This window comes from Microchirus variegatus, assembly GCF_963457635.1.
Source record: "Microchirus variegatus genome assembly, chromosome: 10".
NCBI lineage: Eukaryota > Metazoa > Chordata > Actinopteri > Pleuronectiformes > Soleidae > Microchirus > Microchirus variegatus.
The window spans coordinates 19,903,851-20,010,451 of record NC_139811.1 but is presented as its reverse complement, the minus strand read 5'-3'; the positions used below and the strand labels follow the sequence as shown (position 1 = coordinate 20,010,451).

Sequence of the window (106,601 nt, the reverse complement as noted above, 5' to 3'; positions counted from 1 at the left end):
TTTCCATTTTCACCAACTATATAAACACACCTGTGCAAAAAATACTGAAATTTAGAAATACGTCACATACCAATGTACGCTTTTACTCGTTTTTATGAACAAATATGAGAGAAAAACGGTCTATTTTGTGACTTATACGCAATTATCTCTACTCCCGATATAAAATGAATCATAGCTCTGACTCAACGACACATAAGACGATTAAAAAAAATGCATTTTGTAAAGCCTGAAGATGTGACTTAAAACATAAACACACGCCCCCGTTATGTCTATATATGGAGTTGAGGGACGCCTGTGGCAAAGATCTGCTCCGCGTGAGCACTAAGGGTTAAATAAATGTGAATATGAGACTTAATGCAGACCCTCAGGAGATTGGAAGAATGGAAATAATTGAAAGATAAAGTGTTTGGTGCCTATGGTAACAGGAAAATCTCTATGCTATTTTTATGTCAGTTTTCACCTCACTTTATCTGCCATGCCCCGTTTTTTTTGTGTGTGTTTTTTTTTGCCGGTATTTTTTTCCACTGTGACAACTTCCAAACTAAAACCCTCTATTTTCTTGTCTTAAAACAAACAGCGTACCTTTCTCTGCTTTCACCTTTTGCGTGTCACAGCAGTCCTGCACACTGCAGCTCTCTATCTAGCACATTTAAATAGCTTTGATAGCATCGGCGCTAACAGTGACTAACAGCTACACGTCACAGCGGTGGAGCGCGGAGACGACAGCAGATATTCCTCCAGGGGATGTGATGCTGATTATCAGTCCCCAGGTGTTTGGACCCCAACCCCCCCGAACCATGACCCCGCTCTGCACTGCAGATGTACATGCATTGATTGGAAACCTGTCACTATTCCATCAGCAGAGATTAATTATTCTTGGTTCGCACGAGTCAGGATCATCTCCTCACCTGAGGGAGTTTAGGGAGTCTAAACTTTCTGTCTGACCTCTTGATTTGTGAGAAAAAAAAAATTTGCCCCGCACTGAATGACATTTACCCGTGCAGTGCTTGTTGCTTTAGGAAAAAAAAAAGGATGGGGGGGGGGGAAACCCCGTCAACATGGGGAGCTGAACTCTCCCGTGGCTTTTAAAGGTTATAGCCTCATCCTCGTCTGCACACGTCACGCTTCCCTCTTCCCTTATCCTTCATTAACTCTGGACGTCCGGGTGGTGAAGGAGAATTGGGCCAGTGTTCACGATCACTCGCGCTCTTTGAGAAACTCATTACGCCACAGTAAGGATGATTTAACACTTCGGTCTTATACTGTTGCACATCATTTCTCTCATTAAGGCAGGTGGTGGAAGGAGCAAGGGGTTTTCAACATAATCCCCAAAAAATTAATTTAACAACTCAGCCGTTTACTGTATTCCGTGTCAATTAGTGTTTCTATACATGGACATAAATCCTTTAATCTTTAAGATTAATTTAAATTACAAAAGAAGAAGTACATAGGTACCCTAAAGCCTTTTGGACGTGCAGCTTATTTTAGCTTCTTCTTGAAGAACTGAAAGCAGAGCTCTGTATAGGCTTTACAGTCTCACACACACCTACGCAAATGCACAGTCACTTACCACACACACACACACACACACACACACACACACACACACACACACACACACACACACACACACACACACACACACACACACACACACGTATACATGAGCACCACAATCAGCCAACGGTAGAGCTGGCTGATACACTCGGCCTGGTTTCCATGGCAACCGGGCCACTGAATCTCCCTCAGTGTTCAGACACAGTGGGATGAAGAGACGGAGGGGAGGATGTTTTAGATGCTGTGTGTGTGTGTGTGTGTGTGTGTGTGTGTGTGTGTGTGTGTGTGTGTGTGTGTGTGTGTGTGTGTGTGTGTGTGTGTGTGTGTGTGTGTGTGTGTGTGTGTGTGTGTGTGCTTATTTCAAATGTGTGTAAGGTAGGAAGGGGTGACATGTTCGCTCGGTGTTCAACAAAAACACGCTCCATCTTCAGGTGTGTGTGTGTGTTTAGACGGTCAAAGACTGTCTGCTTCTTCTGCCTCTGCTCGGTCTGCACACACACATGTTCATTTCAATCTTTATTATGTCATTTGCAGCCAGAAAACACACACCACACACACACACACACACACACGCTCATACAGATTAATAATCTACAGAACAATAAATACAGAACATTAGAGCGTTACAATATGAAACCAGATCCATAGCATGACTGTGATCCTGTGATGGATGAACCTGCTCATCCTCTACGAATGAGACGCTCTCGTCTCGTAATGGAAGAAAAAACTGTCCTCCACCTCTGTCTTTTACCAACCAGGTTCATTGAAATTGCAAATGCACATTTAAAAGATGTGACACTTCTCTTAAGTGCTTCACTAGCGCGGACCGAGAACGGCGTAGTGAGCTGAGTGTTAAATATATATATACTGTACGTACTCAATGCAGCTTCACCTGTGATCAACAACACAACAACAACAAACTGCATTTAATGCTCGGCTGCCATTAATGAGAGTCTGCAGCAGCGTTTTTTCAGTCGATGTAACATGTTAACACAAATGACAGATAACCACCGTTACCTAGGAAACTTTGACACTGTCATGATATCTCACTTCGTCTTTTATTTCATTATTTTTTAATGTTTATTTAACAGGCACGATACATGCAACATTGCCACAGAAAATGGGAAAATGCATATAAGACTAAGAATAAAATATTCTGGAGACAATAATTATACAAAGGCAGTGGATTATGCAGTGAAAGGGTACAAATAAACACAGCTACAGTTATAAATTACAGATTAAAACAAGTTAAATTTAGGATTAAACATAGACTAAAGTACTGTATGGACAATGACTAATCCCCCTGACTTAATCCCTTTTATGACCATCGTGATAATCACCTGGATTTATTTAGATTTTATGGCTGTAGAATTGTCATAAAATGCCTCTTTTTACCTGGATAACTTTCACTTTTAATATCTGGCAACTGTTTAGGAAACACGTTACTGAGAACCTGACATCACAAACGTGTGACGCGCTGGTGAATCTCGCCTGTGATTGGACAGTCGTTCCGTAGAAGTCCTGAGGGGTTACCGTAATGACGAGTATATGAGCGCAAAGCTCCGTTTTTCTACATTTTCCGGGTCGTGGAGGGTGATGTGCCAATCTCAGCTGGACAGGATGACACAAACAGTCTAGGAGTCACAGTAATGAGGAGGACGCACGCCAAATCCTGTCAGTGACGACAGTATGGTCGCAGAAGGGTTAAAGGCTTTCAAGTGCCAGAAACCAGGGTTTCTCAATCCTTCTTCCCTGCATGTTCCCTGCTCCAACATGCCTGATTCAAATGATGGGCTCGTCAGAAAGCTCTGCAGAAGACTGATAATGAGCCCATTCATTTGAATCAAGTTGGAGCAGGGAAACACCTAAAACATGCAGTAGCCCCAGAAAGTGGAGCAGATGGACGATAGATATTGATATATTTAACATCTACAAAGGGTTCTCACATTCTAAATTGATTGATTCTTTTTTTTTAGAAATAACCGCACGGCTCCAAAAGCCAGATATGAGCTCCTTTTTTCGTCACTGTATAAAGGAGCTCATATCTGGCTTTTGCTGCCATATGTGGAGGATTAGGAGGGACTCAGATGCTGGAGCGAGACCAGTTATCCTCCTGTCACTGCTGACATATGAACACCAGTTGCTGCCTTCACAACAGTGGCTCTGCTCGCTGCTCTCTTTCTTTCTTTCTTTCTTTTTTTTCCACCTTTCCCAGCTGGCTGTCTTGTCATCAGCAACTAACACAAGAGGAGGAGGAGGTGGTGGTGGTGGTGGTCGGTGCGTCGCCATGGAGAGGCCCCAATCATTGTGTCACAGGTCGCCCTCTAGTGGACAATTTAGCCCCCAACCACAGACTGTACAACCACACCTATGTGCCTGGACACCTCCATCCTAACATTATCGTACTCTGTAATTCCATTAGTCTTTGATTTAGCCGTTAATTTATTTATTTCAACAGAAGTAAGTGGATTTCTGAGCAATACTTCAAAGGCCTGCGTGCTTCAAAGAGTCGCCCGGTCCTCAGTTCGCTGCTGGTGCCCTTTCCCCTGCCCCTCGTATCCATATTAATCCCTCGTCTGATACCCTGATAAAAACAAAGAGACAGACAGGCAGAGGCGTGTTGGGAAGAATGAGATCAGGACAGAGGCCGACAGGTCTGAAGCAAAGGGAGAAAGAGAAAGAGAGAGAGAGAGAGTGGGGGGGGGGGGTTTCCCTGGGCAGTGTCCAGGCCCTCGCTCACGTCAACCAGGGCATTGAATGGCTGACGGCTGCATACCAAACCTGCCCCTGCGTCTCAGCGCGTTCGCGGCCCTGTTTCTGTCCAGCCAGGGCTAAATATATTTCCCCAGTTTGCAAATGTAGCACAAGTCCTGCAACCCGACCCCCGAGCCAGCACCCAAGCTCCCTTCCTCTACACAGGGTTCACGTTCCTCTGGGTTGTGGTGGTGGTGGTGGGGCTAGGTGAAGAGGGTGGGCGTGAGTGTGTGTGAGTGTGTGTGTGTGTGTGTGTGTGTGTGTGTGTGTGTGTGTGTGTGTGTGTGTGTGTGAAGAGGTTAAGCGAGCGCTCTCCTGGTTTCACACATAGGGCACTCTTTCCTGGCTTTCTCTCCTACCACACACACACACGCGCGTGCACACACACACACACGTACACTTATGCACTTGTCAGACTAACTAGGCGGACACTCACACTAGTTGCCGCTATCTCTCTCTCTCTCTCACACGCACACACACACACACACACACACATAACTCTGTCTGTGGACTCTGGCGCTGCCTCCTTGGTTTGCCGTGGTGTGGCGAGCGTGGCAAACGAGGTATGGAGAGAAATGAGAGGATTCCAAGGCCCGTCGTGGTAAGAAACCATCACCGATGTACGAGCTGTGCACGTTGTGCTGTCGTTGCCTTAACTGAGATCTGAGTGTGTGTGTGTGTATATGAGCTTCTTTTCTCATGTGTGTGTGTGTGTGTATAAGGATTGAGTTTTCAAAGTTCAGCAGACACTTTTGCTCTGAGGTAAGATATAAGACCGTGTCCTGATAGTGCTGAAACCTCCCGCTTGGCGACTCTCTTTGCTCTCCCCCTCTTCTGACTGAACTGTGCGATTCCATTTTGGGCTGGGCCACAGCTGCTGGAGAGACGCTGGGTTTTTAATTAGACTTCCAGTCCCACCGGTTACCCTCTGCTCTGCTATGTGCACTGCCCCCCCCGGCTCTGTGGGCTTTTCAGTGGGCTTGTGTCACTGCTGTTCCCCCCAGTCCCAAACAGGCCTCGGCTGGATAGACAAACTTCTCCTGTGACAGTGGGCTGATAACTGTAATTATCCAGTATTATGCTCTGCGTGCTGTTAAATGCACCACCTACACATACAGCAACAAGTATTTTTAATTTCTTAAAAGCTCATTAAACCATACAATTTCAAAAGGCCAGACTTTGTAATTTTTTTTGAAGTTTATCAAAAGTATAATATTTGTATACAAGCGGATTCATGTCACACAAATCTGCTTTCATTTTAAACAAAGATTAGTTTGTTTGTTGTTTGGTATTGGCATCGTTGTTTGCTTTACATTAGGGCCACGCTTATTTCTAATAATTATTTTGGTTTTTGATTGTTTAGTAAATGAAATATAAGTGAATTATCATGTCTGTATAGTGACGACGTGAAGCAGTTGTGATCAACAGAATCAAAGCTAGACAATAAGTGCTTCAAAGGGAATTAAAATAGATTGAAATAGAGAGATTATCTTTTTTTTGTTTTACTTGATGTATCTTGATGATCGACCATCGAGTTCATCTCATTTTATAGATATTAGCAATTGTGAGTGTAGAGGAGCATGTACATCATTGATTTCATCAAGTTTAAGATACCTTTTGAACCTTAAGAAATCATTTATTTTACTGGGAGTCTCTTTCATCATCAAAACAGACACTGTCCAGCTGGTTGCCATGACGCTCCTGTGACAGAGAAAAGGAATATGGCCATTTACAGCCACTGGCCATGAGCTTCAGACAGGAAATGTGTCCTTTGTGAAGCCTCAGTTTGTCCATCTGCCTGTCCTTTGAGACCCATTTCCCTTAATGTCTTTCCCCATTTGCTCCACTTGTCGTCTTTTTTTTCTTTTTTTGACGTTGCTCTCTCTCTCAATCTGGATGTGATCTGCATTAACAGTTGGCTGTTTCAAAATGAGAAATCTTTTGTATAAGTGTATGAGGAATAAATGACCTGAGGAGAAATACAATCCGAATAGTATGAAGGAAATTTGATTTTCTCTCCTTTTTCCCTCATTTATTTTAATTCAACATCACGCGAGCTGATGAGTCTTCAGATATTTTTATCTGTTTTTAATTAGCAGACCAGGGGTTGGGAAGTGTATGTGTTAGCTCTGAGATGTTATCACGTCTTAGTCACGCACTGTCAAGTCTGACAGCAGCCGCTGCAATGCTCCCCATGTTGATAGCAGATCACAAAGGTTTGCTCTGTCACGTGACAGCCGTGCTTCTCTTTTATTGTGTTTTAGAAAGATGTTTCCAAAGGGAAAAAATGGAGAAAAAACATCAAATACGTTGCACGGTATGGTCAAAACCTCACATTGCAATTATTCCCGACAGATGTCGTGATTGAATTCAGAATTATTGGAGCGATTGATCGTTCGTCTTCGCAATATATAGTCAAATAATCATGATTTGATATTTTTCTGGCATGAAAACAAACATCTTTCTCCACCAGCTCTGGAGAATTACAGCATAATGATGCGTTGTCACGATTTAATCAAAACGCAGCGTCTTTCAAATTGGATTTTGCACTTTGTCATGTTGCAGTTCTGATGATTTTTGTGATTAATCCCTGGCTGACGGTTCAGTCTCCGGATTCAGGGATAATCAGTATATTCTAACAGAACTGTATAGCATTATACGTCATGATATCTGTCTGGCAAAAGAATAGGAAGCACCCCGTGAAAAAAGGTGAAGTGCAGACTTTGGAGTCATGAAGTGATGACACTAGATGTGTTTATCTTTTTAATTAAGCAGAGTCACACAGTTGTTCTGAATATCAGCCGCGTGACGTCGAAACAGTTCTACAAACACTTTATAACTGTTGGAAATCAGAAGCAGCAGATTATGATGTGTTGCTTTTTTTTTTAAGCAGTTATATGGCAAACAAAAATAATTCCACAAAACGGACGGACTCCGTTGTTGCCTAGCGACGCAGGTCATGTCCATGTTTGAGTCGTGTACATTTATTTGTAATGTTTGGATGAATTGTGCAAACGGGGGGGGGGGGGGGGGGGGGGGAACGTATCTGTTGAGAGTTTGCTTTAGTGGAGTTAAGCACTTTGATAACCTGACGTTCAGATCAGCAAGATGGAACACATTGTTTAGTTTAGGCATCATACAGTGCAGCGCAGACTCATCTTAGACACACAAACTACAGTGAAAGTTGTCGATTATGTCGCAGGTAATATGTCAATATCATTATCAGCAGATATTTTCTCTATTTGGGAAAAAAAAAAAAGAAACTCAACGCACAACGTACCCAGTGTGAACCAGGTGTCCCAGTGCAGGTTGTAGGCACCCAACAGTCGGTTTAATTAAAGATTTTACTTAATACATTTATTTATTGATTTATTAAATTGATGGCCTCCAACTTCATACTTCTTCCTATTTCCCCTTTTTCCGTGAAACCATACACAGAGGCATCAGAAGAAACACTGTTATCTCATTCCCTCGCTGCAGGGCGACACTCTTTTCAACCCTCATTATTCAAAGCACTTGGAACCAACACACACACATTATACCATTACCCTCACCCCAGTCAATTCTCTTGCTCTCCCCCCCCCCCCACCACCGCCACCACCACCACCACCATTTATTCAATATCAATGCTAAGAAGGTGTAAATACATCACGGTGGCAGAAAATGGAGCAGAAACATAGAAGCTTCATTTCCATATGGGTTACCGAACCTCTCCTAATGCACCGTTTGTGTGTTTTCTTTGATCGTACAGGCGACTTTGAATGTCGTGGTCGTGTTGTGGCTGTTATTCTTGTTGTTGTTGTTGTTATTGTTCTCCAGCCTTCTGACTACAGTGAGGCCTCGCAGCTGTAACAAACACTGAGAGGATACTTCATTGATCACCTGTTGCAAAGCTTTTATGCAATTTCCCCCCCTGCCGCTTATTACCCTTCAGGGTATTTTTATTTACTATTGATCACTATATCCTGTGTCTGTCTCCTTCCTGGTGCGGCTCTCTCTCTCTCTCTCTCTCTCTCGCTGGCTGCTGGGTAAATAAGCAGCAGAGATGGTTACTATGACACTCGCGGTTGGGTCTGGAGTCTGGCACTGCCAATGGGAAGGCGGCTCTGCCGTCAGGTGGCCTGCAGCTATTTTGAACGGGAGCTGTATGTGAAGTGAAGCAAGCGGCTAAATTAGAGACGCAACCCACTGACACGAGAGAAGATGAAGAGGAGAGGGAAGGAAGGTGAACGTCTGGGGAGGAGAGGGAGTAAATGTGTTCACCGTCTGGGGGGTTTCAGGGGGGGGGGAGAAGAGAGCAGAGAGCTTATTGATTAATTACTATTTTGTGTCTCACCTTCATCTATTTTTATTAACTGTATTCTTCCTTTTTCGCCGGCCCCTTTCTTTTCTGCCTGTGACGTGATTTGAGTGTAAGAGTGACTCAGACACGCGATCGTTTTGTCCACACACACACACACACAGAGTCATTGCCTGTCCCTCCCACTCTCTCTTACTCTATATTTTGCCACGCTGTGGTCCTGCATTGTTTAATTTGTGTTTTTTTTTTTTTTTTTACAGACCTTGCTTCCCCGTCAAGGTCTGTTAGCCGTTATTTAGTGAGTCCTCGATGATGGGATGCACCTGTGTGCACTCTGATGACTCAGAGCTGGTATGACGGGGGCGGCCGTTACGGTCATCATTAGATACTGGATCATTTTCCTCCTGCTGGAGTGGGATGCAGGCACACTGCTGCTGCTGCTGCTGCTGCTGTGAGTGGCTGAGTTTGAGTAAATGAAACAGGAAGTAGGGACAGGTTTTTCTAGAATGCCTGAGGATGTGAGGAGTAGCAAGCCGCCCGTCACCGTGGCAACAGGGAGTGTGTCCGCGTTTCAGTGCAGAGTCACAGAAGTGCCTCAGAATGCGACAGGTGGCAGAGCACGGATCAGCGTTTTTTTTTATGTCTGTCGATTCATTTCAGACCAGTGAGTGAGAGGTGGACGGGGCGGTCCAAGGCACAGACGAGCATTAGTCACACGTACGTGCTCGTGTAAACACTGACAGCTGCAAAGATGCTTCACTCTTTCATGCATGACTTCTCAGACGCACAGTTGGTCTGTCCACATTCTGGATAAGGATTCATGTTTGAGGAATTACACACGATCGAAACACAGACTCTCTCCGTCGTCCAAGTAGTTGGACAGAAGCCACCAGGGGGGTGACTCGGTTAGATGCAAGAGAACTTGGTTTTAATGGAGGGCTATCGCTTGATTTCTAACGTCGGGAAACGTTTTCCTGAGGAGCCAATGCTTTTAATCACTAGTTTCAGGTCTTGCTTCACACATGAGTGCACACCCGTGTGATTGACTGTTCCCTGGTCCTGGGGACCCACTGCCCTGCATATTTTAGGCTACGTTTACACTAGCTGGATATTTTTAAAAACTGATATTTTCTTCCCTCCGTTTTCCAAAATAACTTCGTGCACACATCATCGTTTTCAAAAATGTTTCCATTTATATTAACCCGCATAAATAAGCTTGTCGAGAGCCATCATAACTACACCAAGCCTGTGGGCGGCAGTGTCGGAAGAAGGAGAAAGCCATACAAGCCAATCAGAATCCTCACCACCAACAACGACTGACCTCTCACCCTTGATGTATGGAAGTAACTATACAAGTGACAGAGTTCTCAAAGTTCTCCCACCAGACAGCAGTCCGCCCAGGTCGGACCCAGAACCGGCGATGCTGACGGTGACGCGGTCTGGCTCACCACGGAGTCCTAATACGTCTCTGCTCCTCTACATAATATAGGAGCTGTATTTGCAAATGCAAAAATTTAAAAATTATCATAACGTAGATTGCCTAAAACTCTGTTTTTCCAAAATCTCCACTTTTGCCGGAGTTTTTAGAAAGAATCGTTTTCAGAGGGGAAATCGCCGTTTGGGTGTAAACGAAAGGCACAAACGCAGCCTTAGATGTTTCCCTGCTCCAACACACCTGATTCAAACACTCAGCTCATCATCAAGCGCTGCAGAAGCCTGCTAGCGACCTGTTGATTTGAATCAGGTGTGTAGGAGCATGGGAAACCCTGAACTGAGATCGATGCCTGCAGGTTGCAGGTGAGATGCAGAAATTCACCTGTCAAAGGCCTATCACAGAAATGCTTCAGTAAATACAGGTGACATGTTCTTAATAGACGTACGTGCACAGTTGGGTCGTTAAGGTTTTTAGTAATGTCTGGTTATGAATTGGCGGTAAATGCATCGGCACAAGTGCGTTGTTAGTTGTTTAAAAGGGGATAAAAAAAGGCCCAGATTGAGACATTTGTAATTGTAGTCCTCTGTACATTAAGTTGGAGGTTCTTGTAAAATGTCTGTTTCTGTCGTCTTCAGATTTTGTTGGGGAACCAGGGATGCACCAAGACAACTCATGGTTTCTTTTCTAATACAAAAAAAAGAGAGGAGATACCAAACAATTTAGAAGCTAGAGTAATGTTGGATTCCAAATTTCCAACTTAACATTGGTGCAGTTAAAGTGGACCACATTTTTATCCCAAACCCCTGTTTTTTCCTGTCGAATTATGGCAACAACAGGTCGACTAGTGTCTCAAGTTGCATCCGTTTTATATAGTTTATTCGATCTTGTGCAGTTTTACATGCAGCCACAGAATCTGCTGCATTTCTTCCTCTTCACTACTTGTTAAAATTTTGAACCTTAGTCATGCTTAAGCAATTTTTTTTTTTTTTTTGAATGTGTCTTGGTAATACTTGGTCAGAAAATGTTTGGGATTTTTTTTAACGGTATATTACCTCATAACAAACAGAAACCCTTTAAAACATTAGATTATACAGTATTTAGCATTTTGTCATACTTATGGCATCATATTGCCATAAGTATGACCAGTTCTGGTCCAGAGATATTTGTTGTCTTCACTGAGAGTATTATTCTCTGACTACACATATTCAGAGAATTTGTTTCATCATCATCATCATCATCATCATCATCATCATCATCATCATCACATATGGTGTATGTCATCTTTGCGTATTCTCACCTCTATTTTAAAGCCCACACCTAGTGAGTCACTTCTTCTTCTTCTGCCTGGCACATTCAGCTGTCCGCATTCTTGTCAGCACCTCCTACAAAGCGCCAGGCAGCCTGTCAGCTTAAAGGAGGGAGAGAGAAAAAAGAGAGAGAGAGAGAGAGAGAGAGAAAAAAGCTGCAGGAGGAGAACAAGTGGGATTGTTATATAAATTGAACACTCAAACACTTCAGAAGTTCAGGCCCGCCTCCCTCGCTGCAGCGCTCTGCTGAACAGTACAGTAGGCCAACGCCGCAGGCTCACAGGAGGCTTGGGTTTTTATTGTGGATGAGGGTCACCGGGATAGAGTCAAGTTACTGTACATGAGTGGTGGATGTGTTGGAAACTGTATCCACTTCATGAGAAATTTATATCTCCACTAATGTTATAAACAGTCCTCGGGCCATTTTTTCCCTCCAGATCTTTCTTTCTCTACTTGACACACCCACACGCCGAATCTCTTGTACCTTTGCAAAAAATGTAAAAAAAAAATAAAGACGGCGTCCTCACTGATGCCGCGGTGTTCATGTCCACCTCTTGTTATGCGTCCTCTCAAATTTCACAGAGTCAGCTTTCATGCAATATGAAGGGGCCAGAGCGTCTTTTGTTATTATGTAGGCGCATGCTTCGCAGGAGGGACCTGGTGTTTTGACTGCAAACTGCAGAGGCAGAGGCACGACCTTCCTTCTTCATAGTCGAGACGACTTGAAACGAGATCGGAAAAGCAACAGGAGAAACATCTGGGGCATCTTAAGATGAGCAAACAGGTTTACAGTGTGGGAAGAAATTCAATTCACACGCACACCCTGAATTTATCACTAAGTTCAAGAGGTCCATCGCTATTTCTGTCCCCCCCCCCACATCCCCCCCCCACCCCCTTGATGTCGATTCACAAATGTGTTGTCATCCTTTCTCATGTGCTCCTAATCTCACTGTGAACTTCAGGGCTCTGCAGACTCCTACACCAGCCGGCCGTCGGACTCGGACGTGTCCCTGGAGGAGGACCCCGAAGCTCTGAGGAAGGAGGCTGACAGACAGGCACTCGCCACACTCGAGAAAGCAAAGGTCAGAAAACAACTGGTGTTGTTAGCGCCGGGTTTAAACGGATGTAATTGTTGCATAATCTTCACGTCGGCAGCCGGTGTTTTTTGTCCCCGATGAACCTCTTCATCCGTGTCAAGTGGAGCGCTCTGATGTTTTCGTCGCGTCGCTCGCTGATTACTAACAGGCTTTTTTCCTCTCCTCTCTCCATCCCTGCTTCAGACCAAACCAGTGGCGTTTGCGGTGCGGACAAATGTCGGTTATAACCCCGGCCCCAGTGATGACGTTCCTGTGCAGGGCATGGCCATATCCTTCGAAGCCAAAGACTTCCTGCATATTAAAGAGGTTTGTATTACAGTGCAACACATACGCTCAGGAAATGATACCAGATTATACACATTTATGAATCTCGGCATCATAAATATGACACAGTATAGCCAGAGAAACTAATCAGAATGATTAAATAAGTAATATAGATAATATATAGTTTATTTCCATCATGACAACACATTTCCATTTCAATCTTGTCACGTTTGAAAAGGAGTAGACAGTAGTATACATTCTTATTACACATAACTCACTTTATCCCATCACCACATATTTACATATTTACAGTATTTTATGCAATGTTCTGAGTACAATGCAGGAATACGTCTTTAAGCCTTTAGACACGACCATTTCCATCACCGTCCTGGATTAAACTGCTGTTTTTCGTCCTTATATTTATTTAAAATCAGTCATTTGTCTATTATTTTAAAGTGATGAATGTTTTTTACTCTGCTTTAATTTGTGTAGACTGTTCCATAATTTAATCCCCGAGATTGAAACACACATACTTTTTCAAATTGTCCTGGCACACTGCATTTTAAAATTCCCTCTTAAATTATATATCGCTTTTGTCTGTCTGAAAACAATGTCTTTATTATATTTGGAAGCAACTAATTTCTTATTAAAAAGAGTTAGAAGAGTTTATTTGTTTGGTCTCCATATCCTGCATTATTTATTAATCTGATGGAATATCACCCAATGTTGATCATATGTGAACATATAGCCTTACTCATGTTGTCTTTTCAATAAATAAAGTACGCCTTTTGCGTACACTATATAGTCTCAAAGTGTTTGAAATTGAATGATTTCATCTGTATAAGCAGGATGTGTCACTGGTGACTGATGGCTGCCTTTTTTTTTCTCTATGCAGAAGTACAACAACGACTGGTGGATCGGGCGTCTGGTGAAGGAAGGCTGTGAGGTGGGCTTCATCCCCAGCCCGGTCAAACTGGAAAACACCCGTCTGCTGCAGGAGCAAAGGATGAGACAGAATCGACTCAGCTCCAGGTATAGATCAGATAAAAATAACAACACGAATGATCCCACAGGTCAAACCTGAGTCACACTTCACCCACTAGACAATGTAAAACATCCTAAAACAGTCACGGTTTTCCACTGCACACATATTAAACATAGGGTTCAGATTAAATATATGAAATTCTAATTCTTTAAAAATGTTGAATATATTGACAACCATGAAGTGTCATTAATGTCTTTTTCCAGGCAATAATTTGAGCATGTTTTGTTCCTATCGTAGTAAATCTGGAGGAAGCTCCAGTCTGGACGTTGCCACGGGAACCCGCAGGCCTACCCCACCTGGCACAGGTGAGATCACAGGGTCTCCCTGTCATGTGGCGAAACGGCGTTCCGTGGGCGCGTGTTTGTGTGGGCGCTCGTTCAATCCCGTCAGAGACACGGCGCGAGATGAGACGGGCTGATATTTAGATGAAGATTTTTTAATTGGCTTGTTAGTCGTCCGTGATGATGAGTCATGCCGCGTCTCAGCGGTTCGCAGTGTGAAGTGAGAGAGAGAGGTTTTTTCGGAGGTCTGGCAGGACTGGAATAGAGCCGAGAAAAGGCTGCACTCATTAAGCTTGATAAGTATGCCTGCCTTGTGTGTGTGTGTGTGTGTGTGTGTGTGTGTGTGTGTGTGTGTGTGTGTGTGTGTGTGTGTGTGTGTGTGTGTGTGTGTGTGTGTGTGTGTGTGTGTGTGTGTGTGTGTGTGTGTGTGTGTGTGTGTGTGTGTGTGTGCACCGCCAGGACGTACGACACACAACGGCTGCTTGATATCCAGAGAAACAGCAGGAGAGAGGGAAGTGAAATAATAAACAACTCTGTCTGACTTCAGGAGGTTTTTATTAATCAAGCAGAGCCACTGAACTCTACTTAATAGTTATGGTGCTTTTCCATCACACAGTTCTAGCGCTACTCAGCTCTACTCTACTCAGTTTGGTATCACGCACACGTCGTTCTCTGTTACTATAGTGTCTCCTCAGTGTCGACGGGGTCGTCACAGCACGGCCGGACAAAACTGCCTTGACCTGGTTTTATACGAGACACAAACTAGTGACGAGCAAAGCGTTTCTTTTTCAGTGCACTGAATCCAATCCACTTTTATATATAGAGCACATTTAAAAACAACACAGTTGCCCAAAGTGCTGTACAACATCATTAAAATGACACACAACACAGGTGAAAATAATAAATGGGTATAAAAACGGAGAAAACAACAGTTCTGCACATCACCAACAGCTCACACTGCGTCAAAGCCAAAGGATAAGACGTGCGTCTTAGGACGAGCTTTAGAAACAGGAAGTGCCTGTCTAAAGCCCAATTTATATACGTAGGTTTACGCAAAACCCTCTACGTCGACGGAGAGGCTGTCGGAGAGAGCCTCTGCGTCGTCTCCAGCTGCACGGAATATGCCGACTCACAGTGAGCACCGAGCGTCCACAGACGGCCACTGTTTCAACAACAACAGTGCACAACAACCTTGCGTAGCGACCCCTATTGATCGGGTGGGAAATTGCAGTGCGTATCCGTCACCACGAGGGAGAAGTATGAAGGCTCGAGGTGTCTCCGTGGTTACGCAGTCGGATAGCGCATTGCGCAGTCGGAGAAGTATAATGTGGCCTTAATACCAAAAGGCAACTCATTCCATGCTTTGGGAGCCAAGGCTGAGAAAGATCGGTCCCCTCTGAGCTTCACCCTGGTTTTTGGCTACAGTCAGAAGCAGCTGATCCACAGATATGATGGAGCATAGCACTGAAGCAAGTGGAGCAAGGCCTTGTAGACATTTAAAAGCAAACCAAAGTATTTTGAAATTGATCGTGTAATACACCGGGAGCCAGTGAAGTGAGGCCACAATGGGTGTAATGTGCTCGCGTCTGTGAGCTCCAGTCAACAGATGAGCAGCTATTCAGTGTTCTGAATCATTAGAATCAGTTCATTAAAAAGATTAGTTCAGTACTTCCTGCATGACCGGAGCACAGACAATTAAAATATAGCAGAAGTGGTTCTGATTCGGCTCACGATCACAGTCTTTCAGCAGTGCTGTCGCTAAATACACCAGACTCCTCTGTTAAATTCAGTTAAAAGTTAAAAAAAATTCCTTTCAAAATGTTGGAGATTAACGCACAAGTCTTTTTAACTGATCTACAGTTTGCCAATGTTTGGTTCGATTGAATTTGGAATCTAAATGTTATCAAAATCACTTTAGATTAATTATTGTCTCGATCCATACACGTCTAATTTACATACTGAAGAGAATGTCTTTGTTTCTCACAAATGTTAACTGTTTCACGGATGAAAATGACAATGATGATGTAAAAATTACCATTTCCTCAGATATCCCAAATCATATCGCAATCGCAATTCCTGTCAAAATAATCACAATTAGATATGTATTCAAAATCATTCAGCCCTACTTGGAACCTTGCCAGAGCAGGTCCTGCTATAGCTAATGGAAAATCAAGAAATCAGAGTATATTCGAGTCTTGCTTGAACTGTATAATGGAAAAACACCACATCTTTTTCTCACTTTTTATATCCCAATGAGAGAGATGGACAAGAAGATCACTACCACTCTCACCATTTATGTTAAATATGAAACCACAGCCAGTAGCTTAGCTTAGCATAAAGAGTGAAAACAAAGGTAAAGCTATATCCATCTGCTTCTAGCACCTGTAAAGCTCACTAAATAAATTATAGCAACCATTTTTGTCAAACACTGAAGTGTAAAACCTATAGTTCACCTATTTTACTGGATTCCATGTGGATTATTAGCGCTCATAGGCTAATAACTGGAATACTCAACATGCTAATGACGAGCTAACTGCCTTATATTACTGAGCTGAGAGGGTGGACATAGTAGAGGCAGTCACACTTTATTCAATAAATTGATTCCCCTTTAGTGTTTGTACACTGGGACAAGAACAGTTTAATGGCATAATAGCTTAATTTAACTGTGCGCTACTGAATTGTAGGCTACTGACATTGCTAAGCTAAAACTGCGGCCTACCAATTTGGCAAAACTAGCAGTCGGGCAAGTTTATTTGTTTATAGGGTTGCCAACTATCCGTTTAAAATAAGGATGTGTTCTACATTTGAAAGATAAAATACATGTTCCATATTGAACAGATACGGAATACACTTTGTTCCTTATTTTTGCAAAACCATGACAGAAAAATTACAGATTAGTAAAATCCTCCTCCTCCTGCTGTCGGGCCCTCTCAATGTGTCTGTCATTCATTACTATACAAAAGAATATTAGCACTTTTAATCGGTCTTCCCAGTCACTGTGAGTCCTGTGTAACGTAGCAACGGAGACTTAGAGAGATGTAAAGGTAACAGGGGGCGACAGACTGCAAAAGAAATAATAAGATGACTATTATTATATCCATTTTTAAACTCCTATTTGGTGGATAGAAAATTACACACGTAGAAATACTGTTGTAAAACAGCGAAATGCATCTTTTATTCAACTGTCATAGTGTGTGCGGGTAATGTGCACATTTCAACAACAAGCATTTCAAAGTGCTTTACAAGAAAAAGAAGGAAAAGAAGAAGGAGAAATGCAGCAGCAGCAGTATAACGGATTCAAAAGGCATGATACAACATTTAAATAGAGAGGTAAAAGAACGGGAGAGAATAAAGGAAAACAAATAAATGACTTGTTGACAGGTCTGTCTTCTACATCTGAAAATACATGATTGCGTATTGACTGAAAAAAGCTCAAACTAAAGCGAGAAAACATGTACGCAACATTATTATAATGAAATTCAGGGGCCTCAAACTCAAAATGACCTGGGGGCCAGTGAACTTCTAGTCTGGTCAGGAGGGGCCAGGTCAAGTGAAAAAAGTACAACAATTCGGGGAAAATTTACAGTTTAGTGATTAAAAAATAAAATTATATCTTGATAATCCGTCATGATGTTGCAATTACATATATTCAGGCTGACATCGCACAGCATTTCAAAGTAAAAGTGTTTGTTTTGGTGGATAGTTCAAGACGAAAAAAAAAAGTATGATTCAAAAGGAATCTGTAAATAACAGAAACATGTAGACAATTGTAATCACAACACTACACAGGCTTGTATATATAATTAAATGTGGAATTTTGTAATTTCAAAATAAGTGTAGGGCCGCAGGACATTTACTGTCATGCCACATGTGGCCCCCGAGCCGCGAGTTTGAGACCCCTGATGTAAATAGTCATATCAGTAAGCAACGGATATGACTATTTACTCTGAATGAGAAAGAACATGTTGATTACAATATTGGGAGAGCTATGTCTAATCAATTTTTAGACAACTTTATTTATTAATGACTATTTTCATAATTACAGCTTCATGATTATGCTAATCTTGCCTAATCCAGCTGCACAGTAAGCACCAGGTCATTAAAGTAGTATTGATCTTTTTTTTTTTATCATTCTCTTGGCAAAATAAAAATACAATTTCCCAAATCTCCAAAAACGAGACACGTGTCAGCAAACCTCCATCACCCCCCCCCCCCTCCTTTCCTCTTGTCTCCTCTGCAGCCACTTCCCTCACATCCACACTTCAGTGAATCCACTTTTCTCCCCCTGCTGTCCACGTTGTTATTTCTCACTTCTGCTCCTTGCTCCATGACAATCTAATGTGTTCCTCGTGAATCTCTCATCAATGTTTTTTCCAGTTTCCAATCATTACTGTGTCGCTTTTTTTTTTTTTTTTTTTTCTTCTTCAATCTTCAATCTTAGTGTGTGCGCCTCCTCTTGCAGTTTTCCTCCATGCCTCTTTCTGGATGCATCTCACACTCTTCCTTCTATTTATTCTTCCCTTTTATTTTGGTTTCCCCCCTTTTTTTACTTCACCCTGTCATTCTCCAACCTCCCTCTTTTCCTCCCTTTCCGTTCTCCTCTCGTCCCTGTGTGTGTCTCTCTCTCTCTCTCTCTGCGCCGCCCGTCCTCATTCCTCATCAGCTCACATGGACTCGTCCACTCTGTCATTTGACGTTGACACCCTCGACCTGGATGCTGAGGAGCCCCCTGAGTCCCAGGGTGACCCTCGCTCCTCCAAGGGCATGTCAGGCAGTGTAACATCCCCTCAGGCCAACACCCACCGACTGCCCTTCTTTAAGAAGGTAACGTTAGGGTTTGAGGACACGTTGCCCGTCTCCATACTCACCTGAGATTCTTCTCCATCTCTCACTAATACTCACCACTGCTGCCACTGTAGCTCCTGAACCTAACACTGTTTGGCCTCACAATGGTGGTTCCTGCTGAGATGTGTATGTTTGTCAGCTGTTGAACTAACTGACAGACTCTGAAATGGCTGCTGCTGCTGCTGCTGCTGCTGCTGCGTATCAGTCTGACTCTGAAGCCACAGAAGAGGCTGTCAAAATAAACTCTGGTTGAATCAATAAACAGATCGTCTCCTAACCTCCACTCCCCCCCCTCATCCTAACCTGTCAATAACCCAATGTGCTCTTGTGTTTTGCTCTTTTTTTTTGTCTCCTTTGGCTTGTTTTTTACGTGGAATGCTTCTGTAGGCGGCCCAGCTAAACAGAAACAGAAGTCGGTGAGTGTGGTTTGTTTTCAAGACTAACCTCTTGACGCTTAAAATCTCTCCCCTCGTCTATTGTCGCCGTACGTTTAATTTCTTATCGTCGTATCCTATGTTTTCATTCACTGCAAAAGCAGACCTACTAGAAATCAGACAAAAGGAATCAAAGTTCTTCTGCTTTTAATGGAGAAAAATCTGCCAGTGGGGTAAGAAAATATTGGTTGGCTAGAAAACCTTTGTAAATGTAGACTGTGATGCTCCTTTAAATGAGGGTAAACTGGCCAAAATGTAAAAAAGTTGTCCTTATTTTGATTAAGCTGAATTTTTACCATAGAATGTCTTATATTTGCACACACACATGCTAATAAGTGATACTAAATGTGACTTCTGTATTTAACACAATACAGAGCAGTAGTGAACACAGAACACCTAAACCAGGAGCTGGAGCTGTTGTGATTTACTTGTAATTAAAGTGTAAAGTAAGCTGTAGTATCTTATTAAGACAAAGTTATATTATTTTTCTTGATTTGGCAAAAAAAAAAAAAAAAAAGAACCATTTCTCCTTTCTCGAAAGTCAGTTTTTGGCAGATCCATCTCTTCAGAGCCTGTTACTCAGAGTGTAACAGTAATCCATGTAGACATGACGCTAGCTGGAAAATCAGCAGTTTATTATGCTTTTCAACTCAATTTGAGTCAGATTAATACATATTAAGTATTTTTTTTTTTTTCAATAGCTAGTATAATAGTCAAAGCACTGAGTCATCTTCAAGAAGTGTTTAAATTGACATCATGTTTGAAGCTTTAAGATGAAACAAAGAAATGAATGTTAATAAATTATATTTTAGAAATGTGTTAAATGCAAACAAGAATATTTTTTCCAACAATATCTATTAAGAGACACTTCATTTAAGTACAGTTTTTTTCTGCATTAGATGATATTTCAAAGATATTAAATATTCTTAGTATAGTATTAGTATACAGATACTCATTTTATTTGAAGGTTTTTGCTCTTAAAATCTCACAATACAATCTATTGATCAGTGCCTGTGTTCATAAAACTCCCTAAAGGTTAAATAATAATAATAATAAAAAACATATAGATGTAAAACTATTTATTGTCAAAAGTCCGATGTTTTCATTTACTGCAACCAAAATTATTTTTTTTTTAGACAAAGAAGATTCTTTATCCATAATATCATGACGTATTATGGATCGACTGATTATTCAAGACAATAAATGTGAATACAGAGTTAACGCCAACACTATATTATTCTCACCGTGCGCCGATGATGTCACTCATCATGTTACTCATGCTACTGTACCAGTGAGTGCTGTAGTGATGTTCGCTGCTCCATCGCTGCCCCCTCACAGACAAGAGCCATTGTAGGGAACTTTTAAAATATGTATTTTTAGCTCCCGTGAATACAAATGAGGTGAAACGAGCTTCCGATTCTCGCCTTTATGTGATGTAATGTAGTGGAACGGGGCAACTGGAGTACTATCTCCTGCCTGAAGAGCTGTATGACACACACACACACACACACACACACACACACACACACACACACACACACACACACACACACACACACACACACACACACACACACACACACACACACACACAGGAGGGGGCAGATCTGAAGGGGGAGAAAAAAAATCTAAATGAGAAATACTTCCAATTTCACAGTGGCATATTATCCATTGTGACTGTTGCAGTCCTTTTACAGATGAATCACTCCTTTCATGATTCATAATATAGAGATGTGCTAAAAGTTCAGGTGCTGCAATATGTGTGGGTGTTTCTGTATTTTCCATTTTTAGTGTAAATACCACCACCCCAAGCTACAACTGACCTAAATTAAGAGCATCGGTAATTCTCAAAATAATTGTTTATGTTCCTGTAATGGTTAATACATCAGTATGTAGAAGCCGTTTGATTGAAATTATATTTTGCTAAAGTATAATTAAGAATTTAAGGAGTTTTTTTTATATTTTTATTATTTTTTCCTCTAAATAAATCACATTTTTGAGGCCTTTCCAGAATTCCTCCAAAGCTCTTTGCGACCGCATCAGACCATTTGGTGAATGTGCGTCAAAGATTTGATGTGGAAGCTGTAGATACATAAGTGCGCCACCCACTCTCCAGATTTGCCCTGAACAGCACATTTATTATACATGCACGACAATTGTGTGTAGAAGGTCAGGTTGAAGGAAAAATTCAATTCTGAGCCTGATGCAACCCAACAGGAAGGGCGCCATCTTGTTATCATTGTTATCCATGAATTTAAAAATGTACTGTTTTACAAACAAAACTAATATAATATTTCTCAACAGTAACATTTGTTTTGAATACTAAAACAACAGGAAAAAAAGACACATTTTGGCATTTAAAACCTAGATAATTAAGTTTTTGATTCACACCAAAAGAGATAAGCGTGTAGTGCTGTGTTAATGTTCCAGCAGCGACACAAGCGTCACAGGAGCTTTCTTCACACCCTGGAGTCTGCTTTAATTATGGACACTTTAATTATGTGAGAGACTGCAGAAATTGATTCTTGCTTCCCAACATTCATAGGCAGTCAATAAAACGCATGAAGTCCAGTGTCTGAAACTCACCGTCCATCAATCACGGCGCTGAAAAGAGGACAGAGGAGGGTTGAGGGCTTTTGTGTTGATTAATGTTGATTTATGTGTACATTTAAGTGTGACTGTTAAAACGGGTACGTTTAAAAAAAACAAGTTCTTAGCCTCATTTGTATTTTTCCAAGAATGTCTTCTTTAACGGCTCTTTGGCGCCAATGTTGGTTGAAATGAGCAACGGTTCAAAGTCTGATTTGGTTGTTTTGCCACGGAATATCAATAATTTGCAAATTCATAGACCAATAACCAGATATAATAACTAAACTTGGAAAATAAATAAAGCTTCTTTGGAAGTTTCATGTCCAAACGGAGTAGGAAAGGAGTGGAGTACGACCTCTTATTGTTAAAACGTAATTTTCAAGGTCTTAATCAGTAGTTTCGGCTCTTCTTCAGTAGCAGATTATGTCAATTTAGGAAAATATGTTTCAGTTTAGAGGAAAATGGATGATTAAGTACGACACTTATGAGTGGACAAGTGTGTATTGTGTCTAAAGCTGGAGACACGCTACACAACTTTCTCAGTATATAAGAGTTCACACTAACAGACTAACACATTTAATGACTGCACCAGATGATATTGAACCAACTCAGCGCATCAAATGCAACCATTTGCAACGATTTTGATAGTCCCGCTACTTCCTGTCGTCGCCGTCTCCTGGTGCTGTGTCCTGTGTCCCAACTACTCTTTTTCAATGGCTGTTGGCAGCATGTGTTTGCAGTTAATCAATACACATGAGCCAATCGCCATGCCGACTGTCCGCAACTAGTGCTTACTGGTGCAGACACTGCCCAACTGTGAATCGTGGGTAAAATTGGGCAAAAGTTCTTGTCCCCAGCTTAAGAGGAGCCTAGTTAGAAGAGATATGGACTTAGATTAGTTTTAATATTATTAAACAACACCTTTCACGATGGATTTAATTATTCCAAAATTGTAAAAATTGCATTTTATTTGTTTGAAAATGCACTTTTTGTTTGCAATGATCGGAATTTTGCTTCCCAAGGTCCGGGGGAGTGCAAAAAACAAATATATTTTCAATCAAATAAAAATACAATAATTTTTAATGATTAAATCAATGTTTTATTTGCAATTTGTGTGTTTTTATTTTGTGGCTCATTTTTGTTTGCTCAAGTGTTGATAACCTTGCCCAAAATCTAATTCCATACAACAGCCCCCCTGGAACTTGGCTTCACCCAGAGGAGGTTTCAAAAACAGTTCATATTTTCATAGATAATGTCATAGATTACAGTTGCATCCCCAAAAATGGGAGTGATGCTCCTTGTTTCTAGGATGAGGCTGAGAGCTTTTTTTTTAAGTACCCTCAAAGAACCTGTGTGAGTGTACGTTTAATTCACACCATCATGACGCCACGTAACTGTTGTGTTTTCCTGGCTCAGATGGAGCATGTCCCTCCCTATGACGTGGTTCCCTCCATGAGACCCATCATCCTAGTCGGGCCGTCACTCAAAGGCTACGAGGTGAGGAGACGATGAGCGACATCTGCTTTTATTTTAGAAAATGTCTCTTCCATTGCATGTCGTCTTACGCCTCGTGTTTCACCTCCAGGTGACAGACATGATGCAGAAAGCGCTCTTCGACTTCCTCAAGCACAAGTTTGAGGGCAGGTAAGCAGATAATAAAGTTTCACTGCGTCTGTGTTCAGGGTTTTTTTTTTTTTTTCGTTTTTTTCGCTTTAATCAACAACTTGTTTACCGCGTCTCTGTTTCAGGATATCCATCACACGGGTGACGGCGGACATTTCTTTGGCCAAGCGCTCCGTCCTCAACAACCCCAACAAACACACCATCATCGAGCGCTCCAGTACCCGCTCCAGTCTGGGTAAGAAGAACATGCACATGTTGGAATTCTTCTATATACTTGGTTATATCTGAAGTGCAATAGGGTAGAATCATTTCAAATGTGGAGATCAGGCAGTGAGTTAACATTTCTGTTCATCACGTCACATTCATTGAAACCGTCTTCCTGTCTGTGTTTCATATCTACTCTATGCTTTGTTTGAATTTCATGAAAAGACCAAAACCAACTTTCCACAACAGTTTGTGGTCAGGTTTTTTTTTATTCTTGGTTTATCTAATTTATCGATGATAATGAAATGACACAATATCAGTGTCAGGCCTTTCCTTTTATTGGTTTTATTTAAAAATTCAGATTTAACATATTAAAAAAAAGCTGAAAGGAGATGAGATTTGGAGCACTGTCATTTAAAGGTGCAGTGTGTAAAAAATGAGTGACTTTTTGTAGTGAGATCCTAAGAAACGGAGGACTATAAAATATAAAAGGCTTATTGTAAGGCTACAAAATCCAAATTATACATTTTCAAAGCGGTTACACAGAGGTCAGAGAATTCAATTCAATTGTGGCAAATAAACCGCCCTAAATGTCACACACTGGACCTTTAAAAGACCCAACATTACAGCTTGTAGCTGTAACTACACCCAGCAGTGATGTTCAGCGGTAAAATAAGAGCGGCTTGTTTTGTTGCCCATGAAGTCTTTGTCATAACCTATGATTTCTTACTTTATCATTTTTATATGTAATGAATCTGAAGGCTACTTGATGTCAGATTAATGTAGTTCCAAGTTTTTTCCTTTCTTATACCCACTCCCACTGCCTGAGTCTGATCCTTTCTCTCCTCATCCTGTCTTCCTGCCCTCTTACCCATCCTCCTCCCTTTTCTCTCCCACCACCCATCCTCTTCCTCCACTCTCTTTTGATTCAGACGTACTGGGTACGTATGCTTTCCGTCCAACAAAACAATGACGCCTTCCCTCCTTCTCCTTCTCTGTCTCCTCTCCTCTCCCTTTGCTTCTATCTTTATTCATCATCTGCTCATGCATAGTTTGTCTGCCTGTCTGCTTGTCTGTCAGTTTCTCTGTTCCTCACAGTTCTGTGTGACAGCCTGTAGTCTCGGAAAAACAAAAAGAGAAAAGAATCACAAAAAACCAAAGCCGGAACAGATCTGTGGGAGGGAGGGCAGCAGGGTGGCCGGGAGCTGCTGTGCACGTTTGCAATGAACAGGCAGGAACCTGGTTCTTTCCATGGGTTTATCTTTCTATAAAAGACAGTTCCTCTCTTTAGTCAAATCCACATTTACAGAGTCCAGAACCCTTCTTTTTCTATATATGAGTTAAGTTCATGTTTGTATTGACCCTGCAGAGGACTTCTTCTTTCACATGTCCCGCTTTAATCCTCTTTTTCTCCGCCCTCTGGAGGCGGCTGAAAACTGTGCAGACCTTCGTTTCTCCTCAGATTGTTCTTGCTCCTGTTATCACTGTGTGCGGCTGGGTTGGCAGCTTACACACACACACACACTCTCAAACACACACACACACCTCAGAGGCGATGAGGTTTGACGAGATATACGTGCAGAACATTGTGGTTTTTTCAGTTTTTCATCTTGCTCGAAAATGGGGAAGCTGTAGCTTTTTTCTAAATGTTGAAGAACAAGCTCATGGAGGCTGTTTGCGTTCTGAGGAACACTGAAAACAGAGCCGTCGACAAACTTGAGCACTTCACCTGATAATAGAGTAATAATTACTGCTGTGCTAATTAGCGCTAACACAAACTAACGTTCCACTTCATCTGTTTGATGAGGGTGATTTCTTACCTTTTTGTTTGTTTCTGTTTTATTTACATGGTGGAGATTTGTGTCCCTTATTATTAGTTCCTCCAAGTGCCGCCTGCAGGCATCTCATTCTAAAGTGCCTCCTTCATTTGCAAGTTGGACATAAAAATGACCAGAAGCAGCATGAGGATTTCCCTGAATGTCAGGAGGTGGCAACAGAATGAGGATGCTGCACTGCTCCATTTAGCTGTGTGCATAAATGGAACTTTTGACTGTGATTCAATCTAATTCATATGCTTGTGTGGAGTGTTTTTTTTTTTTAAAACTAAGACTTCCACATGCATGACTAAGTCCTAACATGTTGGTTTCCTCACACTGAGGCAGTTTGTATTTACGTGTCTTATCTGTTTTCCCCCGGTCCATCAGCGGAGGTACAGAGTGAGATCGAGCGCATCTTTGAGCTGGCCCGCACTCTGCAGCTGGTCGCTCTGGACGCAGACACCATCAACCATCCCTCTCAGCTGGCTAAGACCTCCCTCGCTCCTATCATTGTCTATATCAAAATAGCCTCACCTAAGGTACGGCAACTGAAGGCTGCAAAGATATGCATCGTTTCTGTCCTCGTAAAACATCACTCGATGTGTTTCAAGAAAATGTACTGACCTGAATGTGATTTGAATCCAATTGAAGGTACACTACCGTTCAAAAGTTTGGGGTCACCTATACATTTTTTTCTGTGTTTTCCATTAAAAGTCAAACTTTTATTCATCAAAAGAGTTGCAAAATAAATAGATATAGTCAAGACATTGGCAAGATTAGAATATATGTATATATATATATATATATATATGTGTATATATATATATATATGTGTATATGTATGTATGTATGTATATGTATGTATATATATATGTGTGTGTGTATCTATATATATTTATGTATATATATGCATATATGTATACATGTGTGTATATATATATATATGTGTATATATGTATATGTATACACATGTATATATGTATATGTATACGTGTGTATATATATGTGTTTATATGTATATGTATACATGTGTATATATATATGTATATACCTATATGTATACATATACGTATATATATATTCATTGAAAAAAAGTGCTTTTCTTTAAAAAATAAGGACATTTCTAAGTGACCCCAAACTTTTGAACGGTAGTGTGTACATATATATATATATAGTGAGACTAATGTGTTTACATGTATGTCAAAAGTCCAGTTTTAGTCGGACTTAAGAACTATTCAGAAGATTGGTTTTATATGGGTATATGGATTAATGTAAGTTTACTACAGGACGTCTGTAATACTCACTCATCTTCTACTGCTTTATCCTCCACATGAGGGTAGCGGGTGACGATCAATCTCAGCTGTCATAGGGTGGAAGGGCGCGGTACACCATCACATATAGAGACAAACAACCTTTCACATCTGTAATATCAATGGCCATTTTGCACGGGACAAGAAATCTCAGTAAAACTACCACATGTGGGAGGAGTAAGTAGATTTCTCCACATGTGCGTTTTGCAGCATAACCACAATATTTTGCGAAGAGATTTATTTACCTGGTTTTGGAAAGGTGTTCTTTATTTGCCACAGACTTATCTGACCTCCTCATCGAGTGAGAAACTATTACCTGGGATAATTTTTACAGAATCTTTTAACCAAGGGAAAAGCTGCTGTGATCTTTACTGAAATCGTACAGTAACGTAATTTCTGACGCGGCACATTCAGACGGGACTAAACTCTGATAATCCCCACCTCATCCGATTAGGGCTTAACACAATGTTTTTTTTGTCAAATGTGATGTTAGCATACTGACAAAATAGTTGGTGATTGATTTAGTAACTGATTAGTAAACAATTTATTGTTGCAGTCCTTGTGTTTTACATCCTCCTTATTTACTTTGCTGCATTGCTATATTTGTTAGTGCGTTACCACCAGCAGCTGTTGAGTAGTGCAGTAGGGTAAAACCTGCAGGATGCGAAACACACACACGCACACACACACCGTGTTGTTGTGCGAACCATGATGCAAACTAAACCCAGAGTCACAAATTCCACAAGACACCTCTTTTAGCTCTTTTATCAGCATGCATGCAGTGGTGGATGAGTGAGCATCTTCCCTGTATATTATCACCGGTAAATGTTGTATTAGTAGACACGGTGCTGTTTACTCCCTGCAGGTTCTCCAGAGACTCATTAAATCCAGAGGCAAGTCCCAGGCTAAACACCTAAATGTGCAGATGGTGGCAGCAGACAAGCTGGCTCAGTGCCCACCTGTGAGTTCTGTTTTTTGCAAATTCATTAATTTTTTTTTTGAGTGATATTCTAAAACGTGGCTCAAAACGGGGGGAGAATAACACACATTGTACCGTGGTTCTCATGCAGGAATTATTTGACATCATCCTGGACGAGAACCAGCTGGAAGACGCCTGCGAGCACCTGGCTGACTATCTGGAGGCCTACTGGAAGGCGACACACCCCCCGAGCAGCAACCCTCCCAACCCTCTGCTCAACCGTACCATGGCCACGGCGGCTCTGGCCGCTTCCCCTGAGCCCGTCTCCAACCTGCAGGTACAGGTGCTCACCTCCCTGCGCAGAAATATGGATCTGTGGCCTGACATGGACGGTGCTCTAGCCATTGAGGGCAAAATGGCGGAACATGCTCTTTGAAGCCCAGTAGAGAGAGAGAAGGTGGGGTGGGGTGGGGTGTGAGCAGGGGGGGGGGGGGACTGCGGCAACTCAACCTCAATCCAAACCCAGCAGCCTGATCTCTTTACCCTGAAGGAGCGGTGCATTCAAACCCTGTGCTTGCTGTACATATGAAAACACGACACCAAACACATGCAGTTTAATGTGAGGAGCCTGTTTTCCCACATTTGCACAGCTAGTTTGAAAACACCTGTGAGTAAAATGACATAGTCTTTATTTTTTCAGTTATTTTTTTGTTCTTTCCCTGCAACCGTGAGAGAGCAGCTCAACTCGAAGCACTCTGGACCGATATGGCACCTCCACCCGCGGCCTCCTACATTTCACTGTAATCAAGAGTTAAATGATATCTGCTGCCCCCACCCTGCCCCCGTTTGCTCCGTGGCCTTCTTTCTCCAGCACTTTCTGCTTTCTCTGGGAGGCTGAATCCAGTTTGCCGTCCTCCTCCGTGTTGCCATGGTACCACCCCTGAAAACAGCAAGTCATGTCCGCCTCTTCAAACAGAAACACTTAGTTTGGTGGAGGCTGTTGCTAACACTTTGTCCAGTTTAATCCATTTTTTGTTTTATAACAACAGCTAAATACTAATCAGAGCCAAAGTTTTCCCTGGCTTCTCCTCAGATCTATACCGTGATCGAGACATTAAGATTTTTAATATGAAGTTATTGCACCGAATGGCTGAAAATGTCTAACATTGTCGAGTCAGCCGCTGTCGTGGCAACAAAAATATTCAGATAATCTCATAAATAAATGAGTGAATGAATGAAATAATTTAGTTTGGGCATGAAATAAAAAGAGACCCCATAAGAAAATACAGTAAAACTTTTATGTCCCTGTATCCATATGTCCCTTACTTGCTGCTCTATTAAATAATTAAATTGCCTCAGGTTATTATTATTATTATTAAGTTATTAAATGTATAAACTACCCAAACTAACTTCTAAAAAGAACAGTGAGGTCACTAAAAGAAAAGAAAAAGATAATACATCCTCATCCGTATATTTCATGAATAATGTATGTGTATTTTTGTTTGAATTGATTAACACTTGTGCTTCGCTTAAACCCGCCTCCCCGACCCATTCCATAGTTTGACAGCACACACACTGAAACACACGCACAGTCTTCTGTGTGGTGTGAACACTGTGGGCGTCTTTTATCTTAATCTAAAGTTCAATATCTCCTCAGTTACATCAGCTTATTTAATAGGTTGAACATACTGTGCTCGGTGTGTGTGTGTGTGTCAGTATAAACCCCACACAGTGTGCACTGAGTTAAACTAATGATGTAATCAACTTGGCAGTTTGTGCTTTTTTTTTTCTGCCATAAGATCAGTCAGCCAGTAGGTGGCACTGCTTCTTTAGTGGTAGACACTCAGAATGTTCTTAAGATTGCAGGCTGGGAGTGTGATTTTGAAAAAGTTGCTGACACTAATCTGTATGTATAATGTGTAAGTGAGATTAACTTGGAATGTGTGCGTTAGACTGATAATGAAGGTTTTGATGCTGCTAATGAACTCTTAAGTGCGTGGTATTGTTGCCCTCTGACCTTCTCCCCGCTGCGTGTTGTGCCCTCTAACCCTGTTGACTAACCACTGACAGTTTGGTCTTGCTCTGTTGTTTGTGTCTCTGCATGGTTGTGGTGTGGCATGGTCGTTTGCCGGCTGCAGGGGCCGTACCTGGTGCACGGCGAGCAGAAGCGGGAAGGGCCTCTGACGGAGTGCGGTGGGAGCGGCACTCTTCACGACTATCAGTCAGACCTGGGTGGAAAGCCTCAGCAGCAGCAGCAGCAGCAGCAGCAAACGTATCTGCGCTCCTCTCGTGGTCAGCTGCGGGGGGGGAGCGGGCGGGGCCTGTCACGGCAAGACACCTTCGACTCTGAGACCCAGGGTAGCCGGGACTCTGCCTACACCGAGGCCGGCGACTCCTGCATGGACATTGAGACTGACCCCTACGAAGAGCCCGAGCCCTACCGAGGAGGCGGGGGCAGCCGACTCCACCTAGCGCAGCATCACGGCAGACAGGCGTCCTGGGAAGACGAAGGCGCCGAGCCGGACCAGGAGAACCTGAACCACCCTCCGATGCCGAGCCAGATGCAGCCGCACGGGCGCGCCAAGCTGAGGGAGCGCTACTGCCAGGACCCTGTGGACACGGGGGCCAACGTGAGCCGCAACAAGAATCAGGACGACTGGGGGAGGGACGTCTACATCCGCTGAACATGCATCAAACCACAGAGGCGAGTGTGTCCCTGGACAGACTGAGGACGGAGGGAGGGGAAGGGTCCAGATTCTAGGTTCAAAGTGAACTGGAGTGTGGGTTTGGGGCCATGCAAGTCAGGCTAACCAATTAATCTGTTTACATCCCTGTACTATGTAAATTAAGACATCAACTGCCAGATGCCTCATCACCTTCTTCTCGCAAATTCAGTTTCTTTATGTTTAGAAAGATACTATTATTGGTCTTCTTTTTTGTTTCTTATGTTAATACTGCATGAGTATCACAGATTTCTATACTGACAGCACAAGGACAGTAAGTAAGTGTTGTACGATTGTGAATCTATGATTGTGATCTGTATGCGTCAATCTATCCTTCAGCTGTAGAATGTGAAGGCTGGTAAAGCTGTAGTCCGTCCGTCTGTCTGTCTGTCTGTCTGTCCTCGGCAGTCTTAAACAGGGTCTAAAGTCCACCGTCCCCGTGTACAGCATGCACAGTGTCAGGGTTCTTCTTTAATCTCACTCTGTGCTTTTGGATGTCAGGGTTTTCCTCCCATCGCGAGATCCAGGAGTCTTTGAGTCTTTCACCTCCACGTTTGTATCACCCAGACCTTAAAAAGCGGGTGGGGAATTTGCCATATTTTAACAAGAAAATGTGTCGCCGTTGCTACACTCATGTCAGCTTGATAACCGTAAAGAATACACTCCAAAGATGTTTACTTCTTCTTCTTCCCCAAACTGGTTCAGTCACTGTACACGTCTGAACCAGTCCTCCTGATTTCCACTCACCCTCCTCCCCCCCCTTCATGGGTGCTGAGGGCACCTGCGGTCTTCACGTGTCCTTTGGTTTTCTAATGTGGTGTAGATTCAGAGGAGTAACTGCGATTATCGGTCATGTGACTCGTGTCCTGCCTTAGACGCTCCCACCCTAAAAAAAAACACCCTTAATTCAAGAATCCTCCGATCACAAGTGCCGGAATGTCTCACCAAGCCATGTCCACCACTGCCATGGTGGGATGTCTTAACTCTTGTCACACTAGTTCTCATAGCATATCTGTGTCTGTGCGTGTCCTGTGGCTCCTCCGCAGCATCGTCTCGTTTTTCTTCGCACCAGCTTCGTCTTCTGTTTATTTCAGGGCTAAAGGTCATAGAAAAAGTACTCTTGTGTGTGTGTGTGGTTAATCACTCCAGTCAAACAGCTAGAGCTTGTCTGATATTAAATACCACTCTCTTCTTACTCTTGATTTCAGACTGCATTAGTGTTGTTTTTCTTTTTCCTGTGGACATTTGCAATTTTTTTTTATTTAAAATTTAAAAATTCTTGTGAGGCAGTGAGAGGACTATGATGGGGGGGGGTCTGTGGGGGTGGGGAGGATCAGCTTAGGTCTTTGCTCAGTTATCTATAATGAGGAGTCCATGAATGTCTTCGACGGGCTGCCTCAGCCTGCCCGTCTTCAAGTCGAAATAAATAGATATTAAATAATGATCGGTGAATAATGTTATTGTTGCGTTATCGCAATTGTTAAAAATATGAGATAACCTGTATCATTGGTGCCTGACTGTAGCTGCATTTTGCTTTTTCTGCCTTTCATTTTTAATCTGTGGATAAATTCGTATTTTAATTAAAAAGTTTAACCAGGAAATGCCACTGTGTCACTTAATTTACACGGTGATTGGAGACAATGAGATCATTTAAGAACAGAAAAATGTGCATGTGTACACTTTGGTAGTCAACAAAGATGGTGGTGGTGGTTAACCCTACCCCTAAGGGGGCAAGCTAAGGGGTTTTCTTCCTTCTGTTTTCCTTTATTGGGACAGCTTAATCCTGACCTGAACCATAACCAGCTAATAAAACCTTAACCTAACCATATAACATGTCTTCACCTCAAAATATAATAGTTTACTTGAAGGGGATTGACTTTTTGTTCCCATAAAGAAGATAAGTCCCCATAATGTAACTGTAAACCGGTCCCCACATCATGATTAATACCTTGATCACACACACACACACACACACACACACACACACACACACACACACACACACACACACACACACACACACACACACACACACACACACACACACACACACTTCTTTACCCTTACCTGAACCATAACCCTGATTCTTAACCTAAACCCAGCTGCATTATTATTAAATCTAAACCCTCAAAAATGCCCTTCAACCACAGGCCATGACAGACCTGTACACACAGAGAAACACACACACACAAATGCTGGTTTTGCATTGTGTGGACACCCATAGACATAATGTATTCCATAATCCTTACCCTTTCCTTAAACATCCCAACTAATTGACTATATCTAACCCTAACACTAAACCCAAGTCTTAACCCGTTAAAAAGCCCATCAAAGTTGTGTGGACCAGCTAATGTCCTCAAAGTTTAGTAGTTTTGCTTGACAATTGTTTCACAAAGACATGTATACACACACACACACACACACACACACACACACACACACACACACACACACACACACACACACACACACACACACACACACACACACACACACACACACACACACACACACCACACACACACACACACACACACACAACACTGGCCTCCATTTATTTGGACACCCTTAACAAAGTCTTATCACAATGCCTAACCCAAACCTTAACCTTTAACCTTCACCGCAATTCAAATGAGTTTCAGTCTCATTAGGACCAGGTTTTGGTCTCTGTGAGGACGACTGGTCCTGAGGAGGTCAGTATTTATGCCAGAAAAGGTCCTTAAGAGAAGACAGAAACAGGTACACACACACACACACAAATAATCCAATCTATGTTCTTTTGTGGGTGTAAACCTGCAAAACCAGAACAAAGACCAGATTGTAGGTTTACCACCAAATCCAGATCAAGAGGAATTTCGCAGAATAAAGAGGCCGTCGTCACTTCATTGTTCCATATCTACATCAACGAGGAAACGTGTTGTGTAAGTCGAGTCCAGGATGTGGTTTTTTATTTCTCGCAGTCGGCGTCACCTCATCGCCTGCAGCTGTACGATAACCTGCAGTGGAGGAAATGTCACACAGATGTAGTGTTTTTGTTTTTTTGTGTGTTTTTGTTTCCTGAAGCTGAAACGTGAGCCCTGCATCGGAATGTGATTGAGCAAACATTTCACGGTAACATAAAGTGAGTCTGACCCCATTATTTAACCTTTTATATCCTGTTATATGTAAGCAATCCATTACTTTTATATACATGTAATAAACTTATATTGTTGAGCAGTTTAGTGCTGTGTGTGAAAACACCCGGAAATTGGGCTTTTGAGTGGAAAGTCCAGGGGATTCCTTATAATATCCAGTTTTACTTTCTCTTTGTTCATAACAAGTTTTCCCTGGCTCAGAAAGAGGAACAGCAACAGTTTCTCTTTCCTGTCCATATTTGGAATAGATCTGCAGCCACTTTTTTAAAGAGGTTTTACATCATTGAAAAAGGACACAGTTTTCTTTTGGCTTGAACATCTATTAGCTAATTAGATTAACAGCGTAATTATGCCACAGCAGCTAATTGGCAGGTTTCCACTTGGCATTTTAAATTTCACATTGTGTTCTAAAGAAGGAGTGACGACAGCTGTGTGTTCTAGTCCACGGGAAGAACAGACGGGATATTTAACACAACAAGTATAACATTATTATAATAAAAATGACAATATCTCCTCACAAATATGATTGTGAATTAAAAATCACAAGTTTACAAAAATCCATGTTGTGTTGCTTCTTCTGTTGGCTCTTTATTGTGTTTACAAATCGGCAAAATCTCAATTTCAGCACACGCCAAAAAAAAAAAAAGTCATGCACTTGTTTACTTTACTTTGACTGAGTGCTGAGATTCTGTTGTTTCCCACAGCACTTGAACACAGCGTTACTATGTCCTTTGTCCTCTGACTCTGAAAAAAATGAGTTCACCACGGCTCCGCCCAGTGAGAAACTGGTCTTATAGGTGAAGGAGCCTCACAGCTGTTAGTCTGTCAGTCAGCAGTGAACACACACACACACACACACACACACACACACACTGACTTCATTTATTTATTTATTCATTCATTTATTCATCACACACCTGTTGGACAAAATGGGATTTGTGCTCACCAAGATGATGGCTGTGTTCGGTGACAAAGGTAAGACACTTTTGTGTTCTCTCTGTATTATTTATTCAGGTCAAACATTATGTGTAAATATCATAAATGACACAATATATGAGTTGTGTGTTATAACTGGAATCAACATTTTCACATTTGTTTCTTCTGACTGACTCTCGGTGAAAGTGTGACGTTCAGCCTCTGACGTACAGTCAAAGAAAAAGAAAGCATTCTTTTAAAAGTATTGATGCAATGCGGTGACGTAAATAACCTGTACCTGTTTTATCTTATCTGTGTGTCTTATGTGGTTTAACCACCCATGCACCTTTAAGATAAGTTAAAAGAGTGTGAATACCACCTAAGATTTTACCTTTTTATTCTTACAGAGCACAAAGTCATCCTCGTGGGTCTGGACAACGCAGGCAAGACCACCGTCCTCTACCAATTGTAAGTTACATTGGCTGTATGTGGCACCCACTGCCAATTATACTCATCAATATCTGCTTTTGACCTCAACATATGATGAGGAAACACTAGAGAATGTCTGAATCTTAATTCTAAAAACTTTTTTACTGTGTTTTTACTGCAAGTGTTAAATGTCTCTCGTCTCACACAGTCTGACGAAGGAAGCCGTCCACACAACGCCGACCATCGGCAGCAACGTGGAGGAGATCACCGTGCGCAAGACGCACTTCTTGGTTTGGGACATCGGCGGACAGGAGAGCCTGCGAGCAAGCTGGTGCTCGTACTTCTGCAACACAGAGGTTTGCAATCCTTTACTGGACTCACCATCTACTGCACCACAGGATTTAAATTCAAGACAGTTGAAGTTTTGGGACACTGAAACAGACAAATCATTACAATTGTAACTAGGTAAATAGGTTGACAGGGGTATTTTTCATTAACCTACAATCTCATTGTCACCTCTGCCCCTTGTATAGATAAGGCCATGTGCTTAGCACTGTTATATAATCCCTTAACTATTCGACACACACATATCAGTAGCACTCTTCCTTCTTTCAGCTGATTGCAACAGGCTTTGCTGTGTGAGATGTGAGATCAGGTCATTCTGTGTTAATAATTTGTGTGTGTGTGATGTTTTTATCTTTCCTATAGATTGTTATTCTGGTCGTGGACAGCACTGACCGGGAACGTCTGACTCTGACCAAGGAGGAGCTTCATCGAATGCTCGCACATGAGGTACACCACACAAATACACACAACTTTACAAACGTCATATTGTAAAAAAGTTTAATAACTGATTTTGAAGACAACATACAGTCGAGTTAAGCAGTTATAAGGATATTTAAAGTCTTTATTATCATTCATTCTTGATAATGTGTTATAAATAACTTTATTAGGCCTAAACTCGTCACAGAGCTTTACAGCAGAATCGGCAGAATTTTTGTTTTGCTGAAACTCCCCGTTTGGTATTTGATGATCGAGATTACACTCCCACTCTCTGTGGCGGATTACGTCACAGCTTAAGAACTAACCCGTGACACAACACCATGAGGAAGTGTCAGTTCAGACCGTATGAGTCAGCGCGTTGACAGACGTGTGTTTAAATGTTTTTTTTCCGTTGGCGCTGCTCTTCTTTGTTCCCCAAAGTGACATGGATGACATTTCTTTCCTTTGCAAATACTTCAGCTCAGTAAATATATATCACCACACATAAATCAATGTTTGTATCCACTTATGATGCAGGACCTACAGCGGGCAGCTGTTCTCATTCTGGCCAACAAACAGGACATGAAAGGCTCAATGACGCCGGCTGAGATCTCTCAGTGTCTCACTCTTGACTCCATCACAACACACTCCTGGCATGTTCAAGCCTGCTGCGCCCTGACCGGAGAGGGGTGAGTCCAACACACGACTCACACACTCTCTCTTTCTGACGATAATGTCTGTGAGTCAGTCCAGTGAACACTGACTAACGCAGCCAGCAGTGAAAATACCATTACATTACAACAACCATCTCAGCTAGATAAATGTGTCATGTACGGTTTCGTATGATTAACATTGGCAAAGAATTAAAGATACAGTGTGTGAAATTTAGCAGTATATACCACTTCATCACTTCACCCTTCTGAAAAACTCAAACGTTTTTCCATTGTGTGCTATTATGAGAACATGGTTGTCCACCATGACGGCCTCTGCAGAGCTGACCAAGCTCTTGATATGAATATAAACATTCTGGGCTAATAAAAACAACAGGTTTTTAAGTTTACAGGTGATTGTACAATTAAAAACTTAAGTATAATCATTTCTATTTTAAAGTTCTCCCACAAATGTTTACACTGGACATTTATCTTTACTTGAATATATGAATTTATGATAGATTTGTGTACAGGAAAGATCACAAATCCATAGAGAAACTCCAAAAATAAAACCACTTCTCGGTAATTCTGTTCATATATTTTTTTAAACTTAATGTTTAACAAAGTATTTCACTCAATCAGTGTTAAAAAAATAAATTGATCATCTGATCTACACATCTTGTTCCTTTACGTATCCATTTACCATGTTGTTTATTCATTCAGTGTTGAATTAGGGATTACCTGGTAAAACCTTGGCCACAAACTAATTGTGTAGAAGAAGTCACTATAATCACGACTGACTGATTTTCAAATATGTCCTGTTGTTTGTATTTATTTATCCTTGGCACCTGTATGGTTTGCTTACAGTCTAGCATATGTTTGTAAGGTGGGACACAGGAGGACTAGGGCAAAGATAACGGACATTATTAATAAACAAACTGAGACACAGTGGCACCTCCTTCCTCTGGTGGTGCATGGAGGGAAAATCAGAAATACTGTTCTACTGCATATACCAGTTTATGTGATATGAGTGGAGGAATTTTGACCAGAGAGTGTAGAAAATGAAACAAATAACAACAACAACAACAAAAAAAGAAACATTTTAATGTTGGTGATGATGATGTTACTTCCAGAGCTGAATATCTTCTTGGTATAAAAAGCTTGGGAACCACTGATCAAGTGTGTGTATTCAAGGTGGGGCGCAGGATGACTTGTTTTATTTAGGGACAAAGATAATTGGGATACTAATTAATAAACAAACAAATAACTATAAGCAATGATGACGGAAGACTCTCAGTCAGAGACACAATGGCACCTCCTAACTGTAAACACTCATTCATGCACAATTTAAAATATGCTTTAAATCTGAAAAATTCCCTCACGACAGCTCTAAAAGTGCTTTTCTCTTTCCCCTCTTTCCCTCCAGTTTACCTGCCAGTCTGAACTGGATGCAGACGAGGGTCGTAGCAAACTAAAACCACTGTCCTGTGGATCATAGGCGCCCGAAACTGAGCCACCCTGGAAGGCACAGACCTGCCCTGTGTTACGTTTTATTTATGCCTTATTTAGTAGGCGTGTGTTGCCACACCTACAGTACAGTATGTCTCACCTGAAAGTAAGCCGTCAGCACCACTCAGCACGACCTCATTCCACCCTGAACTGGATGGATGAACGACAGAGAAGCCAGGTCGATTATTATAGGGTATTATAATATCAGGTATCTGGGTCTCTGTGTTTGTACACATGGAGAAACCACTAAGTGGTTTGATTATGTTTTAGTAATCTGGCAGTGACCGCACTTGACTTTCGCAGCTGCCGCGCCGAGCATCAAACCTCTGTGGAAGACACAATGAGATGAAATTATGCCTGAAAACAAAAGGATTATTTTGTAAAGTCTTAATATATACAGTTGCATGTATTATAATTTATTTAAAAACAAACTACAACCACAAAGCTATTGATCTATATACTGTATATTACAGCTATTTCCTGTACAGAAAAATGAACTAGCTGCCAATGATGTTTAAGTTATGTGTATAATGTGTACTGACTATTGTAATGTGTAAATCTTTTTAAAAAGAAATAAATAAATATTCTTCTAAAATATGCGTTGTTGGTGTTGTCTGTCTGTCAGCCGTAATGTATTAGTAAAGAAAAAAAAAACAGGGGGCATCCGGATTTGAACCGGAGACCTCTTGATCTGCAGTCAAATGCTCTACCACTGAGCTATACCCCCTTGCGTTCGCACGAGGGCTGCGCATCAGTATTTATACTTTCGTTTGTATCCCCAAATACAACGATTTATTTCCGCGTTTTATTCATAGTTTTATAGAATCCTTGTTTTTTTTTGAGAATTTTACCGACACGAAAATCCCTATATTTTGCTGCTTATGTAACGTGAAACACCGCACTTTGACCACGAGAGGGGGAATGGAACCGCTAGCACCGTAACAGTTGGCAGTTTATTAGGTACAGTTATTTTGTATTTATTTTTTTTAATCAGATTATAATCATCTTTAATTAATCATGATTATAGTGATTTTATTTAGATTGTCTTTAAAAACAAGAAGCTGTTTTTTTTGTTTTTGTTTTATTTGATTTTTTCCAGTTAAAGATCTACTTTCATTGATAATATGTTAAAAACATTAATTGTTGCCACAAAACAAGGACGAAACACAGACACAAACTGAAGCTAAACAAGAACATAAACACACAAGTGGCTTGTAAATGTAAAACAAATATTTTGTTGCATCAAAGTGAGAGTAAAAAACTGTAGGTTTGTCAGTTCAGATACATTTCCCAGCTCCAATGTTGAGACTAAAACATTTTCTGACCTTTTGGTCTTTCATATTATGTAACTTTTCCAAGAACTGGAGACAAAGGCTGCACATCTACAGTACAGTATGTCTCACCTGAAGGTAGGTCACCAGGTCACATGCACGTGGATGAACGACAGAGTGTCTTGAAAGGCGCCTTCAAATATAATGCATTATTATTATTATTATTATTATTATTATTATCATCATTATTATTATTATTATTATTATTATTATTAATAATAAAAACCAGGCTGATTATAGGGTTTGGTGAACGCACACCAAATATCAGGACTCTGGGTCTATGTGTAAAGTAAAAGTACTTGTTGTTGCTGCCTAACATTTCCCAGCTCCAGTATTTGGACTAAAACCAAGCCTTTTCTGACCTTTTGGTCTTTCATATTCATTTTATATAACTTTTCCAAGCACTGGAGACAAATGCTGCATGTTATCCAAAACTTCTCCTCTTTACATATCAATCTCTGTCCAATTTACCAAACGTGTTTTAGAAATCTGTCACTGAGGTTGAAATGATCTGGAGCAGCTTGTGTTCATGCTATGAACTGTGTAGACTATAGATGTTGTTGGTTTTTTGCGCTCTGCAGACGCTTGTCACAAATGATACTTTTCCACCTGTTGTGACTGGTGTCTGTGGTGGAGAAAAGGTCAAGTCTCATTAGGCACATAGTAAAGCCGCATACTCCAGTGACATCTGGTGACAGATGCTGGTAACAACAGCGAGTGCATGTGAACAATTTCACGTTGCAACTTCAGTCACTGTAAAAGTGACCATGAGGCTTCAACAGGCTGATTTAAGACATAAAAGTTGGCAGGTATCACGCAGTCCGTAATGTTCTGTGTTGTGACTGATGCAGCTCGGCAACAGAACTGCTTTCGTGGAAACTCAGATAGTGAATTTCACAACTAACACGGCCTTAACTCCCCCCTCCCTCCAATGTATAATCTTATCTTAACAGTGTGTTCTGCTTTCACACACAATCTTGAGGACATGCATCAGATAATAAGTGAAATGACACAGATCTTTGTGGACACTGTATACAGCAAATAAACATGACATTTTTCAGAAAATAGAGATAGATAAAAGATATCTGTATGGAGTTTGAATGATAGAGTCGATTTGACCTATATGCTGCACTGTACGCTGTGTTTACAGTGCACATCACTGGACATGTACTGATTGCCTCCCCAGCTGTAACTCTGATAAACAATGGGCTGCCATGGAACCCATGTTTTTCCAGATAAAAGAGAGACGTTGGCCTCATAAAGCTTGTTTTATTGTTCGTTTACACGCCATAAACAACACAGAATTTATTTATTTACTATATTTTACATTCGACTGTATGGAAAACTGCAACAAAGGGGATTCTTCTATTCCAGGTGAACCGCAAAAAAGATGATGAGATGATTATGCCCATTGTTTTTAGGCGCTATAAACAGACTTGATGTGGAATATGTGCTATCATAACTCACACTGATTAGAGGCCTGGCCTTGGTAGTTTGTCTGTGCTTCATGTCTTATCTCAGACATCACATTTCTCAGTGTCTTTGCAGCTGCTTTTGGGCAGAAGGAGGCGCCATACTGCCGAAATGGTTGAATTTGCACTTTCATCACACCGTGATTTTAGACAACTGTACTGGAATTTCAAAATCAGGGCAAGACAATTGTGTCATTTCAGAACGTGATCAGAAAGAGGACAAGCAAATGTTCAGGCACTGCAGATGATAAAAGTTTCCTCCTCCCCTTCTCCAAAGCCTCATCGGCTCTGCAATCACCATGGCAACAGACGAACAGCACTGAGGAGGAGAGAAATAAGGGTGTAGTTAGAAACAGCGTGGTGTGTGGAGAGGGTGAGATCTGGAGAGCAGCCGGTGAAAAGTGCATGGGATCGCAGCAGCAACAAGAAGTTAGAAGAGACGCACGAGTGAAGACATATCTGTGGCTTTTATGTTTTCATTTGACTTTCTCTTGCTGTCCAACATGTGGCTCAGTGTGGTGATGCTGTTCGTCTGTCTTCCCCGGACAGAGCTGGCTGAAGTTTGGACTCAACAACAAACAGGTGAGTTTGTGTGTTTCCTCCCTCCATCATCACTGTCTGTGACAGTTTTACTTTGTGAAGCATAATTGTTGTGGTAGTCTCTCCATTTTGCAGGATAAGTTAAACTTCTTCTGTATTGTTTTTTTTGTTGTTGTTTTAAAACAGTTTGTCGCTCTCTCTCTCTCTCGGTGCTATTTTAACTTACTGTAAACCACAGACCTTGAATAGAAATCTTTGTGGAGCAGCAAATGGGCATTCCACACTCGTTTCATTTAACACAAGAAAGTAATTGACCTAGTTTTACAATAAAATGTGTACAATAAAAATACCCTATTCCGCAAGCATGTGACTGAGTCTGAACTACACCCACAAACAGTCTGTGTCATGTTTAAAATTAGACTTTGTTTTTCGTCTTGCCTCGCAGCCAGAGTGAGTATAAAAACAGGCATTCATGCATCGACTTATTAGTTACTGTATTTCAGATTCAGAATCAAATGCAAGAAAGATGTTTTAATTTATCTTTGCTGATAAAAAAAGTTAGATTATCTGCATTATGAGTTCACATTTGTTGCATATGAAAAGCACCAGCAGTTATGTTCTTCTACAGATGGTCAGCTGAATGCGTTGACCTAACATGTCCTCCTCCTTTCCTCATCTTGCCAGCATTACATATACTGCTCATTTGTGAAATACGACTTAGGTCCTGTGAGATAGGAAATACACAAAACAACCGCTCAGCTGAATTTGAATGATGTAGCGGACACTGACCTCGGTCCTTTAGCCTCTTGTCTCTAAGAGGTTTACTTAACAAAGTGGCTGAAGCTGATCCAGAACGCTGCTTCAGCTGGAATAAGACTGAACTGACACTGAAGTTATGTCCAATTTGGCTTGTAATAACAAAACATAAAAATAATACAATTCATAATTCTATCACTTTTCTTTCTCTTTTTTTATTTTTGAAAAGCACGCTATGTGTGGGAAAATGTTTTAGCCTATACAGCCTATATACTCTGACACTTCCATCAATTGTTCTTATCAGACAATAAAGCAAAAATAACATTAGTTTCTTGCATGCAGGGATTTAGTTTCACCATAACTCAGTGCATTCCTGTTTTCTAAACTAAAGACTAGGAATATCTCTTGTATCATTTTATTGTTTTGTTATTTTTATATCCTCCCATGGGTGAGATTTGTCATTTTTTCAAGATTCTTGAGTGTTATTTATTAGGGGTTTTACAACAGTGATAACAACTCGGTTACCGGGCCAGATAAACACAGAGAGATGCTTCCTTGTGCTTATTTCCTTTCACAGGCATGAAGAACTATTTAAGCTTCAAGATAACGTCCCTTAATTCTAGATTAATCTTATTCTGTGGAAATAAATGCCAGAGTTGTGCATCTACAGTGCAACTCCAACTCCACTTCAGTCCATGTTTACTGCGGGTGATGCTGAGGCTCTAGCCTCTGTTCAGGAAGGGTGTGTCCTCTCAGACCGCTGTGAGCTGACCACTCACAGAAAAAGACAGCTAAATGTTGTGGTTTGGTAGCAAAAGTCTGGAGAAAGGTCAGAGTTTTAGCCAAAACATCTGCCCTTCCATTGCCTGTATTTGAAAAATGGTTCCTGTCTAAGGGTTAGGGTTAGGGTTGACTTAAACCTCATTATTTTCACCAGTGAAAGCTGCTCCCACTGTCTCACTGTCCAAATGTGAGGTGGATTTATCACCTCCTTAAATCAGTGTTGTTCTACTCATCGTTTTTTTTTTTGCTGTGTTGCACAAGATGAACAGTGTGAGGGTCAATTCTTCAGCATTTATCTTCAAACTGAGGCACCACCCTGCTTCTTCGAATAACAATGACAAGAATTGCTAAAACAAACCAAGGTCCATTTTAATTTTGATTAACTGCCTTTGTATTTAAGTGCGATATCAATGTGTTGCGTAAGCTCACAAAATTAATACTTTCATGCTATTAGTCAAGGTAGTTTTTCACTTAATGTGCTGTTTTGAATTTATGGCTATAAAATACTTGGCAGTGGGAGCAGAGTCTGATCCAATAACTCATATGGGATCGGAGTCATAACTGGTCTTCTGCCACTGATTTTAATACTAGTGAAAGGAGGAATGATGACATGAGCAGCTATAACTTTAACACACTTGACGCCTGCACCCATAGCAACTATTATAATCCAGGGTACATGTTTATCTGCTGCACTTCAAACCAAAACAACAGTGAGTCTCGCCTTACCTCATGGATGCCACAATAGGGCGGATCCAGGGATCACACATGTAGGTGTAACAAATGAGCAGCCACGAAGACACTGACGTACTGGTAGATTTAATCAAAGGGTGGAGGGTAACACCCAAGGACAAATACGCTCAGCTCCGAGCGACGTCAAGTACGGGGAGTCACTCCATTGTCAAGTGACGCACTGTGAGTCTCGGTTGCTGCAGAAGACATCGGTGATAGCAGTGGGTGAATACAGGCTGATGTTTAAAACAGGCCTCACCAGGCGATGACCTATGCTGCAGCGCTGGGGGTTTGGCACCGCGCAAAGTTAAGGGCGCAACAGGCCTGTGCTTCCCTCCCACACTCAGGGCAAGAAATGCAGGCATGAAATCAGCATCAACCAACATTTCACTGGTGTGTTAAGAGGATATCTGGGTCCTGGTGCCTCCAGGAATCTGTTTATTTTATGTTTACTAAATGTAGTGTCTGATTATTATTACCCATTGACCTTAATTAGTTCATTTTCTCATTAACATGGGGCTGATGAACTCATTGTGGCAGAGGTAGGTTCATGTATTCAGAAAGGAAGAATCTTTGCATGTCACTTTTTAACACCAATAATGTGTGTTATTGAGTAGGTTTTGGCTTTTATTTTCACTATTATTTGTGAGGCATTTCCCCCCCCGGGTAAGTGAATTCAAGTGCATGAGGTTTTGCGAATATCAAAATCTGGCTTTATTGCAAACATCTTATTGAACTCGCACCACCACACACCATCTTTATTAGGTTTGAAATGGCACGACACATTTCAAGACTGGTCCACATTACATTGTATTACAGTAGAATAGGTTCCAACTGGGCAAAGCAGACAACTGTGCAGGGGGGGCAAAAAAAAGTCCCAAATGTGTTCCAAATCATTTGCGTCAGCATAATTTGATAAACTGCAAATAGTTTGGTTTTGTTGTTTTTTTGTAGAAATCTGAACCCCTGGGAAGAACATTACAATCTCAGGTGGGTCTTCTATCTTGTGGTCTGACCCTGAAAGCAGGGAATGTAGCTTTTGTGGTTTATTTGTCTTAAGCCTGCCCCACACAAGAGGATATTTGGCCAGATTTGTTTTTAGAACAGATTATCTGGCCAAATTATCCTGTAGTGTGAGAGGTTAACAGAGACAACTTTAACAACATTGGACACATCAGTCTTCCCGATTTCAAATCGTTAAACACGGTTCATATTTATGAGTGAATTGTGTTGGGGGTCGTAAGCAGAACCCTACAATAAGCCAAGTTGATTTTGTCTTCTCATTCATGACTTCATCCACAGTTGTTTTGCGTTTCTCAGCACAAAACATTGCGCAGACAACAGCTATTAACTGACGACGACAACAGTCCACCTCCATGTCTCTTTATATTCTGAAGTCATGTTAAATCACGCAAGTTTCTGTGAGATCCCAGATCACTGTACTCTCCTCCCTGAAATCGTTTGATTAATTGCCAAGTGTGTGGTCCTGCATAATAAACTTTTCAGTTCCGTACCCCTTCAGATATTACCCCCTTCAGCCATGTAGCCCCTACTCCCGCACTTAAAAATTGTGTCTGTCTGTACACACAGCACTCACCACATAAAATCTCTCAAAGTCAATTATTTCTCACCAAAAAGATCTATTTAAATATTACCAGCATGTTCAATGAGCAACACCAGCACACCACCATCACCATATTTATTTTATATGGCAGTTTCTAAATGTAATCAGGCTGTTTGCAAATCATATTTACCCCAGTTTGGGAATCACTGGTCTACTCTAGATTAAAGCATTGAAAATTGGATACAAAGATGTGAATATTCTCTTTTGTGGGGCAGGATTAACATGCCTTAAAAATCAGTTAAATATCTTAAACTTGCAAATACTCACATTTTATAAGTTGGGGTAAATTGTTTATATGAGCATTTTCACACAGAAATTGATTATATTATCCATACGTGTAAAATGGCTTTAAAATAATTATAAAAAACACATTTCGGTCTAAGTAGTTTTTTTATGCCCAACGAGGGCTCAGGGCCACCATTTTGTGCTAGCATGTTTTCACATCAGCCACACCTGACAAACCAGCCAGAGCATGGATTGTTTTATTTTTAAAGCAAAAGCTTCAGTTGTCCTAATAAGACTTTGGGGGTTTATAGTAAGTGTTGGTCTGTCGTTGATATGACTAACTAAATATATCAAAAAGTTGAACAACTACGTTTTAACCAGCAGGTAAAAAATAAATAAATAAAACATCCAAACACGTGGTAGGAATGCTATCGCTAATCAATCAGGTCATTAATCATGGCCAGGTGTGTTTGTGTGCAGCATCAGTTAACACGCAAAAAGAACAACAACAAAAAAACGACAGCCTTTGTGACAATGAATGAACAAAATGTCAACGTCATTATTAGCTTATTTACACTTTCCACCTGGAATTTGTGCGTTTCCATTAACTGTGGAACACCTGGGTCATGAGCCGAGTTTGGGGTGATTAGTGCAACTTGGCAGGGCTGACAGCTAGCTAGCGTTAGCATGGACTGCAAACCAAGCTAACACAAGCCAGAAGACAAACGGACAACATTTGAGTCAAAACGGTAACAGGTGTTTGAGCGTGGGACTCCAAAACGGACCACATCAGGTCCGATGGACTCGCCCTGCTCAGTTTTAATCTGCTCAGTTCCGGAGACTCCCGACATGAAGACACCGGAGCAACAGAGACGAACTCTTCGCGGCAGCCGGGCTGACCACGGCAGGATTTCACGGTGTTTCTGTCGGGAAACTGAACGTGACGGAGTGAATCCCTCGGCTTTTTTTCCCAGGCTCGTAAACGTTACCGGCTGTACCGAAAACACCTCCTGTAATCTACTGAAAGCCAGAGAGGAGAAAACAGTAGACGTTGAGTACAGGAGGGAGTTCCGATGTAGGGTTAGAAAAGACACCCCGCGACCAGAGAGCGCTCTGTCGGGGCTTTATATAGTATGTCGTGACGTCATCGTCGTATCCCGTAATGTACGGAAAAAAAATCGACAACACATTACCGTAATAAAGAAAGAAAGATGCTTTATTTATTTATTTTTTTATTTTTATTTAATTTTTTTGGGCCTTTTTTGAAAGATGTTTTGAAGTAAGAACCTGCAACATTCGATATATGGAGTGGTTTCTACCAGCAGTACTAACAGCAAATACCAAGATATGTGAGTCATGTGCCAACACTCACATCAGATACATATTATTTTTCACTTCGTGCTATACTTGAATTATTTTACTGTTTTTGTGTTTTTATTCAACTGGGAAATCACATTGAGATTATAATCTCTTTTTCTAGTGAGGCGTAGTCTTCTCCATGTCTTTTGTCTGTGGGAGAAATCTAGATATTATCCTGATTTAAAGCTCAAATAACATTTGACACAAATTATTTTGGTGTGTGGTTGGAGTCCACAGTCTTGTGTGTTTTTAAAGTGTACTGCAGAAGATTGTCATTTTTTAAAATGGGCTGTGATGTTCTTAACTTTGGGAATGGTTGAGCTACATGATGCAATTTGGGGGGAACTCACACACACATGCAACATTGGTGTGTGCATGCATGCAGGGGCGCAGCTTGTGAACAGGCAAGGCAGGCAACTGCTTGGGGCCCCCTACACTCGGAGTCTGAGGGCTGTTTTTACTGAAATGTGCAGTGACCAGCCACATCCCCGTCCCCCTTAAACAACAATTGGTGATTTGCAATGACATCTCAGTAGGAAACCTCCCTAAAGGGGCCCCACCTCACGTTAACCTTTGTGAAGTTATCGTTCTGCAAGTTGGAAAGTGAAGAGGATTATTTACAGTGTAATGCATATCTTTTTTTACTCAGTTTATATAGTTTTTTAAAAGATATTTACAGTATTTTATTGTTCTTTACATTTATATTTTCACATACTTTTTAATTACAAGGTTTTTATTTCATTCATTTTGTTTGTTGGAACAGAATTTTTGCCTAGGGCCCCTACAGACTCTAGAATCGCCTCTGCATGCATGCAGTGAAGTAGCCTTGATACTCCTGTACACTGTCAGGAAACCACAAGCAAAACATTTATTGTTTGAACATTAGACATCAGTGTCCCACATATCTGTGGCATTAATCATCATAAATTCAATAATAACATTCTACCCTACTAAAAGATTAAGTGATCTGAGATAGAACTACACTTGTGCACCTCCTCTGGGCTCTGTTGGGGAAATCTAGCTCTTGGCGGGAGGCTAAGACCATCCACAGGGCAGTTCAGAGCGAGGATACTCCAACTGGCTGTTTCTCTAAGTTGCTCTGCATTCAGATTCCTTCAGGGAAAAAGTCTGTTACTCTAGCAGCAGCCTGTGCTGCAAAGAGAAAAAGAGTTATTAAATGTAATATAAAAATGTGCCTAATTGCCTAAGTTCATCTGTTGCACATGAAATTGTGTGAGACGAGGATGATACTTTTTTTTCCTGTGAATATTAGGTGTTGATACCAAACTATGTTTTCCTCTGTGTGGCCTCGCCGGCTGCTGATGTACCAAAGACCTACAGTTTGTAGGTGGCCCACGCCTAAAGCAGACCCTGCGTCCTAGACTTGATATAAATGTTCCAGCACTTCACACATGCATTTTCAACACTCTACAGAAAACCATAGTTCTAAAATAAACATCTTCTACAAAGGAACCCCCTGCGTCAGTGTGGCCTTTGAATCACTGCCTCTGTTCCCTGCTTTAAATATGTGGCTTGAAGGAAAACCAACCCACCCCTGTGTCTTACCGCATATGGTTTACATTGTTTGGATGGATTCGACAGTTCCTCAAAATGCTTCACTAAATGCTGCTTGTATTGTTTTCGTCTTCATTCAACAATGGATTTAACAGACAAGGCCACGACTGACAATGTCAAAAGCAAATCGTAATTCCTCGTTAGGCTGACAAACCGAGCTCTGAGCCGCAACTGTAAACATCATTCTTAAGAGTTTGAATAAATTAGTCATCGGTTTCACAACAGCGTGTGGTTCTGCTGTCCGAGCAGATAAAGTGAGCTTTGCTGTGTTTTTGTATCTGTGTTACTCAGTGAGGTTAGAATGTGAGCGGTAAAAATGCTAGTGCCACATCATTATAGCCCATAATGACTAGAACACAGTGCTAATCTGATACTTTTCATAATTTTTAATTTTTTTGACAGATTATTTGCACAGTGTGACCACAGAGGAGCATGACGAGATGACAGGAGGTGAGAGTCATCCTCACAGAGCACAGAGGTCGCCCTCAGGACACGCCTTGATAAGCAGGGGGATCTCGGCTGGAGAACTAACCATCGACACCCTTCCAGACAACATGACACGCGTAGTGGTGAGTGTTGCACCACAGTGTTTCTTATTAATATAATGGATTGTGACGTTTATTATGATTTGGGCTCTTGACATGTTCTGTTTGTTTTAGTTGGAGTTAAACACCCCCTCTATTTTTGGAAAGCAAACTTCACCTTTTTTTTTTCTCCACTCACTTATGACAGCATATGATTCAACTATGTGTATTATAGTGAACTGTTAATGACTGTATGACACAGTCACACCATGACAACCTCTGATCCCATGTGTTGTTCTTTCTGGAAGGAGGATTCTGGCAAGTATTACACATGGCGTAGCTTTGGCCCCGAGGACAAGCGCGCACAGGAACTGTGGGTAGACATGAGTGACGTCCGGCACGGCCAAGTTAGAGTCCATGGAATTCTGTCAAATTCGTACAAACAGGCTGTGGTGAGTCTCTCACACATAAAAAACACAAGCACCTCAACACATCATAATTATTTAAAGTTTTATTAAGGCAATGATGTAGGAAAGGGGGGTATAGCTCAGTGGTCGAGCATTTGACTGCAGATCAAGAGGTCTCCAGTTCAAATCTGGATGCCCCCTCTCACTTTAAACAGGTCAGATATGTCAAGCCAGAGCTGTTACTATAAATATCATCAGCACATTTGCCTTTTTGAACTTTCGCACAATACATCTGTTGAAACACCATAACGTGTTTATTTGTTGATGTTACTTCTACTTCTTTTGTAAGATGCAGTTTTTTCAGTGCAACACAGCAGAAAAATCCATGTTCTTCTAAATAACAGACAACTTGATATGATTTCCACATGGTCAATAAGCTGTGAAGCAGGTTTTTAGTGACAAAGCATTTTGATAAAAGTCAAGAGAAGCCTCCAATATCTTTCTCAGTAACAATGGTGTTTTATAACATATCCAATGTTCTTGGTGAGATTTGTATTGGTCATAATACAAACATTCTTATGTCCCCACTATACGTAGGCATAGGACAAACCAGGAGTAAAGATTTGTCTTGAAAGGGTAAAATGAATAGGGTAAAACTTAGTGGTCAAGCATATGACTGTGGATCAACAGGTCAGATGTGTTTGTGAGAAAATCGATTTCAAAAGCTTTCAATATGTTGCGTGAATGCATGCACAGGAAATGCAGGTCAGTGTTTTACAATTCGGCAGAATTTTAACAATAAATTATCTTTCAACACACATAATAAAATGTTCACAAAAATACAGCTACACAGACAACTGATTTATCCATTTCATTAAAATGAGAAATGAGCCTTTTCCCTAATATGTTAAGAACCCTCTGCTGTACACGCTACACAGTGCTGAAGTGAACCACATCAGCATTCACCTGGTTGTTGTTTTTTATCTGATAGAGAGATTTGCCTCACATCCACAATTAAATGAACTCTAAAATATATATACATGCATTTACTTGTTTTTATTTCTTTTGAAATATATAGGTGTTTATGGATATAATCATGTATAACCAATAAGTGGGTTAATCAGTAGTCAGATATTTTTGTTAATAATTACCAGTCCAACAGCCAGAATTGTTTAAGGGATTGTAGCTCAATGTCAAGCACTTGACTGAACTGAAAAGGTCTGAACTGATTTCACTACAAGTGTTTTGTTCGATGGACAGATGAAGAGGAACCAGTTAACAGCATCTGTGTTTTTAAATTATTACTGTGACCTCAATTCCTGCACTTTAAATGCCATGCAAACACTGTTATACACTGTTACAATACTGTCAAAATGAATGTTTGTAACATGTATCCTATATCTAATCTAATATTTACTATGACGTGTTCTGCAGACCTATTGGCCAAGTGACCCTTGGAAAAGAGATTTTAATCTCTTTTTTTTACCTGGTTAAATAAAGGTTAAATAGGAAAAAAAAAGGTTCCTCCTGTTTCTATTAATGAGTGAGGTTGTCCTATAACTGCTATACTTTCTCCCAGTACTTTGCAGACATACTGATCTCAACGCAATCTAAGTGTCCAGTTGCCTCTATCTAAACACCTGAAGGTACAATACTCTGGATGACTGAGAACCTCAACATACATCTCTCTTGTGTATGTGCAGCACACATGTAGTATAACTCAGTGGTAGGGTGTTAGACAGCAGATCAACATGTCCCCCGTTCAATGCTGGGTGCCCCCTGTGTGTGTGTGTGTGTGTGTGTGTGTGTGTGTGTGTGTGTGTGTGTGTGTGTGTGTGTGTGTGTGTGTGTGTGTGTGTGTGTGTGTGTGTGTGTGTGTGTGATCATGTGTCAGGAATCCTCTGCTGTGTGAACTGAGTTTGTGCTGAAAGCACATCTTTTCAATGTTGTGACAGTGCTGAAAGAGAGCATAGCAGTGCCCTTTTTTGTAAGATGCCTCAAATTCAGAATGAAAAATATAGATCAAGTCACATATTTGCATTTCTTGTAAAATGTGAATTTTGCGATGTTTGTAGATCTGCAGTTCTGTGAGTACATGAATTGAGTTTTGTGTTAAAAGGGATCCACTGCACTGGAAACCCAGAGTATGAACCTTTTAAACTCAGAGACAAGGCCATTATCATAATATTTCATCAATATGATCAAATAAATGATGCCAAAATAAGCACCAGTTATTTTCGCACAGGCCAGTATGCTAACACACTGTTTTGATAGCAAAATATGTTTTTGCAGGTTTCTTTGACAGCTAGTTTGTAAGTGGAGCACTATCAAAAAAGTAGTGTGTTCAACCAAAGTACACAGTTAACTTTTCAAATGATTTGTTATCGGGGTTACGCGTCATTTATTTTCAATCACATTTAACAGTCCAAGCAGGGTGGGTGTCACTTCAGATCAAGAGGTTCCCTTGTTCAACTCTGTGTGCCCCCTGCTTGTGAAAACATGCAGACTTAGAAGCTTCTATTCTATTCTGGTCCGGTGTAGTGCAGTCTAGTACAAACAGCGACGTGGCTTTTATATCCAAACGTTTCTTTATCATCTATAATGTATATAGAAAATCGATTTACTAAATTAGGCCTCTGACCAATTATTTTCTAAGAAATTAAGTCATATCTTTATCAGGAAAAACCTGTTTCAATTCAATCTTGTAAATAATGGCACATTTAAGAGATGTGTTGTGTTACTAGTGTCTTAAAACTGCTCTTCGACTTTTTTTTTGCACTGAATTTTGCATTAATTTGTTGTGTCTGTGAAGATTATCACATCTTTTTTGAATCTACTGAGCCAGATGTCAATTTTGTAGTTCATGAGCTGTGGTAATGTTTTACGTAGGGAGTATAGCTCAGTGGTAGAGCATTTGACTGCAGATCAAGAGGTCCCCAGTTCAAATCTAGGTGCTCCCTTTTTAAAAAAGTTTGTGGATATAAATCTATAAACCAAATGTCTTGGTTTCTACAATATTTAATGGAACTGAACTATAACGAGTATATTATGTTCTGTGTTCATTCACTTTTGTTTGAAATAATGCAGTGCCAAATTTAAAAACACAGTTACTGATTTTATTTTGTTAACGAGATCTAGCTCTGCCACATTGCGTGAGGGTGAGTCTATTCTTTCAGAAAATAAAGTATCACTGCTCTGGGACCTACATGACTGGGATATGTTGGGACATGCCAAGAGCTGCAGGCCTGCCAGCGAATGTCAGAACATCAACCTCTGTTTTCCAACACCTGGCACCTGTGCAGCACACACAGGTCACACATAATACATGAACATTGGTGGACTGAATCCAGGATTTCCCCAAGTTTATATGGAGTACAAGGGCTTTGTAGCAACGTCCAGTCGGTTCCTCCATCAAACTATAAACAAAGTTAGAAAAATATGCTTGCAGGTTGAGGAATCAGTTTGGGTTTATTTTGATACGGCTAAAAGCTCAAACGTCCTCGTCGTCTTTATCAGCGGTTCCAGCAGCTGAAGCTTTCCCACTCGCCCATTGATCCTGAAACTGATAATTTTGCAAACATATCTTCAGGAAAATATCTGCTCTTGGAAAGTTTGCAGCCATGTATGGCCAAGTTGTGTCTAGGTTTAAATTTGATCTTTGCAAAATAGTTACCTCAGCCTGGGAAAAATGTTTGTCACAACAAAGTGGCTTGAACGTTGTGCAGTATGAGTTATTATGACACAGTTGCAGGTCTTGAAGAAGCAACTGGAATGAAACCAGTGACACATAAGTGATAGATATTGAGGTGACAGTCGTGTTAGAGAGAGCACCGAGAGCCTTACACCTCCTTAAAGGCAGAGTTGACAGTAAACAGTTGGTGGTTAGAGTTGTGGTTTGTGCAAAGTGAATCTAATCAACAATACAGTGAGAGTTGACTGTTGAAACAAGTTTTCATTTAATAAAGTTCTCTTAGGTTCTCAGTCTGGTGTTCTGATTAGGATACACATCACCAAAGGAGAAAAACCTCAAAACATCAAAATCAGACACTGCAATTTGTCAAATGTTGTATGTACATTCAAATGTCTTTGTTTCTATCTGCTCTTTCTGCAGAGGGTCGCCCTGTCATTTGACTTTCCTTTTTACGGACATTACCTCAGGCAGATAACCATAGCAACAGGAGGTACATTTTTTTCATTTCTAGCAGATGCTCGATTGACCTTTGCAAAATATATTCAGAGTGTAAGTTGTACATGCAGTGTATCATTTTCCATCCGTATTTCTTTTAGGGTTTATCTTCACAGGGGACATCGCTCACCGCATGTTGACCACGACACAGTACATCGCCCCTCTAATGGCTAATTTTGACCCCAGCTACTCCAAAGACGCCACTGTGCAATACCTAGATAATGGTAAGATATAATTGAACATGTCCGTGTTACTTTTAGACTCCATTGTCGCTTGTTTGACGGGTTTTCCCTCCTCAGGTGAGATGTTTGTGGTCCAGTGGGAGCGTGTCAGACTCCCAGGCAAAGAGTCAGCAGGAGGCTACACTTTTCAGGCCGCACTTTACAAAACAGGAACCATCACGTTCAGCTACAGAGACGTGAGATGCTCTCTTTAACTCTGCAGCCTTTCAAAACCACTGATTATAGTTCTTTTTCTTATTATATGACGCATAGGTGGGTTATCTTTTTTTATGCTCACCAGATACCACTGTCATTGGATGTGATCGGTTCCGCTGAGCATCCAGTGAAGGTTGGTTTATCTGATGCCTTTATGGTCACATCACGTCCTACTCAAGCGCCAGGTCAGAAATAATGTCCATACATGTCCTGCTACATATACATTTCCATTTGAAGATGGCAGAGACTTTTGTGATTGAATTGCCAGCTTATTTCTGAAAACAGATTCCCAACAGCGGACGATATACGAATACCATCGGGTCGAAATAGACACGACAAAGATCACAAACCACTCTGCTGTTGAGTTCACTGCACTACCAAGTAGGTAAACCATTACCAAGTATATTAATAGCAAGAAATATGAATTTCAACCAAATGTTTTCTCACGTCTTGTGCCCTCCTCTCTGTCCAGCCTGTCTGCGACACGACAGCTGTGAGCTCTGCGTCTCGTCCAACCAAACCACAGGCTGTAGTTGGTGTCATGTTCTCCAGAGGTGTGTGAGGCATTCTCACGGCTCTGTTGTTAAAATAATACGGGGTTCCAGTGTTTGCATTCATGACACACGTGGTGTGTTTTTAGGTGTTCGGATGGTATGGATAGACAAAGGCAGGAATGGCTGGACTACACGTGTTCAGAGGAGGTACTGATGCATGTCATGTAAGAACACCTGCTAATGTTTATGCTCATTTTTTGAGACCCCAGCATCTTTTTTATTCTGTGTTGACAGAGCAAAGACATGACCTGTGAGGATTACACCAGGGGTGACAGCCACACTGGCTCCTCGATCACACCAGAGATTGAGGATGTGACACTTTTGACACCTCTACAAAAAGGCTGTGAAAGTGATGGTGAGGCTGAGCTATTTTTCCTTCTAATATTCTTTTTTGGGCTTCTGCCCTTTAGTGGTTGCACATCATCTGCCTCCATCTTGCCCTATCCCTTGTGTCCTCTATTTTAGAGCTCATTTTCACGTACGGCACACTCTGAACGTTGAATTAGAACAACTAAAATGATTTGCTTCTGTCTTTTCCAGATGACACCAAACATATATTTAAGACAAGCAACGGTGAGTTAATATCTGTATTTGTCTTAATACATGAGGGGATTTCATTCACCATGCATCTTCATTCTTTTTAATACAGATGTGAAAACGGATTCTTCAGTTAAGAATGAAGGGTTTGTAAACACAGGAGTGATAGCTGGACTCGCAGTGGCTCTCGTGTTACTCTTGGCTCTGATACTTGTCGCTCTGTACATCAACTGCCATCCTAATGTTGCGTCATCACTCTACCTCATTGAGGTGAGCGCTAAATAGAAAACACCTCCGACTCACTGGCATATACGGTATGACCTCGTCACACATCTGTAATCCATTTGTTTTTACTGTTTGTTTCTTAAGCGACAGAAGAGCTACTGGCCTTCACTGAAGTTTCAGAAGCAGCAGTCCGGTTACACAGAAGTGGACGAAGGACATGAGAAATACAGCATTGTTGAAGCCGGGCCCTGTTGAAGACACAAATAGAAACCTGGAATATATTTGCATTGGACCGATCTCTAACAACATTCAAAGACAGACACTTTGTCCAAAACCAGTTTGACCTTTGTATTCAGTTTATGTTTTTTATAAGCCGCATTGCAAAATGGATGAGATTGCTTTGATTGTTTTGGATGGTTATAGCAAACCACAAATTTAGCTCTCTATTTCAATAAATAGTAGGTGGATTTCACCTTTTATACTGACTGCACAGAAGAGTGGAATTCATGCTGCAACTTTGGAAAAATACATCAGGTCAGTTGTTTTACATTGAATAAACAAAGGGCTTCAGTGTGTCAGTTCCTGCTGCTTATTAATGATGTTGATCTTTTTAAGTTCCACCTTTTGTTCCTGATATCTGCTAGTAAGTCTCATACTCTGGTTCTGTTTTTTTACTATTATTATTATTATAGGTTGTATTTTTGGCCATGTTTAACTGTGAGCAGTAGTTATACAAAAATATATTTAGGATTTTGATTACATTTCCGGATGTATGTAGGTTATGACCTGTGGAAGAAAATGTTATAATGTGGTGCTGATCTAAGTAGTGATCCGTATTCAGGAATGTATCGACACTTGCAGCCTTGGCAGAGGTTTGTGCTCGTTCTCTGGGTTCTTTCTCTTTGGTTTGATGTTGTAAAACATCACAAAGGGTAAAGCCACAAGGGAGACGTCATGTACACTCAACAGCCACTTAAGTAGGTTAAATGTAAAAAGTCTGGTTCAAGATTCTGTGTGTGCAGATATGGTACTTTGCATACTTGTAAAGGAGGGTTATTTTAGATAGATGAGTAACTGTTACTGGTGCCTTTCTTTCATTTCAAACCAGTCTGTCCATCCTCGTCAGGGCCTCTGCTCCTGCCTCGCTGCCAGACTCTCTCTCCCCCTCTCTTGTGTGTGCAGTTGCCAGCGTGGAGTCAGGTGTGTAGCAGCCAGGCGACCAGCTGTCATGCATCCTCGTCAAGCTCTGCTTACAAATACACAGTTCCTCCTTCAACAGGACGCTCTACTGTTCTCCCCTGCTTCTTGTCCCTGACCTGACACCTCTCTGAACCCAGCCAACTTAGTTTTGGAACTTAGCTCCATTACTTCATATCCCTTAGCCCCCTTTTCTGGACTGTGTGCTCTAAACACTCCTGCTAAACCGTTATTACTAATAATTTGCATTAAATTTAAGTGTTCTTCAATACAGCCTGTCTTCACCACCTGTAGTGACTATTCTCCTCTAATCTCTGGCATCAATAGAGCACCTTTGCCCCAAAGAAGTGGCTCCTTCGTTTGAAATGTGCTCTTTTTCTGACCGTTCTCTGTGAAATGAAATCTGGAGACTTTGTGCATGATAATCCCAGTAGGTGTAGTTTCTGAAATACTCACACCAACCCGTTATGCTTCAACAACAATGCCATGTTCAAAATTGTACTTCATAAAGTGGCATGTAAGTGTTTAGATATACAGTACCACCGTGCAGTCAGCAGGTGTCGCCCTAACCAAATGCATCACAAGGACATAAAGTGGGACGTGCAGTGAACGTGGCAGATGTGTAAAATGTGATTTTGGATCCCTGAATTGGTGAAGTCCCAAAAACCTGCAATAAACCCGGATGAGTGCATGAGTTTGCTATGCAAGCACAGATGGTGTGAGGACAGTGATGTTTTCTTTCCGCAGTTCACTACAGTGGGACGCTTTCATTAGTTGAACCACGCATCAAACTCAGATTCAGATGCATATGTACATTATAAACACGTTCTTGTTCGTAATAATGAGACGTTTCTTTCAGACATAGATACATTTGAACCTCTCTCACACATTTCGCTTCTTCCCCTTCTGCTGCTCGGACACGCGCGGACGAGACAGAGAGGAAGGGAGGGGGGAGCCGCGAGAGCGCGCTTTCCGTGTCTGGTTAGTGGACTGACAGCCAGCTGTGTGTGCAGCTACAACGACAACAGCAACCTCCTGGATTTGCCACTCACAACTAGATTAGTGTTGGCCTACTACTGATATATGATCGTGAACTATAGCTAGTTTTTTTAATACTCGACGGCGCACGGCTACAGTGAACGGCATCGGCGGTTTCCGCGCTAACTAGCACAGACGAGCATTCCTCCAACATGAATCCGGAGTGTGGCAGATGTAAACAAATCGTTTACCCCACGGAAAAAGTGAATTGTCTGGACAAGGTAAGAACGCGGTTAAACCGGCTCTCTTTCTCCCCTTTTTCTTCCTTTAATAAAAACACCCCACACGAGTCTCGCTAACCATGCGCTATTGAACGGACTTGTCCCCGCTCTCCTAAAATGAGCGATTTGACGTATTTTTTGTGAATGAATTGAACGCACCATGAGAGGACAGGTATTTCGCTAGCTACTATAGCAAGCGGCTAGCTACCGTCCCTGGGAGGCGATGGCAAAAGCGGAAGAGAACACGTATATCTCGAATAATATGCTAATTTGGTCACTTTATGTATTTACATTTAAGTGAGTGTATATATATAAGGCTGACTTGAGACTGTGGTTTGGTTTTACCCTTAACTCGCAGTGTTTCCGACAGTCGAGGCATGTTGGGGCCTGGCTAAAGGAAACTGATATGTAATACCTCCCCACATATTCGACAAAAAAAATCCCGCATAAGGCGATTTCTCGTATAAATATCCAACAATAATGATGTTTTACAAAGAACATTGAAGTCAGACAACCATTCATTTAATGTCCACCCCTGTTGATTTCAGCGTGGATTTATGTCTGTGTCCAATTCACGAGCTAATCCAAGTCAGGGATGATCAGTTTCTCGTCAAAGGCTGTGAACTAATCTCAGTCGAGGTGGTAATCTCATCAATTGCACCCACAGTGAATTTGTCAGTCATCAAAGTGACACAAGGAAGAACTTGAGAAAGCACAGTCCACCAAGGCCACCCTGTTTCTCACACTCCCTTATCTAGCAGGGTTAGTATCGCAGGTTACTATTGTTTTTTGGAAATACAATTCTTAAATCTGTTTCTAGATTACCACCAAAATGTAAACTTTCCTTTCTTGTACCTTCTACATCCCCAGAAAATGTAATACAAACATAATATCATTGGTAGAGATAATACTTTGGTGTTACACTTCTTGTTCCATCTCAGAATTGGGGCAGTTAAATGAGACCATATTGTACTTATTTGATGCTGCTGTTCTCATTTAGACTGTAACTTTGCATCAAGATCAAGCACAGCACCACCAACTTTAACTACCAAAGTGGGTGGAGTCTGCTTTGCCAGATATATGTTTACACAGTTTTACAAAAGCATGGTTTGGGGCAAGGAGATAATTCATCTAATGGACGTCTGAACAGTTATTGAAAATCAATCCTTGTTGAGATGTACTTATCTGCTGGGGTTGACGGACAAGGAAGGTGGAGAAAGAGCACATAAAGCACATTATCTAAAGTAGCATCAGCTCTTGATTGGATGCATTATGGCTCTGCTGCGGTGATGTGCTCTTGAATGCACCATGACCGATGTTTTTCCAAACTGCTCCAGGCTGGAAGTGATTTATCTCAGAAGAACCCCTCTCTAGTCTACGCACAAGCAAATTCACTAACATTACAAGATGTGTAAGCCTGCGAGACGCCTGGTATTGATATGAACCAAATTGCCACAAGTACTCAGAGAATGTGCTGGGGAATCTGGCCTGTAGCAGTGCATTCCAGCAGACACTCCCATAAAACGTGCTTTGTCAGAGGCCCGTTGTACTGTCTCCTCTCTCTGAACCACTTACAGCAGAGTAGCCTACCGTCTGTCTCTGCTGCCATTCTGCATCAGTGCTCACCCCTTCAGATATGCCAAAACACCCCACCCCCACCTCCACCAACCCGGCACACATGCACGTTTTCGTTCCCGTTTGTGTAAAGCAACCGAGGCGATGTTGGCTGAGGATTTTTCCACATGCTAGGCTAGCTCGGGTGAAGGCAGCAGAGTCCAGCGCTGCTAAATTGGTACTCTCCGATGATGAATATCTTTACCTGACAGTCCTCCTCTACAGTATAATACACCTCTGTGCAGAGGCTGAGCCACAGAGGCTTGTGTGTTTGCCAGCTTCATTCCACTAAAGCAGGGCTGGGCCCAGTTTAGGGGGTGGGTGGCTGAGCACATGCAAAGACAGGAAGTGAATTTTAGTTGAACATTAGTGGCACTTTTACCTTCTTTTTTTTAAGCTTCCCCTTGATACATGAATGCCTGTTGCATGTAAGGATTTTACAGCTGCATTTTTAGCTTAAAGATCAGCCTTGTATCTGTCACAGTAGATGTATTTTTATGCTTGTTTGACCTTTAATTGATGACTGCTGTTGAGCTGCAGCAGATAAAGCTTATAGCAAGGAAGTAGGCAGGAAGACAACATTATGTTATATACCAGTTGTCTAAAAAGCAAGTCCCGTTTGGTTTATGAGGTGAAATGATTTGTATGCATGTCGCTTTAAGATTACCAACCATTTTCAGCATTCAGGAAGTTTGTATATTCAAGATAGATTGAGAGATTTGTTTGGAGTGGTTAGGCGTAAAGCTAATCTCTCAACGCTCTCGTCTGCTGTGTCTGTGTACTCATTAGCTCCATGTGCTGTCTGCATTACAGAGACACAGTCTACCAACATCACTGAATACGATCCATGTTCAGTTACAGTAAAATATCCGCCAACATGATACGATGGCTGGACGTATTTCAGACTTCAGACTCATGATTTCACTTAAAATAAACCATTAGTAGAGAACTAAGTCATGCTGGTTAAATCCTTATCATATCAGACCATAGCAAATCATGTCAAACCAGCTTGATTGGCAGTTGATATCTAATAATATAATGTTGTGCATCGAGCATTCTGTGCCTTTTAAATCTCTTTTCCAATGGAGACCAAATGTCATATTAGGATTGAAAGATGTTCACATTATTTCCTGATACAGTTGGCATTGTGGGTAGCTTTATTATTTGGAACATACTGCAGTTGTTTTACATGTTCTCATCTGTTTTGAATATATCGCTCGCTGATGTGTGTCCTGTTTCAGTGTGGTCTTTCTGGTTATGGAGTGTGCCCCAATTGTGCTGCTACTGCCTTTCAATTCCAGGAAATTGCTCAAAAGGGAGGTTGAAGTTTAGACGAGTGCTTTTCACATCGAGTGGCTCTGTGCTTTCTTAACTGTAAGCAACAGCTTAAACAACAAGACTGTGCTTATAAGCAGTCAATTTAAATTTGGATATAATGGCTCTCACATGAAATCACAAAAGCTTTACCTCATATTACATGGTGTTGTGACTGTATTCTTTATAGATTAAATTTCTTTTATATTCTTCAACCACTGAACAGTTCTCTGCAGACATTTGAAGTAAAATCATGAATATTTTCACAGTTTTGCCCTCTCATGGATTAAATGGATGGGATTTAATTGGGTTGATATTTTGAATTTGATTCATAATTGTAATTGTCCGGTTATTTATTTATCGGCCAAATTTTACAAGTGATGTATTTTTGTTCCCAGAAAATGTTTCTAACTCACTAAAACTAAATGTTTTGTAAGTGTTTTTCTTAGTTTTTTGATGACCTTTTTCATGGATTAAATATGTATTATATATTATATTTTGATAATACTGTATATCATTTCATTGAAGTGCAGACATAAAAGGTAGATTGGAGAGACCGACCATTAGTGTTGTGCAGTGACTGGCTACTGAAGTTGAGACTTAATTTTGTATAATTTATTATATTTTATCAGATGGAGGGAAAAAGAAAATCGACTAAGTCTATTGGACAAAAGAAATTGGCATCACCCATTGAAACTCCCATTTCGATGGACCTGTGTCTGAACATGTTTCCCCTAACCCCAGTTGTTGAGGAACTAGTCTACCACCTTCATACTGCATTTATCCAGATTATTCCGAGTGCTGATTCATGTTGTCCAAATTCTAAAAGAGGTGAGAAAATCTGTCCAGCCGCCACCCATTGCCTTGCTTTGATGACTCAGAGTCACAAACATGCATTCACGTCAGAATCATCACACCACAGTGGCCAGGTACTTCTCCTTTGTGCATTTTTGTCAGGGAAAAACGGAACAAGTGCATCAGCTCTGTTTGTTTTCCCAATATAGTATTTTTTCTTTTATTTTTGCTACAACTTCCATTAAGATAAAACGGAAGACATGTCTCCCCCATGCGATTTTGCGTGATCTGTTATAAGGCAGAACAGTTTTGACATTTCACTTAGTTGTGTGTGCGTGCGTATTGAATTTTTTCTTCTGTTTTCATGATCTTTAAATTATTTTAATCTATTTTATGTTATTTTATTGTATTTCATTTTTTAGGTTTTTACTCATGTGTTTATGTACATCACTTTGGTCCACTGGGGTTTGTTTAAAGTGTTTAACAAATAAAGTTGGATTGGATTGTTAGGTGCACACCTCAGTCTGTGGTGTTTTGGAGAGTGTGTCAAGTGCATACTCTGTTCTTGTGTAGTACGTCTGTTCAAATCACAGCGTCTCTGCTCAGCAGCAACAGAAGCCTATGGCTTTGGTGAAAATTGAAGTCATCAGGTAGTCTTATAATTAACCATCACGCATTAATGGCCTAGAGTTTCCTCTATTAACACCAGCCAGATGTTGGCACTTTGTCTTTAGGCATGTTCTGTCTCACACAAGAATAATCTTTCACACTCTCACACAAACAGAGTTAGACGCTGTAATGGGCCACTCGATGCGTTTGTGTCTCTTTTGGTATTCATCTTCTACTGTTGGTTTAGAGAGATGGTTTCAGTCTAAAAGCCATAACAGCATATCAATCTGTGGTCCTAATCAGCCTTTAAATGTATAAAATGGTGGTTTTGACTGAAGTTAATTGCTACTGATTTGACCAAGAGTTCTTAGTCATTTCATCAGGGTCCCACTGGATGTCCTTCAGGGTTACATGGTGCAAAATTCCTCTGATGCTTAATTGGGTGGTTATTACCAGAGGACTAGAGTATGAGTCATTCAAACACTAGATTGCCAGATTATTTAACAGTTATTATAAAAGTTGTTTGATGAATCCAAGTGTGTTCATGTTTTCAAACATATTTACTTCCAATTTCTTATTTATAATCACTTGCAATTGTCTTTGGTGGTAGTAAATTAAACAGAATATCTTTGAGTTTTTGAGAGTGTTTATGGAATATGCAGTGCACATTTCACTGTTTCCTGACATTTTATTAACCCAATGTCTAATCAATTAAATTGATCATGAAATGTGTTCACTTGCAGCCATAGTTATCAGTAAAGGTCAAATGACAACAATGTTTTGCTAAATGTGTATAACTGTTGTTAGTGGACCAGAACTAGTGAGTAATGTGCCCTTTAGATTACAGATTAATGTTGACACAGGAAGTGGTTGACATGACAGGCCTGCAGCATTTTCAAGCCTTAAGCCGGCCACCTAATTGTCTTCTATCAGTCTGTTGTTGGTATGTGTGGTCAGAACATCACCAACCATCACTCATCGTGTGATTTCAGTGCATACATGCAGTCTGAAATCCCTCTTATAGCTGCAGGGTTACTGTCCAGGCCAACTTGTTTCTGGTGCTCACCAAAAAGGAGCTGTGAGCCTGACTGAGCATTTTTGCTCCCGATAGGCTGAAATGCATGCATCACACGCTGAGACACATAACCTACATGGAGTGGTGTATACACATGTACAAAGACACAGTTATCATAGTTTCACCCACATGTGTACACATTGACTAGCGCTGTGTCCTTGAGCTGTGCTGATGCAGAGAGACGGTGGTGTGTGTGTGTTTTTTTTTTGATGGGTTTCTTTATTTCTAGAGCTCTGTCTCTGCAGTGTCCTCATTTTCCAGCTGACTGTCAGACCTGGTACCTGGGCACCCAAGAGCCAGGTTTTCTTGGAACAGGACAAGGCTAACTGCTGGATAGACTCGCTAACAAAAAACTATGGGCAGTTTCTTACCCCACATCTCCCTCTTTGTTTCCCTCTGGCATGCAGTCATCTGATGCTAGATCCCATAATAAGGGACTGAATATAATCCTCCCAAAAACCAGCTATTCAGATTGTGACTTGCCTAGGTGACGAGCAAATGGGTGGTGGTTCATTCTTGGCACTAGGTCATGCATGGGCAATGTTATGAAATTGTATATTGGATGCTTCCTCTGTGACCACATTAAATCAGATTTGGTTTTCACACTATCATATTTGTTCACAAGAACATGTTTATTTTTCATACAAATATGACTGTAAAGTTGTGTGCTGCTGAGTGAAACAAAGCTCTAATCTACTCGCGCTTCTGTAAAATAATATCAGTTTTTAACAATTGAAAAAGCTAAATCCTTTATGTTAATTTGGCATTAGCTACTTTTAAATCTATGTTTAGGTGCTGAGAAGTGTGAAACTGCACCGGGTCAGTGGATTTCAGCTGAGAAGGTGGGCTGTAATGTGTCTTGGAGATGGATTGCGTTCGTACATGCTCAGGAATGTGGCTCCACGTTGTCCGCAAACCAACTTTGAGTGTTGTGTTTGTGATCGGATCACTCTGGACTAAATGTATTACCAAGTTTGAACGTGGCCTGTGTTTCACTTACCTGCATGCATTGGATATTATCGGGGTGATATACATTCAAATGCTTAGCCATACATGTAGAGAATACACCTGCAAGAAGAGTGGAGAATTGGAGTCGTCCTTTGAAATCGAGAGGGAAGTGTTTAACTTTTACTATTGGCAGTAAGGTCAACTGTGGACACATGCAGCCCTGCCGGCTTTCAAATGAGGCCTGAGCAATCTTAGAGCGGTGTGTCTGTTACTTCTATCTAAGGGGCAGCCTAGAAGGTTTTTATCCATGTGAAGGTGGAAAGATAATGAGGGTTTTCCCAGTGGAATGTGGGTTAGCAGGTTGGATGAGGCTTAGGAAAGGTTTTCTTAACAGTTGAGGCTTGGTCTCTGGAACGGACCTCAGGTCAGTGTTTGTTTTGAAAGCAACACCAAAGTCCACAAACGGCTGATGGACTCACATTTACCTAAAGATAATTTGCATTTACACAAATCCTCTGCAAGCCTTACACATACAGTTTTACCTTTTTATTACAGATCTGGAAAATGAGAAGTAGGTGACTGTAACAGATTATAGTGGTGGAGATACTCGCACCATACTGGGCTGCTGCCACAATAGTAGATGCACCAGTCAGCCACCACAGCTGCAAGTCAGCTGAAGCTACAGGAAATGGAATCTGTCTGCTTTATACTGTTGTTTGTAATGGGATTTGCTATTGCAGCACTGGCCAGAACAATGGCGAGGGAGAGCAGTGGAAAGAGTAACAGAAAGTGTCCGTCTGCAACTCCCCCAGGCCTTGATCTGACTTGGATGTGGAGTGTGTTTGGATGTGGATCACAGTTCTACTCCCCAAGAGCCCGGACTTGGTTGTTTCTCTTTTATTTTTATGAACATCACAACAACATTGCTGCCTCACAGCAACAAAAACCTGTGTTAAACACACAGGCTTGTCTTTTGTCAGTGCTTACCACTCTGTGTGGTCCATTACATCCAGACAGAACTGACAATGCTGCTCTTAAGACCAGCCTCAAGCCATATTGTATGCCATTCACTAATGGAATGAATGATGTCTGAGGTGAAATGCACATTGTGCTGCCTGTTTGGTCACGTTTCCATAGTTAGTGCTGCGTCCTCTGTCCATCTGCAGCTTCCACAAACATCAACATCCTCCTGATATCTAGTCAGCTGTGAATCTGTGCTGTAACACGTGCTGTGCTATCAAACACTTACCAGTGCATGGAGAAATTATAGATGGTTTTTTTTTCTTCCTGACAGCATCACTAATGTGTTACCCTGTGGAACCAAACCTTCATGATGCTGCATACGTTTATAACCCATACGAGATGTTAGACTTTGATGTGCCGTTTTAACCTCTGTTTTGAATCATAATTGTGTGTTGTTTGTTTATGAGATTAGTGTTTTTGTGTGTGGGCAATTGGTGTAGAAAGTGATAAAGAGTGGGTGAAAGAATGAGGGATGCCGGAGCACCCGAGGCCATGTTAATAAGGACTCACTCTTTCTTTCCCTCCCATTATTTCTTTCCCTCTCCATGTCTTTGCACTCCTCCCTCCCTTCCCTTGATGATAGCAGGAGCAGCCAGATCATTGCTTCACATTCTGGCGCTTTCTCTCTCTTGCCCACCCCTCCCCTGCTTGCTCCCTTCCTCTTGCGCTCTCCAGCTCTTTCCTTTCATGTTTCCTCCCTCCCTCCTTCCAGTTTTCTCCAATCCTCCCTCCCTCAGTTCTTCTTTGAAACCTCAGGCCACAGATCAGCCCAGTGCCAGGAGAGAAAGGGGAAGGAGGCGAGAGGGTGTGTGGGAGAAAGGGTCGTGAGGAAGACTGAGGCACAGCCTCTTGTGAAGATGGACAGTGAAGCAACAGAAACTTGTAGGCCTGCAGAGATGAACAGAGGGAGTCAAAGGGTGGCTCTCAGATTGAGCACCGTCTGTTGCTGTGTATGCACAAAACACAGTCTCATTTTCAAGTATAACAGCCAAGATCTCCGTCTAATAAGGAACAGATTAGATGGCAAAAATGCATATGGATGCTCGACGGTCACAAACGTAACAACTCTTCTGTCTTCCAAACCATCGAGTTTGTTGGTAATAGAGGAAGTTGTGTTTTTGTAACTGTCCATTGTGGGTATTTTCAAACTGTTTCCACATTGCTTCACCTTTTAACAGTCAATCTTTTTCCTGTCTCCGTCCAACATGTTTGATTAAAATTACTTTTAATTCATTTAATTTCCCTGTGGGTTTTGGTCTATGTGTGTTATTGTGTGTTTGTGATTGGTATGGTCTCCTATTGTGGGAGACAGGTGGAATCAAATGTCTTGGATCTAATTTCTCTCTCTCTCTCTCTTTATTTTTGACAGTACTGGCATAAAAGATGCTTCAGCTGCGAGGTCTGCAAAATGACTCTAAACATGAAGAATTACAAAGGCTTCGAAAAGAAACCATACTGCAATGCGTAAGTTGTTCCTATCTTATCATTTCAGGTTTTATGCAACACTGGATCAGCGTTTATCCCACAGACACTGGCTGTAGTGTTTAATCTGTCCACAAACTGAAATAGGACTCTCTAACTGTGTGTGTTTGTGTGCATGTTGCAACCCAACTACGGCCCCTCTCCTCTCTCCCTCCTCTTCTGTTTATCTGCGTCTATTCCAGCTCCTCCCTCAGAGAGCAGGCCTATATGTGGTGTGGGAAAGTGCCTCAATTCCTCCTCCTCCTCCATGTTGGGGAAAGGGGGGGGGGTCAACAAAGGAAATTCCTAAAGTTCCTCTACAGTGACACAGGCGGACACTCTGAAAACTAGCATGTCCACTCGCGCTTCAGCACATTCTCTCACACTAAAGGCTCATCAGGAATCCTCCTCTCCCATTACTTCTAATGATTTCTCCTCATCTCAGTGCATGTTTGTGAGCATGAGTGCATGGCCTGAAAGGGAATGCAGAGAGAAGGCGTTGCTTCGTGTTTTGACAAGCTCTTTTTTTTTCTCTCTCCCTGAAATGGCACTTTATTGCTAGGGAATTAAATCAAGACTTGTCAGGCTATCATTGTCATTTTGTACTCTCGTGGAAACTCCATGGTAGCAGACTCGCTTGTGGTTTGCCATTTTCTATAACATTTGGCTTCCATTATGATTAATTCCAGGAGCAAGTTACTTGTCTCAGGCCTTTAGTGAAGTCAGTAAAATAACATGACTGAATATTTGTTTTTGTTTTAAAGAAAAGAGCCATTTCATGCCTTGGCCCATACAAGTGCTCCCTGATTACAAATGTGCATAAATGTACAGGAGAGATATTTTTGTCTTATTGTATTCATTCAAATGTGACTTTGGCTCCTCAACATTTACCAATGTTTCACATACATTCAGTTTAGAGCTGCACCTAACAATTATTTTCTTGTCGATAATCGATTAATCTGTCCAGAAAATGTTAAAAAATGTTGCTCAGTGTCAAACCTGGAAAAGACGATGTTCTTGAATGTCTAGTTTTGTCCACAAACCATAAAGATTCAGTTTTTTAAAGATTGTCGGATTAAAGATTTGTTATGTGGAGCAAAGAAACAAAGAAAATATTCACATTTAAGAAGCTAAAACAGTCAGAAATCTACTTTTGATAATGAAAAAAGTCCAAACTGATTAATCGATTATCAAAATAGTTGACGATTAATTTAGTAATCGATTAATAATTGATGAATTGTTTCAGGTCTAATTCACTTATTGCCTTCATTAAAAACACTGGTGGAACATAATTGATGTTTTTATTATTATTTGAGTAGCTAAAAGTTGCAGACCTATGCACATCACATTGATCCTCCTTAGTCGATCTTTGCCCTCACTTTCATACACAAGCACAAAAACACACCGACAATGAACCTTCCTGTTAATCGCCGCTCCATGTTCATACACATGTTGATGTTAATTCCTGTGAGAACTGTGATACTAAGACTCAAATTGCTCATCCAGCCGAGGCGCACAGACTTTCTTGACCACAGGTTTTTAGCAGATCAGGGAACCTCGAGAGGTATTTGGTCAGCTATCCTGTAAATCAGTTCTGGATATTTCAGGGTTTGAACCAGTGTGCTGAAGCAGCAACAGAGGGTCAGGTGGGGTTAGCTGTAGCTAATGAGATTTAGGAGAAGAGGAGGAGGAGGAGGAGGACAGCAGCCATCAAGCTGCTGTGGGGAGAGACAGTTAGGTCAGAAACAGGTGAGAGCACACAAAAAAAAGAGTTGTCTGAGTTACCGAACATGTAGCTAACACAACGTGCAAGCAGGGTGTGGCTGATAGATTAGGTGTAGCCCCCATCCCCACAATGATTTACTTTCCTCTGGCAGTATGTTCGTGATGAACTCTGAGTTGTTGCCCATCAGAACCTGATAGACTTAAGTAAATCATTTCCACATTAAAGAAGTGTCGATCAAAATTAACTGTCCACGCATGTGAACTGTAAAAAAATCACATAATTATCCTTTTTGTGTTACTAATAAAAAGCAACAACTGTGTGTCATTGAGCCAATACCATGATGCTACTATTTGTGACTAACACCTGTGTTTTTCCCTTCCTACTTTTACTTTCTGTTTAATGCCTCGCTGTGACCCTGTCACCTCTAAATAAAGGCATTAACTTGGGCTAGGGTGAACACCCAAGTCGCATGGTAAAGTGGGACAATGTGGGACGGACGTTATAACTTACTTAAGATATATTGTAGGGCTGGACGATTAGGGCTTAGGAGATTTTTGATTGATAATGAAATCACGATTAATAAACACGATTATTCATCGGTTTCAAAACTTGAGTATTTGTTGAACCACCAAAACTCAACTTTAAATATAACTTAAAGGAACAGCCAGAAATACATTAAGAACAGCATATAATGATAGCAATATAAACAATACATACAAATAAATAGCCAATCTACTTGTACTGCTGCACAACTTGCGAAAACATGCAAAAAACCCTAACAGGCAAAATCAAATCAAAATACACTTCTTTTTCAAAACAAAATGCTGCAGAGGACATCAATAGACCGCACAACCACACATGAAGTCGCCTCGTACTGAGACCTTATAAGACGTGTGATAACTTAGATTTACTGTGACGGCTCAAGCATCAACCACATACAGCAGGTGTCATCCTGCCTTCATGTTTGTTTCCACAGACTTTAAGTGGCTTCTTCTTTTCCCACTCTTCTTGTTCCCGCTCCCTGAGCCTGCAGGAGCAAAGCCCTTCACTGCCTGTATATTATGGCTCCTTCCGTTTGTTTAAAAGCGAGTCATGTTCAAGTAAACATCATCAGTGGAAGAGCCTCCCGCTTCAGGAAAGGAATGCTAGGATGAACGCTGCGATCTCTGTTATTATTCTGTGGTATAACTACTTTATCATTACTCCTCTATATTTGGCCTTTGTAATTGATATAGGAGTGGTTTGTTTTTCGCTGTATTCCCACCCACCTCTTCCTTGAGAATCTCATCCCTGATTAGGTGCCAGAGTCACAGAAGGGGTTTGTGGGAGATTTGGGAGGGCAGATAAGGAGACAGTAAAATTATTCAATTCCCCTGAAGAATGTGGCAGCCATTGCTTGGAGTGTGATATTAATCTAGGCAGCTGTGTCATCATTAAGCTCGTCACATAATGTCTTGATTTGGGTTTCACTTCCTGTCACCTTCCACTTCCACAACAGCTTGAATCAGGGATGAGGTCATTTGTTAAAATGCAGTTAATGAGTAACCAGTCAAATGGTGTGTCAATGCGCTGTGTTTGTACTTTGCCTTTTTCATTCATGTTACGTGGACTAGTCTCTTGTTGAAAGCTAACCAGCAAAGAGACCTAGTCATTTAGTAACTTCTGATACATGAGCTTCATCTTATAATACGTTTTTGCCTGTCATCTTATCCTATGTCTACCATCTCTCTTTCTCTGTCATGTGTTTGTGTCTGTGCTATCATCTCTTCAGTCTGAATGCTCTTGTTTCAGTTGGATATTCTGTGCTGATGGAAAATGTTCAACCTGAATCATGTATTACAACCTTTGCAGGTCTTACAGGGTCAAGTTTTCCCACATCACCTGGTCCTACAATGCAAACAGACCTCTCCTCCTGCACAGTAGGCGGTTTGTGTGTGTGTCTGTGTGTGATTACACATGCGTGGCTAGCAACCCTTACTCCTACACCCCGGCCATGCCTCCCCTCCATTTTGATCACTCCCTATTTTTAGAGTTCACTGGGCTAACTGAGTTTGTGCATGTGTCACCCACTCCTGTCTGCGACTTATTGCCTTGTTATACAACATGACGGGGAGTCGAGCGTTCTTCTGACTCATCCATACCGTCAAAGACACGCACCAAACACAAGCATGGTTCGGTTCCACACACACACACAGACACGCATTGAGATCCCACTGAGTCACAAAGCTCGTATTATGTGCAACCCTGTTGCAATCTACTGCTCATCTAGAGCAAGGACAGTTTGAAGATGACAGCGAGGCTGTTGACACAGATGTGACTGAGCTGAGCAGAGTGTGTTTAAGCCGTACAGCCTCTGAAACATACAAGCAGAGGTTTTCAGGCGCTGTAAAGCTCTGTGACAGGAAGTGTGTTTGACCACAGGCCAGCCACACCCAACTCCAGAGAAAAATGAACATATATTACCAGTTTGGTAGCTTTGATCGAGGGGCATCCCCCAGAAGGAAGAGATACCCTATCAGAGGACTTGCCTACATGAGTGCTTCAAGTACAGCATAAAATGTATGTGGAGATTATCTTCATATAGGTTTGCACTCATCAGCTGTAGTTATAGAGTTATGCTAGTTGTCCCTATTGTGTTGCATTGATCAGCTTGTTAAACATCCAACTTGTTTCACCGTCCAACATAAAGGCCTTTTCAAGAAAATTAGAGCGACCACTTGTAAAATAGTAGTTTCTGTGTGTTTTTAAAGACCTGCATGTGTCTGGCTCGTGCTAGCAGGTATAAAGTGCGGCGTTTGTCATGGATCACACCAACTTCCGCTCTTTTTTGCTTCCCGCTTTTGGTTTTCAAGTGATAATATTTACAATGGCAAATACTTCTTTATTTTTCAACACGCTTCATGTAAAATACATCATGTTTTGGACTGTGTATAGAGTTCATCCACTAAATAACTTTGGAATGAACTCCAACTCAATTTGTTTATGTGGTGTCAAGAAAACCATAAACATATTGCCTAAAATGGGTTACCCATAGGCATGGATTGAGGATTTTTGAGGTCACCCAGTGCCCTGCAGGCAGGCTGGGAACTGCAGTTCATATTAGATAAGCTGCGATGAGGCTCTTCCCCTCCTGCTGGATTCAAGCCATATGTTGTAACTGCCGTAAGGACCACACTGAACTGGCCTGCACCGTTACTTGTTGACCTCAAGGCTACTCAAGCCCAGGAGCCTCCGGTGTATAAAAACACTGTCTTATGCTTTGCACGCACATCAGCAACTTAGGTGATCAATAAGTAGTGTGTGGTGACGAATGGCTTTTGGAACGAAGCTCGATGTGCTGCACGTGTGCATGGAAAATGTGCCTTTATGCTTCCTTTTTGTATATTTACGTTTGTCACATTTGTTTCAGACAGCTTTGTTTTTCCTGAGCAGTGGGAGATCGGTTGGTTATGGGTCTGCGACTGTCAAGAAACTTCCCAGCATCCATTCAAAAAAGAGATGTGTCCTCGTGCTGCGCTGATGGGGGCTGCCCATGACATAATTCATACTCACCCACTGTCTCTTTGACCCTGTTGTGTCTGCTGCATGCTGTTCCTCTTCCTGTTATCCCTATAGTGCCGTGCCCATCAGTGTGTGTATGTGTTTGTGAGTTTGGAAGGATTTTTCCACACCTGTTATGGCTCGACTCCAAAACTTTGCAACCTTGAGGCCCTTTTTCCCCCACACATAGCCCCTGTCTGCACTTCCTCTTTTTCAGACTACCTTGGCTCCCACTGACGGACCATTGTGTGTTCTACTGACATGCCTTTTGTCTACAGGGGCTTCTAACTCAACCTCGAGACCACCTTGAATAACAAATGCCCTACTACGGGCCCACAGACTGCACACTGTTTGAGTTATGGTGTTTTTTTTCTTCGAGTCTTGGCTTGAGCGTCACAGTTGGAGTTTGAGCAAATACTGGCATCTGCTCGTGTGTTAGTATGCATGTGTGTATTTATGGTTTACTAACATTCTTTACTGCTATTTTGTGCTTATTTCACAGACACTACCCCAAGTCATCTTTCACCTGTGTGGCTGACACTCCAGAGAACATCCGCCTCAAAAAGCAGAGCATCTTACAGAGCCAGGTAAGTCTTTGTGCTTGTAGCTACTTGTTGAATTCACAGCTAAATCAAATGCACATTTACACACGCACACAGTTTGTCCACGCCTTGGCATTGTTTCACAATGGAGGTAATATAAAGATATACTTGATTTGGAAACCCTGGTTTGAGTTGACTAAAAAAACTGTATCCGAGTTTAAATACAAATCCAGCTCAGTCTTATTGTGAACCTAGTTTAAATATTCACAATAACTTTGTGCTCATGGCTTTAAACTTAGACCTAGAACGGAAGTTCCAATTAACGCCTGTTGAAGAAGCAGATCATGTGTGTTCTAGCATTAGTATTTTAGTCTTGCAGTGTAGTGCAAGATCATAATTGCATTTATTTGAGTGATTCTTTGTCCCAGTCCAGTGTGGTACAGACTCATCACTTTCCAAACCAACAAAAAATGCACTGAAGTGCAAGGGAGGAGTGCACTTTAGATTAAATTTGAAAAACGAGAACCTTTAGCTTTGTAATTGTAACAAACTGAGAAAAAACAATCCTTTCAGTCGAGTATTTGAATTCTGTTTAGGATCAGCCTGAAAGTTTGCCTAATTAGAACAAGTAGCCCAGAAAAGGTACCATTTTCTATAGTAAGTAACTGGTCTGAATCTGTCTGGGGAAACCAAATTAGACTTAGATTCTTGTATCTTTGGATTGTTTTTTCTATAAACATGAAACAAAGCCTTTTGTCAGATTTGCTGCTTCTATTTTGGCTGACTTCTGTTGCTAAACTCCAGAAGCCGAGGACAGAAGAGCTTACACACTTTATTTCTGGGACAATCCTTCCATCAGCATTAATGTGTATGGTGTATCATTTGTATGCCTTTTTAATGTGGTTTCTAACGGGATTATAGCTCCATATATAACACTATTGGCTTAAAGTCCAGTGATACTGTGGCTAATGTACTTTTTATTTCTCAGGATCTTTTGTTGCTCTAAATGGACTGTTTATAGTTCTGATTTTTAACTCTCGATATCCTTCCCAAAGCTGTACTGTGAACCTTACACAAAGACCCAAATAGATTCTGCGAGATTAAAAAAAAAAAAAAAAAAAAACTCATCAGACCAAAAATATCCATTTGAACTAGGTCATGTGTTATTGCCTTAATAAAGAGGCTCTGACAGAGAGTCAGAGCTCTGACTCTCTGACAGAGAGTCAGAGCGTTTTATACTCACTAACAGACTTGTAACAATGTTTTCCCAGTGCGGTTTCCTGTAGTTAAAGGAAGAATAACGACTCACAGATAGAGCGTGTTTAAAATGATGTTTTGTTGCTGCAGACTCGTCAAACTTGAAGGCTGCCATGTGAGGTTTCACTTCTCCTATTATGTTTCTTAGTAGCCAAGGAACTTGTCTATCAATGTGATCTCAAAAACAACCATAGAAATAAGCCACATAATGGATGTTGGTGAAAAGCCAGACAAAATAAATGTCAGTTTTCCGGAAAAGCGTTGATTCACATTCAGTCATTTGGGGCCTCGACAGTGAGGAGGGTAACATTTTGATGGAGACACTTGTTTCCTCGGTCTGTAGTAGAGGAGAGTTGTCCACAGGATGGGCGGGGCTTAAAAAAGAAGGCAGATCAGTCATCTTATCGGAGTGTCGGTGTCAAAGCTCTACACGTTAGTCTAGGAGTGGGGGAGTTGGTATTGGGGTGAGTGCATTGGTCATGAGGGCAGGGAGATAACTGAGGGATTGAGGGACAGATGGTGTTTTTCTACATGGACTGTGTGTCCAAAAGCCCTCCTGTCAGCACCAACAACACTCAGCCATACAGTGATCAAATTCATGTTAGCCTAATATAAGCTTATCATACACAAAAGATTTTCAATGTTAGGATTAATTTAGAGCTGAAACAATTCATCGATTACTAAATGAATCGTCAACTATTTTGATAATCGATGAATCGTTTTGAAGCTTTTTTCATTATTAAAACAAGATTTCTGATCGTTGTACCTCCTTAAATGTGAATATTTTCTTTGTTTCTTTGCTCCACATAACAAAGAAATCATTCAATCTGAATCATTTTGGTTTGTGGACAAAACGAGACATTCGAGAACATCGTCATTTCCAGGTTTGACAAACACTGATCAAAGTTTTTTTTAACATTTTCTGACATTTTATTGACCAATCGATTCATCGAGAAAATAATCGACAGATTAATCGATTAAGAAAAGCATCGTTAGTTGCAGCTCTAGATTAATGTGGTCATGAATGTTACAGTTGTGTGCGAACATTAGTCGGACACCAATGCCCACAGCTTTAAATGAATTGTCTAAAATAATGTATAATCAATGGGGCTGTTGACTGTAATTATTTTTGATTGATCTCATTATTTTCTTTCCTAATTGATAAATAGATAAAGTAAAAATAAAAACTCAAGAGGATGCACTCGAAATACACAAATATGTGTAGATGTATAGAACAGAGCACTGTTGCACTGTGGTGGCTGTTTGCTGACAAACACACACTTTGCGAAGAAGTTGACTGTGTTTGTGGTTAACTGTGGACAACTAACCCATACCACTGCTGCTACTTTGTTGCTAGGGGAAACCTATTGCTATGGTAGCAGGGTAGAGGTTTGTCACACCTCATTACAAGACTTTGCAGGGGGAAGCAGAATGAAACAAGAGAGAAAGGGAGAAAAAGGGAGAGAAATTAAGAAACTGGAGTGAGCAAATTTGGGAGGAGGGAGAGCAATGAGGCGCACATGAGCAAGGGAAGAATAGAGAAGAGACAGGAAGGCACCAAAACAAAAAGAGGGAGGAGCGCAGGGTGAAAAAGGAAGAGATAAATGTGAAAACCCCAGAGGAACGAAAGCCAGAGGAATGCAAATAGATGCAGATAGAAAGATTATTACGAGGGAGAGCTCTGGTTCTATGGGATGTCCGCATCTGTTGCTGCCGAGGCAGTGAAATATGAATGAATGAAAAAGCAGCAGCGAGAGAGACCGGAGTGTGGGTGGGTAAAGAAAGCAGGGACATGATTGGAGGAGGAGAAGGTGTTGCATGGTTCCAAGAAGACAAAGGAGAGGGACTTGCAAATGAAAATATGGGGGGACAATGTGGTGACTGACGGGAGAAAATTGTGAATGGAGGACACATTAATGTCTAGTCTTTGTGTGCAGGCTTGAGATCCATGGATTGAGAATTAAACTTGGTCTTTCGGTGGACTTTCTGCCAGGAGGTGACTGCAGATCACACTGTATCACAGCCATGTCATCACAGGATGAGAGGAGGACTGGTCAGCACTGTGTTTAGCAATGTCAGACATCATGTGGGCTTTGTGGGAGTGGATGTGCTGTGCAGACGGGCTCTTTTCTTAGAGGAGGGCAGGATATTGGTGCAGTCACCATTCGGTTTCACTGTGTGGGGGTGGAATCAAGTGATTTGTCCCTGTTGAAATGTCATGACATGTGCCAACGAGGCCTGTAGGACAAAAGCCAGAATGTGTCACTGGTTCTTTTGGTTAAAAATAAAACGCGTACCTGACTTTCCGTTTCCGGTTTTGTAGACGGGCGAATGTAGATTTGGGTTTTGGTATTCAGCCACAAGGCAGTGGTGAGGTTGGACATCCATGCATTGTTGTTTCTGATACTCATCTGACGCTGCATGGGCTGGACACTTCCTTCTTTGCCCTCAGGGTCAGAAACGGGGTGGGAGGGCTGGAAACACACGTACACACAAACTAGTTGTCATACACTACCTCTCACTTCTGACCTTATATGGTTGCTGCCACGTCCTGTGTATGAAGCCGTCACGCCCCTGCAAACAGGAAGCAATCGTCACCACAAAAAACTTGTGATATATACGTACGGCCAACCCAACTTTGCTAGCACATGAACACATAAAACGCATTCGAATGCCAGTGATAGTTCATGCAAAAGAAAACACTGATTATTTCTGCCTTAGAAAGTGTTTTGTGGTTTGCTGTGCTCATCAGAAAATAGGGAAATGTCAGCACTGCTGAAATATTACGACACATCCACCCTGCACACAGCCAATGTCACTAGAATACTTATGTCAAAATGTCAAAGAAGGTTAGAGGCCAACACGTTTAAATAAACCACTACACAAGGTGAAGGTGTCACTTACATTGAACCTCATTTGTTAATTTGTGCCCCAATATTACTGTTGGAGCCATTTAGAGGTTTTGTTTAGAATATAACTATAGTAACTATATTTTGTGTTATGGTGGAATTGTTGTTATTATTATTATTATTATTATTATGATTATTATTATTAGTATTATTATTATTATTATTGGAAATTGAGTAATTTAAATTTAAAGTGTATTATGAGTCTAATTTAAAGTCGGGATTAATACCTATGTATTTTGGTGATTAATTCCTGTCTCACCTGTGAAAAGGAGCAAATAGTTTTCTGACCGCATGAACACACTCAAACTTACTTAATCGTCACTTTGTTTGTGGCATATAGCAACGTTATCTGGATTGTTTTTTTTGTTTCTATTTCCATGAAAAGTCAACCGGAGATTATTATTTAATAAATATAAAGAAACCAAGATCCAAGCCCAATATAAACAAATACATACAGGTAATAAAATTTTGAGAATGTGAAAAAGCTAAAAAGTTAACACGGAGAAGGTGTGGGGTCAGAGGGAGAAGGCCGTTCTAAAAAGGTGTGACTGAAGTCTGGATTTGAAGGTGTGAAGGGAGTGGATATTGTGGATGTCGGGTGGGAGAGAGTTCATAAAAGGCTGTCTAACCATGTTTTCACTGTCTGTTGGACAGCACAGTCAGGTCAGCTGTTTGTAAGACACAGACTGTGTCAGTACCTTGTTGAAAACCACACCTCAAAATACCAGAAATATCCCTTTTTTTTTTTTTTTTTTTAAACGCTGGCAATTCCAGTTCAACTGGACATGATTCTTCACTAATTCAGCTTGATATCAAGACCATATCGACTATAAATTATTTAAATGTGTTGTATTATCATTGAATGATGGTGAGAAAAATGTCCAAATCAATACTATAAATAGGAATAATATGATTACAGTAGCTTTTTAAAGTCTTAATAAAATATAGGGTAATCTTTTAAGGCAATCTTGAGCTAGGAAGTAACATCAGCCGAGTGTTCATTTCACTAGAGGTGACATTTAGGGCTTTCATGTTAGTTATCTAATGGTGTCAAGCAGCAATGAAGTCAATGGTATGAAACATTTTCCTGCTGCTATAAAAATATGTTATTAGGCCAACACACTGCTCATTAAAACTTGGAACGGATCTATTTGCTTGGCCGTTTTCAGATACTTGTTAGGGGGACCCTGATACCAAAGAAACTGTTGATAAAGCATTGTAATCTTTATTTTCATAAGTGTATGTAAAGAATGTGCGACACACTGAAGCTGTTCATTTTTGTGAAATGGTGTCACTTATTGTTAATTTTAGCTGTTTTAACCATCTCTTTTTGTTTCTGTTGTGGTTATATTTCCTTCTGCAGGTTCTCTACAAGGAGGAATTTGAGAAGAGTAAAGGAAAAGGTTTCAGCGTGGTTGCTGACACGCCGGAGATGCAGAGAATTAAGAAAACGCAGGATCAAATCAGCAATGTGAGTTTCAACAAAGCAGGCAACACATGCACCACCACCCACTTGTAGTGTTCATTTAATTTCACTAAATCATAACAGAAGAGCTCGGAATGTTCAGGATTTTTTGACAAAGTGTCGTTAGCCTGGTATGAATTTATTGACTTTAACCTCTTTTAGTAAAAGTTCATCGATTGTTTATGAAATTCCCTGAAAAGGGCAACTGAGAATTAGAGAAAATCAAGGCCAGCTTTTGGCCAGGTCAAGCTTATCTGTTGTGCAAGTAGAGACCTGGCAGAATACAAATGTTAGCACTTAGAGACTTACCAGTAGAAACTAACAGCTTTCAGATTTGCCTGTTTCTTAAAGAGTTCATTGTTCCTGAGATCGGCTGCACTGCCACCATCACGTCAGCCCCCAGAGCTTTACTAGATTAAGAACCAAAGCTTTATCGTGTTCTTCATCAGGTCTTTGTTTCTCTTCCTCTCACTGAGTCACTACCACTAGTAAATGTCAACGTATCCTCTTCATTTATTGTAATAGAATTTCCCCCAAATCCCTTTCTGCGTTGACCGATGACCTCCACACTGACTCCTCTGTCCCTCACCTCCTGTTATCGATCTGTGTTTGCTCTATAAATACAGAACAGCGATGTAGCAATGCACTCAGTGTTTAACTCGTGTCTCCAGACGCTTTAATTCAGCGGTAAAGGCTTTTTATTTGTATGTGAAACACACTCACTCAGACACAAAACATTCGTCCTCACACAAGACCGGCACTGGCCTCTCTAATGGCATAATTAGTGTGGCGGGTGATGGATAATTACTGCTTTCACGGGATGAAAGATCCTGCGTGACTGAGATCAAGGAACGTTACAAGATGGAGAGCGATACACGTATGTATTTATGGGCGCACGCCGACGAGCCACGTCGAGACAACAAGTGCATTCTGGCAGGATTGATTTGAGCACATCGTGGTCGCGTCTGTCATCCTGATAAATACGTCATCCGACTGCAGTCGGTGTTGAGGAAATCACTTCAGATGAATGCTGTCCTCCTCTGTCGTCGTTCTCTTTCCTCGTCACTGGGAAACAAACCAGTTGATCCGGCGCCATCTCCAGAATGTCAGCAATGTGGAGCCTTTTCATTCACGTCCACTCGTCTACCAGTTCTCTACAGCAGCAGTGCCAGACGATTCCTGTAAAAACACCGCTCAACCTGCTCCTTCAAAACAAACCTGAATTATCTTCTTCACTCACACTCTCACGCAGCATATTGCACTTCAGAGCAGCCACTGTCGCTCCACTGTCGCTAACACTCCATCATCCCATCCAGTCTGTGAACACACTCCTTGTAAATGCTGCCGGCACAGTGGGCTCTTTGAGCGGAGACAGAATTAGGGTTGTAAATCTTGACTGGGACACTGTGAGTCAGTCTGTTATCAGCCTGGTATTAAGGGGGACGGGTTATTTCGCATATTCATGGAGCAATCAGTCAGACTGGGCTCCATCATTGTGGCTCTGTTTCATGTTGTGTCACTGAATGCTGCCTTTGTTGCACCAGCTACAGAGGTTAAAGGGTGATCATGTCATCTTTTTTTTGTCACACCTATAATTCAAAAAGCTTTTACTGAAATGGAGTAATATAGGTGGATTAAAGTCACACTTTGGTATATTTAGTCGTATAATTGCCCACCACCTTGTCCTTTCAGTGTTTCCTGTATGAATATAGCTGGTTCATTCTGTAGTCTGTTCCCTTTTCCCCTCGTCTTTACCTGTTCCTCATGATGTGTCATTACCAGTTGCTATGCAACTCTGAGCGCACACTACTTCCGGCCACTGAGATGTCATTTCCTGTCAGCATCAAGGTGCTTCCTGCAGGCTTTGCTGCACGTTGTGCGCCCCACCTTCATCTCCACAAATGCAGAAATGTTGGAGCCCCCTGGTGGTTAAAAAATAAAGAAAGAAAATACACCTGTAGATTTAAAGCTTTTTTTTCAGTAATTTTACTTGTAGAGGGTTTTATTTATTTATTTATTCATTTATTTATTTATTTATTTATATCTCCTGTAAAAGATGTATATAGAAATTTTATGTCACCCTTAAATAAATAGAATATGATTTAAATTGTATAATCAGTCTCCAAATAGTCCTGCTCCTTATCCAGTTCCAAATTGTTTTTAATGATTTATTCATGATATTTGGGGGAATTATTTTTATATTGTTCACTAATGTCAAGTTATACACATTGTTATATATATATTATTATATATAATAATTCATTGTGTGAACTTTTGTCATCTTTGTTTCTCTCTTGCAGATTAGGTACCATGAGGAGTTTGAGAAGAGAAAGGGGGTAGGAGAGGCCCCACCACATCCGCCAAGCAACCCCAGCCCAGGTAATTTTTAAAACGCTAATTTACACACTCACCCCTGAACAGAGGCGGCAGCAGATGTGCACGGTAAAGCAGGAGGATGGACAACATCCTCCCAAGTATCTCAAACGTCTTTAAAACGTGCATTTATTGGGGATGCCCCGGAGTATCTGATCAGAGCCAAACCGGGCTTTTCTTCATGCTTGGCGCTCCACAATCATGCTGATCGCCTCTCTCTGATCATTTGCTCCAGCTACTGAGCTTTCCACATGCTTCGTGTGGCACAGCTGCAGACTGCAGCAGGGGTTTATTTGAGGTAGACTCATTGTGTGTTATAGCACACACGCACACGCACACATGCGCGCGCATGTTTGTGTAGCTCACTCTGTTTTGACTCTCATTCATTCATTGCAACAGTCTAAACAAATCATTATTAACTAGTTAGTGCCTCACCCTAACCTTACCACTATATATTTCTGAGTTTAAATATAATACTGCCTCATTCGAGCCAGGTTTCAGGCTCCATGAGAACTACTGGTCATGACGAGGTCAGTGTTTATGCCAGAAAATGTCCCTAAGAGGTGACAAAGGCATGTTTTGTTGTGGACCAAAGCAGAGACCTGGAGAGAGATTTCTGTACAGACTATAAAAAGAAATACTCAAAGCACCTGTTTATCAAACATGGAGCGAAGCAACGTGTTGAATGACATGTTCAATACAACAAATACAGAACTGATTTAACCACAGTTCTGCCCTCTGTCTTCCTCTTTCTCTCACAGTGGTCCTTGCACCCTCACCACAGGAGTCTGTTCTTCTTTCTCTCCGAAACGGTGACCTTTTTTCAAAGAAAGAAAGAAAATCAAGACAAATATTCAAGTAGCAGACTTGGTTTTGGCAGATAGGGATCTCAAAGCTTTTTTTTCCAGCTTCTCTCTTTGAGGGTTGCAACAAATCTTCTGCCTCAAACACCTCAGAATCTCCCCCAAAAAAACGTAAAACAAGAAAATCTCTCTATAAAGTTACTTATTTGTTCTGCTCCTGTCAGGTAAAAGTACAGCGAGTACAGTATGAACAGTATGGCTCACGTTTGTCTCCTTCACTGCCACAGGCTGTATGAGCTCACTCCACTCAGGGATCTTGGTTTTAACTTGTTCATCGACCTCTTCTCTGCGTTCAACCCACTCAGCCGCTGCAGAAGCTGCTGTGCTTTTGTTTTTTTTCCACGAGAAGTAATTCATTCAAAATGTTTAATTCATCGCTCGAGCCAAAAGAAATTGTTTGCTCAATCTCCGACCGGGGCAACGTTGAAGTAATGAAAGAGAAACGGCATTTATAAGGATCACGTCAGAAAGTTACTTCCAAGTAATTGGATGAGTGGAGTAGCTGCAGGTCTGCATCTTAAACACAAATGACTCACAGCTAAACACAGCGAGGCATTGTTCACTAGGTTGTGTAACAGGGAAATCTGGAGCTGTTGGATACACGTATTGACTTGCCGTGTTTTTGAATTCCTCGCTCCGTCTAAACAAGCCTGGCATTAACTCTCATTTCAATGTATGCGACGCAACTTCTAATTAGCAGTCAGATGCTGGCAGAGCATCATGAGAGGAAATGTTTTGACCCTTCTGTCTCACCTCTGTCTTACCAGCAGCTTACCAGCCCTCTGCAGGATCTCAGAGCTTCAATTATGACCCTGCTCCTGAACCAGTGAGCCAGGCGGCCGCTGGCCCTCCTCCCAGTGCCGGGGTAGGTCCTCCTCATTTGCTGTATGTGGACTAAAAGAAAGATTGATGGATTTAATAACTGTGAAATGTCAGGAGAGCTTCATAAAGCCAGAGAAGAGAGTTGGAAAAACACCTGTACACAAGTTTCCATTTTTTTGGCCTGTTTTAGGACATTGAGACAAAGACTCTATCAACTGTTATTTTAAACATGTTTCATACTGTTCAAATTTCAAATTTAACACACAAAATCTGCCTTTTCTCAATACAACTTTTTTTGTTGTTCATTTTAAATAGTTAAAACAGTATTTTAACATGCAGTAAATTGTAAATAACGACCAGATATTGAAAGTTATTCTGGAAAAATGGGCAAAAGCACTTGAGTTACAGGACATTCTTTTGCCTTTTTATGGTTAAAATAAGCACACAAAAAAAAGTCCAGACAGACATTTTGAGGATTAGGGTTAAAGTAAAATTTTAAAACATTTATGTATGAATGTATTTTTTGTGCAATCGTGTATTTGTTTCACAACAGTAAATATTTGCTGCTTTTCTTGGACGTCTGTCAGAAACTGGTTGAACGAGAGATTTGATGACTTTATGGGACTGTTTAAGCTCTTACTAAGCGCTTGATAGATCAGTCAATAATGAAAATCATCATTGCATTTTATTTCACTTTACTTAAATTTGTGTTAGATCTTAACATCCAAGCTTTATCCAATACTGAATAACATTCACCTGCTCTGCTTATTTCCCCCTCTTTTATCCGTATTGATGGAACTCTTCTCTCTTTATATTTATGATGATGTAGATGCTTCTGTTTTTTCTTTTGCCTATGTCCACTCCAGTCATTTTGACCAGTGTTGAATCCGTGCACACAGACACACACACACACATTCATGTATCGACTTCTCCTCATAGACTGACTTCACAACGTTTGTGTGTCCACAGAAGCGCTACAGGGCAGTGTATGACTACTCTGCCGACGATGACGACGAGGTGTCCTTCTTGGAGGGAGATGTGATCGTAGATGTGCAGCCGATCGACGAGGGCTGGATGTACGGCCGCGTGGATCGTACCGGCCAGCAGGGCATGCTGCCTTCCAACTATGTGGAGGCCATCTGAGTGAGAGGGAAAGAAAAAAGAGGGAGGAGGTAGAGAAAGGGAGTGAAGGAAGGAACGGAAAAGCCCAGTGCCATCTCATTCTAATGCCGCTTTCTCTTGATTTTACTCTTGTTCCTTAATCTGTCCTGTGAGAATTTGGCCCCACCCCCCCCCCCCTTCACCCTGCTTCCCTACTCTGCTCTCACTGTTCAGCGTGACACCCTCTGTCTGTCTGTCTGTCTGTCTGTCTGAATATGCCATCATTGTGTCATCTTTATCTTTTTCCTCAACCCCAGCTCCACTCCACTTTCAATATAGAAAGTCTTAAAAACCCTAAAGCTCACCCACAGTAAGTCAGGGGGGCCATATGCCGTGTCGCGCAGCTGCATCACAGCTATAGCACTTAAACAATCCTGACACATCATGCAGAAACAAAGAAGGAAAGGAAAAAAAATGTTAAAAGCCCAACTTTTGACCACATCTGTAGACATTATGTTGTGGAGGAAGTTAAGTTTGACGTGTGGGTGGATGACATATTCATATTATTTGTTGTGTGTTTTTTCTTTCTTTACTTTCGCAGCGTGATCTTGGCTGGACTGGAAACACAATATAGAATCTCAGTGAATTGAATATTTTGGAACTCGTGTACATTCCTTTAACCCTGTTGCACCCAATTCAGCACCAGTTTTCAGTCTTAACAGAGAGGATTTTTAATATATTTATAGATTGACACGCACATCTCGCCATCGTGCGCTCAACTTAGGCACCCGTGTGTTTAGCACTGCATTGTGGGTATTGTAGTGAAACTGGAATAGCAGCCTAACTGAAGAGCCCCTCCTGTGGCTGCTGCCGGGTACAGGAGGGATCAGGGACACGTTAGGGGACATTAGGAGTCCACGTCTTGCAGCCACACTGAATGCACCACCTCAGTTGGTGTGGGTGTTCCGTCTTTGCATGTTTATTTCTGCCTCTTGCAGCCTGAATTGCCTTCAGTCCTCACAAAGAATCACAATGAACTGTGGAAGAAAGGTGACGGGACCAGGAACAGTCCTTTCCCCTTTGCTACACAATTTGAATGGAAAGAGAACACATTTCTAAAACAGAAGGCCAAGCACAACTGTTATCTCAGTTATTTTCTTTATTTTAAATTCATTCCACTGTTTTTGTTAGTGAACATTCCAATATTCCCCCCCATTTAATGTAAGAGTAATTGGTGGAACCTTGCCTTTGGTGAATGTCTTTGATGTTATTTTTTTTCCCTGAAGCTTTTCTTCATTTGCCTTTTTCTTGTTATTGTTTTTAGAGAAAATGTTAGTGTAATAAATAAATAAATAAACCAGCAACACAATTTATGAATCAAGACGGAGGAGTTTCTGGTCCTGACCTCATCCTGGGTCACTCGTTGGATTTATGGACCTGCAGTTTTAAGCCAGTACAGTGCTGGCAGCCCACATTAAAAGTCTCTGACCAACTCATTAGTACTGCTTGTTATTCAGGAGCTTCTGAAAAACACGTTACAGAAGATATTTTTTAAAAAGCTTATTTAATGCTTTTTGGTCATGCAAACATTTAGATTCTATTAATTGTCATTTATTTTTAATATTTGACTTTTGAATCGGACTAAAGCATTGTTTTTGTCACCAGATGCAGAAAAAAGTTTGATTTATAAGCAAAAACTCAAACATTTAAGTCGCTGGTTGCTGAATCATTCCTCCGCTTCAATACTGTATTTCTGTGAGGGTGACGTCAGACCTTTAAAAAGATACTTGACCATCTCCTGGTGGTGTAAATAGTCCAAATTTGTCCATGACCATACCGACCTCTTCCCCCTTTTTCTCACTGTTCCATTCTCCCATGTGATGCACTGTGATTGTCAGACACAAGCGATCAGGGCGGGTGTGTGTGTTCCTGTGGGGTGGGAGGGGGCCCGTGGATATTTCAGCTTTATTAAAAGAAACAAGGCTCTCACTATGTAGCTAGACAACATTGTACAGTTGTATATGAATCATAAAGTGGAGTTAGGGAAATGTTTTACAGGTCTTGGTGCTCTGGGAAGTGGCTTGCCTGCAGATAAAAAAAAAAACAAAAACAAAAAAAACAAAGCGGCTCATTTTATTGTTTGTGTGTGAATGTGTGGCAGAGGGGGAAGCCATGTGATTATAGAAGTTGACTCATGGAGAAGTTCAGTGTGGTGCACGTTGTCAGTCGATGATGAACATACAAAAAAAAAAGATGTTTTGCAACTTTCTAATGTGATAAATTGTGACCGTGCTCATGACAATAATTTCCTTCACCTCGATCTGGTTCATAATCTGCAAAACACAAATGAACAAACACACTGTACAGTATGTATGCCTGTATTTTGCATTAAGCTATTCTTAGTTTATGTGCAAAGCAGATGCTCGATCATAAAACTGTTACTCACGTTTGTGTGTTTTCACTTGGACTTGGAGGTTTTGCTTGAAGTGACTCAATTGATGTTCCTGAATTATGATGTTTGCTCAGATTTAATTTAATAACAAAGCTACTCACACGCGTAGCCTCTCTGTCAGGTTGCATCCGATTTAGACTTGCAGTTGTCCCTGGATGAAATGGAGACGTGGCCATAGACGGTGTTGCGTCGTCCTGTAAATGTGGCTCAGGATGGATTTTTTGTGTGTGTGTGTGTGTGAAGGCAAAGTCAAATTTGACTGTGTGATGATGCAATTGTGCTTGGCTAGGGGGCGACAGAGAGCAGCAACCGCTTTGCTCTCAATCTCCCAAACTGTAAGGCAGGACAAGTTGTTTGTCTGACCTGGATTTACCGCTCTTCTGCTCTGGCGTCACTCGTCTACTGAACCGTAAACGACATATCATAACCCTGTTTCCGTTCAGTCTCTGTCTAGTATCCTGTCCACTCATCTGCTGCCATCCCTCTTTCCTGCAGTCTTCATCGCTGGCTCCTAACGCTTCTAGTCAACCCACACCCTCCCCCCGCTTCTATGATAATGGTTATATACTGTAGACTTTGCAGAGTGAAATCATGTAATCCACATCTGCAGGTTTAGCATTCAGACCAGTTTTGTGCATTCCATCTTTAAATCAATTTGTTTTTGATATAATTTTGTTATTTTTTAAATGAAAAAATAAAGATACCATATGCATATTGACATACAGTACTTGTGTATTCAAAACTCATACTGGAATACAAACTCGGAACTAAGGACCTGATATCATCTCCTGTTGCCCTGTTACAACACTTCAAATTTTACTTATGATTCTGCAGATTCAATAAAATGTCATTTTTCTCAGGCTGTTGTTTGTGTCGCATCTGTCGATGTGCTGAGCAAAAATTGACGTCCTTAGACCAGGCGTGTCCAAAGTGAGATGGCCCTCAGTGAGATGTACGGCCCACAACTTCACACTTATAATGTGTTATTTATGGCTAGTGTAAGGACTTGCTCTTTGAAATCAGAGTCCCGGTTTCGAAACCCACCTGTGACAGACGGCTATATGCATCCATCTCATATAATGTTATTTTACACCACATGTGATTTAAATTTGCGTGGCTTAGATTTACGTTTAAGAAATGATAATTGTCTCGGCCCCCAGAAATCTTCACATCAAATAAGGCCCTCGTTAAAAAAAAGTTTTTTTTACACTGGTTTAGACCTTCAACAGATCAACTTGGAATAACACAGACCAACCTCTGTATTTAACTCACATGTCCATGAAATATGGTTACAACAGGACTCCTCTCTGTTGAAGAACTGATATTTAGTCAAATCACCCAAAAAAATAACATGATTGACTACTGATGTGAGACAAAAAAAAGTGACAATCTGCGTTTTTATATCTCAATTTGTAAATGAATGGACTCCTTATTTCACCATCGGGGGAAATATGTTGGCCACATGTTGGAAAGTGTAGTTATGTGTTTTCATACCAAGTTTTTGCTCTAAAATGTGAAATGTATACTCTGGCTGATTTGTCTGTTTTGGTTTTGGCTGCTGTAGAAAGATGGTGGCCAAGGGTCTGGAACTCAAATGACCTGGGAGCCAATGGAATGTCTGGTTAGTAGGTGGCTGGTGAAGTAAAAAAATAAAATAATCCAACTGTTTTATAGGGAGCAATATGAGCTTAAAATCATATCACGATGTATTAGTGTTTTGTATCAAAACAAACACTATATAAGTATAAGCAGCTGTGGCCTAGTGGTTAGGGTTTGAGCTTGAGACCGGAAGGTAGCCGGTTCAATCCCCGACCAGTCCGCAGCTGAAGTGCTGTTGAGCAAGGCACTTAACCCCCTCACTGCGCCGCTCACTGGCATGGCAGCTCACTGCGCTGGGTTAGCATGTTCTCCACCTCACTGTGTGCTGTGTGTGTTCACTAACTTACTGCAGAATTGAATTTCCCCTTGCGGGACTTAAAGGGTTCTTAGAAATATATATAGAGAGATGTATTTCACAATAAAAGCCTTAGTTGTTATGAAAATGAAGCTTTATATATATACATACACGCACACACAAATATATATATATATATATATATATGTACATAATTTAATGTTGAAAGTGTTTCATTTAGTTAAGTGATATACATACTGTATCCTATGCCAGCTTCTAACATTTTATAACCAAAAGAGGTCATAGTAAATATAACTTCATAATAAGTGGTGGGCTAAAGGAAATGTGTTGAGGGGCCACATGAGGCCTGCAGGGTGCGTGTTTGAGCGTGTTTGAGTCCCCTGCCTTAAAACGAGGCCTTTTTTCAATGTTACCCAATAAATTTAAATGTTACACACTGGACATCTAATCTAGATTAAGGCAAATTTAATTTCATTAGACTACGTTAAATCAGCCCTAATGATTGCTAAAGGATGTACAGTATATCTCTGAAAGCTATCTCTGCTGAGCGCATATTTACCTGTTGTCTAGTCTTTTATTTATTATTTCTCCACATTAAATTTTCCTTCACCATCGCATTAAACTTAATTTTTAATACTTCAGTGTATTAACGTTCAATATCGACGTTAAAATGCGCTTGAAACTCTACAATTGAACAAAAGGAAAACTCCGCACATTCACTTCCTGTTTTGGAAGAGGAAGGGGGAGGAGCATAGAGGAAGGGGCCGTGTCGCTCCCCGAGCCGTTCCGATCTTTGCCGAACTCTCCTGAGCCGGAATCGAGCTGCGCGTCCTTCCTTCTCGCACCTTCGCCGGCGTCCATCGCTGACACCATTTCCATCATGGTGGACATTTTGATGTTGATGTTCTTCGCCATCATGGCCCTCGTTTTACTCTCTTACATCATCTACGTACTATGATGATGATGATGAGGAGGAGGAAGATGAAGACGAAGATGCTGCTCATCGACACTCACGGTGATGTTCTCCTCTCCCTTGTTGTGCTTCGATCACGGACAATGGTAATCATCTCCTTAATGTGATATTTTGCATGTATTTATGTCGGTGTTCCTGCTGTGGTGACATCACTGCATATATACTCTGTGTGTAGCTGTGTTTGCAGAGTACAATTATCATTGTTATTATTTGTCAGTGATGATATTGTCTGTCATTTGTTTCAGGGGAGAAGACACAGAGCCATGATGGTTTCTCCAGCAGAGCTCTCAGGTGGGAGGTGAAGAGAAATCCAGCAGCAGCAGGAGGAGGAGGAGGATGAAGCCAAAGTGGATTTATTGTGTTATTGTCTCTCTCTCCAGTGGACCAGTCCAATCTGAGGAACATGTCAGACAAAGCTGCACATCCGGTGTTTCCTCTGCTCACGTCCAAATGTATTCATGTTTCTTTGAGTTTGCCTTTTCTTTTTTTTCTAGAACACTGTTAAGCTAATGTTTGAATCCACCCAGTGGTTGATCTAGAACATTTTACATGGGGTGGCGAGAGGTCCAGTCGGGGTGGACATTGGACATTCTCAATGTAATAATCCCTTCTATGTAAATGGAATCAACAAAATATTCACAAAAACTATTTATTCTATTGTTATATGTAGAGAAAAAGACAAAAACTTATTTTACAGTACAGGAGTGAAGCTTCAGGGGACGATTATTTTGCGCTGCAGCATCTTTGACTCTCATCACCTGTGATGTATTACACGTGTGACATGATGTGCAGCCAACTCTTCTGTACACATGGCTTTTATTTATTACCACAATTGTGTTTTTCTATGTAAAGCCTTGAATGGACCAGCCTTTGTGTACACCAGTATTCAGACAGTTTACCCTACAGTGAAGAAGATCAAGTTATAGTTGCAAATGTAATATTCCAGCTTCAACTTTATTATTACTACTCTGAAGGGATGGTGCACGATACCACGTTTTCATGTCCCATACCGATGTGACAAACCTGAGTACTTGCCGATATCAGTCATTATCGAACTTTTAATTCTCTGTGTTTAACTGTGTTAACAAATATTCTTCTCCAACAAAGAAGAAATAAACAACCCTGCAACATGAAACGCTTTGGCTGATTTGTATTTACAGTTTTTACAGTCTGTGCATAGTGAAGAATACCACGTCAACTCATGTCATGTAATAATCGATTATTATAATAATTGATTATTCTGTTGTTTATTTTAGTACTTTGGTCCATAAAATGTCATAGAAATGTTAATCGTTGCTTCACAAACCTTGTAAATGATGTTCTCTCATGTCTTGTTTTGTCCACAAACCAAAATCATCCAGTTTTAATGATTTCTTTGTTACACTGAGCGAAGAAAACAGAAAATATTCACATTTAAGAAGCTGAAAAATCAGACATCGTTCTATTAATTATAGAATCTGTAAAAAAGATCTAAAATCATAAATTAGATTAAATTGCACTGTTGACCGACAATATTTATATTCAATAAACGCAATGTTCATTACCTGAGTTAACCCACAAATAGTTTTATTTTTGTTTTCTTGATGGCCATGAAGGGAAACCATTTTGGTCAAGAAGCTTTAAAAAGGTTTTCTCTTATATTTATTTGTATAATTATTTATTTCTATATTCATTTATTCAGTATTCATTTTTTTGTGGGATGCAGTTTATGTAAATGTATAACATTACACAAAAGTCCTCCACTGGGATCAAACCAGCGATGCTGCATCAACAGTGAGAGCAGGTCTCCATCATTGGTTGTTATTTATTAACCTTTCACAAAGTCTTCACAATAGAAACAAACTCTGCATGTGTGGGTATTTTATTTATCAACTTCTTTCTTCATATAATGTCAATATTAATCTTTCCTTTAAACTCTCCCTTTAATTATTTTATATTCAATTATATTAATATTATATTAAAGGTTCTATGTCTGGTTGTATTGTCTCCTGATGAGCTCTGAGGGTTTATTTGTGCAGCTGAGTCTGTGATCTCTGACGTTTTTCTAAAGACGCTCGTCCTTTTGTGTTCGTTCTGACTGCAGCTGGAGTCAAACCCTGTCAGGACCTGTCAGGCGCTAACAAATGACATTCACCTGTGCGCCAGTAATTGAGTTGTTTTTTGTGTGTGTATTTATACTTTTATAAGCAATTTGAATTTTACTTTTACCATAAGAGTATATATTATTGTGTATTGTATTGTGTGTCACATTTCAAATCACTTCCAATACTGATATATAATAAGGTAAATAAAATATGCAAGAACAACATGCACAGATCCCACTGTTAATGCCTCCTCAAATGGTTTTATTGTTTGGAAAATAATTAATGGCATTGTCTACAAATGGTAACAGAATTTTGTGTTTTATTTTAATATTGGTATTATGTGTTTGTACTACACAGAAGCAAGTGTCACTTTATAATGAGTACATTTATAGATTGGCAATTTATTTACTTGCACTTAAATACAATTTAAACAACATCATAAAACCTTCACTTAAGTATGTATGTTAAAAATAATAATTGTAAAATATTTTTATGGTGATAATCTGCTGTTTCTTGTCATTTTTGAAGACATGGAACAAATAAGAGGCAGTAATTCGAGACAGTAATTCTGCTTGTGACCAGCAGATGGTGCTGCTTCCCTTCACAGGAGTTCTCTGGAGACTCGGCTGACGTCTGTCTTTGTTGTGTGTTTATGGACTGATGAGAGGAGACTCCTGAGTTCATGTGAGGAAGAACAGGTTACACGAGACAGGAAGACACCAGAGACACTTCCACAGTGACAGCTGGTGGAAAGTAGCAATGTTTATAATATTTGAAAGGGAACAGTGAACAGGAGCGCTCTGTTTATGAGACCAGGATCAGGACCAGGTGGTTGTTTTAACAGCGGTTATAATTATTTCATCAGTGTATTAAAGTAAATTATTGCACAAGGAACTTACTTTTTCCAAGAGGCAACATCACATAAATCGTATTCAATTAGTGAGACTTTAAATCAATTATCTCTTTGGGCTTTTCCATCAGTTTTTGAGATTTTTTGATATCACCTGAACTTTTTTACAATGCAAAAATATTAAATTCTGATGTTTAATTTTATCCTCTTTGCCTGTTGAATGTTCTCCAGGTTCTTCAGGAACCGTCTGCTTTGTTGTGTTGATGTTGCTGTTTTTCCATCATTACTTAAGTATTTTTTTTAGTGGCTCTGTGTGTCTGTCTGTTTCCACATTGCACTTGCCAATATGACCAACAGAGGCCGCCAGAGGCTTGTGGCGTGAATCTGGTGAAGTCTGCCATCTCTGATTGCTTTGTTGGCATTTGGATTAGAAAGAGTTTATAAAGAGTTTAACCTGGTGTAATAGACCTTATTCACAGCTGATATTTGTCGACATGAAATAGTAAAATAAACACAGGTTTTACCAGTAACCAGTACTTAAAAGGGTTGTGTTATTGTTGTGTATTATTATTATTGGGTGTAAGGATACGTTTATATATATATATATATATATATATATATATATATATATATATATATATATATATATATATATATATATATATATATATATATATATATATATATATGTGTGTGTTATTTTAAAACTACAAACATGTTTCTTGTATTTTCTGTAGAATAATGATACTTTCTGCTCATTAAAGCATTGCTAAAGCAACAGTAATGTCCATCCAGCAGCTGATTAGACTGTAATCTGGTGGAAAAATCTAGCCTGGCTTTCATGGAAATAGTGCATGCAGTTGTTCAACAATACCCAGTATTTCCCAACATTTTTATATTGCATTTTAAAGATGACAATATATTTGTTTCATTAATTCAAACCTTATACAACTGAAATACACCCAAATTATGTATTATTTAGTGCTGTGCAAAAGGTTAACGCATGACGGCATGTTTACCCGTGCGACACCGGAGTCCAGACACCGTTTACCAGTTAGCTCCGTTAGCTTCGTTAGCTTCGTTAGCTGCATTAGCCCCTTTTAGCGCCGTTAGCGCACCTACAGTTGAACTGGAGCGGTCTGTTTATTAAAGGAAAAGAGTGGCGCTACAAATAACCAGTGTACCTGTGTACTACATAGGTGTGCCTCTGTTCTTAAAGTTTACCGTTACTTTAGAGACTCGTCTAAACAATCGGGAGTCACGTAAACATGACGTCACTCACGTCTTTTTCCGGTCAGTCGTCATGGAAACGTTTTGTTCATTAGCGTTGATGCCGTTAAACGCCGTTGGCGCGTTAACGTTTCACAGCACTAGTATTATTGTATTATTATTGTTATTTGTCTGCTTGGTTGTTTCTTTTTTTTCTTTTTCTCATACTTGTTTTGAAGATCAATTTATTCTTCTTTCTATCAGATTACATGTCTATATCCTGTCTTAATGTGAGTCATTCTTAATTTGACAAACTACCACATAATCCATTTTTCTTTACTGCCATTTCTGTAACACCTCATATTATCAGGAGTATTGTATTGTCTGTGCTTCCACATTTGCACTTGCCAATATGACCAACAGAGGCCGCCAGAGGCTTGAATTGGGTGAAGTCTGCCTTCGCTGCTTGCCTTGTTGATGGTTTAACCAGACAAAAATTCAGAAAAATTTACTTAGCAACACAAAACTCTCTCTCTGTGAGTGACTGCAAGTAAAACACTAACTTTAAATATATATATATATTTACACAGTTTTTATTATTTTTTTTAGTAGTTTTTATTGTACAAAGAAGCTTACACCCCCCAAAAATGTCAGACTATTCCTTTATGTCCACAGTATCACTCTCTGTCTCTGTCTCCTCCAAACACTCAGCTAAAGTTTCTCTCATATGTGCACTGAACAGACAAACACACACTGGGAAATAATCTGAATTCCTCTGCTGATAGTATAATCTACCACTCTCACCATCACAGCCGCTGCTCACACACACACACACACACACACACACACACACACACACACACACACACACACACACACACACACACTCACACACACACACACACAGGTTTGTGGAGCTGTTCTTCTGAGGACACTGCAGTTGCATTTGATTCAACATTCTATACTGCAATGTCCTCTGAAACAATGTCACATTATTGATTACCTGTCCTGACATTCTTTGTCGCCTCAGCTTTACAAAGTGGTATGAGGTAGAAATGCAATGAATAAAGTTGTTGTAGAGTTGTACAAAATTAAATAAGATGTGGAAGAAATAGTTTCCAAAAACTATGCAAACATAATACATAGAAACAAAAATGTGTATCCCTAACTTTAACCATAACCAGTTAATAACCAACACTAACCTTATAATTAACCACAATTTTATACTGTATATATATAAACCTATACAGTATATGAATATGAAAAGTGTAGTACAGGGTTTGCATTGTTGTTTGCTGCAAGTTGTCGTGACCTTGTGCTGCTGCTGTAACCTGGAGTTACATTCCTGTGCTGTACACACACACACACACACACACACACACACACACACACACACACACACACACACACACACACACACACACACACACACACACACACACACACACACACACACACACTGCTCCTAGCATGTCACAGCGATGTTATGTATCCACTGGATCAAAATAAGTCTGAACAGGTGCTCCTTTGTTTTTCAGCTGCAGAGGCCTTGGTCTGTCCCTGCTGTGGTATTTTTTTGGGCAGTTGATGCTGTAACTTTTTTTTTGTTATACAGTGTTTGTGATTTCTTTAAAAGAATAAATCACTCACTGCACTAAACAATTGAGAGCCTATTTTGTGTGTGTTTCCCCCCCCCCTCCCTCCCTGTACTTGCTTGGTTATTTTGAATAGATGATAAAATGTATACACAGTGTTGCCTCACTGCCAGATGTTTCAGGTTGTTGCTGGATCTAGAAATTCAAAATAAACACATAACTCAAAGAGAATAAAAACATATTTCCCCCCTTGCGAACAATGCGAGGTGAAATCTGAAGCTGTGATATGCGATTCTTTGCAGGCAGCATAGCCTCGATGTACCCTCTGCATTGAGGATTTCTTCTTTCAACTATAAGAATATATGGCTTGTTTTTATGAACAAAAGGAAAAGGAAAAAACTGTCTATTTTGTGACTTATGCACAATTATTTCTACTTTATATCTCTGCGATATAAAATGAATCATAACTTTGACTCAACAACATAAGAAGATGAAAAAAACATTAATATGTGACACACACCCCAAGGATGTCCATATAAGGAGTTGTGTATTTTTTCCCATGCACAGCAAATTACAGAGGGTGCACCTCGGGCACAGATCAGTAAATTACCACAATAAACATTTTAAAACCAGGCAGTATTGATAATTAACATGATAAATATTAGACGGGAAAATACTGTTTTTTTCTCTTGACTTTAAGTTGAAGAAACCAGTAAATTGTGGACAGAAAATCAGCTCCACACAGATTTCCAGACATAAAGGGAAGGCATTTCATCACACACACATAACTCATGGACACACAGAAACTACAGTTTGGCATTAGGGTTTAAATTGATGCTGCACACACTGTGACCTTTGATGCACTGTGATGCCAGTTTGTAACACCCCTCTCTGCGGCACCTGTAACTTCCTCCAATCCTCCTCCAAGTGCCAGTGGAGAAGGAGGTTTGGGCAGAGGGAGGTAATACAATAGGTGTAAGGGAGGGAGGGGATGGCAAATAAAGAAAAAGGAGGCAATGAAAGAATTCATAAAGAGAGACGGAGGGGAGGGGAGGATGGAAGTAGGGTAAGGGGGTTCGCCTCTGTGCTCGGCCATGATGGCCTTCAGCTGTGGAGTTCCTGTTGTTGTGGGGTGGGAGTTTCCCTCAGTGCAGGCCGAGAGGGAAACGACAGAGGATGTCTTTTTCCTGGCTGACCAAGAATGCCCGGGCTCCGAGGTCTCTCCTCTTCCCTCCCTCATGTGTGTGTTGGTGTCACTGCTGTCCCTCCTCTCTCTGTGGACGTCCCTGCAGAGCGAGGCGAGCGCTAGGGGAGCAACATTCCTCCCAGGGGCACATAGATGTCTGCTCTCCAAAAAAAAAAACATCACCAGAGGTTGGACTACACGTCCCAACATGCTCCCCCTCAACAACAGAGGGGGGCGTGGTCCATGCATCCCATCAGCCAATGGCTTTGTGTCGAGAGAGCTGTGGTTGGTGCGTTGCACGGCAGCTGTTGTCAATGGCAACAGAGGTTTTCAGGGAAGCATGAGCTGGACAGCTGGTAGAGGGTCCCACAGTCCTCTGCCGGGAGTCACATGGTCTCACCGCCAGCCAATCTCTCCCCTCCGCCCTCCTCTCTCCTCCACTCCTTCTCTCTCATTTGCTCGCTCCTGCTCTCCACGGCTGCAGCAGGAGGGGGAGGGGAGGTGGAAAGAAAAGAGGGAAGTGGAGAGAGGGAGAGAGGGAGGGGAGGGAAGGCAAGGGGCCAGCAGCATACACACACACACACACACAGGGAGCGAGTAAAAAAAAAGAAGAAGCTTGAGAGTGAAAACGGAGAGCGGGAGTCTCTTCCCTCTCTCTCTGTGTGTGTGTGTATGTGTGTGGTTATCTGGGAGATAGGTGAAGATTCCACACACGCCCTGTTAGGCTTCCAGCCTCCACCCAGAGCTGCAGGACAAGGAGAGAGGACAAGAGAGGAGTGTACCAGGCTGTCACACAGTCAGAGACACAAGGACAGGCAGAGCCATGCCTCTGTGGAGCAGTGCAGCAGCAGCAGCAGCAGCAGCAGCAGTGGTCGGCTGCCAGGCTGCCTCGCCTGTGTGAGGAGAGCAGGTCTGGGTCTTCCTTCTTTTCTTTTTGGGGACTATAGTGAACAAGGACAAGGACGAGGACGAGGAGAGGAGGGAGACAGCCGGAGAGATCTCGTACCATGACTGGGGACAGGAGGAGGGAGCAGGCTCGCTGAAATCATGGACCAGGTGAGGATGGAGAGGAGGAGAGGAGGGGAGGAGTGTGAAGGGGGACCACAAATTCACACCTCACTCACACAGAACACACACACACACACAGCAGCAGCACCTGCTCATGGTGTATTCATAACATCCATCCTCGGCTTTCTCATCTCCTTTAAGGCAAAAACTAAACACGCTTCACCCTCTCACCCAACCTCCGACGAGCTACGACTCAACCTGAGGTTAGAGGTGGAAGCAGTGGAAGGCTGCCATCAAAACAGGTCTCAGCGAGGTGTGAGCCGCTTGTCTTTACACACAGGGCTTTTAAAATCAGCAACTTTGGAGAGCAATGAAAGAATAAAGCCTAAAAAGAGGGGTGTGGCTGCTCCCACAGCATCATCACTCGTCTCACTGTGACCTGTGGCAACTGACACGTTCGTCCTGAGACGAGAGCTCCGTTAAAAACACAGTGTTCCCCCTCGTGTCGCCGGCCTTTGCAGCACTTGTCACCGGCTCAGCTCTACTTGTTTACACAGACAGCAGAGCTGTGAGAGCAGCTGCCTGATGGACCCCCCCTCTCCACACCCTCTCCCTCTCATGCACTTTAAAGCATCCTCAGAAAGCGACAGTCTTTAGGAGTGTGTGTGTGTGTGTTTTTTTTTTTTTTAATATTTGGTTTGTTTTACAACCTGTTTGACAGAGAGAACTCTGGGAGAGTGAAGGCCGGCTGCTGCTGTCAGGCTACACACTGTGCATGTGTGTGTGTGTGTTTGTGAGCAGGCTGCAGGCGGCCAGCTGCTCGTAGTTGAAGCGTGTGATGAATGGTTTAGCACTCAGAGACGCCCTCTCCCCCCCCGTCCCCATGCCTCTGTCGCCCTCATCATGCTGCCCAGTGCTCATCCCGCTCATTGATTACCTCATCCCTCCTTCCTTCTCCTCTGTTGCGTTGTGTCCTCTCTTCTCCTGAGGTTAAAGTGGTGCGAGCATCAGGTTTGTCTTGAAGGAGAAGTGTGGGGTGAGGAGGAGGAAGAGGAGGAAGAGGAGGAGGAGGAGGAGGAGGAGGAGGAGGAGGAGGAGGAGGAGGAGGACAGCGGGCGGGTGGAGACACACCCAACTACCCCTCCTTTGAGTGAATTATACATGTGCACCGCGAGGGGAGCGTCTTCTGTTCTGTGTGTGTGTGTGTGTGTGTGTGTGTGGGGTGACGTGAGCCCGCCAGTTTAGCTGAGGTGATGTCATCACTGCCCAGACAATGTGTGTATATGCGTGTGTGTGTTTTTCAGTGAAGTTAAAAGAGTTTCCCTTTTTTTTTTTGTCTTCAGTGATTTGCCCAAATGTGAAACCTCACACCACACAGGTGCACTGGTGAACACATGAATGATGCCACACGTACGGGTCACGACCTCTGCGTTGCACACACACACACACACACACACACACAGAGAAAGAAAGAGAGTGAGATAAACTCTGTGTATCAGTTCACCGTCTGAGCTGAAAAATGAGCATCGTCGCTTACAACGGCACAAATAGCTCACAGGAAATGAAGACTATTTATAAAGACGGTGCCGCGATGTGAGATGCTGACACAGCACTGGCACACAGTGAACTTCTGTGGCTCACTGTCATTGTCACGGACTGAACCATGTTTGTGACGTAACCGCTAAATACGATCGCCAAACTTCCTGTCGATCACGTGACTTGTGTGCATGATTGTCATGTCGTGGTGTGGCCGTGCAGCTTTATCTCCTCCTGTGTTTCCTGCTGTAGGCCTCTCTCTCTGCATGTGTGTGCGTGTTTACACTAAAATGCCCTCCATTATCCTGTAGTTCCAGGACGACTCTGGATGCGGCGTCTTTCGAAGGATGTGCTCCCGTTTGGCAGCGTAAAAACATGCGCTGATGCTGTCGTTAAAAAAAAACAAAACAGAGACAGAGGGGATAAGGAGGGCAGTGGCTCAGTGAGGAATAGGAAAAGGCTGGTGATATAAAGTGTCTGTGAGAGCGACGCAGCAGCAGAGTCTGTCTGCGATGTGCACCGGCGGCCACGGAGCTGCCTACTTTCATAAAGTTCAGATGCAGAGTGCCTTTTTACAAGAGTTCTCATGCACAGCTCTTGCCTGAGGATGAATTAAATGTCAGAGCCGCTTGAAAATCATTCCAGGTCATTAGTTGTAGTCGATCAATAGTCATTAAGGCAGACCTGGGTCGGGCTGTGGTGTCTGTGTGGTGTCCTGTCAGCTGTGGAGCTGGAAATGGAGTTGTGTGACCACATCCATCAGAGAGAAACAAGTGTTTTCACCATTAGGAAGATTTATATAATGTAAAAGAAAGACGGCAGACATTTTCAAGGAGGATATCTGCAAATATTATTGCTTATTCTCTGTAGTTGTAGCAAATACAGGCCTTTGACCTCTGACCTCTGGCCTTAACAAGACTGTCATTCACTAGTTATTTTCTATTTTTCCTGACCATTCTCTGTACACTACAGAGATGGCTGTGAGATCAGCAGTTTCTGAAATAGTCAAACCAGGCCGTCCAGCACCAGCAACCATGTCATGTTCAAAATAACTTAATTAAAAACTCCTAATTCACGTTTTTCAGGATGAAAGCATATTATACACACACAGATTAAATAGTGTATGGAAATTGAACACAATTTATATGTTTTGAAACAAGCCAAACTCGTAACGAGTATGTTTTGTTTGGTGGCAAAAAACATTTTTTTCTAATATGATATAATAAAATCTCATCTATTGATGGTAAGAAGGCAGAAAGGCCCAATTTCAGTTTATCGAGATAGGTCGGCGAATTCATACGAAAGCAACTTTCTGATGATCAGTTTGAACTTCACCAAGTCATCTTAACTTTTTCTCCATGTATAAATGCACTGATGTGATTGTGTCGTGTGCACATTTGCATTGACACAAGCAGATAAAGACTTTAACTGTACAGAAAGTGGAGGGAATCCTCCTTCACTGATGTGGACTGAGGTGACGCTGCTGTGTTTATTCTGCTGTCTGAACATGACTCTCCCGGGTGGCTTGATTTGGATGACAAGGCGACATATGTCTAAATGTAATGTGTGTGAGTGTGTGTGCATGTGGGTGTGTGTGTGTGTGTGTGGCTCTCAGCCAGAGTTATCTGGCAAATTGTTTTGTCTGTTTCCCATAGATGTGACTGAAATGGAATGTGGACAAATTTAGCCCAGAGCGAAGCAGCAGCCACGGAGGGGGGAGATATTTCATCAGAGTGAAAGTGTGCGTTTGAATGTGTGTGTGTGTGCGTGAGTAAGAAGAAAGGCTGTTATTAAGTTACAAATGATATAGTGAGAGGGAATGTGAGCAACAACAAGTGTGCGAGAGAGAGAAGGATAAAGAGAAAGAATGAGAGCCTGATGGTGGAACAGGTGGTCTAATCTGATGCCCCACCCTCGACCCCCCCCCCCCCCCCCCCCACCCCCAGCCTACAGCCCTCTGATCTGTGGACTCTGAGGAATGTCTCGCTCTATTGTCCCGAGGAGCAGACACTGTGAGAATGAACTCTGTGTGCGTATTTGCATCTAAATTAAAATGAAACGCACACTCACATTTAAGCATATACATGTATGCGTATATATATATCGATCTTCTCACCCTCTGACCTGTTTGTGCAGAGACCAGGTGAAGAACAGTGAGCCTTAGCGACGCTGAGGAGGGTTTTTCATGTTGTCATACAACCCCACAAAAGCTTTCTGGAGACATTTGTGTACATGATGACACACAGACTCAGGCTTAACTACTTCCTGGCTTCCTGAATCACTTCCATCTCAATAACTGTCCCTTTCTTCATGGCTTTATCTTGTACATTTATATTAAGTTCTTCTCTTTCACCTTCTGGACCATCTTGGACCAGAAGTTTGAACGCTGACGTCTCTTTATCGTCATTGAACATCTGTCATCCTTTGAGCTTCTGTATGTCGTATGAGAGAAACTCCACTTTTTTTAAGTGATATTCCTGATTATCCTGGGTGTTTCCACAAATGTATAAGATTATCTGCGAATTTCTTTCTTTAAGTTAAATCAGCGTCAGCTGTAATCAGTTGTAATGCTTCATATTTCTCCTCTATTATTTATTCTTTGGATAAATACAGAATTCAGTTAAGTTTCATTCAGTTGCATTTGTTTATTTATGGGAACACTATGAACATAGCTAAATGAAATATATAGACAGCAACTTGAGGAAAATGGAAATATACTATATTATATACTATGAAATATACTATAAAAAAATCTAACAATTCAGTGTTAGAAACAGTAAAGTAAACAGATGAAGTAAGGATTTTTTCTATTCCCTACCCCCTTTATTTTGTTTTTTATTTTATCTTTTATTTATTTTTATTATTAACAGATAAATCAAAGTTTCAGAGAAACATTTAAGACAAAAATGACAAAAAAGGTAAAGTCAAAAAAGCCTCTGTATTTCTATATCTGGCTGACAATATCTCTATGAAACATCTATTGAAATGTATTTAATGCCCTTTATAGTTTTTTTTTCTGCACAGTAGTTCCGTACGTTTACTCCTGTTGTGATAGAACACTTAGTTCTCTTTCAGTACGACATGCTGAACATCATTCACAGAGTACGAATGAAGATGTGAACGATGTCAGTGCAGAGTTCATGTTCTATAATCAAGTAAACGCCTGCAGGCGAACAATGGTCAGATTGTCCTGTGAAAGAAAGTAGGACGTCCACGTCCACGTCCAGGAAGTAAACAAGTCCTGCTCGTCTCAGGTTGAAGTGCTCGGTTTGGACCCAAAGCTCGATGCACTTGAGGGAGGCAAGCAATGAATGAATGAATGAATGAATGAATGAATGAATGAATGAATGAATGCCGATGGCAGTGGCTGTTTGGGAGGGGTGATTTTTTTTCTTCCTGCGGTGGGGTCAAAGGTTAACCTGTGTGGTTAAACCCCTTCCTGACAGAGCAGCCCATGTCAGGGATCTACACACTGATGACACAGGATGAGCAGCTGAGCTGAGATAAAGGGAACAAAGCAGAGAGGTGAGGTTTATCAGAAGTATGAGCTGATCGTCCAATCAGGAGGCCGCGAGTCCAATTCAACCCTAATGGGTCGGCTTTGGCGTGCACTGAGCTTAGCTGAGTTCTCTGACCTTTTTCCTCCAGTGTCCAGGTGTTTGTGCACGGTTGTGCAGCCTGGAATGAGCAGCTGTTTTATTACTTTGTTCATTAGAGACGCCCCTTTGCTGTTCATGTGCACGAGCAGCACCGCAGCTGCTTATCAGTAATACACTCTGCGCCTCACATCAGCCGCTGACCTACTGCCCTGGTTTTGAGACGACCGAAGAAATGCTCTAGTTTTCAACACAGCAAAAACTGAAGCTGCAGGAGATTCAGATTATAGATTCCATGTTTTTAATGCACTGCCTTTGCAGTAAGAAGTCCAGGGTTCACGACCCATTTGGAACAAGGGCCTTTCTCTGCCTTTTCTCCCACAGTCCACAAACATGCAGATTTGAGGATTAGGCAAATTGGACACTCTAAATTGACTGTAGGTGTGACTGTGAGTGGATGGTTGTTTGTCTCTATGCAACCCTGTGATGGACTGATGACCTGGCCACGGTGTGACCTCGGCCAACGAGCACAGATTCAAGAGCACTGTACAGTATCTGAAGAAAGAAAGAAAGAAAGAAAGAAAGAAAGAAAGAAAGAAAGAAAGAAAGAAAGAAAGAAAGAAAGAAAGAAAGAAAGAAAGAAAGAAAGAAGCTCATCTTGTTCAGTCTCTGGTTCACACACTCAGAACAGAACACACTGTTCCTTCACTTCTTAAAAAAAAATCCCATCATTTAAACTGGTGTTGTTTTACTATCATCACCATAAATCCTGTTTTAATCCCACTGATGAGGACAGAATGAAAACCTCACCATAGATCTGTGTGAGTGTGTGTGTGAGGACACATCTTCATTTCACATTCCCTCCATCCTTATCCTTAGCCCGCCTTTTTCTGTAAACACAGTATGGGGCCCCCTTGTGGCCTCCACATGTAACTGTGTGTCTCTCTCTGTGTGTATTTTGCATCCTGACAGTGGGGGGGATTGAGGATAATCTGTTTAGAGGAATCTCTGCAGCAGATGGTCGTCGTTTAAGCACAATTCCAACGTTTGTTTGTTTCTGCTGATGACTGTGCACATTTATATTAACACTCTATAATCCTCTTTCTCTCGTCAGTCATTTCAGGAAAATTCAATATATTTCTCACAAATATTTTTTATTTGGGCATTATCAACCAATTATTAATATCAACAGATTTAATGTTGTTGTTGTTTTTATCATGATAACATTTTTGGCCATATCTCCCAGTCCTATATATATTTGATTGATTGATTGATTGATGGATCTGTTTATTTAAGCCCATAAACACCACAAACAGGATACAAATGTGACATCTAATAGATAATTTCATATATGTAGTAGGGGTGGGAATCTTTCACTATCTCACGATTCGATTCGATTCTGATTTTCAATTCAAAATTTTATAAATAACGATTTCTGCTTTAATCTATAGGTGTGCAAAGGATGATCTACTCCAGTCTGTGCAAGACTTAGATGTTATCTATTGTATCTGTTGCATAAAAGCAATATCACATATTGTAACATATATAAGTAACAAAAATAAAAGTACCTCTTTATAAAGAAAACAGCAACAACAAAAAAGGTGATGATTAAATTGGATACAAAATTCTCTTCTCTCTCTTATTCATGCATTTTCTATAAATCTGACTTTAAAAAAAGGCCCAAATAATTCAGGGTTTTCTCTCCCTGGACTTTTTCAAACATAAGTGTGTGTCAGTGAATGCACCAATGCACTGTATGTAGAGTTTGTTTTATTTAAATGTCTATGACTGTGACATATTATTTGAGGATTTCCAGTGCCCCCCGCCCTCGTGCAGCCTCCTCTCCTCCACTTATAGCCACGTCTAGACGAATTTATCTCAGAAGCACTCCAGGGATTAGGACATGATCTCCTCGTACATACAGGATTATTTCATTGACTGCATATATACTGTGAGAGGTGTGTCTCTGAGCTTCTGTTGAGGGAAATCTGTCACTGGATCATTTAATTTTTTATTTGATTTGATCACTGGAGGATGAGTTTAAGGTTACTTTACTTTACGAAATTAAAACCACAATAATAGCATATAACATTTCTCGTAAACGCTAGGTTTGCTTATTTCTTTATTACCTCAGCGGATTCAAAAAAGGTTATATTTAACTACATTCGTCATGCTTGTTATCGTCATCTGGAATTCTCCAAAATAATCTCAATGGAAGAATTTTTTTCCCCCCAAATGTTAAAATAAACAAATCAACCTTTTTCCAATTGTTCTTTTTCACTTGTACCATAAGGATGATAAGTGAGTTATTTCAGGACCTGACTCATCACTGACCAGCAGAGAAATCGCTTCAAAAAAACATTTTTTGTAACTCACACATCACAGCAACAGGTTCCCGACTTTAAGTTATAACTCATTCTTGCAGCATGTTTCCATTGTCCACCAAACCCCTCACACCCGACACCCCACCTCATTCTGCAGGAAGTGATGCTCGAGGCAGGAAGTGGAACCGTGAAAGGTAAAGAGTCTGCGAGCACATTTAGGCTCAATGAAGTGACAGCAGACTGCAGGAAGGAAACTCACAGTGTTGCTACTGGAAATACGAGCCTCTGTTTATTTTTCCATCTCTGTCTCAATCGAGGTTTAAGGGAAACGAAATAAGAAAAGGTGGAGGTGGGGGTGCAGGGATGTCCCTGAACGAATGTGTGCCAAGCATTTAGAGTAACTGTGTACGTTTATAGTAACAGTGTGGAATACCCAGCTGATTCACTCGTTGTTGTCTGGACATTTGAGGATTTAGATGACTGGAGATACCCGGTGGACAAACTGTGACACCTGAACATCCAGCGTTCTCCCCCTTCTACTCTAAGGCTGTTTCTTTGTTTCTTTGTTCCTTTATCTCAAACACTCTGACAGAAAATTGCAGCTTGTGTTTTGGGATGAGATAAACAAATTTATTAGATCACCACCCAAAACCACAGCTGTCCTAAATGAACAGCTCTGCTAATTATCATAATCATTTTTTACATATAATAATGGTTAATACACCAGTATGTAGAAGCTTTAATTCTAAACTACAACTATAATTTTGTTATCCACAAATTTTCAGATTTACTATTGAAGAAAATTAGTATTTCTGGATTAAGATGTGAAATTAATCCAGTTATTCACTTCCTGAACAGAAAAAATGTGATTTTGTGGTTTAATGTTATGCTTCCCAGGGAAGCACAATGAGCCGGCTCATATTTGGGTATAAAAAGGTTAAATTCAGTGTGTTATTTGCCAAATAAATAACAATAATATAGTTTTTAATCAACTTTTTGAAAGATTTCTTAAATATTGATGTTTGTATGTCAGGTGGTCTAAGACATTAAGCTCTGTACATTGAATTTGAACAGTGTGAACAATAATATTGTGCAACTAAGACACTCAGATAGGTACAGTGTGGTCTTCTGCTGCTCTGTGAGCTCAGAGATGTCTTCCTTTACCTTTATGGTCATTCTCCTCTGACCTCTGGCATCAACAAGGCCAAGGTCACTTAAATCACCCTTTCTCTCTCCATTCTTGAGTGTCGCTCATTAGATATTTGCATTAACGAGTGAGTAGTTGTGCCTAATAAAGTGATCTGTGAGAGTACACGATGCTAAGTAGATGTGGATGCGGATGCTTGTTTCAGTGGAAACGGGGACTGAAGTTAAAGTTGGTCTGAGTCTGTGGTAAATTCACCACATCCAGTCAAAGGCACAAGCTGGTGTGGTAGACCTTATGTGTGTGTGTGTGTGTGTGGGTGTGTGTGTGTGTGTGTGTGTGTGTGTGTGTGTGTGTGTGTGTGTGTGTGTGTGTGTGTGTGTGTGTGTGTGTGTGTGTGTGTGTGTGTGTGTGTGTGTGTGTGTGTGTGTGTGTGAGAGAGAGAGCATTTTTGGTCTCAGTGAGTCATACTCTCCAGTGTCCGACCCAAGCAAACGCCCTCTCCAACATCCAGAGCCCCGACTTGAATGTGTCTCTTTCTCGGCGGAGGACTCGGTGTCCACAGGCTCGTGGTTGTTTTCTGTTTGTGTTATCGAGTCCTGTAGAGGAGTGAGCGGAGCAGCTGCAAGAGAGGACAGAGAGGAGGGGGGGGGGGGGGGACTACAGTGAATTGTAGTGTGTCTGGGAGGAGGGGTGAGGCAGGGAGAGAGAGGATGGGTCAGCGAGTCATAAGAGATACAGTGACCGAGTGAAATGAGGGTTAGTCTGCTGCGACAATATAACCTTCTTATAAAACATTATGGCCACTGTTCCCTTACCTACCATCGTACCGCAAAAGTCAAGTCACTTTATTTGTACCCATGTGCATCATTTGACAAAGTTCGATAAAAATATATAGTGCTCCAGTCTCCAAAAATCAAGTCAATAAATAAATACAAGAACCAATTGACCAGTAAATATGCCAAGATAAATAATAGATATAAACTACACTGTAAAAATTGTTATTCAAGAAATATTTTTTTTTAGAAGAAAAATAATCCTAGCAAAATTATTTTCAACTTTAAGAAAAATATCTGAATATTATATAATAATAGCTGAATTTAAGCTCTAATTACTATTAACAAGCTGAAATATTGGTTTGTAGTAAACATTTCTAAATCGTGACTTAATTTTTCCCCTCACTTTAAGAAACATTACAATACACCATTGGCAGATTTTTTTTTTTTTAATGATTCAAGATTATTTGGCTAATTTCCTGCAGTGTATAAAGACTGAATGAATAAATAGGATTCATTACGCGTTCATCTGTGCAATAGCTGCTCGACACAAAGTCACTTTTACATCTTCGTCCTGAGGAAAAGAAGCTCACATTCTTTGTTTTGAACAGAACCGTCCTGAGCAAAGTTTGCAGTGCAGCCTCACAGTCAGGTTTCAGTGTGTCGGTACAGTACAGTCACAAAGCCTGTGTGTGTGTGTGTGTGTCTGACCGGTCAGCTGTTCCCTCCTCTTGTGCCAGTTGTCCTGCCAGACAAAGAGGACTCCTCCTGTCGCGCAGAGAGCCGATATTTACAGCCCTGGCTGGAATCCACACAGGCCAGGGGTCGGCGCTGCCAAACATCCCCCCCCACCCTCAACCTCCTCGCTCTACCCGTGCGACCCCCTTTGAAAG

General features: G+C 41.2%; 4 protein-coding genes across 6 annotated transcripts; all 4 read left to right on the top strand.

Moving 5' to 3' along the window:
• The first annotated feature begins 4,564 nt into the window (after nucleotides 1-4,564).
• Nucleotides 4,565-31,797, top strand: cacnb1 (calcium channel, voltage-dependent, beta 1 subunit). The gene is made up of 13 exons (XM_083896143.1): nucleotides 4,565-4,912; nucleotides 12,316-12,435; nucleotides 12,634-12,756; nucleotides 13,610-13,746; nucleotides 13,997-14,064; nucleotides 18,704-18,864; nucleotides 23,325-23,405; nucleotides 23,494-23,552; nucleotides 23,657-23,766; nucleotides 25,940-26,091; nucleotides 27,728-27,823; nucleotides 27,933-28,124; nucleotides 29,920-31,797. Exons 1-13 carry the CDS (start codon nucleotides 4,877-4,879, stop codon nucleotides 30,463-30,465), a joined length of 1,881 nt encoding a protein of 626 aa, XP_083752269.1. The 5' UTR covers nucleotides 4,565-4,876; the 3' UTR covers nucleotides 30,466-31,797.
• Nucleotides 31,798-34,506: 2,709 nt separating this feature from the next.
• On the top strand, nucleotides 34,507-38,277 carry arl5c (ADP-ribosylation factor-like 5C). The gene is made up of 6 exons (XM_083896142.1): nucleotides 34,507-34,613; nucleotides 34,961-35,021; nucleotides 35,191-35,338; nucleotides 35,691-35,774; nucleotides 36,282-36,433; nucleotides 37,821-38,277. Exons 1-6 carry the CDS (start codon nucleotides 34,568-34,570, stop codon nucleotides 37,867-37,869), a joined length of 540 nt encoding a protein of 179 aa, XP_083752268.1. The 5' UTR covers nucleotides 34,507-34,567; the 3' UTR covers nucleotides 37,870-38,277.
• A 2,932-nt stretch (nucleotides 38,278-41,209) lies between these two features.
• Nucleotides 41,210-55,422, top strand: LOC310932542 (plexin domain-containing protein 1-like; the record flags this gene model as incomplete). Its single annotated transcript, XM_083895868.1, has 14 exons — nucleotides 41,210-41,288; nucleotides 48,700-48,866; nucleotides 49,130-49,273; nucleotides 53,340-53,409; nucleotides 53,516-53,638; nucleotides 53,714-53,832; nucleotides 53,937-54,036; nucleotides 54,137-54,232; nucleotides 54,324-54,405; nucleotides 54,492-54,552; nucleotides 54,640-54,760; nucleotides 54,946-54,978; nucleotides 55,055-55,212; nucleotides 55,312-55,422. The coding sequence occupies 14 exons, from the start codon at nucleotides 41,210-41,212 to the stop codon at nucleotides 55,420-55,422; spliced, it is 1,464 nt and encodes a 487-aa protein (XP_083751994.1).
• Nucleotides 55,423-57,392: 1,970 nt separating this feature from the next.
• On the top strand, nucleotides 57,393-86,224 carry lasp1 (LIM and SH3 protein 1). Of its 3 annotated transcripts, XM_083896141.1 has the most exons (8): nucleotides 57,393-57,623; nucleotides 66,371-66,465; nucleotides 70,040-70,107; nucleotides 72,231-72,315; nucleotides 77,800-77,907; nucleotides 80,202-80,280; nucleotides 81,905-82,002; nucleotides 82,929-86,224. In XM_083896141.1, exons 2-8 carry the CDS (start codon nucleotides 66,385-66,387, stop codon nucleotides 83,100-83,102), a joined length of 693 nt encoding a protein of 230 aa, XP_083752267.1. In that variant the 5' UTR covers nucleotides 57,393-57,623; nucleotides 66,371-66,384; the 3' UTR covers nucleotides 83,103-86,224. The 3 variants fall into 3 exon arrangements, with proteins under 3 accessions (XP_083752267.1, XP_083752266.1, XP_083752265.1); XM_083896140.1 differs by lacking the exon at nucleotides 70,040-70,107 and having other exon boundaries at nucleotides 81,908-82,002; XM_083896139.1 differs by lacking the exon at nucleotides 70,040-70,107.
• Nucleotides 86,225-106,601: the final 20,377 nt, after the last annotated feature.

Excerpts from the sequence above, each read along its gene's own strand:
- cacnb1 (XM_083896143.1), top strand. The coding sequence starts at position 4,877 with ATGGAGAGAAATGAGAGGATTCCAAGGCCCGTCGTG. Across the intron at positions 12,757-13,609 it reads ACTTCCTGCATATTAAAGAG|AAGTACAACAACGACTGGTG; the intron begins GTTTGTATTACA and ends TTCTCTATGCAG. Across the intron at positions 23,767-25,939 it reads CAGTACCCGCTCCAGTCTGG|CGGAGGTACAGAGTGAGATC; the intron begins GTAAGAAGAACA and ends CCGGTCCATCAG.
- lasp1 (XM_083896139.1), top strand. The coding sequence starts at position 57,555 with ATGAATCCGGAGTGTGGCAGATGTAAACAAATCGTTTACCCCACGGAA. Across the intron at positions 66,466-72,230 it reads AAGAAACCATACTGCAATGC|ACACTACCCCAAGTCATCTT; the intron begins GTAAGTTGTTCC and ends CTTATTTCACAG. Across the intron at positions 77,908-80,201 it reads CGCAGGATCAAATCAGCAAT|ATTAGGTACCATGAGGAGTT; the intron begins GTGAGTTTCAAC and ends TCTCTCTTGCAG.
- arl5c (XM_083896142.1), top strand. The coding sequence starts at position 34,568 with ATGGGATTTGTGCTCACCAAGATGATGGCTGTGTTCGGTGACAAAG. Across the intron at positions 35,775-36,281 it reads ATCGAATGCTCGCACATGAG|GACCTACAGCGGGCAGCTGT; the intron begins GTACACCACACA and ends CTTATGATGCAG. Across the intron at positions 36,434-37,820 it reads TGCGCCCTGACCGGAGAGGG|TTTACCTGCCAGTCTGAACT; the intron begins GTGAGTCCAACA and ends CTTTCCCTCCAG.